The 135,474-nt window shown below is 37.9% G+C and overlaps 3 protein-coding genes across 5 annotated transcripts; 2 read left to right on the top strand and 1 right to left on the bottom strand.

Moving 5' to 3' along the window:
- Nucleotides 1-13,892: 13,892 nt before the first annotated feature.
- LOC121371848 (all trans-polyprenyl-diphosphate synthase PDSS2-like) lies at nucleotides 13,893-26,075 on the bottom strand. Its single transcript, XM_041498051.1, has 6 exons — nucleotides 25,727-26,075; nucleotides 23,517-23,648; nucleotides 21,106-21,307; nucleotides 16,297-16,545; nucleotides 15,721-15,873; nucleotides 13,893-14,371 (listed from the first exon to the last, which is right to left on the bottom strand). Exons 1-6 carry the CDS (start codon nucleotides 25,822-25,824, stop codon nucleotides 14,216-14,218), a joined length of 990 nt encoding a protein of 329 aa, XP_041353985.1. The 5' UTR covers nucleotides 25,825-26,075; the 3' UTR covers nucleotides 13,893-14,215.
- A 98-nt stretch (nucleotides 26,076-26,173) lies between these two features.
- LOC121371846 (malonyl-CoA decarboxylase, mitochondrial-like) lies at nucleotides 26,174-47,887 on the top strand. Of its 3 annotated transcripts, XM_041498049.1 has the most exons (11): nucleotides 26,174-26,285; nucleotides 27,125-27,280; nucleotides 28,437-28,577; nucleotides 35,094-35,234; nucleotides 37,018-37,170; nucleotides 39,389-39,553; nucleotides 41,112-41,265; nucleotides 44,370-44,528; nucleotides 44,998-45,231; nucleotides 45,928-46,188; nucleotides 46,236-47,887. In XM_041498049.1, exons 1-10 carry the CDS (start codon nucleotides 26,241-26,243, stop codon nucleotides 46,146-46,148), a joined length of 1,569 nt encoding a protein of 522 aa, XP_041353983.1. In that variant the 5' UTR covers nucleotides 26,174-26,240; the 3' UTR covers nucleotides 46,149-46,188; nucleotides 46,236-47,887. The 3 variants fall into 3 exon arrangements, with proteins under 3 accessions (XP_041353983.1, XP_041353982.1, XP_041353984.1); XM_041498048.1 differs by having other exon boundaries at nucleotides 45,928-47,887; XM_041498050.1 differs by having other exon boundaries at nucleotides 26,231-26,520; nucleotides 45,928-47,887.
- A 14,870-nt stretch (nucleotides 47,888-62,757) lies between these two features.
- On the top strand, nucleotides 62,758-101,444 carry LOC121371845. The gene is made up of 19 exons (XM_041498047.1): nucleotides 62,758-63,036; nucleotides 68,723-68,864; nucleotides 75,858-76,130; nucleotides 78,248-78,391; nucleotides 78,632-78,775; nucleotides 80,290-80,568; nucleotides 81,337-81,480; nucleotides 82,104-82,247; nucleotides 84,929-85,210; nucleotides 86,893-87,036; nucleotides 89,598-89,741; nucleotides 90,196-90,468; nucleotides 91,056-91,187; nucleotides 94,833-94,997; nucleotides 96,790-96,915; nucleotides 98,154-98,259; nucleotides 98,724-98,794; nucleotides 100,395-100,494; nucleotides 100,778-101,444. The coding sequence occupies exons 1-19, from the start codon at nucleotides 62,971-62,973 to the stop codon at nucleotides 100,995-100,997; spliced, it is 3,099 nt and encodes a 1,032-aa protein (XP_041353981.1). The 5' UTR covers nucleotides 62,758-62,970; the 3' UTR covers nucleotides 100,998-101,444.
- Nucleotides 101,445-135,474: the final 34,030 nt, after the last annotated feature.

Genomic DNA, 135,474 nt, shown 5'->3' with positions numbered 1-135,474 from the left:
GATATATCAGTCATGAGGCTCAAGGTATCTTTTATAGTCAAGCACTATTCCTGACAGGACAGCACATACCACAACCTTTGATATATCAGTCATTGGGTTCCACAGTAAATAGGTAATATATGTTACATGAAGTTACCATGGATTTGTTGTCAAAATGTCACTTTCCAATGACATAAATAAAATCAACATACCAGAACAATTGGTTACCTAGGTAAAAATCAGGTGAACCAACTTTTGGTCACCTAACATTCTGAAATATTGTCGTCTGCAAACAAACCTGAAATAATTTTTAATACTGATGAAACAGAGCATCCCCACCAAAAAGTATTTGAAATAAAACTAAGAATCCTCGGTCAATCACACGACTAGGATCATCCACTATTACAACGACATGCAGGGAATGCTACTGACACTTGCACTACCCCATCTATTAAAAGATAGACAAATGAAGGAACGTCCCAAACAAAAATGCATGCTTGTGGCTAGGTTGTTGCAAGGTAGTTACAAGGTTGTTACAAGGCAGTACAAGCAATGCAAGCTATTTGCAAGCTAACATTTAGCTCGCGTAAGGTAGTCAGTATTTCTGCAAGCTTGCCGCATGCATGTTTTCATTTGTGAAAGCATGCGCAAGCTTGCTGCATGCATATCTTCAACTGTGCAAGCTTCCCGCAAGCATGTTTTAATTTTTGCTAGCTTGCTGCAAGCATATCTTCAACTGTGCAAGCTTCCCGTAAGCATGTTTTAATTTTGCAAGCTTGCTGCATGCATATCTTCAACTGTGCAAGCTTCCCGCAAGCATGTTTTCATTTTTGTAAGCTTGCTTCAACTGTGAAAGCATGTCTACACTTGTGGAGAAAAAGCTATAAGTCCAAATCATTTTCATGGTTATTTTTTTTTTATTCATAACTTCTCATATGATTTATCAAATTCAGTGGGGAACAGTGGCTAAACAACCAAACATACATGTTACAGATTTAGATAGTATTTACAATAATAATTAAAACAAAATTAATATTAATACATACGAATGATAATACAATATATTTAAAACAGAATCATCTAGTAATAATTGGATTTTCAATTGGCCCCAAAAATAATAACATATGCATGGCCATGAGAGGATGACATGGGCCATGTTTGGTTAAAATTAGCCTGGTGGAACTTGAGAAGATGTTGAAAATGTCTGAGCCAATCATAAGCCAGGGTGGCCATCTTGGATTTTGAATCAGCCACAAAAATAACAACACTTAGTTAGTCATGAGAGAATCATTTGGACTAAGTTTGATTGAAACCTGCCTGGTGGACTTTGAAAAGAAGCAAAAAAATGTCTCTGTCAATCAGAGGCCAGGGCAGCTATCTTGATTTTAAATCTGCCCGAAAAATAACAAACTTGGTCAGGTCCATGAGAGGATCATTAGGAATACATATGGTTTAAATTTGCATGGTGGAACTTGAGTAAAAGTTAAAAATGTCTCAGTTATTCAGAGGCCAGGGCGGCCATCTTGGAATTTTTATTGGCCTGAAAAATAACAACACTTGGTCAGGTCTATAAGAGGATCATTTGGACCAAGTTTGGTTGAATCCTGCTTGGTGGAACAGGAGAAAAAAGAAAACAAGAAGAAACAAACAAATGACTTTACACCACAGTGTGGATCTCCAGATAGTGGAGGAATACAACCTAAACCAAGAAGAAGAAGAATATAGGACCAGGAGCTTTTTAGCATATTAGTTTAGTCAAGACTATCCCACATAAATGGAACATGTCTATCAGACAGGTAAACTAATTTTGTAGCCTAAGTATCTGACAACATGTAGCACCTATTTTTTTGTTTTAACTGTTCATGTTTTTCACTTTAAAACCATTGTTGTTTTTTTAAAGAATTATACAAGATGCAAGATGGCTGCCACTGATGCAAGCTTGTAGGTAGATCGTCGCAAGCTTGCAGGAAGCTCATCGCAAGCGTGCGGGTAGCTCGTTGCAAGCTTGCGGGAAGCTCGTCGCAAGCATGCGGGAAGCTCGTAGCAAGCTTGCAGCAAGGTTGTAAAAAGGTTCCAAATACTAGCTTAAACTGAACAAGCTTGCGGGAAGCTCGTCGCAAGCTTGCGGCAAGGTTGTAAAAAGGTTCCAAATACTAGCTCGAAACGCGGTAGTTACTACCTTGCCGCAAGGTTGTTACCAGCTATTTATTAAGCTTGCAATTTTTGTTTGGGACTGCTGAACAGTGCCCAACCAGGACCTGCAGATGGAATTTGTCACAAAAGACACTGTCAGTCTTACTAAAAAATATTACACACACATAACATTGGACTACACAGACATTTCAGAAGAAAGAAGACAGTATCTATGGACACAAGTCCTGTAATAATTAATACCATCTATTATTAAAAAATAGCTGACGTTATCTAAGGAAGATGGCATGGCATTGTGTAGCTGAAGACTTGAACTTGTTTCCATCAGAGGTTCATGCATAGTGGTCATTATTCCGTGTTTTTGCTGTCTTTTATTGTGAAAAAGTTATGAGCACTGTAAAAGTTGGAGGAAATTTTATAATAGGTACATGTATTTAGGGAACAATTTAAAGTAAAAGACTTTTAAAAAACCCAGCCAAAGCAAAACAAAATTGAAATGACGCAAAAGACTGCTTACAAGCAGTTATGCATCGAAGGTGAAGATTCAAAAGAAGTTGGGGAACTCCAGATATTCAACTTAAAATTCAACATGTAGGATACATTCAGACTGAAGAAGCCATCTTTACAGCAGGCCAAGTGACAAACCATAAACCAGTAACAGTGAGCCAGCTACTGATAGAAATGACAAGTGTGCCTGCCTGAAGCAGATAATGTTAATTTTCAATCAGTTACTTAACACACTTGGTTTGCAGGTGGCCATGACAATAACAATAAAAAAAACTAACTTAAGGAATCTGGTTACATTACTGATTAATGCCAGCAATGTAGAAGGGTGGGGAAAACAATAGTAATTGAGAATGGGATCAATTGATCAATGGAAAAAATCTACTCCAAAATTTCATTTGTATTTATGTCAGTGTACAAGGATGCAAGAACCCATGAAATATATGCATATTAGGCTTGGGCCATCACATTCAAGGGGAAACATTGATTAGGAGTTGTAGTTGTTGTACATGTCTGCTCCACCAGCACCTGTTGTCCCATTGATGTCATGACATGTATATAATAGCATTCTTTTTACAGCCAAATGTTTACAATACAACATAATACAACTGTGGTTGCATTAGAAAATAATAATTTTTCTATGCTACTAAAGCCACTGCTTATAAAAATATACCATTTCATGTTTATGAAACAAACAATTCAATTTTTTTCTGTAAATCTTTGTAGATTGTATAATGTATGTATAATCTGACTCCTGAATGGAAACATTATATGAATAAAAGTAAAGTTCTGGCCATGGCAAACAACCAATCAAACGTGATTTTTAAGCCAGCCAATCACTAGCTGTATAAGCAATCTGCACACTGTGCAGAGATAAAAAAAATACCCCATATATTTGAGCCCTTATGGGTAATAAAATGGTATAGCAAATGCTATATCTTGTAAACAGTGACAACAATTACATCTGCTTGAACCCAAAGCTTGTCATCAGCCTCAGAACATCCCAGACCACTTGTCTGTTGAGAGATTCTGTATCATCAAACCACTTGTCAGAGATGATCAAGGAACTGAAGTTAACAGACTGTTGAGAGATTCTGTATCACCAGACCACTTGTCAGAGATGATCAAGAAACTGAAGTTAACAGACTGTTGAGAGATTCTGTATCACCAGACCACTTCTCAGAGATGATCAAGGAACTGAAGTTAACAAACTGTTGAGAGATTCTGCATCACCAAATAGCCATGTGGCCAATGACACTGGGTTAGCATCGTCTATGTGGTTCGTTGACAAGTATGGACAGGTCAGACTGCAGGGTGTGGTGTGTGGATCATCAATTGGCATGTTACAGGATGTATGCGAGTTTCACAATGTGAGATACATAGAGCACTACTATTACTACATTTCTCAAAAGGGACAAATCGAGGAAGACTATTTTCTGGTAGACGGTATTCTCCTCATAGACAGAGAATTGCCTCCCTTCTAAGAAATATGGACTATATGCCAAAAGCAGAAAACTGAGGCATACTGCAATCTCTGTGGTGAAGAAAATCACACAGCTGCTTCATGTAACCATGTAAAACCATTATACTGCCCTGCATGTGACTGTAGAGGACAAGAAGAATAGTTTTGTTATTTGTATATGTGAAGACAGGACTTAGTGTGGCAAAGAGGAAAATGCCAGTGAAATCCACAAAGCTTTGAAATTTGTTTTAGATGGTTCGTATGCAAATGTATGTATAACAACAATTATCTTCATGTAAAAACTATTATGCAGGATCACTATAAGAATCCTAACACATCATGTTTATATACTTATGACACCAATTGTAAGAAATCCCCTCAGAAAGAAGCAAACCATACAACAGGTGCCATTTTGTTTTACTCTAGAATGTTCCGCAATGTGTGAAGGACGCTACGTTTCCTACCCGGATGAATATGAGCAGCTTTGTGTTGATCATGCACCACAACGTAGCATTAGAGACAATTAGTTACAACTTGCATTCGCCCACTGAACCGGCCTGTTACCTTTACCTTAACCAAGTACGAGTGACTCACAAACCCCATCCAAATTGTCCGATACGGACACGGTAAAAATATGGGCACAGAGGAAAAAAGTATCCGATAGTATTATTGCAGAACTGGGATTCACTTCTATGGAGGTTGTGGCACCTTTGGGACATCAGCAGAGACAATTAACACACAGATCCAGCGACACAGACACCTGCATATTCCAACAACTCTGATCCAGTATCATCCCAACCCAGCACTACTTCAGATGTCTCGAAAGTAAGTCAGTAGACTGATGGAGATGCATTCATGAGGGAGCTGTTGCAACAACTGAGGGAGATGCATTCATGAGGGAGCTGTTGCAACAACTGAGGGAGATGCATTCATGAGGGAGCTGTTGCAACAACTGGGGCAAATGCAAGACCAGACCATCCAGAGTGTGCCCCAGGGATCCTCTCTGAGAGGTACGTTGTCATGGCAGGATGCACAAATTTAAAATCACTAGCCAACCCCAAAAGTCAGGCATCCCATTATAACAATGTAGATTTCATGGATACCTCTGGTGCTAGTTTGAGGAAGGAGGTGGTCTCAGGGTCCATGAATGGTTAGCTTGTTTTTAAATCGGGTCCCGCTAAGCCAAAGCTAGATCAGATTAGCCAAAATCAGTGGTCTATGTTGAATTTAGCCATTATGTATTGACTACTACAGGATGGGGTCTAGGCACAAGCCAGTATTTTAGACTGTATCAGCTTTTGGCAGTCTATGACCAATCATCTGGGGGTTTTCTACGACAGTATTGGTGACTCCAGCATACTCACTTGTTCCGCTGGGGCACTGATGGTCCACACCTGCAGGTGGTGTACCTCAAACCTAGATAACCATATTATACGCAACAGGTACCTCGGGCTAACCCCAATAGTTATGGGTCAGGTTTATTATATTAGTTATTTAGTTTGGTGTTTATGTAGGTATAGTTTTGAGATAAATATGAAATGTATTGTTGTTTATTCTAGTATGTGTCCTATATAATTTATAACAAAAAGTTGTTAATATTATCAATTTATATACAACTGTTATGCAGGATGAAATATTAGGTTTCAACTATGGGATGTTGTGTGTACTGTTATCAGTTTATGGAACTGTTATGCAAAGTAGGATAAGAAATATCAACTATTTGATGTTGTGTATGTAAAACAAATTAAAACATTAATTAAAAAATAAAATAATATGGTAATGAAATAAAATAAAATAAAATAAATAAAAAACCATAATTAATATAAATAAACATAATATAGTATATGATGATCTCAACAAAGGATCACCGACTGTGGTTGAGCTTTGCTACTTATAAGAGAGGGCTCCAAAGTGGAAGTTACCACAGTCTGCAGGTAGCCCACTATAGGAAAGAAACCAAAATGCCAGTCAAAAGCTGATAAGAGTCACGGGACACCAGACCACAATCTGTCCACAGAGGCTTCTACTGCAGGACAGGCTTCAGAAATGGCGTTAGATATACTTAAAATGTATGTTGCGGAAAATGGGGACAGTGCTATCTGAAATGCTTTTTTTCCCTTCAAATATAGTACATCATATTTCAGCCCCTGCTGACAGAAATAGCAGCCCTCGAGGAGGAACGAGAGGTATTGAAGATGAATGCAGCTACAAAGGAAGTGATGAAAGAATCACAGGGTTTAGAGATTCGAAAAGTGGCCATGGAAATGCTGAAATGGACACTATTATGTTTTAAAGTAGGCTTATCAATAGGAGGGTCATACACAATTAAACACTCTTTATATCCACAGTCAAAATTATAAAAAAAATATCTTTAATTTTTAATTTTTACACTCCCAAGAACATGCTTAAACCAGGACCAGCAGTTCAAAGTATTGTTAAGCTAACCCTGGGCTTGCATAATATTTATCTGTTTTTGTATTAATTACTTTAATAATGAGTGGATACGTTATGTTCTTCTAAGTGATGTTTCAACATTGCTATTGATCTGTTTTTGTATTAATTACTTTAATAATGAGTGGATACGTTATGTTGTTCTAAGTGATGTTTCAACATTGCTATTTAAATATTGATTTAATATCTAGTTTTGAAAAGGTGCTGACCCATCTCTCCCTCTATCAACATTGAACCTCGGTCATATTTAGTCACAATATTCCAGTTGCAAATGTTTGTACATACATCAATTAGGATCTTCAAGAGTATTAATTCTGCAATCTGCTAATGGATAACTTGTTATTACAGATCCTGACATGGAAATCACACCAAAGAAAATCAAAAGAGAACAGTTCACTGGCTTCAGAGTATATGGTATTCATGCGTGAAAAGCAGGCAGAAGAACTTGCTTTTAAAACAGAACAATTGGAATTAGATAAACAAACAGAACAATTGGAATCAGATAAACAAACAGAACAATTGGAATTAGATAAACATGAAAAGTTGGAGCGTCAGCAACGATTAGCTCGTTTGACATGCTGAAACAACTCTTACAGGAAAAAGTTAATGAACCAACAAAATCTTCACAATAATAAATCAACAAGTTGCTGAACACTATAGTCTGATATATTTAAATGTATTTATTTATTTTAATATATATAATAATATAATTCAGTTATTTATTGCTGATGGTGGCCGTGTTGTTAAGACTTAATAGTGAAAATTAACAGTGAATAATAAAACTTGTGATTGTTGAGCAAAATGTCGGTCATTTGCATGTGAAATAAAGTACACATTTTTTTAATGACTGCTGTCGCTCCACGAAAGTGGCATTTGTCTGCTTTTTAATGTCCTAAATATTCTTCAAGTGCAGGTGGTGATAAGTTACAAAAAGCACTGGTCTGACTGCCGTATATGCATGTATGGCAGTTGGTCAAGATGGCACCCACCATATAATATTTCGCCACTGGCTGAAGGACTTTTAAATTATTTTTAAAGTCCAAGAATGCAAAACTATTTACAACTTTTTCAAACTGCCATTCCACACACTTGCGTACCATACTCTCGACATCTTTTTATTGAAGAGTGCCTCATCCACTCACAGGTTTGCTCCTTTGAACGGACAAATGAGGTAGTCTCTTAACGGATACACAGGATCGCCACACAGGGCAAATGAGGTAGTCTCTTAACGGATACACAGGATCGCCACACAGGGCAAATGAGGTAGGTAGTCCCTTAACGGATACACAGGATCGCCACACAGGGCAAATGAGGTAGTCTCTTAACGGATACACAGGATCGCCACACAGGACAAATGAGGTAGTCTCTTAACGGATACACAGGATCGCCACACAGGGCAAATGAGGTAGTCCCTTAACGGATACGCAGGATCGCCACACAGGGCAAATGAGGTAGTCTCTTAACGGATACACAGGATCGCCACACAGGGCAAATGAGGTAGTCTCTTAACGGATACACAGGATCGCCACACAGGGCAAATGAGGTAGTCTCTTAACGGATACGCAGGATCGCCACACAGGGCAAATGAGGTAGTCCCTTAACGGATACGCAGGATCGCCACACAGGGCAAATGAGGTAGTCCCTTAACGGATACGCAGGATCGCCACACAGGGCAAATGAGGTAGTCCCTTAACGGATACACAGGATCGCCACACAGGGCAAATGAGGTAGTCCCTTAACGGATACACAGGATCGCCACACAGGGCAAATGAGGTAGTCTCTTAACGGATACGCAGGATCGCCACACAGGGCAAATGAGGTAGTCCCTTAACAGATACACAGGATCGCCACACAGGGCAAATGAGGTAGTCTCTTAACGGATACACAGGATCGCCACACAGGGCAAATGAGGTAGTCCCTTAACAGATACGCAGGATCGCCACACAGGGCAAATGAGGTAGTCTCTTAACGGATACACAGGATCGCCACACAGGGCAAATGAGGTAGTCCCTTAACGGATACGCAGGATCGCCACACAGGGCAAATGAGGTAGTCCCTTAACAGATACACAGGATCGCCACACAGGGCAAATGAGGTAGTCCCATAACGGATACGCATGATCGCCATACAGGGCAAATGAGGTAGTCCCATAACGGATACACAGGATCGCCACACAGGGCAAATGAGGTAGTCCCTTAATGGATACACAGGATCGCCACACAGGGCAAATGAGGTAGTCCCGTAATGGATACGCATGATCGCCACACAGGGCAAATGAGGTAGTCCCTTAACGGATACGCATGATCGCCATACAGGGCAAATGAGGTAGTCCCTTAACGGATACACAGGATCGCCATACAGGGCAAATGAGGTAGTCCCTTAACGGATATACAGGATTGCCATACAGGGCAAATGAGGTAGTCCCTTAACGGATACGCAGGATCGCCACACAGGGCAAATGAGGTAGTCCCTTAATGGATACGCAGGATCGCCACACAGGGCAAATGAGGTAGTCCCTTAACGGATACGCAGGATCGCCATACAGGGCAAATGAGGTAGTCCCTTAACGGATATACAGGATCGCCATACAGGGAATGAGGTAGTCCCTTAACGGATATACAGGATTGCCATACAGGGCAAATGAGGTAGTCCCTTAACGGATACGCAGGATCACCATACAGGGCAAATGAGGTAGTCCCTTAACGGATACGTAGGATCGCCACACAGGGCAAATGAGGTAGTCCCTTAACGGATACGCAGGATCGCCATACAGGGAAAATGAGGTAGTCCCTTAACGGATATGCAGGATTGCCACACAGGGCAAATGAGGTAGTCCCTTAACGGATACGCAGGATCACCACACAGGGCAAATGAGGTAGTCCCTTAACGAATACGCAGGATCGCCATACAGGGCAAATGAGGTAGTCCCTTAACGGATATACAGGATCGCCATACAGGGCAAATGAGGTAGTCCCTTAACGGATACGCAGGATCGCCACACAGGGCAAATGAGGTAGTCCCTTAACAGATACGCAGGATCGCCATACAGGGCAAATGAGGTAGTCCCTTAACGCATACACAGGATTGCCATACAGGGCAAATGAGGTAGTCCCTTAACGGATACGCAGGATCGCCACACAGGGCAAATGAGGTAGTCCCTTAATGGATACGCAGGATCGCCACACAGGGCAAATGAGGTAGTCCCTTAACGGATACGTAGGATCGCCACACAGGGCAAATGAGGTAGTCCCGTAACGAATACGCAGGATCGCCATACAGGGCAAATGAGGTAGTCCCTTAACAGATATACAGGATCGTCATACAGTTTTCCCATTCTTCAATTAGGCTGCTCTTACGAATGTCATGTCTCCTCCCTTCTATTGGCCCATGCAGGTTGGCTATAAGACCATTCGGTATTATTACCAATTGAAAGTTCAGGGCATGAACTCTCTTGTGTCCATTGAAGCATATTAACTGCTTCATGCCCGGCCTACATATAAGTCTCACGGTTCCATCAATAAAACCGACGCAATGTTCCAATGGAGGCCCTGCAGCATGTACAGCATGTGCATACTGCTGAAGGTATGGACGTCTCATCCATGGGTGATCGAGACTATAGTACTGTCGGAAATAGAATAAAAGTGATTTTCGTCGATTATTTCTTACATATTAAACTGACAAGTAAATATTTTGTAAATATCTATTTAATGATAGTCTACCTAATTTAGCATTTACTTGTTTGGGCTCTCAAGGTGGTGTTTACTTTTGAAATTAAAAGAAAAATGTCAGTAAACAGGTGATTTGTACACTTTATTGGAACAGACTATAACAAATTTTGGTCAACATGTGTCAATTTCATTGCTGTTACAATACGTGAGGGACTGTTTCTGATGATGTTTTACCCCTATCCCTCTCCAAAACAATTTTTTTTTTTTTTTTTTTTAAATAAAATTTTGATTTAACATTTAAAGATACCTTTAACAATATGCCCATAAATGATTATAGGAAATAATTTTATCTACTGGTAGAAAATACATTTTTAATGGAGAATCTTTATCACAAACAGATGCTCGCATATAACTATTCTGTTCATAAATAAAATCCAAGGTTTCATTCAAAAAGAGCTAAAATGTTGACTTGGGTCTTCCAAATACTGGCTCGAGGTCGGCCAGTCTATTGGGGTATACCAGTCTGAGCAAAAGAATATAAAGTGCGTCTGTCCCGTTGCAAATAGGACAATTCTTGTACACCATCTTTACAGGCAAATAGGACAATTCTTGTACACCATCTTTACAGGCAAATAGGACAATTCTTGTACACCATCTTTACAGGCAAATAGGACAATTCTTGTACACCATCTTTACAGGCAAATAGGACAATTCTTGTACACCATCTTTACAGGCAAATTCAAGGATGCTGTCAGTCAATGAATATTGTCCTTATCGAATCTAAATAACTTACGTGTTTGTTCATTTGTAATATCGTCAAGTCGGAATCTCGAAAACGTACGGTCATATGTTACCGGACCACATTTTGGGAGTAGGCTAAAAAACATTAGATCGTCATCATTGTATGCCAACACTATCTCAAACACATCTGACAATGTCGTCATCTTTAAGTCACTAACCATACCGATCTGCAAAACTAGCCAAACGGTTAGTACTAACTTACTGATACGATTAGCTAACCGTATCCGTAACAGTAACAGTGTTGTTATGAAACCTCTCTAATGAAGAGACATAATGAGTTGGAAGTTTGTTTAATAACACCACTAGAGCACATTGAATAATTAATCATTGACTATTGGAAGTGAAACATTTGGTAATTTTGACATATAGTCATCAGAGGAAGTACAGCTACCATCAGAATTAATGGTAACTCTGTCTCTGCTGTTCTTGATACTGGAGCTACTGTAAATACAATGAGTGACATAGTTTACAAACATTGCAATCTCCTGAAACTAAATCTTGAAAATCTGCCACAGATATTCAGCTGTAATTCCGTATATCCACTTGAAGTAATAGGAAAATTCTCGGCAACTGTTGAAATAAATTTCAAGTTACTAAATACAAATTTCTTTGTAACCAAATTTCTTTGTTTGTGATACTTTGCTCAGTTAAAGTCCTGTACCACATTGGACTTGCTCTCCATCAACCAATGCTCGACTACAAATGTCTCTTCTCCTACTGACTTCTTAGCCAAGTTCTCAAATTTCTTCACTGGTATTGGCAAATTGAATGTGTTCAGATTAAACTTCATGTAGATGAAATCTCACCCATTGCTCAACCTCATCGTTTGTTACCATTTCATCTTAGAAAACGAACCGAAGCTGAACATGACAGGTTACTAAAGCTAAAGATTACTGAAAGTGTTGATGATGTTCCAACTGCCTGGTTATCTCCAATCACAGTTGTTGAAAAGCCTAAAAATCCTGAACAGGTATGTATTTGCTTTGATATGTGTGCACCCAACCATGCAATTCAAAGAGAAAGACACATAATGCCAACAATAGATGATATTGTAGCAGATCTTATTGGATCTACAGTGTTTTCAAAAACTTGATCTCAATACGGGTTACCATCAGATCGAACTAGCTCCCAAATCTCGCTATCTGACTACATTTTCCACACACATTGGACTGTTCAGATTTTGGAGTTTGCTCTGCTTCCAAGGTGTTCCAGAATAAAATCCGACTGCTTGATGTAAGTGATGACATTCTGATTCATGGAAAAACACAGGAAGAACACGACAGGAGGTTGGAATCAACATTGCTTCATCTGTGTGAGAAAAGCATCGCCCTCAATACTGAAAAGTGTGAATGCAAGGCCAGCATTAAATTTTATGGCTTTAGTTTCTCGAAAGATAGTCTGCCACCAGATCCATGAAGATGACAGGATGGCATAATGCAAACAATTTTCTTAGTTAACATTTTAACATTTTTTATGCTGTGTTTGAATAAATGAGTTGTAGAAATTCAAATTCATTAATTCTTATTTATTGATTTAGGTTTCAAAATATAACATAACAGAAGCAAACTGCAATAACATTTCGGCCAGGATGGCATAATACAAACAATTTTCTTTGTGTAAAATATCCATGTTGTATTAATCTGATGAAATGTGTTTTGATGGTGGAAACATCACAGATAAACAACATAGATGAGAGAGATTCCTATGCTTGTTTGTGGCTGCAGCATGAATGAAATAACTTAACAAGAGAAGTGTGCCATGTTACTGTATCTTATTGGAAATGAAAGCAGGGAGATACATTTGTATATGACACTTTTTCATTTCAAGCTGACGAACAACACAAATGAGCCATTGTTTGCCAAACTTCAGCAATATTGGAACAAGAAAAAGAACTTGACTATTAAGAAAGATGACGTAGTAAGAGTCCAGTCAACTCCAAAGAACCGATGGATGCCTGGAGTAGTTGGAGAAAATCATCAGCCCTCAAGGCCTTATGTTGTTGATACGCTTCATGGTACATATATATTGCTTCATTACGAAAACAAATGAAAATGTGCCTAGTATGAGAAAACAACCTTCCAACTTCACCAACCCCCACCCAAGAGACATTCCAGCATCTGACCAAGACCCAAAATTCAAAATTGCAGGGACATAGAGAAATGATTCAAATGGATATGTTTAGCCCCCAAACCAACAAAATGTCGTAATTTTCAAACGTCCCAGTTGCCCAACCCAAAAGTAACCAGGTCTGGTAGAATTGTTAGGCAACCAGTAAGACTGTTATCTAAATAGTGTTCTTGTATTCACCACAATGATCTGAGAATATTAAACTTTATTGTAGTTTCTTTTAATGTCTGTCAGTGTTAATGATGAAACATTTTGTTTAGTGTTATTTTGAACAATGTTACATGATAGGAGTTGAAAGTAAACTTCAGGATTTAAATATGTTTGTGAATTAACATAAAGTGAACTTTGAATTACACACCAAGTGAACTGTGACATTTGTTTAGTGTTATTTTGAACAATGTTACATGATAGGAGTTGAAAGTAAACTTCAGGATTTAAATATGTTTGTGAATTAACATAAAGTGAACTTTGAACTACACATCAAAGTGAACTTTGAACTACACATCAAAGTGAACTGTGACATTTATTTAGTGTTGAGCAGAATATTCATCAAATGAACTATGGACTAAGTGTTATGTGAACAGTGACATTACTTTTTAAAAAAGGGATTAATTGTAAATTTATGTATCATGCACCTTTAATACACTGTGCTGCATCATGTGTCATGTACATGTGAGCCTTGTTCTGGGTCTTAATACCCAGCATTTGAATAAATGAACTATACAAACTGAATGTTATCAGTTCTTCTGTTAGTTGACAAGTTTATTAATGTTACAAAAGATGAACATAACATGTACATCACTGCAAGCAGTCAGTGCTCACCCAGGAAAGAATTTTATTTTATCCACTTTTGAGATCTATAGAGTACTTCACAGAACATCTTTTAAATGGGACAAATCTGAACGAAAATTATTTTAGCCAAATATCAAATGATGTAACCACTTTATATAACAATTAGCAGTTGGTCAACAATGGAAGGATGAGTCCCTGCTACGTGAGCCTGTACCGACGTGAGACATCACACACAGTAATGTTTACAGTATTCATCACTGTGTCCAGCTGTTTCTGATCGTCAGGATCGGACCGCAGCCTGCACCATGTTGACTAGCGCCGTCCTTGCCTCACACATGGGAAACTGACTGACAGCCCGCGTAGCCGATGTTTCAAACTCATGCACCAAGGACCTGCACTCCTCTATGACTTGACTAGCTCGCACGTACTGCACTATCTGAAAGTGAGACAACAACCGTGTTACATGACTCCTCTATGACTGAGACAACAACCGTGTTACATGACTCCTCTATGACTCGACAAGCTCGCACGTACAGCACTATCTGAAAGTGAGACAACAACCGTGTTACATGACTCCTCTATGACTCGACTAGCTCGCACGTACTGCACTATCTGAAAGTGAGACAACAACCGTGTTACATGATTCCTCTATGACTCGACAAGCTCGCACGTACTGCACTATCTGAAAGTGAGACAAAAACCGTGTTACATGACTCCTCTATGACTCGACAAGCTCGCACGCACTGCACTATCTGAAAGTGAGACAACAACCGTGTTACATGACTCCTCTATGACTTGACAAGCTCGCACGTACTGCACTATCTGAAAGTGAGACAAAAACCGTGTTACATGACTCCTCTAACTCGACAAGTGCAGACACTAAAAAAACCGTGTTACATGACTCCTCTATGACTCGACAGGCTCGCACGTACTGCACTATCTGAAAGTAAAACAAAAACCGTGTTACATGATGCCATTACAAGGCAGGACATAGCACAGGGGAAAAGTGCTTGTCTGTTGTGCAGTCGGTCTAGGATCAATCCCCATCGGTGGCCCACTGGGCTATATGACATTCCAGCCAGTGCACCATGACTGGTATATCAAAGGCTGTGGTATGTTATATCCTGTCTATGGGATGGTGCAAATAAAAAATCCCTTGCTACTAATGGAAAAATGTAGCAGGTTTCCTCTCTTAGACTATATGTAAAAATTACAAAATGTTTGACACCCAATAGCTGATGATAAATAAATCAATGTGCTCTAGTGGTGTCGTTAAATAAAATAAACTTTAACTTTGACTTTGACCACCATTATCCTTTGTTCATCTTCACCTCATTCTAGGTTTCAAGTGAAAAAAGAATGGACTTAGTACACAATAAAATCTTCACTTCCAGTGTTTGTTATAATGGTTTAGAATGCACAGACAATACCTCACAAACATGTAACTGCTTTTGCAATACAGCATATACACAAAGGGTGTACCCTGCCATATACTGTTGAAGCTTTCATACACCCAGGAACATTTCTATCATGCTTAGGCAACACTGGCATTTGATGCAAATAGGTTATTTCTCTAAACACATAAAAGATCAAATGTATAAAAATACAAAGGACTAGTAAAAAAGCCAGCTGGGGACTATGCTCAATGACAAGCTAAATAATCCAAGTAACTTCCAGTTCTACATTTTACTCTACATGTTGTCAGTGTCGATGCATGTCCCAGGTTAAAAAGCATGACATATATATGGGGTTTCTTTTCAATGGTTAGCATTACACTTTAATCACCTTTTTAGAACTAACTGTGTGTCCTTGCTTTCTGTCATCTTCAAGCACCGATCTCCCATTGGCCTCGACATACTTGATAACTGGAGCAGACGTGATACAAAACTGTTCTATGTGTTTGTCGGGCTTCACAAATGGCTGAAGGTCAGCATACATCTGAAAAAAAAGAAGCAATTATTAACTTGATTTGAAAAAATGCATTGATACCCATTACATAAAATGCGATAACAAATTATTTCAAGCTTTAATATATATATGGAAAAAATATCCTATTCTATAAACTACAAAACTCATAGTGTTAGGTAAGTAGCAAGAGTTATTTCCCTTAATAGTTTTGGAATAAAACATCACATAGATGACACAATTACCAATAGCAGGGCTCACATTGGTTTTGCCAATTTTCAGATATATAGAGTATTGTTGTGAAAATTATTAAAATGTGCTTAATTTAAGGAATATTTTATTAAACAAAGACTACATGTCAGTCACTTTTCATAAAAAAAAGTTTTAGGAATTGGTTAATTTGACAATGGACAGGATGTGCCCTGCAATATAGGCTAAAACCAAGCTAACTGTTACCTGATGGGCATAAGTCATATTTTCCCCATATGCAAATGCTAGCTGTTTTATATCTTCACTGTGACTGGCCAGTTCCATTGCTGCCTGGCAACCTTTAGCCAATAAGCTGCCTAAAGAGAGAAATGTTTGTTTTTTCCAGTCTGCAAAGCAGACCGTATCTGGAAGTAGTGCATCTCCATTATTGTCCTGAAGTCCTGTAAACTCAGCTTCCATCAAGTCTCCAATAGCACTGGAGATAATCTCCACCACCTGTAGAAATACAAGCCTAACATCAGTATCTTCTAGAAATAATCTCCACCACCTGTAGAAATACAAGCCTAACATCAGTATCTTCCATCAAGTCGCCACTTGCACTGGAGATAATCTCCACCACCTGTAGAAATACAAACCTAATATCAGTATCTTCCATCAAGTCTCCAATAGCACCGGAGATAATCTCCACCACCTGTAGAAATACAAGCCTAACATCAGTATCTTCTCGAAATATCTCCACCACCTGTAGAAATACGTGCCTAACATCAGTATCTTCTAGAAATATCTCCACCACATGTAGAAATACGAGCCTAACATCAGTATCTTCTAGAAATATCTCCACATGTAGAAATACAAGCCTAACATCAGTATCTTCTAGAAATAATCTCCACCACCTGTAGAAATACAAGCCTAACATCAGTATCTTCCATCAAGTCTCCACTTGCACTGGAGATAATCTCCACCACCTGTAGAAATACAAGCCTAACATCAGTATCTTTTAGAAATAATCTCCACCACCTGTAGAAATACAAGCCTAACATCAGTATCTTCCATCAAGTCTCCACTTGCACTGGAGATAATCTCCACCACCTGTAGAAATACAAGCCTAACATCAGTATCTTCTAGAAATAATCTCCACCACCTGTAGAAATACAAGCCTAACATCAGTATCTTCCATCAAGTCGCCACTTGCACTGGAGATAATCTCCACCACATGTAGAAATACAAGCCTAACATCAGTATCTTCCATCAAGTCTCCACTTGCACTGGAGATAATCTCCACCACATGTAGAAATACAAGCCTAACATCAGTATCTTCCATCAAGTCTCCACTTGCACTGGAGATAATCTCCACCACCTGTAGAAATACAAACCTAATATCAGTATCTTCCATCAAGTCTCCACTTGCACTGGAGATAATCTCCACCACCTGTAGAAATACAAACCTAATATCAGTATCTTCCATCAAGTCTCCACTTGCACTGGAGATAATCTCCACCACCTGTAGAAATACAAGCCTAACATCAGTATCTTCCATCAAGTCTCCACTTGCACTGGAGATAATCTCCACCACCTGTAGAAATACAAGCCTAACATCAGTATCTTCCATCAAGTCTCCACTTGCACTGGAGATAATCTCCACCACCTGTAGAAATACAAGCCTAACATCAGTATCTTCTAGAAATAATCTCCACCACCTGTAGAAATACAAGCCTAACATCAGTATCTTCCATCAAGTCGCCACTTGCACTGGAGATAATCTCCACCACATGTAGAAATACAAGCCTAACATCAGTATCTTCCATCAAGTCTCCACTTGCACTGGAGATAATCTCCACCACATGTAGAAATACAAGCCTAACATCAGTATCTTCCATCAAGTCTCCACTTGCACTGGAGATAATCTCCACCACCTGTAGAAATACAAACCTAATATCAGTATCTTCCATCAAGTCTCCACTTGCACTGGAGATAATCTCCACCACCTGTAGAAATACAAACCTAATATCAGTATCTTCCATCAAGTCTCCACTTGCACTGGAGATAATCTCCACCACCTGTAGAAATACAAGCCTAACATCAGTATCTTCCATCAAGTCTCCACTTGCACTGGAGATAATCTCCACCACCTGTAGAAATACAAGCCTAACATCAGTATCTTCCATCAAGTCTCCACTTGCACTGGAGATAATCTCCACCACCTGTAGAAATACAAGCCTAACATCAGTATCTTCTAGAAATAATCTCCACCACCTGTAGAAATACAAGCCTAACATCAGTATCTTCCATCAAGTCGCCACTTGCACTGGAGATAATCTCCACCACCTGTAGAAATACAAGCCTAACATCAGTATCTTCCATCAAGTCTCCACTTGCACTGGAGATAATCTCCACCACATGTAGAAATACAAGCCTAACATCAGTATCTTCCATCAAGTCTCCACTTGCACTGGAGATAATCTCCACCACCTGTAGAAATACAAGCCTAACATCAGTATCTTCCATCAAGTCTCCACTTGCACTGGAGATAATCTCCACCACCTGTAGAAATACAAGCCTAACATCAGTATCTTCCATCAAGTCTCCACTTGCACTGGAGATAATCTCCACCACCTGTAGAAATACAAGCCTAACATCAGTATCTTCTAGAAATAATCTCCACCACCTGTAGAAATACAAGCCTAACATCAGTATCTTCTAGAAATAATCTCCACCACCTGTAGAAATACAAGCCTAACATCAGTATCTTCCATCAAGTCGCCACTTGCACTGGAGATAATCTCCACCACCTGTAGAAATACAAGCCTAACATCAGTATCTTCCATCAAGTCTCCACTTGCACTGGAGATAATCTCCACCACATGTAGAAATACAAGCCTAACATCAGTATCTTCCATCAAGTCTCCACTTGCACTGGAGATAATCTCCACCACCTGTAGAAATACAAACCTAATATCAGTATCTTCCATCAAGTCTCCACTTGCACTGGAGATAATCTCCACCACCTGTAGAAATACAAACCTAATATCAGTATCTTCCATCAAGTCTCCACTTGCACTGGAGATAATCTCCACCACCTGTAGAAATATAAGCCTAACATCAGTATCTTCCATCAAGTCTCCACTTGCACTGGAGATAATCTCCACCACCTGTAGAAATACAAGCCTAACATCAGTATCTTCCATCAAGTCTCCACTTGCACTGGAGATAATCTCCACCACCTGTAGAAATACAAGCCTAACATCAGTATCTTCCATCAAGTCTCCACTTGCACTGGAGATAATCTCCACCACCTGTAGAAATACAAGCCTAACATCAGTATCTTCTAGAAATAATCTCCACCACCTGTAGAAATACAAGCCTAACATCAGTATCTTCTAGAAATAATCTCCACCACATGTAGAAATACAAGCCTAACATCAGTATCTTCCATCAAGTCTCCACTTGCACTGGAGATAATCTCCACCACCTGTAGAAATACAAGCCTAATATCAGTATCTTCTAGAAACAATCTCCACCACCTGTAGAAATACAAGCCTAACATCAGTATCTTCCATCAAGTCGCCACTTGCACTGGAGATAATCTCCACCACCTGTAGAAATACAAGCCTAATATCAGTATCTTCTAGAAACAATCTCCACCACCTGTAGAAATACAAGCCTAACATCAGTATCTTCCATCAAGTCGCCACTTGCACTGGAGATAATCTCCACCACCTGTAGAAATACAAGCCTAATATCAGTATCTTCTAGAAATAATCTCCACCACCTGTAGAAATACAAGCCTAACATCAGTATCTTCTAGAAATAATCTCCACCACCTGTAGAAATACAAGCCTAACATCAGTATCTTCCATCAAGTCTCCACTTGCACTGGAGATAATCTCCACCACCTGTAGAAATACAAGCCTAACATCAGTATGTTTTGGACATCAACATTTAAGAAACATTGCTACATGTAGATATCAATAATGTAAAGATCTGGACATGTGCTTATAGTGTCTTTACTCAACACTTTAATCAAGTCTTACCCATACATATACATGTAGCATGCAGTTCAAACCTGGAGACTACCCTATGCCTTGAGCCTGGATGTTAAAGGTTTAAATATACACAACTGTAGGCCATAGATGGGACTTTTCTCAACCATATATTTTATCCTAACTGTTTCTCAATCTTGCTCAAATATTTGAATTAGTGATAAAATAAAGCATTGGCTACCATGTTAGTATTTTAATATAATAAACTTTAAAATCTTTATAAGTAAAATGATCAGTTTACTGAATTCAAATTCAAATCTTATTGATTTCTGACTCAAATCTTACTCAATTCAAGCTCCAACTGAACTGATTTCAGAATCCAATAATACCAATTTTAAACACTAATCTTACTGATTTCAAACACAAACCTTAATGATTTTAGATTCACCTGACCCAGTCCAGACTCCAACCTTACTAAGTTCAGATTCCAACCTTAAGGAACTCAAACCCCAATCTTACTAATTTCAGCCTCCAATCTTACTAATTTCAGCCTCCAATCTTACTAATTTCAGCCTCCAATCTTACTTATTTCAGCCTCCTATCCTACTGATTTCAACCTCCTATCCTACTGATTTCACCTATCTTACAGATTTCAGCTTTCTATCTTACAGATTTCAGCCTCCTATCTAACTGATTTCAGCCTCCTATCTTACTGATTTCAGCCTCCTATCTCACCAATTTCAAAATCCACCCATACAGATTTAAAACTCCTACTCTACTGATTTCAGACACCAGCATTACTGAGTTTTATTGAGTTCAGACACCAGTTGAGTTGAGATGGTACAACACAAACCTGAGTGTTATTGAGTTTAGACACCATTAGGCCTACTGAGTTGAGAAACTAAAAGACACACCTGAGTGTTGTTGAGTTCAGACACCATTACTGTGTTGAGTGTAGAACACAAACCTAAGTGTTAATGAGTTCAGACATCATTACTGAGTTGAGAAGATAGAACACACACCTGAGTGTTGCGGAGTTCAGACATCAGTGGAGTTGAAAAGATAAAACACAAACCTCAGTGTTATTGAGTTCCGCGAGACCAGTACAGGCATTGGCCAGCAGGAAATCACCGCTAAGAACGGCCATCTTGTTTCCAAACTCCATGTCCTTGACAGGTCCATCTAGTGCAGGGTCAAGGTCAGACAGGTTGACAACTCCTTTGTGTATGAGATTAGCAGTGTGAATCATCTCGGTGATTTCAGCGAGTGATCTCTGACTAAAAAATGAACATAACACAATTTTACAGTTTAGAACATGAATAACACAACTAGACAGTGTAGAGCACACCATATCTATATAGTATAGAACATGAATAACACAACTTTACAGTTTAGAACACGAATAACACAACTAGACAGTGTAGAACACAACACAATTTTACAGTACAGAACATGAAAAACACAACTTTACAGTTTAGAACACGAATAACACAACTAGACAGTGTAGAACACAACACAATTTTACAGTACAGAACATGAAAAACACAACTTTACAGTTTAGAACATGAATAACACAACTAGACAGTGTAGAACACAACACAATTTTACAGTATAGAACATGAATAACACAACTTTACAGTTCAGAACATGAATAGCACAACTAGACAGTGTAGAACACGAATAACACAACTTTACAGTTTAGGACATGAATAACAAAACTACAGTTTAGAATATGAGTAGCATATTTTTTACAGTTTAGAATGTGAATAACAAACTTTACAGTTTAGAACATGAAAAATACAACTTTACAGTTTAGACACGACCACCATATAAAATTACACACCATATAAAATTACAATCAACTGACATGACAAGAAATCTGCACTTATTAGGTACATGACTGTTAAACATTAAGAAATACCTGGACTCTTTTTCATATTAGAATCTTGTTCCTTGTTCTCATAAATAGAAATCTGAGAATCCAGTTAAATTCACTCAACATAAAACTTAAACAAGAATCGTGACAAATTAAATACATCTACAATGCAACAACAAGTTTCATTAATTTATGATTGAACAGTTTGTGAGAAAAGGACTTAAACACTAACATTTAACACAAAAGTCCGAATAGTAATACACATGTATTTGCAGTTGTAATATTGTACCTACATAATTTGTAATATATAGTCTGATATAGGACAACATCGGTTATCTAGACAATATAGTTTCCATTTTCAGATCATAAAGTTATTATTTATTAGCATCAAAATGTGAGATAAATTCTTGTGGATTCCGATGACGTAAGTGATGGGAATCGAATGGCATCTAGTGAGATTTGACAACAAATAAACTTATAAAGCTTGAACTTGATCCAGAAAACAAGAGAAGATATATCTGCTGCCACCACATCTAGACTACAGGTACTAGCTTCTACCAGTTAGCAATCAAAATTAAAATTACTTTATAACATTAATTTTTCTACTGACAGGATACATGTATATACCACATCCTTTCATATGCCAGCCCATGTTATGAAATATATATTTTTTTTAATTAACAGTGTTAAAAGTGATAGAGAACTTTAAATTTGTGATATGTATATATTGAACATTTATAAAGCAAGCAGTTTTGGAATTCAGTTTATATATTTTCAAATGAAATATTCACTACCATGGCAATTACATGTAAACACAATTTACCACAATTATATATATTAAAATGATTTAATATTTTATACTTAATGTCATTCTTAAATCCAATTAAGGTTCAAGCATGCTGTCCTGAGCACACACCTCAGCTATCTGTATGTGGGCTATAATGGATTAGTGGTTAGTGAGAAAGGTCAGTACGTGTACCGTTTAAGTTGTTAATAACGGACACTGGGTGAGAGTCGGTACTGGAATGCGATCCCAGTATCTACAAACCGCATGTTCAATGGCTTAACAGCCCTCTACATAGCAAACAATTTGGTCGCATAAGCAACCTTTTTTTTATTTGGCGAATAAAATATTTCATACTACCATAAGCTACATAAAAAATACAAGTCGGTGCCATCTGGCTCCTAGATGGATAAGATAATGTAGAGGTCTGCACCACCGAGGCCAGTAAGTGTTTATGATGTCAACACTATTTATTGAAAGTATTACACTAAGTTAAATCAAGTGTTTATTTAACTGGATGTGAAAGTATTTGTCGGTGCTGTCCTGGTTATATACAATCCGGCCTCGGTGGTATGATGGTTAAGTCATTGGACATAAGTGGTAGGTACTGGATTCACAGCCCAGTACCGGCTCCCAACAAGAGCACGTTTTAATGATTCAGCAGGTAAGTGTAAGACCACTACACTGACTTTTCTCTCTCTAACCACTAACCCTCTGTCCTGGACAAACAGCTCAGATAGCCGAGAGGTGTGCCCAGGACAGCATGCTTGAACCTAAATTGAATATAAGCATGAAAATAAGACGAAAGGTTATATAAAGACATTACCTAGGATATATTCCACCGATCTGGTCAGCCATGGCCAGATGACTCTGTGAGCTGGGACCCGCGGCCTTGGACATCAGCAGTATAATAAGACCTCGCGTTTGTAAGCTGTACTTCCCATCATACACAAGACCTCTGAAACAAACACTTCACAGGTACAGTTTTCACAAGCTTTCAAAACAACTCTCCATTTGGCTTACAACAAACTGCAAACAGATATCTGATGTTGTAAAACTTGTATGTACATTTCCATCCATTATTACACTTTATTTATAAAAGAAAGTTCTCCAGTTCTCATTATGCAATTTATCGCACTGACTTAAAACATACAATCAAATTGTACAGTAAGAATACATTAAATGTAACAATATTAGTGTTATACTTATGTAACTTAGTAATTACAAGTCAACATACAGGGTATGACACATTTTTTAAAAAGCCACTAGCCACAGGACCCTGGGTTTGTAAATTCTACTAGCCCACCAAAATAAAGCACTATAGCAGCAAACTTTATATTATAAGGCTAAAATAAATTTTCTAGGAACCCAACCCCTATAGTATTAGAAACTAAAAAAATGGCTGACCTGTTTTCTTTCTTTTTTGGATGTACGTGTGTATATAAAAAAAAAAAAAAAAAAATTAGTAATATTAGTATTAGTATTATTTAGTGAAAAGTTATCTCATGTTTTGGTTTTTTTTTTTTAAACCACATTTGTCACTAGACCTGTGTTAAAAAGCACTAGCCCCGGGCATCGGGCTAGCGGATTTGTCAAACTCTGCAACATATTTCACATATATTATTAACCATTAATACACACATTAGAGGAAGAAACCAGTCAGCACAGGTCTACATATTTAACTGGAACATTACTGAAAGGGGGTGCTGTACATAGTGTGTGTGTTAGTGTCTACTATGTGGAATATTTGTTATTGGCAAACTTGAAAATTATTAAGGTAAAGGTATTTAGCATCAAACATAGGATTTTTTTCTATTACTGTGAGAATCCTTGCCTACCATGTCGTTGGCAGCCTTTCCATGTTTTTGCTGTAGTTATCTCTAGCACCAGGGCTGAAAATTAGCATTCGCCCACCGGTCCATGGCAACCTTTCCTGGCTAAGGGTGACTAAGAATTTTACAAAGGTAGTCAGTTGGGCAACCATTGATTTTAGGGTCTGGCAAGTATGGTACTAATTAAAAAGAAACATACACTACAGGTCTGGAAACACACTACAGGTCTGGAAGCAGAAGACATAGAACATGTTCTATATTTTGACAGCGCCAAAATAATAAATAAAGATAAAAGTCACATAAAAACATATTAATTTGTTAAGTCTTAAACCCATACCATCTCAAATAACATTTTATTGGGGGGAAAAGTTCAGTGTAAATTGTAACAAAAATTATTTACAAATTACCACCAAACTGCATATGTTAATTAACTCCTTTTTTCTGATACAGGTTTTAAGGCAATTGATGAAAAATCCAAGGTAATCTGAATGACAAGACCGTAATAAATGATCAAGGCCATATCTCTGCACAAAGCAGAGTCAAATAGTGGCAAAATAATGGAGGATTCCTTGGATCTCTATCTAATGCCTCGTCTGTCAGAGACAACGCAAGTCGAGCAACATACCTTGGTGGTTCTAGCATTTTGTTTTCACCGACAGTATTAAAAATGAGATTTAATATGTATAATTTAATAGTATTTTGTAAAGTAATATTTTATTTATACTGGATTTCTTTTTCAATTGTTTTTGTTATTTTAGTTGGTATGGGTTTAAAATTTAATGACATGGTTTTATATGAATTTTAACTTTATTCATTATGAAGTTAAACACCAATTCATTGGTTTTCTTTTAACGCAAACGGACTATATGGTGAACACATGGTTATTTTTAAAGAAAGTCAAGTTTTGATTTTGGCACTTCAGTTAAAGTTCAATGTGATAACTGGAGGGCTAGTTGAATTTGAGAAGGGCCAATAAGATTTTTCTTCAACTGGCCCTGCTTGGGACCATGGTTTTCATGTTAGTTTTCAACACTGTAGCACTCGGGCTAGGTTGACAGGTAACATCAACTGGGCATGTAGCGATCATCTATTATACATGTATCTGCCCAGTACCCCCTACTTCAGACTTTATGGTTACAACTGGATTTAGGATTTGAGTTAGGGTCCCTTTTGAAATAATGGGAGGATGGGTATCTTTCTGTACCTTGCCGTTTTTAGAAGAGGGTGTCGCGTTCCAACAAGTTTGCGTACATGCATTGCAACATTTGACAGTTCGTCGCTGAGAAGACATCGCAAACTCATAAACGATGTGGGGTACCCGACAATCTTCTCTGCCTCGGAAACCGCCTTGTTCCAGTCAGTAGGTTTGGAAGACAACCATGAACTCAAACCAGAGATGTTTCTTCGCACGGGAATGTGAACGTGTTTACACTGTTTACATAACACAAGACTCGATCTCCATTTGGTAGGAAAACATTACGTACAGGTCTGTTGATCAAATAACAGGATAACCGAATCGTTAAGCTCAAAATATGCTCAAGTAGGCCTATATAATATATATCGCACTAAAATGTAAATGTGACGGATACAAAAGGGTGAATCCCTAGTTTGCGTTTTCCGATTGTTCCGAACGACGGTTGATACCAGTCTAGGAAAACCCCTTACGTTTTATTATGCAGTCTTGGTGAAACAAACAAAAACCTTTTAACAGTGGGAAAATGTTTTGTATGTTTCCTCTCAAAAGACTTGTGTTGCCACAAACAGTAAGTTACTGACCATTAGTACACATGATACATGTATATTGACGAATTGTTTTAGTATGTGTTTAATAGTCAAAAGTAGGTCACAGTCCGTCCGTTTCCTGGAACGACTAGTATTTCCAAGTATTTCCCTGCATTGTTAAAATGTGTTATTCCAGGAAAAACAAACGCGCATCTTTTCATGCGGTGTGTTTATTGGAACAAGTCAACTATATTTTAAATATACAGAAAGCTAAAAGTAAGTTTATTTCTTATGCTCTTTTTTCCAAGTAGCATTTTGTAATTTTTAGATTTTAAAAAATTGCTTTAATGTTGTTTTGTTAGCACTTTAAATTAATATAAAATTGCACGAACTATAATTATGGCCTAGTTCATTAACATATGTAAATATAAAATCAAATAATTACAAGTGTACATTTGTAATTTGTATTGTTTTATTATTGTGTTTTTCATGTATTTTAAATGTGTAAGTGTCATTGGCACTCATGTTAAATACTTTATACTTCTTGTTTATTAAAGAAAATATTAAATAATTGAAATTGTGTTGTTTTCTGCAGGTTGTGTTAATATACTGTTATTTTAAATCAAGTATTTTATATTGCTAGGCCTATGTATTGGGCAATTAAAAAAAACTTTTGTTTTTCATTCGAATAGCGGAAAGAATTTGCAGTATAGAAATGTGATAGTGCACAAAACTAGATTATTATGTGTTGTATTCATGATAAAATTTTCATTTTAATACATGGATTTCTTTTAAAACGACCAGTTTTGGGTTTTTTTTTTTGTGCTGTGTTTTTTACTGGTGTTGTTACAGATTGTCTTTCTTGTGTTGTTTGTTGTAGGTTGCGTTACTTCATCGCTGGAGCCAGTATTCCAATGTTCACAAGTCTGCCATGCAGATTCTCTCACAGCAGAGAATGAGCACATCAGCAGATAACATTGACAACTTCCTGTCTGTGACATTCGGTTCCCCCGATCTTGCCGCACACCTGTCTGAGGTACGTTAGCCAATCACTGAATCAGATTAATAAAACTCACTGACACAGGTGATTAACTCAGTGTCACAGGTGCAGCATTTGTCTGATTTTGTTTGATACACAGTAGCCTAATTCTCTAATACAAACTAAATGTTTCCTGTACAGGTAAATATAAGTGTATATATACATTCATGTGCAGAAATAAAGAAAAGGAAGGAAGGAAATGTTTCATTTAACAATGCACTCAACACATTTTATTTACGGTTATATGGCGTCAGTCCACACAGATATTGAGAGAGAAAACCTGCTGTATCCACTTCATTGGCTACTCTTTTCGATTAGCAGCAAGGGATCTTTTATATGCACCATCCCACAGACAGGATAGCACGTACCACAGCCTAATATACCAGTCATGCACTGGCTGGAGTGAGAAACAGCCCAGTGGGCCCACCGACAGGGATTGATCCCAGATTGACTGTGCATCAAGTGAGCGCTTTACCACTGGGCTACGTCCTGCCCCAAATAAGGAAATGGAGAAAATGGCTAAGGTTTTTTATTAATTACATTAATGACAGCAAATCAAATGTTTTGTTAACTGATAATCAAATAAGGAAATGGAGAAAATGGCTAAGGTTTTTTATTAATTACATTAATGACAGCAAATCAAATGTTTTGTTAACTGATAACCAAATAAGGAAATGGAGAAAATGGCTAAGGTTTTTTATTAATTTCATTAATGACAGCAAATCAAATGTTTTGTTAACTGATATAACCAAATAAAGAAATGGATAAAATGGCTAGTAAGGTTTTTGTATTAATTACATTAATGACGGCAAATCAAATGTTTTGTTAACTAATAACCAAATTTAACTTTACTATAATCATCTTCATATTCATGATCAGATTAAACTGGACAAAATTAATGTTTAAATTTTCACAAAATTAATCTTTAAATTGAAACAAATTGGACTGAATTAACTTTTACCTTAAATCCCATCCAGTCAACAAATTTTGAAAGTTTTTTTTTTAATTCCCAGCAATATTTAGTCAAATTCGACTTTGACTTCCTTATTGGAATTTTAATTTGGAAAAAACACAGCAATGCAGTGTTCTTTTGCCCTATATTAATTTTTAACTAACTTCTAAGATGTCATGTACGTTATTTTTGTTATTCCAGACAAAGTGCAAGACATTCTGTGATTTCTTCAAGAGACTTTCACTGGATGAAAAAAACGTTTTTCTCAAAACAATGGCACAGCGTTATGGTATTAATCAGGATAGCGTGTTACAGAATGCTAGAAGTGTTATTCAGTGTCAGGTACAAACCAAGTTATAAATTATAATGTTATTAGTATGAAAAAAGTGTGCATTTTGAAATAATTGAGCTGGGTGCTGTAAAATATAGTAGAATGTGGGAAAATAAAGAGGGGAGCAAAATAAAATAAAGGGATCGTGGCAAAGCTCCTTAAATATAGCAGCGAGAAGACTGAATGTTATCCCTTGTATTTCAGTGTCAAGAATTAATACAAGACACGTTATCAAGTGTGTTGTTTATCTTGTACAAGATAGATGGGATGAATATAATTACACGTTTTCTTGTAATGTTACAGGACAGAGGTGATGTGTGTAGTTACACATGTTGTGTTGTAATGTTACAGGACAGAGGTGATGTGTGTAGTTACACATGTTATGTTGTAATGTTACAGGACAGAGTTGATGTGTGTAGTTACTAGTACAGATGTTGTGTTGTAATGTTACAAGACATAGGTGTTGTGTGTAGTTACACATGTTGTGTTGTAATGTTACAGGACAGAGGTGAGGTGTGTAGTTACAAATGTTGTGTTGTAATGTTACAGGACAGAGGTGATGTATGTAGTTACACATGTTGTGTTGTAATGTTACAGGACAGAGGTGATGCTGTAGTTACACATGTTGTGTTGTAATGTTACAGGACAGGTGATGTGTGTAGTTACACATGTTGTGTTGTAATGTTACAGGACAGAGGTGATGTATGTAGTTACACATGTTGTGTTGTAATGTTACAGGACAGAGGTGATGCTGTAGTTACACATGTTGTGTTGTAATGTTACAGGACAGGTGATGTGTGTAGTTACATGTTGTGTTGTAATGTTACAGGACAGAGGTGATGTGTGTAGTTACAGATGTTGTGTTGTAATGTTACATGACAGAGGTGATGTGTATAGTTACAGATGTTGTGTTGTAATGTTACAGGACAGGTGATGTGTGTAGTTACACATGTTGTGTTGTAATGTTACATGACAGAGGTGATGCGTGTAGTTACACATGTTGTGTTGTAATGTTACAGGACAGAGGTGATGCGTGTAGTTACACATGTTGTGTTGTAATGTTACAGGACAGAGGTGATGTGTGTAGTTACACATGTTGTGTTGTAATGTTACAGGACAGAGGTGATGTGTGTAGTTACACATGTTTTCTTGTAATGTTACAGGACAGAGGTTATGTGTGTAGTTACACATGTTGTGTTGTAATGTTACGGGACAGAGGTGATGTGTGTAGTTACTAGTACATATGTTGTGTTGTAATGTTACAAGACAGAGGTGATGTGTGTAGTTACTCATGTTGTGTTGTAATGTTACAGGACAGAGGTGATGTGTGTAGTTACACATGTTGTGTTGTAATGTTACAGGACAGAGGTAATGCGTGTACTTACACATGTTTTGTTGTAATGTTACAGGACAGAGGTGATGCGTGTAGTTACACATGTTGTGTTGTAATGTTACAGGACAGAGGTGATGCGTGTAGTTACACATGTTGTGTTGTAATGTTACAGGACAGAGGTGATGTGTGTAGTTACACATGTTGTGTTGTAATGTTACAGAACAGGTGATGCTGTAGTTACACATGTTGTGTTGTAATGTTACAGGACAGGTAATGTGTGTAGTTACACATGTTGTGTTGTAATGTTACAGAACAGGTGATGCTGTAGTTACACATCTTGTGGTGTAATGTTACAGAACAGAGGTGATGTGTGTAGTTAAACATGTTGTGTTGTAATGTTACAAGACAGAGGTGATGCTGTAGTTACACATGTTGTGTTGTAATGTTACAGGACAGAGGTGATGTGTGTAGTTAAACATGTTGTGTTGTAATGTTACAGGACAGAGGTGATGTGTGTAGTTACACATGTTGTGTTGTAATGTTACAGAACAGGTGATGCTGTAGTTACACATGTTGTGTTGTAATGTTACAGGACAGGTGATGTGTGTAGTTACACATGTTGTGTTGTAATGTTACAGAACAGGTGATGCTGTAGTTACACATGTTGTGTTGTAATGTTACAGGACAGGTGATGTGTGTAGTTAAACATGTTTTGGTGTAATGTTACAGAACAGGTGATGTGTGTAGTTACACATGTTGTGTTGTAATGTAACAGGACAGATGTGATGCATGTATTTACACATGTTGTGTTGTAATGTTACAGGACAGAGGTGATGTGTGTAGTTACACATGTTGTGTTGTAATGTTACAGGACAGAGGTGATGGGAGTAGTTACACGTGTTGTGTTTTAATGTTACAGGACAGAGGTTATGCATGTAGTTACACATGTTGTGTTGTAATGTTACAGGACAGAGGTGATGCATGTAGTTACACATGCTGTGTTGTAATGTTACAGGAGAGAGGTGATGCGTGTAGTTAAACATGGTGTGTTGTAATGTTACATGACAGAAATGATGCGTGTGGTTACACATGTTGTGTTGTAATGTTACAGGACAGAGGTGATGCTGTAGTTACACATGTTATGTTGTAATGTTACAGGACAGATGTGATGTGTGTAGTTACACATGTTGTGTTGTAATGTTACAGGACAGAGGTGATGTGTATAGTTACACATGTTGTGTTGTAATGTTACAGGACAGAGGTGATGTGTATAGTTACATATGTTGTGTTGTAATGTTACAGGACAGAGGTGATGCTGTAGTTACATGTTGTGTTGTAATGTTACAGGACAGAGGTGATGTGTATAGTTACACATGTTGTGTTGTAATGTTACAGGACAGAGGTGATATGTGTAGTTACTAGTACAGATGTTGTGTTGTAATGTTACAAGACAGAGGTGATGTGTGTAGTTACACATGTTGTGTTGTAATGTTACAGGACAGAGGTGAGGTGTGTAGTTACACATGTTGTGTTGTAATGTTACAGGACAGAGGTGAGGTGTGTAGTTACACATGTTGTGTTGTAATGTTACAGGACAGAGGTGATGTGTGTAGTTACACATGTTTTCTTGTAATGTTACAGGACAGAGGTTATGTGTGTAGTTACACATGTTGTGTTGTAATGTTGCGGGACAGAGGTGATGTGTGTAGTTACTAGTACATATGTTGTGTTGTAATGTTACAAGACAGAGGTGATGTGTGTAGTTACTCATGTTGTGTTGTAATGTTACAGGACAGAGGTGATGTGTGTAGTTACACATGTTGTGTTGTAATGTTACAGGACAGAGGTAATGCGTGTACTTACACATGTTTTGTTGTAATGTTACAGGACAGAGGTGATGCGTGTAGTTACACATGTTGTGTTGTAATGTTACAGGACAGAGGTGATGCGTGTAGTTACACATGTTGTGTTGTAATGTTACAGGACAGAGGTGATGTGTGTAGTTACACATGTTGTGTTGTAATGTTACAGAACAGGTGATGCTGTAGTTACACATGTTGTGTTGTAATGTTACAGGACAGGTAATGTGTGTAACACATGTTGTGTTGTAATGTTACAGAACAGGTGATGCTGTAGTTACACATGTTGTGGTGTAATGTTACAGAACAGAGGTGATGTGTGTAGTTAAACATGTTGTGTTGTAATGTTACAAGACAGAGGTGATGCTGTAGTTACACATGTTGTGTTGTAATGTTACAGGACAGAGGTGATGTGTGTAGTTAAACATGTTGTGTTGTAATGTTACAGGACAGAGGTGATGCGTGTACTTACACATGTTTTGTTGTAATGTTACAGGACAGAGGTGATGCGTGTAGTTACACATGTTGTGTTGTAATGTTACAGGACAGAGGTGATGCGAGGTAGTTACACGTTGTGTTGTAATGTTACAGGACAGAGGTGATGCGTGTACTTACACATGTTTTGTTGTAATGTTACAGGACAGAGGTGATGCGTGTAGTTACACATGTTGTGTTGTAATGTTACAGGACAGAGGTGATGTGTGTAGTTACACATGTTGTGATGTAATGTTACAGAACAGGTGATGCTGTAGTTACACATGTTGTGTTGTAATGTTACAGGACAGGTGATGTGTGTAGTTACACATGTTGTGTTGTAATGTTACAGAACAGGTGATGCTGTAGTTACACATGTTGTGTTGTAATGTTACAGGACAGGTGATGTGTGTAGTTAAACATGTTTTGGTGTAATGTTACAGAACAGGTGATGTGTGTAGTTACACATGTTGTGTTGTAATGTAACAGGACAGATGTGATGCATGTATTTACACATGTTGTGTTGTAATGTTACAGGACAGAGGTGATGTGTGTAGTTACACATGTTGTGTTGTAATGTTACAGGACAGAGGTGATGGGAGTAGTTACACGTGTTGTGTTTTAATGTTACAGGACAGAGGTTATGCATGTAGTTACACATGTTGTGTTGTAATGTTACAGGACAGAGGTGATGCATGTAGTTACACATGTTGTGTTGTAATGTTACAGGAGAGAGGTGATGCGTGTAGTTAAACATGGTGTGTTGTAATGTTACATGACAGAAATGATGCGTGTGGTTACACATGTTGTGTTGTAATGTTACAGGACAGAGGTGATGCTGTAGTTACACATGTTATGTTGTAATGTAACAGGACAGATGTGATGCATGTATTTACACATGTTGTGTTGTAATGTTACAGGACAGATGTGATGTGTATAGTTACACATGTTGTGTTGTAATGTAACAGGACAGATGTGATGCATGTATTTACACATGTTGTGTTGTAATGTTACAGGACAGATGTGATGTGTGTAGTTACACATGTTGTGTTGTAATGTTACAGGACAGATGTGATGTGTATAGTTACACATGTTGTGTTGTAATGTAACAGGACAGATGTGATGCATGTATTTACACATGTTGTGTTGTAATGTTACAGGACAGATGTGATGTGTGTAGTTACACATGTTGTGTTGTAATGTTACAGGACAGAGGTGATGTGTATAGTTACACATGTTGTGTTGTAATGTTACAGGACAGAGGTGATATGTATAGTTACATATGTTGTGTTGTAATGTTACAGGACAGAGGTGATGCTGTAGTTACATGTTGTGTTGTAATGTTACAGGACAGAGGTGATGTGTATAGTTACACATGTTGTGTTGTAATGTTACAGGACAGAGGTGATATGTGTAGTTACTAGTACAGATGTTGTGTTGTAATGTTACAAGACAGAGGTGATGTGTGTAGTTACACATGTTGTGTTGTAATGTTACATGACAGAGGTGAGGTGTGTAGTTACACATGTTGTGTTGTAATGTTACAGGACAGAGGTGAGGTGTGTAGTTACACATGTTGTGTTGTAATGTTACAGGACAGAGGTGAGGTGTGTAGTTACACATGTTGTGTTGTAATGTTACATGACAGAGGTGAGGTGTGTAGTTACACATGTTGTGTTGTAATGTTACAGGACAGAGGTGAGGTGTGTAGTTACACATGTTGTGTTGTAATGTTACAGGACAGAGGTGATGTGTGTAGTTACACATGTTGTGTTGTAATGTTACAGGACAGAGGTGATGTGTGTAGTTACACGTTGTGTTGTAATGTTACAGGACAGAGGTGATGCGTGTAGTTACACGTTGTGTTGTAATGTTACAGGACAGAGGTGATGCGTGTAGTTACACGTTGTGTTGTAATGTTACATGACAGAGGTGATGCGTGTAGTTACACATGTTGTGTTGTAATGTTACAGGACAGAGATGATGCGTGTAGTTACACGTGTTGTAATGTTACATGACAGAGGTGATGTGTGTAGTTACACGTTGTGTTGTAATGTTACATGACAGAGGTGATGTGTGTAGTTACACGTTGTGTTGTAATGTTACAGGACAGAGGTGATGTGTGTAGTTACACGTTGTGTTGTAATGTTACTGGACAGAGGTGATGTGTGTAGTTACTCATGTTGTGTTGTAATGTTACAGGACAGAGGTGATGTGTGTAGTTACACATGTTGTGTTGTAATGTTACATGACAGAGATGATGTGTGTAGTTACACATGTTGTGTTGTAATGTTACAGGACAGAGGTGATGTGTGTAGTTACACATGTTGTGTTGTAATGTTACAGGACAGAGGTGATGCATGTAGTTACACATGTTGTGTTGTAATGTTACAGGACAGAGGTGAGGTGTGTAGTTACAAATGTTGTGTTGTAATGTTACATGACAGAGGTGATGTGTGTAGTTACACATGTTGTGTTGTAATGTTACAGGACAGAGGTGATGCTGTAGTTACATGTTGTGTTGTAATGTTACAGGACAGAGGTGATGTGTGTAGTTACACGTTGTGTTTTAATGTTACAGGACAGAGGTGATGTGTGTAGTTACACATGTTGTGTTGTAATGTTACAGGACAGAGGTGATGTGTGTAGTTACACATTGTGTTGTAATGTTACAGGACAGAGGTGATTTGTGTAGTTACACATGTTGTGTTGTAATGTTACAGGACAGAGGTGATGTGTGTAGTTACACATGTTGTGTTGTAATGTTACAGGACAGAGGTGATGTGTGTAGTTACACGTTGTGTTGTAATGTTACAGGACAGGTGATGTGTGTAGTTACACGTTGTGTTGCAATGTTACAGGACAGAGGTGATGCGTGTCTGCTGAAGTCCGAAGAGCGTCTGAAGTTGTCTCTTGTCCCACGCTATCAGCAACTGTTCACACAGATCGGCCGACTGGACGGTGGAGTGAAGTTCCTCGTCGATATGAGGGCAGACATCCTGGTAATTGTGACAGCATATAATAAACAATCCGTATAGGTTTCTTCTTGCAGGTGTTTTCAGGTTCTGGGGTATAGAAGAAAGGAATGTAGATTTAACATTAGGTCCAGCTCGCTGTTTAGCTATCAGCTATTATTGTCACTCTCGATATGCACTGTTAAAGATGAATGTGCTTTTTAAAAGACAGGACAGTACATACCTTGAGGTTTCACATCTAAGGTTTAAAACAATGAAAATTAATTAAATGTGGCCTTTAGATGTATTAATCCTACGATCCTTTGGACCTGACTAGCCCTCTGCCAATGAGTTATCTCCCCTTCCTCAGTCTAAGAGTTATATTAAGCAGAGCATGGTGGATGCTTAATACAGGTCAGTTTTTGTTATCATATTAGCTGTATTTGACCGGAAATAAGCCCATGTCTTTGAATAAGCCCCCCTCCGTTTTGATAGCATTTAAGAAATTAGGCCCTCATTCTTAAATAAGCCCACCCCCAACTTCGTCACCTTATAAATAACACAAAATTGCAAGTTTGCTCAAAGTTCATTTAAAAGGTCATACCTCCTGCAGATAATTAAACACAAATGTAACACAATATTTTACCACCAGTGAGATTTAGCAGTCTAACAATAACAGTGTGTAACATTGTTTTCAATTTCATGCCTGCAGTATTTCTCTGAAGTATCCAAGCCCAAGTATGAACTAAAAACCAATGTCTATTTTTACCACCACACTGGGTCCGCAGTTAATGCTAATTAAGCAAATACCATATTCTGATTGGCTAAGAACAATGACCTTAGATTGACAATTTTTTGTAGTGTAAGCTGGGTGCCTGTGTCAGAAACGTGTGTATACGCTATTGAGTTTGTTGTTAATTGATGTTGTTTTAAGTCTTCTCAGCATTAAATTTTGGATGTAAATAAACCTCACTGGTAAGTAACTGTAACATAGAAGGTGTGTTTCTGATAATTAGATACTAGTAAAAAGCCCACAATTTAATTAATAAACAATTATTATTTATTAATAACAAATGGAACACTAATTAATAGATATGCTACTGAACGTTTTTTGTTTTCTTCCTAGTTCATTTAATTATTATTATTTATTTTAATTTTTTTTTTTTTTTTTTTCCAACAAAACTGGCCCCTTGTCTGGGAATAAGCCCACCCCATGCTAAGCACACAATGAGTTGTCTTGGCCCCCTGGGCTTATTTCCGGTCAAATACGTAGATGATTTGAGAGAATGAAAAGGGGACCTTTTAATACAAGTCTGTTTACTACTACATGTATATTAGATTATTTCAATGAATAAAAGGTGATATCTTGTATGTGGATGCTTAAAAGGGGTAAGTAATGGGGTAGACGATTTAAGGGGTAAGTAATGGGGTAGACGATTTAAGGGGTAAGTAATGGGGTAGACGATTTTAGAGAATAGTTAGTTGACCTCTTGAGACAGGTAACACTTGGGCAGATTTTACTTTAACATCGTTAATTTGGTGGAATTCCTTTGTGTTCACCTTGTTACGTTCTTAAGTGTTTGTCTTTCTTGTTTATCCCACTGTATCCTTTCCTTTCTCTCCTATCTCCACTCCCTATCTTTCGACTTTTGCTATTTAAATTCAAGGGTTACTGGTATTAAGAATTTCAACTGTGCTGTGCTTTTGCTTTGTCTGACATCAATGGTGACTGCAGCTTCACCTGAGACCAATATTTCAGAACTTAATGTCAAGTTAGAAGATTACATTTCCTCTTTGACAGGATGAGAGGTTTTTGTTTTTTGTCATTCAGGCGAGTATGACTGCAATGTCGTCGGAGGTGGACCTGTCGTATTTCCAGGCTCTCAACTACTCGCTGAAGGAGCTGATGGTCATCTGGTTTTCTGTCGGCTTGCTGCAGCTACAGCGCATCACCTGGGAGTCGTCCTGCGATCTCGTCCAAAAGGTGACACTCCAGCCATGTTGGCTTTCATTTGTAGCAAGGGATCTAAGACAAAAATAATGATCACATAATTATTGGTTCAAACTCGCAGCTTCTTTCTTAGAAATAAGTACCGTGGACTGTTTAATCTGTATTAAAGTGGAACTAACAAAATGTGCCAGTAGACACAGAGTGCCAGATTAGACAGTTGATTTCAGTTATCTTTCTTGATGTCAAATCCACTTGCCAAAAATTGAACAAGTCAATATCCAAGGGACTGTCCTGAGTTTGCAGTCATTGTAAGATATTTCCAACTGACACACGTTTTAGGCAACTCATATTACTTTTAAATACCAGTGTTTGTATATATCCAACATGTTTGTGGTCGTGTGCTAATGTTTGTAGCACACATTTTTCATTTTACTTCATAATATTTATTTTTTTCATAGGTACGAAATTATTGGGAGGTAAAATCCAGTTTGTGCTATGATCAATATTAATATGACAACAAACAGCTCGTTTATACTGACACTGATATTCTGAACAATAAAATATATTTAATTTTGTAATTTTTGTTATCAAAAAGGCTCTGTTAATGGGAAACATCTGACAATGGAAGCAAACCAGGAACACAGTCCTATTAAATCTGACAATCAGAGTAGATGTATATTTCCATTTGTGTTAAGTTTACAAATATGACAATAATAAACTGAGATATATACTTGACATAGACTTGAATTCAGCTGCATATTGTGGGTATATAGGGTGTGTATATAGGGTGTATATTGGGTGTATATTGGGTGTGTATAGGGCTTTAATGACCAGGCTACAAATTCAGTATGATTCCGTGCTTCCATGAATCCCAAGATTTTGGGTGGAATCCTTAAAAAAAATCCCCAAATTCATTGCTTGATTACTATATAAACAACTCCTTTGTTCTTGAATTCACATCTGGAATCGAGAGTAAACAGAATCCAGGGCCATCACCGTAAGTGTATAAAATCACTTCCTTGAAACGGGGTCCAGATCTTCAACACATTAATTTAACTGTCTGGACAGAACTTTGAGACAGGCCATATATTTCACAGTTACCATATTTTCCGGCTTATTACATGCACTGGTGTATAAACCACACCCTTTGTTTTTGGGCAATGTTATGAACTACGTTCATACATAAACTGCACCTTTAAATAAACCGCAGTTAAAACAAAGCGACAAACTTAATTATTGTTATTGTTTATATTTAATAATAATAAAGAGATCCATTCTTTCTTCAATTCAAACAATAAATTTTATAATCGTTGATTGTATGGCATTCAGTTTCATTTCACCTAACGGGTAAGTTTCATAAACAAAACATTGACAAACCCAGCCATTAATTTGATAACACATTGTTTGTAATTTTTAATTAGTTAAAAAAAGATTAAAATACATAATAACATTTTATTTCTTTCAGTATGATTACAAAGCGTGAACCCCCCAAAAAGTGCACATGTACTCACTTGATTACACATGTCTCTCTGTAACCTAACTAGCATGCCATGTGCAAAAATTACATATTCAAACAAGATCAGGTCAAGCTGGATATATAGGCCAGTGAACCGAAACTAAGCACGGTCCTGTTGATCCTGTTGATCGTTTCCAGTTTTAACATTGTTTCCTCACTTTTTTTCAAGATATTTGCCAAGAATTATATAAATATATGTGTAATGACATGTAATGAAATACGACAAAACAAGATATGCACAAAACATTAATGTGGTGTAACATTATACAGCACAATCATAAACTGAATACAGGTGTATACCATAGTTCAATCGTTCAGTATCTTAGTTTCCCATTCTAAATTAGCAATACACCTAGACTACAACAAACAATAAAACAAGTTTCTACATAAATGTTTATGCATGACATTATGCTCTATATAAATTAGCGAGCTAATTAGATTGGTTGACTTGTAATAAAAACATTATAGATACTCCAGTTATGTGATTTTAATTAGCAAGCTTCATACTGAACTTAAATTCTGATAAATTAATTAAAAACATTACAAACAGGTAGCAAACAGAGGCATTAAAGAGATCAAGAAACTGTTTTAATGTCATTGTTACAGTCCGGCTTTTAGGCTACAGTCAGCTGTAAATGGCCATAACATTGTAATCGTGTCATGTGACATAGTTTAGGCCATGGCAAAACAACTGGTAAGTGGTTTGTCTACGTGTTCTGTCTGTGTTGTTGTCAGATAAGTGACTATGAGGCCGTTCACCCTATCCGGAGCTGGTCGGACGTGAAGCAGCGGGTTGGTTCGTACAGGCGATGTTTTGTCTTCACTCACAACGCCATGCCGAGGGAACCAGTAGTCGTGCTGCACACTGCACTAACCAGTGAAATATCATCTTCAATTCATGTGAGTGTTACTGCACTAACCAGTGAAATATATTCAATTCATGTGAGTCTCTGTCACTGCACTAACCATTTAAATATCATCTTCAATTCACGTGAGAGTCTATCACTGCACTAACCAGTGAAATATCATCTTATATTCATGTGTCTCTATCACTGCACTAACCAGTGAAATATCATCTGCTATTCATGTGAGTCTCTATCACTGCACTAACCATTTAAATATCATCTTTTATTATATACCTAGCAATGAAATATATAGATCTACGGAAACCATAAAAGTCATATCCGGTGAAAAGTCATATTTTTCACAAGTGCATGATTAAATTATCTCCCTTTGTCTGTTTCTTCGTATTTAAATTTGATGATTACCAATGCATCTGATCATATTTTTTATCCGATCATATTTGAAAAAAAAGAAGTAATTTAAACAACTGTACCTATAAAAAAGTGATACGAAGTTCAGTTACGATAAAATATCTAAAACGAATTGAATACGAAACTAAATAATGATGACACAATGTAATGTAAGTGTAAGAATTTAACGGCGTTTGACTCGTTTTGTTTTTGTGGGAGTTTTTGGAGGATCACTTTGTCAAGTATGTTTGCACCGCAGTATTGTTAAATAAATGTTAATAATGATAAATTTTATTCAAATATCTTTTTAAAAGTCTATGGTTAAGTAAATTTTCTGGCAAAGTTCCATAGGAAGAAATATAGCATGACGTTACGTGTTTTCGATAGGATAAGCGAAAGATATTACCAAAATGCAAAAGATATTGTCAACAATTAGGAAATATGTATATAATAAATATACCATTTCATGGTGTTTTTTCTGAATACAATACTCGTGATGTGTGAAAACCATATTTTCACTCATTGCTTTGCAATTCTTGAAAATATGGTTTTCACACATCACTCGTTGACATAAAAATCGTATTCGAAAACCCCCATGAAATAGCCTCTATCTATTCATGTGAGTCTCTATCACTGCACGAACCAGTTAAATATCCTCTTCAATTCATGTGAGTCTCTATCATTGCACTAACCAGTTAACTATCATCTTAAAATCATGTCAAGGCAGGGATAAAGTTTACTTGTAGAATCCAGGAAATTGCATTTCAGGACATCTAGTTTTCTAATTTTTATGGAGGAGCATACCCATGAACCCCCTAGAAACTTTGCTTTGTGCCCTCGACCTCTTTCAGCCCCCTCCCCCAAATGTTTACTTGCTTCCGCGGTGCCTGTATTTCCAATTCATGTCACACTGCAGTAAGTAGAAAAAATCATATCTCACATAAGACGAATCAATGAAATATTATATTTGAGTCATGTCACATTGCACTAACCAGTGGAATATCATCTTCAGTTCAACTCACACCCTACATTAACCATTAACAGTTTTCTTCACTGCAAATCTCGTGCCACAGATTCACTCATTATGAGAAGTGTGCATCTTTCCAGTGTCTGGTTGATCATGTAATATAGTTATTAACATCTTTTATTGCTTGTACAGTTTGTGTTTGCAGGGATCACTCTGTGTGTTTACTCTTTGCTTTCAGTCAATCATTCAGTCACAGGGTTTGCGGAGACAGAGTGTCAGTCAGGCACAACGAAGTCCAGAAGCCCCGATGTCTGATAATCTAGTCGAAGAGAAAGAAGATCCATCGAAAATATCAGCAGCTGTGTTTTACTCTATCACGTCCACACTGAAAGGTTTGTTGTTAAGATCCATCGAAAATATCAGCAGCTGTGTTTTACTCTATCACGTCCACACTGAAAGGTTTGTTGTTAAGATCCATCGAAAATATCAGCAGCTGTGTTTTACTCTATCACGTCCACACTGAAAGGTTTGTTGTTAAGATCCATCGAAAATATCAGCAGCTGTGTTTTACTCTATCACGTCCACACTGAAAGGTTTGTTGTTAAGATCCATCGAAAATATCAGCAGCTGTGTTTTACTCTATCACGTCCACACTGAAAGGTTTGTTGTTAAGATCCATCGAAAATATCAGCAGCTGTGTTTTACTCTATCACGTCCACACTGAAAGGTTTGTTGTTAAGATCCATCGAAAATATCAGCAGCTGTGTTTTACTCTATCACGTCCACACTGAAAGGTTTGTTGTTAAGATCCATCGAAAATATCAGCAGCTGTGTTTTACTCTATCACGTCCACACTGAAAGGTTTGTTGTTAAGATCCATCGAAAATATCAGCAGCTGTGTTTTACTCTATCGCGTCCACACTGAAAGGTTTGTTGTTAAGATCCATCGAAAATATCAGCAGCTGTGTTTTACTCTATCACGTCCACACTGAAAGGTTTGTTGTTAAGATCCATCGAAAATATCAGCAGCTGTGTTTTACTCTATCACGTCCACACTGAAAGGTTTGTTGTTAAGATCCATCGAAAATATCAGCAGCTGTGTTTTACTCTATCACGTCCACACTGAAAGGTTTGTTGTTAAGATCCATCGAAAATATCAGCAGCTGTGTTTTACTCTATCACGTCCACACTGAAAGGTTTGTTGTTAAGATCCATCGAAAATATCAGCAGCTGTGTTTTACTCTATCGCGTCCACACTGAAAGGTTTGTTGTTAAGATCCATCGAAAATATCAGCAGCTGTGTTTTACTCTATCACGTCCACACTGAAAGGTTTGTTGTTAAGATCCATCGAAAATATCAGCAGCTGTGTTTTACTCTATCACGTCCACACTGAAAGGTTTGTTGTTAAGATCCATCGAAAATATCAGCAGCTGTGTTTTACTCTATCACGTCGACACTGAAAGGTTTGTTGTTAAATCAGTTTCATAGAATGTACATACCGGTAATACTTTTATTGTATAGTCATTAAAGTAGTCGAGGTGGGTTTTTTTTTATAGTATCACAGTCATATAGTTTATCCAATTGTTATTAGAGAATTATTTCAGTGTACATTTACCATTTACTGTTGTGTTAACTTGCCACTTGAACAAAATAATACTGTAAGAAAAAAGAAGGAAAAAAAGGTTTATAGTAAATACAGAGTTGAAATTCCACCTTAATTCCAAGGGCTGAATAATAGTAGTGATGCATGTCAAGATTGACTTTTCTACACCATGTTCCCAATAGATGCTACTCTCTGTGACAGTCTGCAGTCCTTACAGTTTGACGCGAGAAATTGCTCCAACTCGTGTGTGCTCACACAAAACTATTCAGGCTGTCCAGTGATCCTACTTTTCCTACTTTTTCCTACTTTTTTGTCTTTGTCCTATTTGTCCTGCTTTTTCTTCAAAATACCTACTTTTTTCTACTGCATATTGCTTGTTTTATTATAAAAGTCAACAATTATGATTTTATTTTTATTTTTGCAGTAAGATATATCTTCCAATTTGCATCCCACCATATAATCTCAACATATTAACTTTACTCCCTGAAAGTCATTGTGAGATGAAATTTAATTTCTGGCAGTCAAATGTTACTTTTACCATGTCTTTGTATAAAAACATTGTGCTCCTTTAATACTCGCATGAAGTCTGTTGAGTACTGGCATTGCTGTACTACTATATTGAGCCGGTACATGGGTTTTCAATTATTGTCTTTAACTTACATTAGTTTTTATGTATTTTTTCCTCTTGCATCACTGTTAAAATTTAGTTGTTTTCTGTGTTGTTTCTGACAGTCTTTAAAACATCAGTGTTGAATTTCAGTGTTGAATTTCAGCCTTAAAATGTCCCCATCATACACTCCTTGTAAGCAATTATTCTCAAATTTCAAACTGTTTATAATTTTCCATGTCATTTTACATTAAAAGGCCCAGACGTTGTACAACATTATTGTAACCCATGGCAAAGCTCAGTATTGAACAAAAACTTCGTAGCACTGCATGATATGATCATAAGTGTTGTAGTGCTCATTTGCTGCCAAATAATGATAGCACTGCAACCAGCTATTTCCATTATTTTATGTATTTTATGTTAATATGCTAGCCTTTCTCTTGTAGCCGAATTTAACAAATAGGTAATCCTTTCAAACATTTTTAGTTTTATGTTAACAGATGGTATTTTTATATTAAGTTTTCAAACTGTAATATGTGTCTGAAAAATAAGTGCTACGAAGAATTTTCTTCAAATTCTGTATAATTTGTAAATTGTTCTGTTAGCTGTTTCGATTGCTTCCAGTACTGGAAGTAGTTACAATTTGTCCAATGATTAACATTACAATGTACAATGTGTACAATGTATGTATCACTTTTATAGAACAATTTTTTATGGGAAACTTAAATGAATCCTGTTACTCTGATTTAGTGAACTACAAGGTGCATCAACATTACTGTACATATAAATATGTATATCAATCAATACAATTTACAGTGACCCTTACATTAAAGTCACATTATTTGGATATATAAAAAATACAGGTACAAACTGAGCACCATATAAAATTTTAAAAATACTTTTTGGATTTAACACATTTGCTTACCCAGTATGAGCTTGAAACATGTTGCTACCTACTGTTTCAGTCCTATTTTTGTCCTACTTTCTACTTCTGTTTTCCTATTTTTGTCCTACTTTTTCCTTCTGTTTTCCTACTTTTTCCTTCTATTTTCTTAATTTTGTCCTACTTTTTCGATATTTTCATTTCTAATTTTGTCCTACTTTTTCGATATTTTCATTTCTACTTTTGTTCTACTTCTTCATAAGGGTGTTAGCAGTTTGATGCTCACCATCAATTTTCAAACCATAAGCACTTAGACTGAATTCCAGTTTTTTAATCATTGAGCCCCAGATGTGTTTGAAATGAGTGTGAGGATTGTAATTAAAGGTGATTAGTCTGTTTCAGGTTTGTCGGGAGTAGACATGGGTAACTACCTAATAAAGTGTGTTGTGCGGGAGCTTCAGTCAGAGCATCCCCAGATCAACCAGTTTTCTAGTCTCTCACCCATCCCTGGATTCAGGGACTGGCTAATTGGGGAGGTCAACAAACACCTACATTTAACAGGTATTTTAGTGTTCTTTCACATTGTGTTCAGTTAGTTTGCTGTATGTCATCTCTATCACTTGTTTCTTTTCCATATAACCAGTACTAATAAACTATTGGTCTAAAACCTCACATTGAAGACACATTTTGTCAATATATTATTGATATCTTCACAATAAGCCTTAAGACTGGTAGGAACTGGGTTCACATCCTGGTGCTGGCTTCCACTCAGAGTTTCAATGACTCAATAGGGCATAAGACCACAACAGACATGTCTTTTACTAATTACATCATTGATTATAATCAGTTTGCACCAACTGATCAAATTGTGACTACACCATTGGTTAGAGTTATATGTACAAAACAAGGATTTGAAATAAAGAACCATACACCTATTGTCGTATTCACCGGGCTTGACATCATGTTGTATTTCTGCTTCATACATGTAACTGTTACTGCTGACCAATAATGTGAGGTGTTTATGTTGTAGGTATTGGTGAACTGACCGATGACCACTTGCTGACCGATGAAGAGTGTGGTCAGCTGCATCCTTACCGCCAGACAGACTCTCAGAGTGTTTTAGAGACTTTTAAATTTTACATCCAGACTCACCAGTGGATAACAAACCCCGATTTAACTCACATTTTAAAAGTGCCGCTCATGAGACTGTGTGCGAGGTATCTGTACATGGAGAAAAGAAGAGGGTATGCTCTTAACCCCGTAGGTAAGATATTAGCTACATGTTCAGGAGGTGGACGTGTTGTGTATCAGTGTCAAAAGAAATCTAAAACAGTATAGATAGATGTGTTTTTGGAGCGCATGAATAAAGTTGACATGATAATCATCAAGTTTGATATTTCAGTTTAGAATGTAATGATTCACTATGTAACTCATTGGCAGTTTACATGAATTTGAACTTACATAAACGACATGCAAATAGAACGATGGTTCATATGATATATTGATCCCTGTGAATGGTGTGTCAAAGGCCTTGATATGTACGAAATGCATATAAAAGATCCATTGCTGCTATTCAGTAGGAATAACCTCTGTGGTGGCAGTGGGTTTTTCTTAATGTAACAATCTAGGCTAGAAATGACAGTAATCATATCAGATACCAATTTGCCATAGTTTATAGTGTGTTGTGATGTTGTTAAACCTTTTAAGCAGAATCTTAACAGTAATAAGGATTGACTTTCAAAAATATTTTGTAAAATATGCTTCAAGAAATAAAGTTGAAGTTAGTGCCACAGTACTTGTAACTGAAAAGCTAATATTTGGCACAGATTTGTGTGTAGTGTGTAGTTAATTCAAAAAATGTTTTAATCCAGCGACATTCCATTTGCATAATAATTAGTGTAATTTTCACATAGATTTTTGTGTAGTTAGTGATTAATCACAAAGCATTGTTTTATTGCAGCAACATTCCATTTGCGTAATGGAGCCGTGATCTGGCGCCTCAACTGGATGGCCGACACCTCGATGAGAGGACTCTCCCAGTCGTGTGCAGTGATGGTCAACTATCGGTACTTCCTGGAAAATACCGAAAAAAACAGTCGCAACTACCTAGAAAACCACATCATAGAAGGATCCAAGGAATTCATCGACTTGGCCACAGGCATCAGTCCCAGTCCTACATAGTGATCAAGTTGTTTGAGTTATTCAGGCACAGTGTAGTCATGTGGTAGAAAACCACATCATTGATTTGTTCAGTCACAGTGTAGTCATGTGGTAGAAAACCACATCATTGAGTTGTTCAGTCACAGTGTAGTCATGTGGTAGAAAACCACATCATTGAGTTGTTCAGTCACAGTGTAGTCATGTGGTAGAAAACCACATCTTTGAGTTGTTCAGTCACAGTGTAGTCATGTGGTAGAAAACCACATCTTTGAGTTGTTCAGTCACAGTGTAGTCATGTGGTAGAAAACCACATCATTGAGTTGTTCAGTCACAGTGTAGTCATGTGGTAGAAAACCACATCTTTGAGTTGTTCAGTCACAGTGTAGTCATGTGGTAGAAAACCACATCATTGAGTTGTTCAGTCACAGTGTAGTCATGTGGACAAATCAATGAAAAAAAAAATCCTGATATAACTTTTTTCACATTTTTCATATAGATTTACAAAATTCAAGTGACATCCCACAAGTATTTAACAGAACAGTCTAGTCAAAACATACTTTCAACATAAACAAACCTTTTCTAAGAAGTATTGACCTTTGACCTGCTCTTTATCTGTTTCCAACATCTATTAGTCAGGAAAGAGAGATCGCCTGTCAAACTGGTAGTTCCATTTTTTAAACTCGTCTGTCAGAATTTTTACTCACAATTGGTGAGCGTGCGAGTACATTTTTAACCCTTGCATGTCAAATCAACTGATAGTGCCTTAGTTCAAGTCCAGTGAAAAGGGTGAGTAGAAAAGCACATGGGTAAAAGTGTGAGTGGTTCCTTCAAATGACAGCCGGCACTGTGAAACCAGTGTGTCCTGCTGTGTCTTATGCCACTGTGCCACTGACTTCTGTCATTACAGAACAACTCGAAGAATCTAACTTGCAAGACAGAAACCACCGTGTCCTGCTGTGTCTTATGCCACTGTGTCACTAACTTCTGTGGTACTGAACAACTTAAAGAATCTGACTTGAAAGACAGAAACCGGTGTCTTCTGCTGTGTCTTCTGCCACTGTAACTAACTTCTGTCATCCTGAACAACTGAAAGAATCTGACTTGAAAGACAGAAACCGGTGAATTCTGCTGTGTCTTATGCCACTGTGTCACTAACTTCTGTCGTCTTGAACAACTGAAAGTATCTGACTTGAAAGACAGAAACCAGTGTATTCTGCTATGTCTTATGCTACTCTATTACTGTCATTACTTAACAACACAAAGTATCCGACAGAAATGAGCTCCACCCAAGTGTCTGTCCTGGTGTGGTTGTTTTGTGTGTTTATCATCAGTGTATCTATCTCTCCATTGTTCACACTGTGTATTTCTCACCTCCATGTTTGTTCTGTTCGTGTGGAAGCTGTAAGACACAGTATGTTGTAGCTCTTTAGGGTGGGTGGAGCATCATGATGGCAACAGAGAACCAAGTGTTGTAGACATTGAACAATTCTGTCTGAGAAGATGACAATCAGAAAATACTAGTTCAGCAGAAAGAGGTATATGGATACCTCTATCCTCATTGATCTCTTCATTGTGTTTTTAACATAGGTCAGTTAGTGCAGTCCTTGATGTTACATATTGTTAATATATATATTTAGCCATAATGCAGTTTGCATGGTCTTGTATAAATGGGAACATTCAAGAATCGGTGAGTTGTTACTTGCAGTACTTGTTGTTTTGTTCAAGTACAATGGAAGACTAATTAAATATTGTGTCTACTTTCTGCTGTACATGTATTTATTTAGTGGAGTATCAAAATCACCATCTTGATACCTCTGTAATATTACACCAACGAATACCTCTTATAGAAACCATGTCACTGAGAGAGAGAGAGAGAGAGAGAGGTAGAGAGAGGTGTGGTGGTGGTGGTGGTGGAGGAGACCGACAGGTATACAACATGAATGTAGTAAATCCAATGGACTCTGTGTGTGGACAGTGAAAACGATCGATGTTTGTCTGACGATAAAACGCCACGTACTCCCTTAGCTTAGTAACTGGTTTAACGTGTCCATATACCACTAGGGTTTCAAACACGCCTATCCCGAGTTCGGCCTCCGATAGGATCGGAGATATGACTCGGGATAGGGATAACATAACAAATACGGTAAATTTTGAATATTAATATCAAAAGTATAAAAAAGGGAAAATTGGGGTTCATATATTTTGGCTGTGGCCTTAAAGAAAAATATTAACATTCCTAACCTATATAATTTATTAATATAATATAATTTCAGCGCAAATTTAAATGGGCTGGTCTAAAATTAATAATTATTATTTAACAGTATTCATTTTAATAAGCCCATGGGAGGTTAGGAGGAAAGGCTATAAAGTTGGTACAAGTATACCATTTTTTTTTTTTTAAATTATTAAATTAATTTTGGTAAAGGGTCTGCCAATCATATTTTAAACATTGGTTTGACCAGGTCAGGGTCGTTCGGCGTCCCCCCCCCCCCCCCCCCCCCCCCACTCCCAACCGCAGTTCAGTCCAACCCTGGCAGCCTAGTAGTTGTTTAAGAAGTTAGTAGAATCTCCTAAACCGGCGTTACTTGTAGAGTGACGCCAAAGGGTTATGAGTTTCATCGTTTGTGCCACTTGTAGAGTGACGCCAAATTGTTATGAGTTTCTTCGTTTGTGCCACTTGTAGTGACGCCAAAGGGTTATGAGTTTCATCGTTTGTGCCACTTGTAGAGTGACGCCAAAGGGTTATGAGTTTCATCGTTTGTGCCACTAGGAGAGTGACGCCAAAGGGTTGAGAGTTTCATCGTTTATGCCACTAGGAGAGTGACGCCAAAGGGTTGTGAGTTTCATCGTTTGTGCCACTAGGAGAGTGGCACAAAAGATCCAGTGATAGTTAATTTAGTAGGAAGGATGAAAGCGTTTAAAAGTTTTGCGGTCGAGCCCACCGGAAGGAGAGATGTACCCGGCCGATCCACGGAGAAACAGGAGACCCCTCAGTTGTCCTCTAAAACAACACGATTAAGTCATTCAGAAGACGCTGCCATCACTTTAATCTACAAAACCTAGGGCAGTACCAGACACCTGCCCTGTTAAATTACATTAGTTGTTTTTATTAAAAATATAAAATAATGATTAACCAAAATTAAAAGACATATTTATAACATGCAATTTTCCAGAAGGTGGAGGGGATTACTGCCAGATAAGTCCCCCCCCCCCCCCCCCCCCCCACACACACACACACCAATACCGAGCAATGTACTTAACTCAAACACTTGCATACAACAAACAAAAACATATATACACAGCTAAGAGAGATGTCCCCATCCAGCCACCATAAAAGTTTGGTAGAACTGGTAGAGACATATCATTTGATTAAAACATAATAAATAAGTTAAATAATACATTAATAAAAACATTTAGAGTTAAAATCGCGACGTACTCCCTGACAGTGTGCAGTAGCCAACAACGTCTGAAAAAGGGGGTTATACAGTACGACTCGCTGTGTTGTCGGTACTTCAACTGCTAACACATAATGCAGTTTATTTTGTCATAGTTTAATGCCATGTCTAATGCTGTCGTAAATATAGCGGCTGTTAGATACCATTTATCTCACAATAATAACACCTCGTCAGCCTCTTGGCATAATTGCCTATCTCATTTGTAGAGCTTTTGTAAAATATGGGGGAAATGCAGATTTTTTTTTATATGAACAGAAATACACTTCTTAAATATGAACACATTTTATTTAATTAAAGTTCAACAACACGATAATCTACATGTATCAATCTGCTGTCAAGTCAACACACCAAAAACGTCCAAATAACCATCCATACTAACTTTAACTTACAATATTTGGGATGTAATGTCTGATCGTCAGCCTCTTTACATAGGCTAAATAATAAATATAATGAAATTCGTGTTCAATTGTGTTACAAATAAAACATTTACGATTCTCCAGTAAAGTTTGGTTAGGTTTATATTTGTCAATCTTGAATTAATATGTGTGAAGTGATGGTCAGACTCGCCAAAGCAGTTCTATATTTTCCAGAAGAAAGAAAAGTAAAAGTGTTTTGGAAATAGCAAACACCTACTCCCCAAAACCCCCCTCCAAAAAACCCAAAACAAAACAAAACCGAAACAAAACCCCTATTGCCGTGTGCAATTTAGAAAATAATCGGCTCATAAATAAATAACTTGTAGTAAATTCCATAAGATGAAGAAAGGCGTTTTCCGTGAGAAGGACTATAGCCATTATCTAATAGAAGTAAGAATCTGTGGATTCTGAACAACATAACGGGTTAATGTGAGACCAAAACATCACCCATTGAACCTTTCTGAAATAACCTCTCTATTTACCATTTCATTTGATACAGAATACCTGTCATGGAGAACTAGTTGGGATGGGACATATCCCAAACCACGCTGTAACGAACTATGCCATTCTCTTTGTAATTTATCAAGTCTATATATACTGAACAAAAAAAGAAACTTCCGATTTGTACATAAAGTATTTGTTGTGTTAAAGAATTCATTGTGTAATGAAATTATATAGGTAGTATTAGCCTTGAGCTGTATTATCAGGATTCATGAATTTTATCGATTATTTTTGCACTGTTAATAGTCGACAACGTGAAATTCAATTTGCACGTGCATGCATGGTTCGACATGTCCCGTGTAGTATTCGGTCAATTTGTTTTACTTGTCTTACTGACATTGTTGTCAAGTGAACGAAAACTCTTCAAAATTTGTAAAAAAAATTAACGTTTTTTACATTGTAGCATTTTTAGTATGCCAAGAATACCCAATAATTTACGCGAACGGGCGATTGGCATGCTTGATGCTGGCATGTCGACAGAAGACGTTGCAAGGCATGTTGTGAGTTCTAGTCGAGCGATACGAAATCTTCGCGTAAGATTTCGAACGAGAGGAAGCACCAACGTCTTGCCACGTCGTGGACGTCCGCGTGTTACAACGCGTGGTCAAGACCGCTATATCATGAACACGCATTTGCGCAATCGATTCCAAACTGCCACTGCTACTGCTGCTAACACACCTGGGCTTCATAATAACCGAATCAGTGGGCAAACTGTTCGTAATCGTCTGCGGGAGAACGGTTTACATGCACGACGTCCTTACGTCGGATGCGTTTTAACGCAACGTAATCGTCTAAATCGTCTTAATTGGGCACGTGTACACACTCGTTGGATACGGCGACGCTGGAATACTGTTCTTTTTTCGGATGAATCCAGATTTTCTTTACAACGTGGTGATGGCAGGGTGCGCGTCTACCGTAGGTGAAATGAACGCTATGCTGACTGTTGTGTTCTTGAACGAGATCGTTTCGGGGGTGGGGGTTGTGTCATGGTCTGGGCAGCCATTGCCCATGGTTATTGTTCACCACTAGTCGTCATTGATGGCAATTTAAATGCTCAACGTTACCGCGATTACATTCTCGCTCATCACGTCATTCCTCTGTTCCATAACAACGCCAACATCTCGATTTTTCAGGATGATAATGCCACCTCTCATACAGCTAGAGACACTGTAAATTTTCTTAGGACAAATAACATTGATTTCATTGATGACTGGCCCGCTAAAAGTCCTGATCTCAACCCCATCGAGCATGTCTGGGATAGTCTGGACAGACGATTGAGGCGTCGTCCCAACCCACCCGCTAACGTCAACGAACTTCGTCAAGCGCTCATTCAGGAATGGAACAATATTCCACAGGCAGAAATCAACACTTTAGTCAATTCTGTGCACCTATGGCCATGATTTTTACACCCAAACGATGCACCAAACTCTTTAAACGCATATATAACAATTATTCCCCCGGTTTGTTTTCATCAAGTTATGATCAAGCAAAGTTAGCGGAAGTTTCTTATTTTGTTCAGTATAGATCCTATTTTTAATTTATCAAGTCTGTATAGATCCAATTTGTAATTTATTAGTCTGTGTAGGTCTACACTTTAATACTTTTACACTGGTGTGTTATGTCGCAGTGGCATGTAAAACTACACAGTGCATTGCGGATTTTAAACGGTGTTATTTTTCTCGTACCAACCAGCCCACCACAACTGGCCAAAAGGCCGTGGTATGTACTTTCCTGTATGTGACAAAGTGCATATAAAAGATCCCTAAAAATATAACTGGTTTCCTCTGAAAACTCCGTGTCCGAATTACCAAAGATTTGACATCTAATAGCCGATGATTAATTAATCAATGTGTTCTAGAGGTGTCGTTAAACAAACTAACTTTAAACGGGAGTTATTATTAGTTTAGTGACACGGTGTCCCTGTACACCACTCGTCACACAAGTTCGACACAATCGACCAGTCTACAGGTACTGTTTTTCAGCGGGTCTTCATTCGTGAGGTATCTACAATAACTAACACAAAGGCTGTGCTGTCGATCTGTCGGGTGATTATGTTAATTTGGTCACGCGGGGAGAGTCGCATACAATCAGCCTTGGAAACTAGTAAACGAGGAAGTTGTGTATATTTTTGGGCCGAGACCCTGGTGACCGAGCTCTAAAGAACGTTCTAGTTTTAAAATATTCCGGGGCTATTCCATGTGAAATCAGTCACTTGAAGTACTTATGCACTCTCTCAGAATCCGCGCCTGTAATTGTTAACTATCATTTGACAAATGCTGTAGCAATTTGTGTCATAATGTTTGATTTTTGGAAAGGATATTTGTTAAATAGTATTAAGTTGAGCAGGTCTGACAAGGCCAAGTATTTCAAAGGACATGCAACTCGGCTGAAAGTCTAAGACATTTGATGACACACAGCAGGTGTTATAGTGGGGCTTAGTTTGACAGATGTCATCTTTGTTTATTATTATTGTGTCAAATTAGACAAGCTTGTGCAGGAATCAATTTTAATTTCCTATTCCGCTATGGTAATTCCTGCAGCTCAAAACTGTCCATCAGGCTGACCGAAGTGTTAAAATTTGCACACAATGGACGATTAAATAGAGAATAATACATGAGTGGCCGTTAGATACCATTTATCTTACAACGTGTTGTTTTAAAATGTATCTTACGAGCGAAAGCGAGTTTGATACGTTTTTAAACAATGTGTTATAAAATAAATGGTATCAGCGGACACGAATTTATTATTCTATTTCTTACATATCCTCAAAAACCAGGTTTTAAGCAAATGTTAACATCTTTTTCAACTAAAAGTTATTTACAGCCCTTGCACTTACGCGTCACAGACAAATGATTGTCAGGTTAACTATCAATCTAATTAAAATTAGCTCCACTATTACATGTGGATCTAACAGCAGCCAGTTGGAGCTCATGTCCACCAATCAAAACCTTACTTGCAGAATTATGCCAGTGATTTGAAAATAATTTGAAAACATCCGAATTATCCTGAAGGTATACGATATGTTTCATGTGAATTACGAATGCCTTATTTAGACCAGTAGAACTAATTTTAATCAGATTGCTAACAACACTGCGTAGTCTCCAATGTCCAGGTAACATTTCGTCTGTAAATAATAATTTAAATATTGATTTTGAACAATAAATTAGGTATAATCCGTAAAGTATCGGAGAAAATCAGTGACGACATATTTCGTTGGATCAAGGGCAAATGTCGCGTCAAATTTACTGGGGTTAACTTTCAAATGGTTCACGTATAATAAAATTTCTTTGTCTATTAAAGGCCTTTAAACTGATTTTGATTTTTTTTTCTGGCACATTCCCGTATAATGAATGAAGTTAAAATTCATATAAAAATACATTATTAACTATTAAACCCATATCTACTCCAATAACAGTACCTCCTCCCCCTTAAAACATTAATCTATACCATTTGATTGTAATTTGTTAAGAAACCTTACATTTTTAGTCCAACAAATTCATTTTAGTGGTATGGATTTAAAACTTGGTAATATATACTGAAGGCCAAAAGAAACTTTACCATAGTTTTAAATCACTCTGGTGTAAAAACAACAAAAGATAGTCGCATGAGGTAAAATATATTGACTAGATCAATATGTCAACATTAACATAACTAAAAATGAGTGTCATTCAGCATCTGATAATGACGTCACATTTTCCCAAAGCGAGGTGGTGTACACAAATCGAGCTTTCAACTTCATGGACGACATGCAAAGCATACAGACAATCACTCAAGTCCAATAACAAGTCACATTAATAGCGTGTGTGACCACCCCTTGCACCAATACAAGCAATAATTCTCCGACGCATAGAAAAAATCAGTCGTCTGATGAGGTCACGTGGGACACGTTGCCATTCTTCTTGAAGGGCCTGGATCAGTTCCTGTTGGTTGGCTGGAGGGTGTGGTCGTTGTCGAACACGGCGATCCAAAACATCCCAGAGGTGTTCTATGGGGGACATGTCTGGGGAGCGTGCAGGCCACGGCAATACGTTTACGTTGTTGGCTCTAAGGAAGTTCTGTACGATTCTGGCTGTATGAGGTCTAGCGTTGTCTTGCTGAAAAATGACACCACGTGGCTGCCGTTGGAGAAATGGTATTGCAGTTGGACGAAGAATGTCATCCCTGTAACGTTGAGCTGTCAAGTTTCCGTGAACGATGACCAATGGTGTCCTTTCGTGCACAGATACCTCCCCACACCATGACACTCCCTCCACCATATGGCACGACCTCCTGAACGCAAGACACACGCTGTCTTCCATCAACTCTGAACAAACAGAACCGGCTTTCATCAGTGAAAAGAACCCGTAGCCAGTCACGTCGCTGGCAACGTCGTACAGTCCTAGCCCATGCCAATCTCAAACGACGATGTGGTGTCAGTAAGTGTCCTCTATATGGTCTGTAAGCCCTTATTCCATGAGTCCTGGGTTGCCTGGCCACTGTCTGTCTACTAACCCTGTGACCTAAGGCATTCATTGCTGATGACGTCACTGTCAGGAAGCGATTTCGTAGATGCAAGGTACGCAAGTACCGGTCATCACGGGGCGAAGTCACCCTGGGTCTGCCTGTTCTTGGCCTGTCTGATGTCTGCCCTGTTTGCCTGTAGCGTTGCATCAAGTTTGTAACAGTAACACGGGAACAACCGAAGGTTCTGGCGATGTGGGCATGAGTGGCTCCCATCTGTATCATACCCAGGGCTCTCTCGCGTTGTTCTGGTGTCAGTCGTGGCATTCCTATGGTGTTTTTTGTTTTTTTATCTGTGTGGATGTCTGACATGCCGTCTAAACCGTTTTTATACCCTTATTACACGTGCAATTGCTGTTGTTCATAGTGCACGAGTTTTTCACTTTTCTGTGTGTTCCACCCAAAACGTGCAGTGGGAGGGTATAATTTTCTGCATACATTATTGTTGTGTTTGGGCTATGTGTTTTGGATTGAGTTACTTTTTAAAAACAATTAATTTTTTCTTAAATTCCAAATTGAAAATGGTAAAGTTTCTTTTGGCCTTCAGTATAGTTTAATATAAATTTTAATGGATGGCACATACCATGACCTTTGATATACCAGTCGTGATGCGTTGGCTGGAACACACTGCAACAAACTTTAGATTGTTCGTACCAAATATGAACAGTATCAAAATAAAGGAATAAATTTGTTTCCCCAAACTCTTCTTATTAAACGACAAAAAATATCGGTTTTATCCTGTTCTACCTGAATGCGTAACTATGTGGGATAGTCGTATCCCACGCAGCTTTCCCACATGGACTAAAGTCTTATTGCATGAAAACTTTATAATTAATACCGGTCTGTAGGATGGCGCATATAAAATATCCATTACTACTAATGGGAAAACGTAGTGGGTTTCTTGTATGAATATATGTCAAAATTACCAAATGTTTGACATCCAATTGACGATGATTGATAAATCAGTGTGCTCTACATAATGGTGTCGTTAAACAAAACAAACTTTAATTTGTGTTGCAGTGTGCGAGTTGGTGATGGGAGGTCATAACACAACAATATCAGATTGATACATTATTGGGGTTTTGTTGCAGTGTGCGAGTTGGTGATGGGAGGTCATAACACAACAATATCAGACTGATACATTATTGGGGTTTTGTTGCAGTGTGCGAGTTGGTGATGGGAGGTCATAACACAACAATATCAGACTGATACATTATTGGGGTTTTGTTGCAGTGTGCGAGTTGGTGATGGGAGGTCAGAAGACAACAATATCAGATTGATACATTATTGGGGTTTTGTTGCAGTGTGCGAGTTGGTGATGGGAGGTCATAACACAATATCAGATTGATACATTATTGGGGTTTTGTTGCAGTGTGCGAGTTGGTGATGGGAGGTCAGAAGACAACAATATCAGATTGATACATTATTGGGGTTTTGTTGCAGTGTGCGAGTTGGTGATGGGAGGTCATAACACAACAATATCAGATTGATACATTATTGGGGTTTTGTTGCAGTGTGCGAGTTGGTGATGGGAGGTCAGAAGACAACAATATCAGATTGATACATTATTGGGGTTTTGTTGCAGTGTGCGAGTTGGTGATGGGAGGTCAGAAGACAACAATATCAGATTGATACATTATTGGGGTTTTGTGGGGGGGGGGGGGGGGGTGTTGTTGATTGATATCTGTATTTTAAATATTATGTTGTTAATTTGTAGTGTTAACATCTAAAGGGGCTATCTTGAGTTGGCAAAATAACATATGTCTAACTAATACTCTTTTTTAACAGTTTGAGGTATTCATTGATTATATGCAGTTTATTGTTCAGAATATCAGTGTCTATATATCCAATGTGGTTTTTGTATTCCTAATGTGTGTACAAGTTGAAATTTCATTGAGCTTCCTAATGTATTTTGTTTTCGTACGTACGAACTTATTTGGAGGTAAATTAGCTTGGACACCAACAAACCTGTTTAGATAACAAAAAACATTGTATATACATAAATTGACATTTCAAATAAGAAAATGTATTAGTGTGTAATTTTAGTTGTTAGGAATGATCCGTTAGTCAGACACATGTTACAATGACAGCAGACTTAGGGTTCTTTTAACACAGTAAACTAAGACGGCAAATATGACAGTAATTTATTTTATGATGATCAAATAAAAATGGTTACTTTCTCAGCCATCTTTATTTATTCGTGTAAAAGAATAAACCTAAAACATCTATATTCTTCAAGACCGTGTCTCATTCAATATTACCTGGATTACCCTTCATCTGTGGTATTCAGGTGAAGTATTTTGTCTTTTCTTTTCTACCTGTCTGACAGGTTGTGTCTTGCTCTGTTGAGCACCTGCAACAAAAGGGTAGACTACTTGCACATGTATTCCCGTTGAGCGCCTTGAGCTAGGAAGAGCACCTACGTGAACTTTCCTGGATTCCCACATCCCACATCGTAGGGGAGCACAGCTCGAGTATGGGAACTGTGGTGGAATACTGTATCGTACACACCAATCAATCACCAAACGGACGAGGAAAGGAAGGAGACCTAGGATGACAGGGACGTTTCAGAGGTGGGGTTGGAGGTGTGGGAACAAAACCGGTGGCTCAACTATCAGCGGAGGTCACCCAGGTCGACAGAGGCAATTGGGGGCGGAGGGTACAACAGTACAACTGGCAGCTCAAATGCCAGAGGCAGTCCTTCCTGTTCACCGCCCCCACCGGACTACACCTGAACGTGCGCCACCGCCTCAACGCGTGATCCCGCACTTTTCATGTATTACTTCACAGCCTCTTACTAAAGGCTCATATAGACTGGATGCGGCGCGTGCGTGCGGTCTGCCTGGTGCGTATGATGAGTATGCGGCTTGCCTTTTGGGTATATACACGACATACGATTGTTTCACTGCAGCTGACGGCTTGCGTTTTGGGTATATACACGACATACATCAGACCGCACACACGCGCCGCATCCACTCTATATGAGACAAAAGGACCGGCGGTGATGACTGTCAGGGTGTTGACGAGAAAACTACAAAAATGCCAACTGCAGGAAGATTTCACACCCAGACCCAACACCCATGGAAGAACCTGTACCTCGTCCCCTTGAATGATCCATTGACAGAGGCCGCCACCAGATATAAATTCCAGCTTACTTAATGATTACAGATCAGACATATTAGTCATACTTGTGAACACCGATGCATTTGCAAATGAGATTGGTTGAGTATCATATTCTGCATCTCCCTCAGACACCCATATTCCCTTTACCAGGCTCTTCAGCAACGACAACAAACGACTGCTGCTAATCGTGTTCATTATTGGGCAAATAATTCGTAGATCCCAACAGTTTGCTCAGTATCAATATTCCTGTTTTCAAGTTCGCACATACGTGGACAAACACCACTCTATTGTCCCACTGTTGTATCATGTCCTCTCCATCTTGTACCATAACATTCTGCCCAGCTGATGGCCACTCGACTCGAGTTTCTAAACTGTCTCCTAGAATCATTGTTATGACTCTAAAATTGTACATATTCCTCGTCCAGCCTCTGTCGTCTTGGTGATGTCTTTCGGATCTTGTTAGGTAAACAGCTTTGAAACGGTAACCATATTTATTAGCTAGTCTTATAACATATTATACCTTATTACAATCTAATTAAAATTAGCTCCACTATTACATGTGGATCTAACAGCAGCCCGTTGGAGCTCATGTCCAGTTGACCTTTCATTCGACCAATCAAAACCTTACTTGCAAAATCATGCCAGTGATTTGAAAAGAATTTGAAAACATTCGGGATTATGCCGAGGGTATGTGACACAGATGGACGAGAGATTGACTATCAGTAAGACATATTGTCCAAGAAACAAGTCAAACAAAACATTTTAACAATTTTATATACAAAATATGAATATACAAAATGACGATATCACTCCAAACACATCACTACCCCAACCTTAAATTAAACCCCCCAAAAAACTGTATTCTGGTGTCCATGGTAAGCCAGTCTGAGCCAACTAGCTTCTAGTCAATGTTCGAGCCGTTGTTAAATAATCTTTTCAACCAGTTCAAGTTGTATCAGTATAAACTCATCTGAAATTCACTCATTGCGAATACTATCAGTATTTTGATGACGACCAGACACTAGCACATCTTGGTTGGTTGGCTGTTGACATCTCTTGCAGATATCCTAATCACAGTCCACCACCACGCTAGTCTGTAGACATCTCTTGCAGATGGTTCTCCTACAGTTCCGCTGGTTACATCTGTGTCATCCCTCACACCCAATTATAGCTCACATAGCTAACCTAGCTATCGTAGCTCGCACAACTCATGGTTCTGGCTCACGCTCAAACCCAAAGGCTGAAACAAAAATGTCTACAAATAGGATCACTTAATATAATTATGGCAATAAACTACCACCTCATTATTAAGCCCGTCTTGACACTTATAAAAACTATTGTAACACAATAAACCAAATTAACCTTAACCCCTTGTGTGTTGTACCATATTTACTCCTGGCGCACAACAACACAAATTACGCTTAACCCTCTAATACGGTCAGTTACACAACCGAAAACATACACTATACGCACACCCAATTATCCTATAACAAAGTAAAACTACCCAAGTTATAGTACCCGATATTATGCACTAATATACAACACCACTTACATGCATATCTAAATACAAACAAATAAACAACCCTATTAATAATCACCACAAACAAATTACAATTAACTAAATTGCCCTGTATTTGAGCCTTGGGGAAAAAATATAGTCAAACTATCTGTCCAAAAGACTAAACCACACATGGGCGGATCCAGGAAATATTTTTAGGGGGGGACCAAAAAAGAAGGGCACATTGACTCGTCAAAAGGGCACCTTACTACAAGTTTTGATATTTACAATTAATATGAATTCCTACAGTTCTACGTCATAATATACTAGCAATAATGAAGTAAATTGGCGTCACTCGCGTTAGAACCTCAATGGGGCCCCATTGAGACTCAATAACACAGACACATATCTGCAAGCTTGCGCATGTACACGGAAATCTTGATTTCATTTATCTACAATATAATTATTGTTTACTTAAAAAAAAAAAAATTCTACAAACAAAAAGGGCACTTGGACATTTTGAGGGCACTTGAACAATTTTTTGGGGGGACGCGTTTATTATATTATTATATAAACCCCCTCTAACATCATAAAATACATAAAACTAATCTTTTCTGTGACAGTATACGAAATAATTCGGGTGAATTACGAAGTATGCCGGAAACTAATTATATAAAATTCGTTTCAAAAGGGAAAAAATAAACCGTGATGGTACAGCCATAAAATCTGTTTATACTAGTATACAATCCAAAGTTTATTACTGCACTTTTCCCCCTGTTTTTTCAATTTTGAAATAGACCAACAAGTTCGCCTATTGCATAAATAGTCTCGCCCGATATTTTTAGAATTTGTATGCTCCCGAATAACGCTATAAAAGGCGAAGTGTAATTGGTCGATATTTAAATTGTTATTTATTGAACTGTCACCTGGACATGGGATGTCCACGCAATGCTGTTAGATCTACTGGCTAGACCCAGTAGAGCTAATTTTAATCAGATTGACCTTATTATGGATGGTATAGTGAGAAAAAGCTTTACTGACATTTTGGATATCGTTACCACATGGCAACATAACCCTCCCCTATGTCTTGAAACATGCAAATAAATATAATTCAAAATTAATGAGAGGAAAAGTTGACATATTTAATGTATCAAGTAAGAAAATATCACATGGTTAGTGATATTCAATGTTGGGCTATTAAATAACTACTATTGCCATGTGAAAAAAACGTTGACAAATGCTGCATTTAAGTCTGTTTTGTAAATATGAACATCCTGCCCCCACCCCCATCCGTAGTGTTTTTAAGCTCTATCTCACTATTAATAGAATTGTATTAACTTAAAGTAAAGTAGGTCTAGTGAATTTTTAATCGTGGCTGGTAAATTAGAAAAATCACTGATCCCATGGCTAGTGGATTTTATACAAATTCTAGAAGTCCTGAGTATTTACGTATTTACGTTATAGTATTTACGGGGTTAATTCATCATGTTGTACAGTATTTCTGTATATGTATGTATGTATGTATGTATGTATGTATGTATATATCAAACCCTGGACATCGAGATGGTTCAAATCAAATTAGTTTATTTTTGTTTTATATCTGGTAGAGGTGTGGTTAAATATTTGTAGAAGTTAGCATTGCTGTAAAATAAAAAATAAATAAAAAATTGTGTTTCGGCATATTAGCACATCCTGGACATTTTAAAATCATACAAATCTTTCAATATTGATGTTTAATTTTTCAGTACTTATATATGATCACCTGTACTTTCCAAAACAAAATATAATTATTCTATTCTTTTTAAGTCATATTAGGCTGACAAAAAGAAAATCGGATATAAACCGGTGGCCCTTTTGGAAATGTACCCCACAAGCACATTTTCGTGGCTTTGTCACTGTATTGACTATCGACATTTCCGTCAGCGCATATTCCAGCTGTACTTTGACAAAGACATGATAGCACGTAGAATATTTTTGATACATACCAGTCACGTTGCTAGGCTTGTCATCATGGGTGTAAGTGCGCAGCCTTTTATTGCACCACCAACACCAATAACAAGAGTACAATTCCTATACTTGGTTTTATTGATTTAATGTTCTAGATTAGTGGTGTGTGATCTGATGGCCGACACCAGGACGTTTTGGAAAGTGTTTGTTATCGCAGTAAACTAGTACATTGTATGGCTATTTAGTTTGTTCTGAACACAGAGAACTGCAAAAACAAAAGATACTTGCTAACAGGGAGCTGGAGAAGTGATTAACTATGGTGAGCTCCGTGGTCTAGTGGATAAGCTGCTGGACAATCAAGCTGACGACAGTGGTTCAAATCCCGTCAAAGCTGGCTAACACATTCATTCATCTTTCTCATCTATTACCCTCTGCCTATCATTCTCATTATCTTAATATAAAAAACTTTCCGATTTCTCCCACGATTTCAATCTGTTTCGACCCTTTCTGTCAATTTCCTCCGACTCTGTCTTCTGAGCTGTCCACACCATCGCCTACCTGTCTCAACTTCCTCTACGGGTGCAGTCTCTGTGTATATCCCTGCACCCACCTGGCATCCTCGTCCTCTGCCGCTAATAAAGCTGGTCTGACCCACGGTACTAACTAACGACCGCCGGTAGTAGGGGTGCATAATAGGTGGTTACAAGTGCCTCTTAACAATGCCAGAAGTAACTACTGAGCACTCCCCGAAGTGGTCAAACTAAGCGCACAGCTAAAAGCTGATGGGGAACAGGTGTGTGGCACAGATAGTCACAAGAGACAAGCACCTGTCGCGGTTGGAGAGACAAGGACTGGGATGTGGAGGTGGACAGCGAAAGAAGTTGAAAGATAGGAGGAGTTGCCAGATCGGGAAGAAATGAGATGGAATTCAAAGGAGAGAAAGGAAAGGGAGCACTGGGATAAAAAAACAAACAAAAAAAACAAACAAACAACAACAACAAACTATGGTGATGCTAGCATCTACAGTTTAGAACCAGTAGGTTTTAGCTATCAGATTACATTTCTGATAAACACAATACAGTCGTTACACAAGGCCGGCCAAGGATGGTGATATGACATTAGCTCACATAAAGATGGTTGGAAAACATGGAGGATGGTTTTGCTATTTTTGGTAACAGTGTCATGGTCCAGTACACTAATGTTCCTGGATGATAAAATCAAACGACACGTTCGGCACGTTTTCAGCAGCCACCGTTGGTATTGTCAGTTATTTCTTAGGAAGCACATTTCACATGAGCACAACTTTGATTTGGTCTTAACGCGCGGTGCTATTTACCTTGCTGGAATAGATCACCACATTTAGAATTCGTTAACATATTTTGTTTTGTTTGTTTGGAAACACCATGTCTCGTTCAATGCTACCTGTATCACTGTGTGTGATTGCGCTTGTCTTCACCTGTTGTATTCAGGTAAAGTGTTTTTATTGTTTTATATTTATATCTAACACACAAAATTACGTTTTGGATTTATTTCTAAATTGTGTTAATATATTACAATGTATATTAAATTCCTTTTAAAATTAGTGTGTGATGTTCGTGCTTTTAAAATTAAAATCGCAACATCAAAATGATGTCTAATATCAGACTACTAACAAAGATAAATAGTGACGTGTAATATCTCAGCTTAGAAAGTCTGGTCTAGTACCGAAATACGAAATTATTACCTTCCTGAGAGTTCTAAATGTCTACTACAGACAACAGTTTATTAAAACATAATTTCGTTATAGGGACAACACTACTGTGTTTTCTGATTTGCGGACATTTATCAGTGGTTCTGCTCTTGCACATTTAGTTTGAATTACAATTAAAAATAAAACCTGCACCCCATCACCGCACGCACAGTATCAACAGCCTATACTATAGCCCGAGTACTCTGACGGTAAGAGAGCTGGACGGACATTTGGACAGTTGTAAGAGCGTTTTAACACCTGTCCAAATGTCCGTCCAGCTCTCTTACCGCCAGACTATTCGGGCGACCTATACTCGAAGGCTGCTATATGGTGTATGGTGCGAATAACAACAAGACACGTGTATCTTTATTTGAACAAGCACTGAACTATTGAATTCAACGGGGAAAAAAGTTAAACATTTATAAACTAAACTAAATAATCCTCTTTAGAAAATTAAAAAATCTATTTGATCACAAAGTTGCGTTATAATTCAACGCAAGAGCGCTCGCACGAAAACCGTCAAATACGCTCATATCGGGTGTCCTGTTTCGATACACGTGTATTGCAATAAGACTTGTCACGTGATACATAAGTGTATTCGATAGACTTGCGTGTATTGCATTAATTCTTGTATTGTGATTGTATTAATTAAATTCTTGTGATTGTATGACTTGCATATGTGTATTGTATTAATTAAAGACTTGCATTGTATTGTAATTAAAGACTTTCATATGTGTATTGTATTAATTAATTCTTGAAGACTTATTAATTAAATTCTTGCATATGTGTATTGTATTAATTAAAGACTTGCATATGTGTATTGTATTAATTAAAGACTTGCATATGTGTATTGTATTAAAGAGTTGTGGCGTCAACGACTTTTGCATGGAGAAAGTAAACAAACGACTGTCACATTCATAGAAATATTGACAAAAATCAGGTTAAAACGATCAAAGGAATTAAGAATTAATACGTTTTTAACACCTTTCTTTCTATGATTTTTAAAGACTGTAATTTGAAACAAAAACTCCAATTAAAAACAATGTTCTGTTTATTGAAGTCACATGATTTGTAAAATATATAGTCCTTATACATTTTAACATAATTATATTTATTGAAACTAAATGCATCTTGTATGTTTTAACCAGACAGGTTTACCATTATAATCATTCGTGTGCTTAACTTTACATTAGAAATATTAGAAACATTTTCATAAATTAGTATAGACCCTTCCCATAAAGATGTCGTCCACGAATCAATAGGAAGCGTGTTGAAGCGTGTCTTTCAAAGGCAACAATCAAACGACCGATAAACGTCATGTCTTTCTGCTCAGTTGGAATTACTTTCATTCATACATTTACTGACAAATGGACCGGTAATGACAAAGTTATTACGAGTGGTTTTAAAATAATTTTTTCACTGCGAATTGTGTTTTCTGTCGGCTTATAATTAGTAGGTGAAAAGAGTACATTCATAATACTCTTTATCAAAAAAGAATCGCATAGGCAAAATATTCATGGAATTATCTCTTTAATACAAAGTGGCATACTTTCGTTATTTATAATCGTTTCACAGTCAAATTTGACATGAGTATGTGACAATGTTCTTGCTATGGACTGACGGCAGTGGAGGCGTTTTCGTCACCAAACAGCGTCGCACGAGGACGCTGAAATCAGTACCTTGTGTGGCCACCAGCAGCAGCAGTGAAAGAAACGAAAGTTTTATTTAACGACACACTCTAACACATTTTATTTACGGTTATATGGCGTCAAACACATGGTTAAGGACCACACAGATAATGAAAGAGGAAACCCGCTGTCGCCACTTCATGGGCTACTCTTTTCGATTAGCAGCAAGGGATCTTTTATATGCACCATCCCACAGACAGGATAGTACATACCACAGCCTTTGATATACCAGTCGTGGTGCACTGGCCGGAACGAGAAATAGCCCAATGGGCCCACCGACGGGGATCGATCACAGACCGAACGCGCGTCGAGCGAGCGCTTTACCACTGGGCTACGTCCCACCCCGCAGCAGCAATCACTGCGCGACATCTTGACAGACTGAATGAGTCTGAATCCGGGCACGTGGAATCCTAGCCCATTCTTCCTGCAGTGCATGTGACAATTGCGGAAGCGTCTGAGACTCCGGATCACGCTGGCGTACACGTCTGTCCAGTTCGTCCCATAGATGTTCAATGGGGTTGAGATCTGGCGATCTTGATGGCCATGGCAGCACATTAATGTTCTCATTCTGTAGGAAAGCCATTGTTACACGTGCCGTATGCGACCTGGCAGTGTCCTGTTAAAAGAGTTCTCTCTGTCGATCCAAAATGGGAAGCATGTGACGGCGAAGAATTTCATCTCGGTAGCGTACAGCTGTCAGGTTGCCTTGTACGAACACAAGTTCACTTCTACCGGTGTATGAGATGGCTCCCCACATCATGACACTCCCTCCACCGAATCTGTCAACTTGGGCGACGCAGTTGTTGGCAAAACTTTCATTGCGGCGTCTGTAAACACGTTGTCGTCCACCACGTCGCTGTAGAAGGAAACGTGACTCGTCGCTGAACCATACTCGCCGCAAGTTTTCCAAGTTCCACCCCTGTACCCGTGTAACAGCGAACACGTAAATGTCGATGTTGACGTCGCAGGACGGGGCCAACATACGGTCTCCTAGCCCGTAAACCAGCTTCTCGAAATCGGTTCCGAATGGTTTGTGCAGACACCCTTCTCAAACCAGGTATGCGTCCATCAGTGTTCGTTGCTGTGGCAGTTCGGTGACGCAAGTGCAGAACCCGGATGTAGCGATCTTGTGCTGCAGTTGTTATGCGAGGTCTTCCACTTCTGGGCCGGTCTTCAGCTGATTGAAACTGCTGGTACCTGTCCCAGAGAGGTGAAATGGTGCTCTGATGGACGTTCATGTGGCGTGCGACTGCTGACTGCGATTCACCTAACTAGAGGCGGCCTGTTGCAATGTTTCGATTCGGCAGGTTTAATCTCGGTATCTTGTAACTCGTCTACGTTAATGGAAATGAGGCATCATTGCGAGTATTGCCGCTTTAAATACCCATCACTACCCCAATCTTTTCCTCTAGTTTCACGTGCATTCGCCAAAATCTGACCATTTCACGCCGATTTCCTGCAATTGTTGCACAACGTGCGTTAAATTTGTTTTATGGTGCATTTGGGCATGCTGTCCCATTCCAGGAATATTAACAAACATGGTCATTCAGCAACATTGTACAAAAAACCGATATATTGTAAAATCAAACACTTCTTCTTTCCCTATCACTTATGCGTTTCTTTTTTGACAGTATATTTTATTTGGATCAATAGGAGTACACAAAAATAAGAAAAAACCGACCTACCATATCTATTTTTTTCGGCACGTTCCAGGAATTGCGCATCATTTTTAAAGCCTAAAATTATATAAAATGTATTATGTGCCAAGCAAAAATAATGATCAGCGAGGCTCTGTTGTTGACGGTAGTGTCAATGTAGTACCAATTCATACATTGTTCTATATGCAACTGACATGATTTTACTGGAATAAAACCTAAATCTTTCAAGCACCGTTAACAAAAAAGAAAAGAAAAAGAAGTATGAACCATTTTAATAGTAATAAAATAATAAATCAAATGTACGACTAAGATAAAATATTTCAATTTTGCACTGATTATTACACCATTGTGTTTTGAATCTATTATAAGTAATAAATTAACATTCCATTTTGCTGGTGGTTACCCAGTGGCGTAGGAAGGTGCCAAAAAGTGTATGTGTGTGTCTGTGTGTGTGGGGGGGGGGGGGGGGATGGTAAAAATACTTTTATATTGGTCACACACTTTTACACTATTATAAAGCAAAATATCCAGGTCAAAAACAAAGCCAGTATTTCGAAAGTGGGACACTTGACGGGCTCCTACCGATCTCGGTTTTCATTGGCTTATCACAAGTGTGGAATTCCCCAACAAGAGATCACGTGAGATTTCGCAATTTAACTGTCTTGATTGAAGGGTCGTCTCATATCTCCAAAACATTTATATCCACAGAGGTATGGTACAACGCCTATCCAGTGGTCGGATAACTTTGTCCAAAAAGATGTTAACATTTGCATTAAAACCTGCTTTTTGAGGATATGTAAGAAATATAATAATATATTCGTGTCCGTTAGATACCATATATTTTACAACTCGTTTAAAAACGTATCAAATTCGCTTTCGCTCGTTAGATACATTTTAAAACAACTCGTTGTGAGATAAATGGTATCTATCGGACACGAATATATTATTCTATTTCTTACATATCCTCAAAAAGCAGGTTTTAAGCAAATTTTAACATATTTTTCGACTAAAGTTATTTACAGCCGTTACACTTGTAGCGAACTTACGCGTCGCAGACATTATTGTCAGGTTAACTATACGTCACAGTGTAATCTATTTCCACCTTGTTTTTGATTGGCTGCATGGCACTGGTCACCTGGTCATCACCTAGGAGCAGCCAGTCGTATGTCTTGAAATTGTTAACATACGTACGTGTGTTAACAACACGTGTTATCAAAAATAACGCATGGTGTTCCCACCAACGGGTGTGTAAGAAAGTCTTATTGTCACAGATGGACGAGAGATTGACTATCAGTAAGACATTGTCCAAGAAACAAGTCAAACAACAAAACATTTTAACAAATTTATATACAAAATATGAATATACAAAATGACGATATCACTCCAACCACATCACTACCTCAATATTAAATTAAACCCCCTAAAAACTGTATTCTGGTGTCCATGGTAAGCCAGTCTGAGCCAACCAGCTTCTAGTCAATGTTCGAGCCTTAGTAAAATAATCATTTTAAACCAGTTCAATTTGTATCAGTATAAACTCATCTGAAATTCACTGTCATTGCGAATACTATCAATATCTTGATGACGACCAGACACTAGCACATCTTCCGCTGGTTACATCTGTGTCATCCCTCACACCCAGTTATAGCTCACATAGCTAACCTAGCTATCGTAGCTCGCATAACTCATGGTTCTGGCTCACGCTCAAACCCAAAGGCTGAAACAAAAATGTCTACAAATAGGCTGACTTAATATAATTATGGCAATAAACTACCACCTCATTATCAAGCCCGTCTTGACACTTATAAAAACTATTGTAAGATAATAGGGTGTAATTACACCTTAACCCCTTGTGTTGTACCATATTTACTCCTGGCGCACAACAACACAAATTACGCTTAACCCTCTAATACGGTAGTTACACAACCGAAAACATACACTATACACACACACACCCAAATATCCTATAACAAAGTAAAACTACCTAAGTTATAGCACCTGATATTATGCACTAACATACTACACCACTTACATATATCATCTTAAATTGGTTTCTCTTTACTGATTGGTATTATTGCAGGTCTCACTTTGTGTACTAAATGAAACTTGCAGCACGCCCCCTGACACGTGCAGTGTAACGAACAGTATCTGTAACAGCATTACGAGCATGTGTCAATGTGCGGACACCTTCTACAGTGGCAATACAGCGGAGTGTTTACCAAGTAAGTAGTTTACTTCACAAAGTAAGTAGTTTACTGCTTGATCGGGGCGAGACGTAGCCCAGTGGTAATACAGCGGAGTGTTTACCAAGTAAGTAGTTTCACCAAGTAAGCAGTTTACTTTATCAAGTAAGTAGTTTACTTCACCAAGTAAGTAGTTTACTGCTTGATCGGGGCGAGACGTAGCCCAATGGTAATACAGCGGAGTGTTCATCAAGTAAGTAGTTTACTTCACCAAGTAAATAGTTTACTTCACCAAGTAAATAGTTTACTTCACCAAGTAAGTAGTTTCTTTCACCAAGTAAGTAGTTTACTTCACCAAGTAAGTAGTTTACTTCACCAAGTAAGTAGTTTACTTCATCAAGTAAATAGTTTACTTCACCAAGTAAATAGTTTACTTCACCAAGTAAGCAGTTTCTTTCACCAAGTAAGTAGTTTACTTCACCAAGTAAGTCGTGTACTGCTTGATCGAGGCGGGACATAGCCCAATGGTAATACAGCGGAGTGTTCACCAAGTAAGTAGTTTACTGCTTGACATCCCTTCCAACCACTAGTGAAAAAGAACTTTCGGATTTCGCTGCAATCATCTTTACTATATGCAAATGAAGTCACTGGTGTATGACGTTCTTTTTTGCGGGTTTCTCGAGGTATCTGGTGTCATATTCAGTGTTGAGAATAAATCGTGTACAGTGTATACCTTTTGTCGTATATGTTCCCTAACATGACAATGATGGTCGTTTGGACTGGTGCACATCAGTGGACACTTTATTCCCATCCTCTGGCAATATAGAGAAACACCAAATTTCTCATATTATCTCATTTATGACATTAACTTTTTAATACATTATCAAATAAAGACAATTTTTAATTGTTTTATATAAAAAAATGTTTTGTAGTTATTTCTATAGATAGCAGGTGCAGATCCAGGAGTTTGTGAAAAGGAGGGGCAGGTGGGTGGGGCTCCGGGCACAGTAAGAGGTGTGCAGATCTAGGGGTTTGTGAAAACAGAGGGATGGGTGGGGCGCGGGCACAGTAAGAGGTGTGCAGATCCAGGGTTTTGTGAAAAGGAGGGGCGGTTGGGGCGCAAAATAAAGTAAGAGGTGTGCAGATCAAGGACGTATGTGAAAGGGATAGATATGACACAAGGCGTCGGGCACAGTAAGAGGTGTGCAGATCATGTTCAGGGTTTGTGAAGGGGGGGGGAGTACATGGCGGGTGGGACGCCTGGCACAGTAAGAGGTGTGCAGGTATCAAGGGGTATGTGAAAGGGAGATATGGGTGGGGCGCTCTGGGCAAAAGTAAGAGGTGTGCGTCTCCAGGGGTTTGTGAAAGGGGGTGGGTGGGTGGGGCGATTACACAGTAATGTACGTTATTAGCAGATCCAGGGGTTTGTGAAAGGGAGGGGCGGTTGGGTGGGGCGCCGGGCACAGTAAGAGGTGTGCAGATCAAGGAGTATGTGAAAGGGAGAGATGGGTGGGGCGTCGGGCACAGTAAGAGGTGTGCAGATCCAGGGTTTGTGAAAGGGGGGGGGAGTGGGCGGGAGGGGCGCCTGGCACAGTAAGAGGTGTGCAGATCAAGGGGTATGTGAAAGGGAGAGATGGGTGGGGCGTCGGGCACAGTAAGAGGTGTGCAGATCAGGGGTTTGTGAAAGGGGGGGGAGTGGGCGGGTGGGAGCCGGGCACAGTAAGAGGTGTGCAGATCCAGGGTGATGTGAAAGGGACGTGGGCAGGTGGGGCGCTGGCACAGTAAGAGGTGTGCAGATCCAGGGGTTTGTGAAAGGGACGTGGGCAGGTGGGGCGCCGGGCACAGTAAGAGGTGTGCAGATCCAGGGGTTTGTGAAAGGGAGGGGTGGGTGGGGCGCCGGGCACAGTAAGAGGTGTGCAGATCCAGGGGTTTGTGAAAGGGAGGGGTGGGTGGGGCGCCGGGCACAGTAAGAGGTGTGCAGATCCAGGGGTTTGTGAAAGGGAGGGATGGGTGGGGCACCGGGCACAGTAAGAGGTGTGCAGATCCAGGGGTTTGTGAAAAGGAGGGGCGGTTGGGTGGGGCGCCGGGCACAGTAAGAGGTGTGCAGATCAAGGGGTATGTGAAAGGGAGAGATGGGTTGGGCGTCGGGCACAGTAAGAGGTGTGCAGATCCAGGGGTTTGTGAAAGGGGGGGGGGGGGGGGGGGGGGGGGGCGCCTGGCACAGTAAGAGGTGTGCAGATCAAGGGGTATGTGAAAGGGACGTGGGCAGGTGGGGCGCCTGGCACAGTAAGAGGAGTGCAGATCCAGGGGTTTGTGAAAGGGGGGGTAATGGGCGGGTGGGGCGCCGGGCACAGTAAGAGGTGTGCAGATCCAGGGGTTTGTGAAAGGGACGTGGGCAGGTGGGGCGCCTGGCACAGTAAGAGGTGTGCAGATCCAGGGGTTTGTGAAAGGGACGTGGGTGGGCGGGTGGGGCGCCTGACACAGTAAGAGGTATGCAGATCCAGGGGTTTGTGAAAGGGAGGGGTGGGTGGGGCACCGGGGACAATAAGAGGTGTGCAGATCCAGGGGTTTGTGAAAAGGAGGGGTGGGTGGGGCACCAGGGACAATAAGAGGTGTGCAGATCCAGGGGTTTGTGAAAAGGAGGGGTGGGCAGGTGGGGCGCCGGGCACAGTAAGAGGTGTGCAGATCCAGGGGTTTATGAAAGGGAGGGGTGGGTGGGGCACCGGGCACAGTAAGAGGTGTGCAGATCCAGCGGATAGGGCGGTAGGCGTAGGCGGTTTTGGTCGTAAGAGTTGTTAGGTTTGTCCGGGGGACTGCCCCCCCCCCCCCCCCCGAACCTTCCCCGGTTTCGGCCACACCGAAGTCCCCAATACGATGGGTGCCCCTAAGGATGGGGGCACCGAGACTGGAGGGCACGACGGTTGGGTTGGCCGGGGGGGTGGGGGGTGCTGGGTGGGTGGGGGATACTCCACCGGAAGATGGTTAGGGCGGTAGGCGTAGGCGGTTTTGGCCGTAAGGGGTGTTAGGTTTGTCCGGGGGACTGCCCAACCCCCCCGGAGCCTTCCCAAGTTTCGGCCACACCGAAGTCCCCAATACGATGGGTGCCCCTAAGTAAAACATATTTCCCTATTAAAAACAATTCTTTTTCTGGCTGAAGCCTAACCTCTTAGTCACCTGCCACCATATTTTGAAGGGCTAATTAATATATTTAAAAAATTATTTTAAAATATATTTATATTTAGGACTGCCCGATCTAAATTTGCGTTACAAATTGTTAGTTGTTTGCTGTATATTAAATATTGTTTGGGAAAATAACGCACAAAATTATTTATTGTAAAGTCCTTTTTCCCTGTTTGTTTAAATATCAAAATTGCCCCAGTAATTGTTCTGTCCCAGGTTGGACTACTGGCATCCGGTGGCCGAACCTGGGATAGACATGCTCGAAACCTTCGTGGTATAGGAGCATGTAAATATTTTATTGATTGATTGATTGAGATCCAGGGGTTTGTGAAAGGGAGGGGTGGGTGGGGCACCGGGCACAATAAGAGGTGTGCAGATCCAGGGGTTTGTGAAAAGGAGGGGTGGGCAGGTGGGGCGTCGGGCACAGTAAGAGGTGTGCAGATCCAGGGGTTTGTGAAAGGGAGGGGTGGGTAAGGCGCCGGGCACAATAAGAGGTGTGCAGATCCAGGGGTTTTGAAAGGGATGGGTGGGTGGGGCGCCGGGCACAGTAAGAGGTGTTGGAATAGACTTTTATTATTCTGTACAATAGCGAAATAAAGGGAGCGCATGCACCTGGGCAGCCCCACACCCGGATCCGTACCTGAATAGGAAACCTTGCCCCAAAATAAGGTATAGCTTTGAACAATGCACCACGTTATTGACGTATATTACACAACAAGGCATAGTATTATTAATCCCATGTTCAAATCTTTAAGCTTTTATGGCTCTCGTCTTTTAAACATTTTGTATAGGTATTTTTTTAGATTACATAATTAATGTACATTATTAGTAGATAATAGTTGTATTAATTTAAACATAGATGGGTGGTTTCTATAATATTTTTATATATAACATTCTATAATCATTGAAAAAAGGGCAAAATAATATAGTATGGAATTCATCCTCAATTTCACCTAAATTACACAAAACACACAACCTGTTAGATCGGTTTATGCTGTGATAGCGACCAACTTCAATGGCTAAACTATGTGATGATAATCTAAGCTTTGTAAAGTACTTTTTATATAACGCTGGAATAGGTTTCATTAAATATTTTTGTAACATAATCTCCTGCACTAGATATTTATAAAGATAAGAGCACTTGGTAGATTCATTTAGAAGGCCACTGAGATCTTGCTTACACTGGTCCATAAGTCTCTATTTCAACAGTGGCAAATACAAATTACCATAATTTTAAAGATTCTTGATTGCACCACAATTCATAAAAACCTAGTGAACACAGCAATGTCTTCATTTGTCTTGCCCATTTAGTATATGTTTCACATTTAGATCTTAGTTCAACATAGGTCGAGTGCACAATACAATTATTTGTATCTAACAATTTAAACCAGTATTTTATCATACGGTATTTACGTAAATATGACAAAGGATCTCTACCTAATTCAGAACGTAACATAATAGTGGTAGTAGAACTTTTAACATTAAGAAAAACCCTTACAGAATTTCAATGTGTAAACTTTCCAAATTTGTTGCCTATAAAACCCTCAAATTTCAGAACAATAATACAACATACTTGCTATATTATGTATCGAATAGTGTATTTTGTTTAACGACACCACATCGGCTATTGGATGTCAAACATATGGTCATTTTGACACAGTCATAGAGAGGAAACCCGTAACATTTTTCCATTAGTAGCAAGGGATCTTTTGTATGCATCATCCCACAGACAAGATGGCACATACCACGGCCTTTGATATACCAGTCGTGGTGCACTGGCTGTGACCAGAAATAGCCAATGAGCCCACTGACGGGGATCGATCCTAAACAACTGGACTACGTTAAAAGAGATAAATAAGTATTATGATTTAACATTAACTCATTAGTATTTCTCTTCAATGCATACATGACCTTTCGTCCATAGTCTCCTATCAATTTAATTACATGTGTAAATTTACCATTATAATTAAAACCTAAACCGAGATAAGTAAATTGGTCAACAATATCAATTAACACCTCATTATAATATAATTGTTCATATTCATGTCTGATACCACCCTTTCTAAAGACCAGTATCTTTGTTTTTTTGACACTAAGACATAAACTCCATTTTTCTTTATACTGATATAGTGCGTTTAAATTTTTTTAGAGGCCTTACACAGTTTTAGCGAAAATCACCATGTCATCAGCATATAATAATGCAAATAGGGATACTTCCTTTAATTCATAATCTGGACATGAATTATCAATAAATGCATTTTCTATATCATTTACGTAAAAAGAATACAAAATAGGTGACACAGTTTCCTCTTGTTTTAAACCGATATCATTACTTAAAAAATCTGTATGTTGGATCATTGACCATGTTGACCGTTGTCAGATGTAAGCCCATATTTTTCAATCCCCAATCACTAAAATCAATATCTTAAACATTATAATTAATAAAATTTACCGTATGGATTTATCTGAACAATTAGAAATATACGCATACGGCCATTACTGTTGAAACTCGAGTTACACTCTATAGAGACTGATAGTAACACAATTAAAATGTTCATTGTTTGATGAATGGTCACATTGCTTCTCCGTTGTGTTTACAACCTTGGGCAGTGGGTCATAATCACCAGGATCAGTATTTGTATTTATATTGGGACATATTGTTGATAAGTTGTAAAAACTTAAAGCAATAAAGGACATGAACTTGAAACATGTGGATGCTCATCAATTGCCACATGGAATCCTTCACAAATGTTTAAATGATGTACTTATTTCACTGAGCTTTGTCCTTTGCTAATTTTACGTAGGTCGTGGTATGAAACCAGTGCAACAAGACTGGTACATGAACGGCGTCATGAATCTTGAAAGTGCGTGCATAAAAACACCCCTGTTGTTATTCAGTAAGTGTTGCCTGTGTGACGACGGCCGTACACTACCAAGCTGGTATACGAGATAATATTACACCACCAGGCTGGTATACGAGATAATATTACACCACCAGGCTGGTGTACGAGATAATATTACACCACCAGGCTGGTGTACGAGATGATATTACACCACCAGGCTGGTGTACGAGATGATATTACACCACCAGGCTAGTGTACGAGATAATATTACACCACCAGGCTGATATTAGAGATATTACACTACGACATAATACCGCTAGCTAGAGCTAGTATCTCTAGCCACACAGACTAAGTGTACTGAATAGCAGCAATTTTATGAACTTTACTTGATTCTAGAGATCTGATTTCAACTGTCAGTTGTTAGTGTTTTCTACATTTTATTATCAGGAGTGCAATAAAACAGATCGTTGCACAATAGAATAGTGTTTTAAAAACACAAAGTGTCAATTAGCAGGATTCGAACCTACTGGACCGATTCGCACGGCATTTGACAACCTGCGACCTCAACCACTCGGCTGACCAAATCTTCCACAGAAATAGAAGCTCAATTAGTGGTAGTTAAGAAAGCGTGGTGGCAGACAGTCAATTCGAAACTAATGTAACTGCACGTTTTAAATTGCAACGGGGCTAATGACGCACTCGCGGAGTAATAGTCCACCAGCAGAACCGTCGACCCAGTAAATAAAATATTTTAAAAACAAAGTGTCAATTCTACAGCTAGAGAAAAAGGCACTCCTATAATATAAGGGACACGTTTTCCCTGTTTCTGCGCCCTGCCAATTGCAACCCAGAATATGATATATAAAACCAACATTGCGCTTGGTCTGTGCATTGCAAAAAACCCCAAACCCCATCTAACCAATCCTAAACGTTGAATGAAGTGTTGTTTTCAGTCACAAATTCCAGTTAAATTTATTTTCAAAATGAGTCGTCTGTCCTTTACTTTCAGTTCTCAACCTAAAGGTGATGGGACTTCAGTCGAAATCCTCCACAATTTCCTCTCTGACATTACAGTGGACGGAGCCGACAGACAGGTCTGCGGTGTCTAACTATCTTGTATCATGGACAGGGAATCCCAGTGGTAATGCCATTGCCAATGTAGGCACCAGTGAAATGCAAATCACAGATCTTCTGCCTGGATCAATATACACGGTGAACGTGACAACCCAGATTACTCATCTGGGGCAGAGTGTGACATCACCTGCAGTATTTGTTGGCACAAGTAAGTACAAGTTTGTATAGGAACGTCCCTACCTATGTAATATTTGTATATTGAAATTAATCGAATGTTTCAACCAAAGCTAACTTTTCAAAAATACAAGTACAACGTGAACTGATGTTTTCACAAAGATGTTATTATTTGTTATTATTTGTTATTATTTGTATCCACAATACAATAATTAATTTTGTTTTTGATTTTATGAAGAATGGCGCCTAAGTATATATATATATATATATATATATATATATATATATATATATATATATATATTAAACTGACGATCAAAAGAAAGTATACCAATTATTTGTTCAAAGTATTAAAAACAACACAAAACACAAGTTGATGGAAATGTTATATTTTGAAGGTAGAATAATTTGGCGATAAATAAACACGAGTATACTCAATAAAACCCATAAAATGATAATATCACAGTGCACTAGGGGTGAAATGTGCGATTTCATAAAGGACCACTCATAACGAAGGTGAATAAATTTGACCACAAAGAACATGTTTCAATAGCGTGTATGTCCACCATGTGCAAGTATGCAAGCATGGACCCGACGTCAGACAGAGTTTGTTAAGCGCCTAATGACGACATCAGGTATTGCCCTCCACTCCTGCCTCAGTGCCTGTACCAACTGATCCCTGTTCATTGGAGGTTTAGGACGACGTCGAATTCGCTGACCAAGATGATCCCACAAATGTTCTATCAGTGACAGGTCAGGTGAATGGGCTGGCCATGGCAAAACATTGACGTTGTTTGCGGCGAAGAACTGTTTCACCACACGAGCTGTGTGAGGTCTGGCATTGTCCTGTTGAAACAAGAGTCTAGGATGGTGTTGCAAGAACGGTAACAGGACGGGACATAAAATCTGGTTGATGTAACGATGTGCGTTAAGCTTTCCGTTAAAGACAATAAGGTCTGTCCGCTGTTGGCCACAGATACCGCCCCAAACCATCACAGATCCACCACCAAACGGTTCAGTCTCCTGAACACAGCACGGAGCTGTTCTCTCTCATGCATGTCGGTATATCCGAGTCCTGCCATCAGCTCTGAATAACTGGAACCTGCTCTCACCAGAAAAGAGTACACGTTGCCAACGATGTTGCCAACGTTTAAACTGACGTGCCCAACGTAAACGTCGAAGTCAATGTTGCCTCGTCAATGTCATCCCTCTGAATGGTCGATAGGCATTGCTACCATGCTGTCGTAGTCGACGACGTACAGTGTGACGACTGATGACATGTCCAAGGCCAGTCGCTGCAGATGACGTCACAGTGAGGAATCTGTTACGTAAGTGTAAGATACAGAGATGACGGTCCTCGTTGGCTGTTGTGACGCGGGGTCTTCCACTTCGTGGTCTGTCTGCAGTCCTGCCAGTCACCCTGTAACGCTGTATTAACCTGGTGATCATCAATTTTGTGCAATTCAGGATTCTTGCCACATGGGCATAACTCGCACCCACCTGCACCATACCAATAGCTCTCTCTCTTTCTTCAGCAGTTAGCCGTGCCATATTCTCTGGTGTTTTGCTGTTGACTGAGGCATGCTCTAAACAATGGCACCCTTTTTTACGCCCTTATGTGCACGAGTATCATGTTTCTCGTGCAGTATAAATTTGATGAATAAACTCATTTTGCACGTGCGGCATCGCCCAAACGCAGCAATGTGCGACTTTTCGTCATTGATTGCATTATAACAACAATACTGGAACCTATCTAACCTTCCATGAACGTGTATTGTGTTTATTTATAATAAAAATAATTGGTATACTTTCTTTTGATCGTCAGTATATATATATATATATATATATATATATATATATATATATATATATATATATAGCGCCTGCAAGTAATTAAATACATAAATAAAAACACTAAAAATAAAGAGACAAACATATATAAAACATATATATCTAATAATACATAGAAGATACATGAACACATGTATTTCTTGGACAAACAAAAACAATTCTGCACGGCTTATGTTTAGATAACCGAGACAACTTTCAGAATACACTAATAAAAATAATCATTATATTATGAATAATTATAGTATGGCACTTTGTAGTACACTATTATCGAAACCTTTCGTATTATATTGTGTGTTTTAGAAAAGGCACTGAACCAGTCATGTAGCAACACAATTGAATGTGGGACAACGAACGCAGCCTGCCTCGTGTACAGCGGGTCTGGATATACGAAGATATGCCAGTGCACTGCAACATTCTATCCTCTAAACAACGAATGCAAGAAAAGTAAGTGAACTAGAATTTATTATTCGACTTTACAATAATGTTCTTCTGTGTAATGCTGAGGAAATGTTTAGTTTACTTGTATTGTTGGGAACAATGGAACGTGGCCAGTTTGTAATGCGTTAAGAAGTGACAACACATTTCCTAAATAAATGAGAAACATTGGCAATATATTTAATATTGAATATAACCATATTATATTATATATAACACAGAGCCATATTAACGAAATGTGTGTTTTAGAAAAAGGATTGGAAGAGCAGTGCAGTGCAACAATAGAATGTGGGTCAGTTTATGGAGAGTGTCTTGAATACAGAGGCTCTAATAACTTGAAGACATGCCAGTGTACATCAGGATATTATTACCGCAACAAGCAGTGCAAGAGAGGTAAGAGAGATAGAACTTATCGTACCGCTGTTAACTACACCAATATCACCATTGTGTTTGTGCAATACAGGGTAAATGATATTATTACCGCAACAAGCAGTGCAGGAGAGGTAGGTGTGATAGAACATTTGTCTCTGCTGTTGCGGATCCCATATCAGTTGTGTTGTGCCACAACAAGGTAAATGATATTATTACCGCAACAAACAGTGCCGAGAGGTAGGTGCTGTAGAACTTGTCGGAAAATGCATTAACTACAAGGATATCACCATTGTGTTTGTGCAGATACACAGGTAAATGATATCATTGTCTAACCGAAATAAACAGTGCAAGAGAAATAGGTGTGATAGAACTTGTCGTACCGCTGTTAACTACACCAATATCACCATTGTGTTTTGTGCAATACAGGGGTAATAGTTATTACCGCAACACAGTGACAAGAGAGGAAATATTGATAGAACGTTGTCGTACACTGTTAGACTACACCAATATCACCATTTAATGTTTGTGCTTTACAAGGTAAATGATATTATTACCGCAACAAGCAGTGCAAGAGAGGTAGGTGTGATAGAACTTGTCGTACCGCTGTTAACTACACCAATATCACCATTGTGTTTGTGCAATACAAGGTAAATGATATTATTACCGCAACAAACAGTGCAAGAGAGGTAGGTGTGATAGAACTTGTCGGACCGCTGTTAACTACACCAATATCACCATTGTGTTTGTGCAATACAAGGTAAATGATATTATTACCGCAACAAACAGTGCAAGAGAGGTAGGTGTGATAGAACTTGTCGGACCGCTGTTAACTACAGCAATATCACCATTGTGTTTGTACAATACAGGGTAAATGGTCTTATTCATTTCGATCGATGAAGGACTCGTGTAGCTCTGTGGTAGAACATTTGCCTCAGGTGTTGCGGATCGTAGGATCAACTGCTATCGGTGAAATTCCCATTCCAGTCAATGTCCACAACAGGTACACCAATGCCGTGGTACGTGCTGTCCTGTCTGTGGGAAAGTGCATATAAAGGATCTCTTGCAGAAGTAACAGGTTTTTGGTCCCACTGTCTAAACGAAATATCAGAATGAACAAATGGTTTAAAACAAATATGTTGAGTCATGATTAAGAAAACATTTCTGTTAATTGTGTATGCTGCTTGGGTATGGTTAGATGGTGGAAATATTTTAGCGTTATCCAACACTATATAGAGCATTCAATAATTTGACAATAATTATTTGTTTCTTACTAGAACAAGTAAGATCCAGGCAAATTTACTTGAAGCTTCAATCTCAGTACTAATGCCAAACACCACCACTATATGTACAGTATTAATAAACTCACAACATCTAAAACACTGTAGACATACACCTAAATATGTTACAGAGCCACTCGTAAAGGCAGGGTAGTTTGATAGTACGTTCATTGAAGAAAGACAAACAATATTATCTTATGACAAAATTTTTAGTTTACTTTCATTTCCAATATACTTCTTCTGTTTTCTAAATTGCAGTTGAAAACCTCAAGGTGACGGGAATTGAGCAGAAGTCCTCAACTGTGACCTCGGTGACCGTGCAGTGGACAGAGCCATCAGACGTAGGCGACGTGTTTACCTACATCGTGTCCTGGTCGTCAACGGATGGGGCGTCTGGTAACGTCACTGTCAATGTAGGAAATACTGAGAAGGAAATCGCTGGTCTCCAGCCAGGATCGGTGTACACGGTAACCGTGACAACGCAGGCCACTCACCTGGGACAGACGACAGCACCGAGCTCAATAGTTGTTAGAACAAGTAAGGGTTTTCTACAATATCAAATATGACGAACTAACATATATCAAGTAATGTTTTTGTTGTTGTTAGTAATTCCAGTTTGATTTAACATAAAAAGAAAAGAAAATGTTTTATTGGAAACAACAAAAATGTTCTGTTGGAAAAAACCATTTGTTTGTTTAAAACTCATCTATAGTGAAGAATGTCGTCTGCTCATAGTATATTTTACTGATTAGTTTACCCCAGTATGTTTTTTATTATTCTTTTGCTATTCTGTCTCTACTAGGTCCGTTTTGTATGATACAAATATTCAAGAAAATATAATTTCAAACTCACTGAACACACAACATTCTTCACTATGGGTGAGTATTGCTGATTTAGTTTTATATTGTGACCAGTGGTTTGACAAATTGCATATACTAATACAACGGTTTTGATATTTGAAAATATTTTTGTTTTCTTTTCACATTTAGCAAAACTGTATTTAATACCCATAACACTTAACACGTTTGTTGGTACGTGGTATAGACTACGCTATGAACATTCATTACATCCTAAAATGAAACTGTAAGAAATAAAACAAAATGTTTTACCGAATATTGCCTTGTATAGCAGATAACAATACAATTAAATCTTTTCTTGCAATAAATCATTAATACCACTATGTAAGTTATAATTCAATGTCAAAATAGATTGAAATTTATAATTAATAATAATAATTATTAATATCATAAATAACTACGTACATGAATGCTATTATATACTGCGATATGATGATGTGTATTTTAGAAAAAGCTTTGGACCAGTCGTGCACCAGCTCGCTGGAGTGTGGTACAGTTAATACAGCCTGCCTGGTGTATTCTGGGTCTGCTGGATTGAAGAAGTGTCAGTGTGTATACGGGTTCTATCCTCTCGGTGGATTATGTCAGCACAGTAAGTCTAACTGAGATTTCTACGGTACATGAGGAGTCCGTCATGTCTGATATTGAAAACGATTGTCAGTGGAAATTGCACCGACATCTGAAAATATGAAATTAGTGTTTGAGAAAATGTAGGTTTTCTCTGCTCACACCATAGTAATGTAGGATTATATATACAGCAGAAATGAAGATAGTCGACAAATGTCTATATGTTCTAGTAGTTAAATCAAAACAGTAGTGTGCACATTTCAAATATCAAATGTGAAGGTAATATATTGAAAGACACTAAGTTATGTTACTGTATACTGTTCAATATTAGTTGGTTTTACAAGGTCATCATTCTAAGTATCTACATAAATGTCTGGGTGATTATCAAAATATTTATTATTGTGTATGACCTTTAATTTTTTTTTTTTAATTATTATGTTTTAATTATTAGTTTAAAAAAAATGTAATGACAGGAAACGCAATATTAAAGCATATCTCATTGGATAGACAGAGAAAATTCTATTAAACCAAACGAAAGGAAAGAGACCAACTGAGTACATTTTTTTTTACTGTCATGTTAACTAAACATTTCATAATGTTTTGTGTATTTTAAAGAAAAACTCTCTTATTTTGGTGGCTGTATTTCAGAAAAAGCACTAGATGAGGCATGCACCGATATGATTGAATGCGGAACAACTAACGCCGATTGTCTGGAGTACACCGGGTCTGGCGGAGTGAAAACATGCCAGTGTTCTGAAGGGTACTATCCCCGATCAGACCAATGTAAACAAAGTAAGTTACAGTACATTTAGTAAGTTTAGTGTACATTAAAATGTCAATGATTAAGATTTCAACAAACTCAACATTAATAGTATACTCCTGTTGCAGCTAGATCAAACAGTCTGATGGCTGATTCCTACAAAAGGTGATCAGGTCACAGGTCACAGGTCACAGGTCACAATAAACTATGTGAGCCAATTAAAACTGAAAACAATTGAAATCAGAAAGTAAACATTGGGTTCTAATATACTGTGTATCTGCCATATAAGATCACAAGTCGTTCCATCTACTAGGTGGATATCTATGGAAACCTGATTTAGTTGTTTAATAAAATAACATGATGTATTTACGACATCATCCAATCATAAACATTTGAACTCCATGTCTATTTAACTACAGAAACTGACGTCTAAAAGAAACTTCACAAGGCTTTAGATTGTATTATAGAAAAGCAACAAACGGTATGGTGGGATATGAAAGTATCACAAAGTACACAACATTCCCAACAACCCGGTGGTTTCTAAATTGGTTCTTTTCGATCACCATCAGTATTTATAGAATTTTTCTAATTTTATGTATTTAAAGCTTTGTTTTGGACGTCAATAGATAGTAGGAGTATTATGGTGACAAACATTAATACATTATGCAGTTAAAATATATAGTATACTCAAAAGAATTTAAGGGTCAGACGATATTTTTGACATTATTTTCTGAATGTCAATTATATTAGCTAGACCATAATGTCACGCATGGTATTGTTCCATTTTGTCGAAAGTGGGTCTAAGCAACCCATAAATGATACTAAAATCCACTGTCATGACACTGTCGACTAGTTTTAATGGCGAAAAGCTTACATTTGCACGTGCACCAGGGCGAAAGCGTGTGGTCTGCTAATACCCCTAACTTGCTTTTTCACACAAAGCGCTTCATTTGCACGCTTTGCATGTGTATGATGTTCCCAATGCTGAATTTCCGTATAATTGGAGCTTTGGACCGTGTACGGTGCACACTCCAAATTCGACAATGGTACAGTTCAACTGACTGCCGAAGATCGAGGAAGGGCTATTGCTTGATATCAGGATGGCAATACCAAAGAAATGTTGCTCTGAGACTTGGTGTCAGTCAGAGTGTCGTTGGCCGACTGTGGCAACAGTACCAAGCAACGAATTCTGTTGAAATCGCCCACGTTCGGGAAGACCCCGAAACACTACAAATAGAGAGGACCGCTACATCACCAATATGGCTCTACGTCAACGAACCACAACTGCACGCCAATTCCGTGACAATCTGCGGACTGCGACTGGAACTCGATTGTCTGATCAAACCATACGCAATCGTCTGAGAGTCAATAATCTACGCTGCCGTCGCCAGGCTGTTCGACCACCACTCCTACCACGTCACAGAACGGCCAGACGTCACTGGTGCACACTTCATCTGCGGTGGCAACGTGTTCAGTGGGGTGGAGTGATGTTCACTGATGAGTCCAGGTTTAGTCTCCAGTTCAACGACGGTCGGGTTCGTGTCTACAGACGTCCTGGGGAGCGCTTCGCTGACGTTAACGTTAGACAACGTCACCGGTTCGGTGGTGGCAGCGTCATGGTGTGGGGCGGCATGTCTATCCACCACAGGACCCCCCTCTATGTGGTGGATGGCAATCTGAATGGAATCCGCTATCTGAATGAGATTATCTGGCCGTTGGTTCTCCCAGGCCTTCAGCAGATTGGCGGCGGGGCAGTTCTGCAGGATGACAATGCCAGACCCCACCGCGCCAGGGTGGTAACGGACTTTCTCAGACAACAAGGTATCGCCAGGATGGATTGGCCAGCATATTCGCCTGACTTGGCCCCAATAGAGGACGCCTTGGACGAATTAGGCAGGAGAGTTCGGGATAACCATGCCCCTCCGGCCAACCTTCAATGATCTGGGTCAACTTCTTATGGCAGAGTGGCAGGCCATTCCCCAAGAGTTCTTCAGACGTCTGATCAACAGCATGAGGCAACGATGTGTCGAGTATATTCGCACCAGGGGTGGATTCACACACTATTAAACGAATGTTCTAATGTGTAAAATCCATGTTTGACAACCTTCAACTTTGACAGTATGTCATGTGACTTTCTTGTATACAGTGACGTTTATTTGTGTTTTTTTTTGTAAATATGGAACAATAAATAAAATGTTTGGTGTAGTTTACATCATTAATCTAATACACTCTGAAACTTATTTGGTTATACATTTTTGACCCTTAAATTCTTTTGAGTAGTATATACTTTTGACATTACGCTGACCAAACAATACTTTTATGATAATATACACCAATTAACTCATTATGTTGTTGCTGGAGTTTTATTAAAATATTTTGACATCCAATAACCGATTATTAATAAATCCATGTGCTCTAGTGGTCTCGTTAAACAAAACAAACTTTTATTAAATTATTTACATACAAACAAAGTTGTTAGCTGATTGTAATTTTGAATAATTATTTTGTTTCATTGCAACTTATTTTCATGCTTATATCAAAATAAGGTTCAAGTACGCTGTCCTAGGCACACACCTCAGCTATCTGGGCCGTCTGTGGGTTAATTGTTACGAACCCTGTACCTACTAGCCTATGTCTGATGGCTTAACCACGACACCACCGTGGACGGTACATTTATTAGACAATGCATCTCCATATATATTATATATTTCAGTTGTCAACCTAAAGGTGACGGGATTAAACCAGAAGTCGTCAACACTTAAGTCAGTGACGGTGCAGTGGACGGAACCGAGAGACTCCTCGGCTGTTTTGAGCTATGTCGTGTCGTGGAGGGCCAGAACTGAGCGTGCTTCTGGTAAACTCAATGTGAACGTAGGGAATACTGAGATACAAATCGTCGTTCCTTACCCTGGGACTTTATACTCGGTGACTGTGACAACACTGATTGCTCATCTGGGACAGAGTGTAATAACGGACATAGCAGTTGTTGGAACAAGCAAGTAGTAGTATTTTTAATAGAGAATGTCACTACCCAAGAACTAGTTAGGTTACTGTAAACTAGATACCAAGACCAAACAAATCTTTGAGTTATACTATTATAAGTATTGAATGATAATTGTAACCCTAACCCTAACCCTAAAATATTGGGCCGGAGCTTGTTGTCTTAGACACAGACGTTTAAGCATTGTAAATGTATATAGTTACATGCGTGTAAGACATAAATAGGTGTTTAAACATTGTAAATGTATATAGTTACATGCGTGTATGACATAAACAGGTGTTTAAGCATTGTAAATGTATATAGTTACATGCGTGTAAGACATAAACAGGTGTTTAAGCATTGTAAATGTATATAGTTACATGCGTGTATGACATAAACAGGTGTTTAAGCATTGTAAATGTATATAGTTACATGTGTGCAAGACATAAACATGTGTTTAAGCATTGTAAATGTGTGTAGTTACATGTGTGTATGACATAAACATGTGTGTAGTTACATGTGTGTATGACATAAACATGTGTTTAAGCATTGTAAATGTGTGTAGTTACATGTGTGTATGACATAAACAGGTGTTTAAGCATTGCAATTGTGTGTAGTTACATGTGTGTATGACAAACAGGTGTTTAAGCATAGTAAATGTGTATAGTTACATGTGTGTATGATATAAGCAGGTGTTTAAGCATTGTAAATGTGTATAGTTACACGCGTGGAACACATAAACAGGTGTTTAAGCATTGTAAATGTATATAGTTACACGCGTGGAACACAAAAACAGGAGTTTATACATTGTGATAAGTATATAATTATAATTGTAACCCTAAAACAGGTATTTAAGCTAAAATATTAGGCCGGAGCGTGTTGTCTTAGACACAGGTGTTTAAGCATTGTAAATGTGTATAGTTACATGTGTGTAAAACATAAACTGGCTATGTAAATTCGGCCCAGTGTTTTCAAAACAGTCCATTTATTATCTCTATAACTGCCAATTTTACACGTGTACAATGCGCTCTATCATGTTCAGGTTCAGGTCTGCCCAGTTTTGGGAGTGATGGTCCTCCAACAGGCAATGTAGTAAGTGTATATCATTCTGGAATGTGGCAGTCCTCCTATAGGCAAAACACCTGACAGTGATTCATGAGAACAGTAACATTGATAAATTATCCTTTTGACTCTGCCTTGTTCAGAAAATGTAAATGGTTTTTCTATTAGTATTTAATAAAATGTTAAATATAAACTCTAGCTACTATCTTTAGCAAAGTGCAGCGTGAATTCATTTTAAATATGACCAATATTACATTGAATTTTGTCAAAATAAATTTTAACAAATAATAAAAATAAGAGAAAAGCCTACACACCAAACCCCCCAAAAACCCCCCACAAAAAAAACCAAAACAAACAAAACAACAACAACAAACAAACAAAAAACAAACACCCCCCAAACGAAAAACCCCAAACCCAAACAAACAAACACCCAAAATTATCAGGTTGGTGAAATATAACTGTCAAGAAGTAAACACTTTATATTTATTGATATTATTATATGATATCGTATCATCATATATCATGTCATGTCATTCATATCATATATTATTTTATGATATTGTTATTTTATTATTATTATGTCATGTTATACCGTCATATTAATGAAATGTGTCAAACGATTTTGTTTATTTCAGAAAAGGCGTTGAGTCAACCGTGTAATGACCCATCAGAATGTGGGACAAGTAACGCAGCCTGTCTCGTTGTCAGCGAGTCCAGTGGGTGGAAGAAATGTTTGTGTAGACCGGGATACTATCCCACAAATGGAATATGCCGTGAAAGTAAGTAGAAAACGTCCTACTTTTTAAAGGGAAAGGATATCTCAATATGAGGCAATGCAGTAGATGTCGCTTAGCTTTTCAGTGATATAACTTTTTAAAATGTACATTACGGGCCGAATTTACGAAGCCTGTTTTTCTTAAACGCATGTGTTTGATCATTGTAAATGTATGTAGTTACACACGTATAAGACATAAACAGGCTTTGTAAATTCAACCCTAGTGTGAAGTGTGAGAATTGTAACAAAGTGAAATTTTTATTATCTAAGGACAACATAGTAGACTCTTTGTGTGCAATTTTTAACGTTACATTGTTTTTTCTGTGTTCAACTTCAAAAAGTAGGACATTGTTAGTGAATAGTGTGAGAATTAATGAATGTCGGTGAATAGTAGTCATGATGGTAACACTAACTTTCTATTATTGTGTAATTTCGTTCTTTAATGTAAGTCTTGTGAATGTATTGTACATTTTGTGTTTACAAATATACAGCCAACACAGCACCAGTTGTCGTGTCATTACTTATAGAAGCTACTTATAGTTAGTCAGGTTTAGTAGTAGTTCTTAATTAAAAATACCAAAATGCCTCTAATGAATACTGTGACGGAACATGCTCTTAATTTCTTTTCGCCTGTGGCGATATTAATTGTTTTAGAGGGCCGTGTGCAGTCCCAATATGCACTTAGACTAGGTGGGCACTTTGTTACGTAATACCTCCGCGCGACGGTGGTCGATGTGGCCAGTAGTTACGTAATACCTCCGCAAGTTCTGTTTTACGACCTTGGATTTTTAGCGATTGGCGACACCTAGTCTGACCATCTAAGAAAAATATGCCGTCTTGGTCGCTTTGGAAATATCACTTGTAAGTATTCGGTACCGCCTTGTACCCCCAGGCGATATTCGGTTTTGATAATAAATAGCTAGGATTTTAGATAAACCAGGAGAAACAAAAGGAAGGCTCCCAGGGAACGTTAGTCCGTTTGGACTTGGTAAATATATATTTTTCTGCTCTGTTGTATAACCTTAATGAGATTGATGTGACTTTAAATATTTTAATACTGTATTATACCAATATTATTTAGACAGTGTTTCCGGTAAACTGACGAAGTAAATTGTAGGCTTCACTGTCTAAAATTATTAAAGCTTAACCAGTCATCCTAGAGGTAAACTGTAGGTTATTGTCTTTATGGTGATATGTACCAGTATTAATTCTGTATTACAAGGTTACTGAATGAGTAGTTAAGGGTTAATTAAAAATAGATATACAGTTAGGAGAGATATTTGGATAATCGTGTTTCTTTCAGTTACGGGTATTATAGGATCCCCGTGACAAATACGTTTTGGATGACTTCTACCCATTAGTTTAAAATTACTTGTTTTTTATAACTAAATGATAACTAGGCAGGAAAAGGAGGTAATACTCTTGTCATAACGGTGAATACAGTTTGTTTGTTTTGGTCAACCTATGTTCATTTTTTGCACCGTAGATATCAACATAATGTACTTTAGTGAATAGCAGGGTTGTATCTCTCTCTCTCTCTCTCTCTCTCTCTCTCTCTCTCTCTCTCTCTCTCTCTCTCTCTCTCTCTCTCTCTCTCTCTCTCTCTCTCTCTCTCTCTCTTTTGTTGTATTTCTCTCTAAAGGCGAGTACACCGAAAATAGCGCTCGATTTCGGTATCGTGTCAATACCGAATACCGTACCGATACCGAGCTAAATCACCCCCAAAATACCGATATCGATACCGAACCTCAAATTTCAATACCGCCCAACTCTATCTAATTTCTCCCATGATTTCAATTTGTTTCGACCCTTTCTGTCAATTTCCTCCGACTCTGTCTTCTGAGCTGTCCACACCATCGCCTACCTGTCTCAACTTCCTCTACGGGTGCAGTCTCTGTGTATTTCCCTGCACCCACCTGGCATCCTCGTCATCTGCCGCTAATAAAGCTGGTCTGACCCACGGCACTAACGACCGCCGGTAGTAGGGGTGCATAGTAGGTGGTTACAAGTGCCTCCCCGAAGTGGTCAGACTAAGCCCACAACCTAAAAGCTGATGGGGAACAGGTGTGTGGCACAGATAGCCACAAGAGACAAGCACCTGTCGTGGTTGGAGAGACAAGGACTGGGATGTGGAGGTGGACAGCGAAAGACGTTGGAAGATAGGAAGAGTTGCCAGATCGGGAAGAAATGAGATGGAATTCAAAGGAGCGAAAGGGAAGGGTGAACTGGGATAAAAAAACAACAACCCCAAAACACTTCTATTTGTGATGTCACGCATCCATGGACTACTTTTACTTCTAAGGAGAAATTACAAATCTTTAATACCTTATGTCTCAATATTTAAAGGAAACTACAGTAAGTGAAACAAATAAAATAACGACTAAAATGGGAAATCAATTATAAACCTAGTATTGATTTGATTTCTTTAAATAAATAATAGTGACACTAATGATGATGATAATAATAATAACTGTTATTACTACTATTTGTAACTATTATTATCATCATCATATACTGTCATATCCACTATTAACGATATTGATCACAGTGTAATACACATTGTAGAAAAGGCATTGGAACAGTCATGCCTAACCTCGATTGAATGTGGGACAACGCATGCAGGTTGCCTTGAGTATGATGGGTCTGGAGGCTTGAAGAAGTGCCAGTGTTCAGAAACTTACTATCTTCAGAACAAAGTATGCAAACAAAGTAAGTGAAACAGATTTCTTTTCGTAACTCTCACATTTACAAAAAAACGTAGTGCCATCTGCCTCAGTAATTGTCGTTGACCTTTTAATAAATATTAACGACTGCTGGTAGAAGGGGTGTATTTTAGGCGGTTGCAAGCACCTCTTAGCAATGTCAGAAGTAACCACTGAACACTGACAGAAGTCGTCAGACTACGCCCACGGCTAAAGCTGATGGAGGAAATGACAGGTGTTTGTTAGGAATGGTCACAAGAGACAAGCATATGTCATGGTTGGAGATACAAGGACCAGGATGTGGAGGTGGACAATGAATGAAGTTCAAAGAAAGGAGAAGCTACCAGGTTGACAAGAAATAAAATGGAAATTAGGTGTGAGAACGAAAGTAGGAAGTGGGATAAAAACTGTTTGTTTTTTTGTGAATCTACTAAATGTATTTTTCAACTTTTAAATTGCAGTTAAAAACCTGAAGGTGACCCAACTTCGGCAGAACTCCTCGACTCTAAGCTCGGTGAAAGTGCAGTGGTTAGAACCGACAGACCTTGTGGCTGTGTCCAGCTACGTGGTGTCATGGGGAGGACGTTATTCTGGTAAAACTGCCGTGACTGTAGGCACAACGGAAAAGCAGATCATAGGTCTTACGCCTGGAACAGTGTATGCAGTAACCGTGACAACCCAGGTTACTCATCTGGGTCAGACTATAGCACCAGCAGCAGTAGAGGCTAGAACGAGTGAGTATTGTTTTTCTGAATATGGACTCTAGTGGTGGAAATCAGCTTAAAGTGTAGACAATCAGACAGCGGTCGTCGTGTGGGATTGTCGAAGATGTTCGTCAAATAATTTCGTAGCTCAATACTGTTGTTCCGACGCCATATAACCGTACATAAAATGTGTTGAGTGCGTCGTGAAATAAACCATTTCCTTCCTTTCAAATACTGTTGTTAATACAAATACTAATACATGACATACCATGATAGCAGACTAAATCTGTCATCTTGCCTGTGTTTTCAAAGCAGACATTATACACGACTGTTTTCTTCCTTTCAAATACTGTTGTTAATACAAATACTAATACGTCACTTACTATGATAGCAGACTAAATCTGTCATCTTGCCTGTGTTTTCAAAGCAGACATTATACACGACTGTTTTCTTCCTTTCAAATAGTGTTGTTAATAAAAATACTAATACATCACATACCATGATAGCAGACTAAATCTGTTATCTTGCCTATGTTTTCAAAGCAGACATTATAGACGACTGTTTGAATTATGAGACATCAGCATTTTGATAATTGATCCGACTTTCCTTTCTTTTAGAAACAGCGTACAATGCTACGTGTACCGATGGATCTCTGTGCTTGGACCCAAAAGCTTCCTGTAGCACCATGGAACCCAGACGATGTCTCTGTGTTACAAACTATTTCTGGAATTCAACCAAGTGTCTGCTAGGCAAGTATTGTCATATTCAAATGACTGACTGACTGATTGAGCGACTAACATTATCAAATAGTGTAGATGTTTTGGTCTCTTTATTCCAGTTCAAGTGATTTAACGTACCCATTCGGAGTAAGCCGCTACAAGGTACTCCAGTATTTTCACAAGTTATGGCCACTGCCAGATCCTCCATCCAACAGGAAAGGGATGGAGGAGGGAGAAGGCTATTACAGTTTTGTTAACGTTATATATTACATGTTACGTACAACGTTTTGCTCAAGTTGTTAATTTTGGCAAATCCAAAGTGTTTCTAGTTGTTTAGTTTCTAATTGATCAAAAACATTTTATGCGATAGAGAAGAATTAAATACATCTAAAACTAGAGTTCGTTAATGTAATTTTGTTTGATCAGTGGTACATGGCTGAACAAGACTGCTTCCCGTCAGATCCTGACTATATCTGAGGCATCCTTTAATCAAATCAATGAATATCATTTTAATAGACTCTTTGTTGATATTGTTTCCTTCATACACTCTATTTCATGTCATGTCATGTCATGTCAATTCAATTCAGTTCAATTCATTTTTAAAACCAACTTAATACAATTCATAGGAAAACAAACTGAATGATAATCACTTGGTTAATATTTAAATTACACCCGTCCTAATTTACACGTTTATAGAAATATGGAATTCACAAACAATTTAAATTACGCGTTATTTTACGTTATAATACAATTTTATATTTGATGTCGAAGTTTTGTGAAAAAAAGACTAATATAGTTTCAACAATTATCCATACATCTAGGTCTAGATCGCCTGTCACAGTGTAAATGTCATTGTGAACTGTTCCCACTACAATGTCTACTGCTTGAAGTCTTCATCTTTATTGTGTTTCACAAGGCTTCTGATTCTGCATTGCAATGGATGAGGGTGGAGTGCTTTTCTATTGCAATGGACATTCAAATATTTTCCTAACTTTTAAGTTGGATTTGGATCCCTCCGCTACCATTTGTGGTTCTTCATCAGTTTCGGACATCATCTTCACAATGATCACTGTGTAGTAGCTGAAAGTGATGACTGTGAAGATGATGACATTGCATCGTCACACACTAAACAAGTGCAACCTCGTGCTTGTGAAAAAATTCGGATTTCGCTTGTTTCCACCGCCTTATTTCTTATACATCGATTATTGTTGTTTGAAATACACAGCGATTACGTATAATTCTATAATTGATATTTCATACAATGCCTATATTCACCAAAGTCATCAAATGCATGTTTTGTCACATCATTTGAATCCTTGCTGAAAAATAGCTAACCTTTTCTGCAAATTTCACTTTGTCCCAAGCACGAACAATACATCGGCTACTGGGCGTCCAACTATGGTAAATGCAAACATAATGCTTTGTATGAAATGACCAGTGATTTATGTGTACGCATGTGTACTACGTATGTGAGTGTATTTTATATATCCTTTTTAACTACTGCTAAAGTAACTAGTTCTCTGTAGTTTTGCCATCGTTTGAAATCTAAGTGAGTTCGTTTTTAGTAGAGATGTGAGAACACTTTCTTAACAGGCATCCCTAAAGGTAATGCTTGATGTCTTGGGCAAATTCATTCCAGAAACCCCACTTAAAACAGTAATGATAATTAAAACAATATAAGTGACTGTTTGTTGAAAAGCCTAGTTCATTAAAGTAAAGTAATATAGACTTTAATGTTTGAGATAGCCACACACACACACACACACACACACACACACACGGCAGGAAATACACAAGTGGAATACAGAAATCAGAAAACCACATATATGTAGTTTTGTATTTATTACATACCCTAAATTGGAATTTTGTTTCTAAATAATAGTTAAAAAATTGTAACACTGCTAGCTAATGACGGGGATTTCTCAATTTACACCACTAAGTCAGCTGTGTTACTACGCGGACCGATGAACCACTAATTATTACACATAGGAATATAGTTATATTTAAACAATAAATAGAAATAAGAAAGAATGAGTGAAGGGTTACTTAAAATGTTAATGATATTGTTTGAAATGCCTTTTAAAGATAATGTAATAGCTAAAATTCACGAACAATGCAATATTTAATTTGCTCGTAATACATTACAAAACCAGCACGCCAGTTTAATCAACGAAGACAAATGTGAAGAATTGTACACTCAATGTCTGTGTCGTCATCAGTGTGTTTTCTTTTATTGATGTTCATGGAATTACTCGTTGCTGAAAAGTTGAAGTTTATATTAAATGCGCCTCCATAAATCATCGCTCCACTGAATAATCCGGTTGTCAGTTCATCCAAGTTTTCTACGTGAGGAGACGGTGCATGCGACGCTATTTTTGCTAAAGTCGACGACAGTCACTTTTAGCACCCTTGTTTTGGCTTCGTACACAATAAATATAGTATATCTTACCGTAATTTCACTTGAAATCCATATTTCGTAAAAGGTACAATTTCTTAATCATAAGATTATGGACAAAATATTTCATAATTCTGGACAAAATATTAATTTTAAGTTTTAAAAGATGAAAGAAATAAAAAGTACCCTTTGTCAAATATATCATATCACAAAATTACCGTTGGATATGTTTTATTCATTGTGTACGAAGCCAAAACAAGGGTCCAAAAAGTGACTGTCGTCGACCTTAATCGTTGGTGAGTCTAATTTTGGTATCGCGCTCATGAAATTGTAAATATTCGTCACCGTTTTTGCTTGTTTTCATTTCAAATGTTCCACAAAATAGCATTTTAAACATGCATAACAGTTAACTGCTTTAATAGGCAATTCAGACCTAGCACCAACTTTGTTTACATATCGCCAAGGGCATTCCCGGTAACCATGTGCTATAAATAGTAGCGTTGAATACGGCATAGTTCCGGCAGTTGAGTTGAATACGGAAAAGTGTATTTCATTTTTGTATTCAGGACTGTATTTATATAGTAAGGTTTAATGGGTATGTAATATATATATATATATATAATCTGTTTCTGTTTTGCATAGAATAATACTGGAACTCTTACATACAACAAAACAAAGAAACACACTGGATTGTGTTAAAATTTATAACTTAAGTAAGAAGTTATTAGGAAGGTGTAATTCAAAGGTAAAAGTTGCAATAGCGAAACACGCTTTACAATGTCAAATAACTAAGATTTGCTACATTAAAAAAAACAAAGAATCTTCCATGTTCAAAACATACCAAAACTCCACAAAAAACACTGATAATTTTCATACTTTCCATAAACGTTAAATTATTTGATGACGTCATTTTTATGCCTAGCCAAAATACTAGGCTAGTCTGACACCAACAATTTTTTTTCGTCTGTGTCTGGTGTATAATAAATCGATTTGCTTTCGTCAAAACATTTCACACGGGATCTTAAAACTGGACACAAAACTGTGCACTAATATCGTTAAAGATCTTCATGTTGGAGGAAATTCGCCATCAAATACATTTAGTAATATCAAAATATTATAAATAATAGTGAGTGTTACACTTAATGTTTTATAAATTGAATGGATTCACACTTTGCTGAATAAGAAAGAACGTGTTTGTACGCGCGTGTTTGTAAGTGTATGCGCGCGCATTTGTGTATGTTCGTCTATTTGTTGGTAGTCAGTTCGGTGTTTGTTTGCAGCCCCTGTACTGACCGCAGGTTCTGTTGTGAGGAAGCCTTCCGACCAGACTCTGTTTGAGGACAGGTTTGCCATGGTAGTCTGTGCAAGCTGTTTGTACAAACCCACAACTGGACGGGTTACTCTGGCCGGCCTCATCGTCTACAGAGAGACAGTCTACAGAGCAGGTACTCAATATACAGCTGCAGTCAAGTCCGGATTACTGAGTCATTAACACATTCAAATTAGCTTCTCTACAAACCAGGTATTCACCCACAAATTACTGTCAGGATACAGACATCTCACATGCCCATGGCTGGGACACAAAAGTATCACATGCCCATAGCTACGACACAGAAATATCACATGCCCACGACTGGAACTCCGAAATATCACATGCCCATCGCTACGACACAGAATATCACATGCCCATCGCTACGGCACAGAAATATCACATGCCCATCGCTACGGCACAGAAATATCACATGCCCATCGCTACGACACAGAAATATCACATGCCCACGACTGGAACTCCGAAATATCACATGGCCATCGCTACGACACAGAATATCACATGCCCATCGCTACGGCACAGAAATATCACATGCCCATCGCTACAACACAGAAATATCACATGCCTATCGCTACGACACAGAAATATCACATGCCCATCGTTACGGCACAGAAATATCACATGCCCATCGCTACGACACAGAAATATCACATGCCCACGACTGGAACTCCGAAATATCACATGCCCATCGCTACGACACAGGATATCACATGCCCATCGCTACGGCACAGAAATATCACATGCCCATCGCTACGACACAGAAATATCACATGCCCATCGCTATGGCACAGAAATATCACATGCCCATCGCTACGACACAGAAATATCACATGCCCACGACTGGAACTCCGAAAGATCACATGCCCATCGCTGCGGCACAGAAATATCACATGCTAATCGCTACGATACAGAAATATCACATGCCCACGGCTGTAACTCCCAAATATCACATGCCCATAGATGGGACACACAAATATCACATGCCCATCGCTGGGACACAGAAATATCACATGCCCATGGCCGGAACACCAAAACATCACATGTCATTCGCTACGACACAGAAATATCACATGCCCATGGCTGGAACACCACAGTATCACATGCCCATAGCTGGAACACCGAAATATCACATGCCCATGGCTGGAACAGTGAAATATCACATGCCCATGGCTGGAACACCACAATATGGCATGCCCATGGCTGGAACACCACAATATGACATGCCCATGGCTGGAACACCACAGTATCACATGCCCATGGCTGGAACACCGAAATATCACATGCCCATGGCTGGAACAGTGAAATATCACATGCCCATGGCAGGAACACCACAATATCACATGCCCATGGCTGGAACACCAAAATATCACATGCCCATGGCTGGAACAGTGAAATATCACATGCCCATGGCTGGTACACCACAATATCACATGCCCATGGCTGGAACACCACAATATCATATGCCCATGGCTGGAACAGTGAAATATCACATGCCTATGGCTGGAACACCACAATATCACATGCCCATGGCTGGAACACCACAATATCACACGCCCATGGCTGGAACACAACAATATCACACGCCCATGGCTGGAACACCACAATATCACACGCCCATGGCTGGAACACCACAATATCACATGCCCATGGCTGGAACACGGAAATATCACATGCCCATGGCTGCAACAGCGAAATATCACATGCCCATGGCTGGAACACCACAATATCACATGCCCATGGCTGGAACACCACAATATCACATGCCCATGGCTGGAACAGCGAAATATCACATGCTCATCGCTGGACACAAATAATGAGCACAACTCTTCGGTATATAGGCAAAACTGATGAACTAACTATGTGTACATAGTACATCTGTTATGAGTCAAAACTGTTTTAATTGACAGCCAGACGACGTAAACGTGAACTGAGATACGAGGATTACTACAACAACTACACTAACTGGAACGCTTCAAGCTTAACGGGTTTCGAAATCCCGTACCGGGCAACCAATGATAGCTGGATTAACGAAGGTAACCCTTTCAGCTAATAGTGTGAGAGTATTTATTATAGACATTTCCATTCCTAGTTATATCGGAGAAGAAGTCCGAAAGTAATTAATATATACCAGTATTACTGAACGTTTCCAGTATATTTATATAAAACACACACACACACACACACACACACACACACACACACACACACATACACATAACAATATAATAATAATAATATATATATATATATATATATATATATATATATATATATATATATATATATGTGTATCTCTGTGTGTGTATGCATGTGTGTGTGTTGTGTGTGTGTATATCTGTGCATGTGTATGTATGTATGTATGTGTGTCTGTATCTGTGTATCTCTCTGTGTGTATGTGTCTGTGTATGTATGTATGTCTGCGTGTGTCTGTGTGTGTGTATCTGTGTGTCTGTCTGTGTGTGTATCTATGTGTGTGTGTCTGTGTGCGTGTGTCTGTATGTATGTGTGTCTCTCATTGTGTGCATGTGTCTCTGTGTGCGTATGTGTATGTGTATGTATGTATGTATGTATGTGTGTGTGTATGTGTATATGTGTGTGTGTCTCTTTGTGTGTGTGTTTGTGTGTGTATATGTGTGTGTGTGTGTGTTGGAGCAGGTGTCTCCCGTTATACGAGTATTTGTCTGTAGCTCCATGACTCAGTGTATGGGTCCCTGAATGGGAGGCTCCAACAGTGGTATGGAGTGTGTGTGTGTGTGTGTGTGTGTGCATGTGTGTGTGTGTGTTGTTTGTTGGGCAGGTCTCGTCCCCCAACCAAACACCCGTTATACGAGTATTTGTCTGTAGCTCCATAACACGACTCAGTGTATGGGTCCCTGAATATGGGAGGCTCCAACAGTATAAAATCCTGGTAACACCAATGGAGTGTGTGTGTGTATGTGTGTGTGTGTGTATGTGTGTGCGTGTGTGTGTGTGTGTGTGTGTGCGTGTGTGTGTGTGTGTGTGTGTGTGTGTGTGTGTGTTTGTTGGAGCAGGTCTCGTCCCCCAACCAAACACCCGTTATACGAGTATTTGCCTGTAGCTCCATAACACGACTCAGTGTATGGGTCCCTGAATATGGGAGGCTCCAACAATATAAAATCCTGGTAACACCAATGGAGTGTGTGTGTGTATGTGTGTGTGAGTCTTAAGTGTGTGTGTGTACTTACGCGTGCGTGCAGTTTTCAAAGAAGCACATGCTTGACATACACAATTATATTGTAATGTTTTGCAGATTCCGATCTAGAGCGATATGTCATAGGACTGGTGAACTGCAGTCTGCGAACCCAGGAGAATGTCACCTTCTGCAACGGTCCACTGCCTCGCGCAACCGACTTCATGTAAATGGATTACACCTGTTAGTCTATGCCACTTCATAAACGACTGGATCAATATAATGTACCAAACTGGAAAATGTATTTAGACATAATCAATCCAGAATTAACCATGATGAGCTGTAATCAGTAGCATAGGGCATATCGATTTAAAGCGCTGGCCTTTATGTAAAAGGTAATGTATGGATAGTAGCTGATAGTTTAGGAATGATTATATATTGAGAAAGGAATAATATAAAAACATGCATGAAATAATACATTTGACATAATAATGAATAATAAACATTAATTACAATACACAACATGTCTTGAAGTTAACTAGTCGCTCACAACGGCAGTTTGTAATGTGACTCATCTTTGTAAGCAATACACCTTTCCTACTAATAATGGATGAATCAGGTTAACAACATGCACCAACAGTTGAATGGTTGTGTGGCTTACATATTAAATGTACAGTTTTCCTCTTCCAGAGTGGTACTGTTTGCCTGTACTAATGATGGTTGTCGGGAAAGTGATGGTGCCCAATTTTCCACAAAACCAGGTATGAGTGTTAAAAAGTTTTGTTTTTGTTTAATTACACCACTAGAACACATTGATTTATTAAAGATCGATTATTGGATGTCAAACATTTGGTAATTTTGAGAAGAAACCTGCTACATTTTTCCATTAATAGTAAGGGATTTTTTATATGCACAATCCCATAGACAGGATAGCACATACTACAGCCTTCGATATACCAGTCGTGGTGCACTGCCTGGGACGAGAAATGGCCCAGTGGGCTCACAGATGACAAACGTGGACCAATTCTAGACTGGTGGCGCATCTGGCAAGCCTTTTACCACTGGGCTACGTCCCACCCCTAGGTATGAGTGAGTAGAACATAGCATCTCATTGACTTATTGTATCACAATGACCCTTCTCCATATTCAGAACTACTAGGTCTAACATTAGTTCATAAATCACAATGACCCTTCTCCATATTCAGAACTACTAAGTCTAACACTAGTTCATAAATCACAATGACCCTGCTTAATATTCAGAACTACTAAGTCTAACACTAGTTCATAAATCACAATGCCCCTGCTTAATATTCAAAACTATTAAGTCTAACACTAATTCTTAAATCACAATGAACCTGCTTAATATTCAGAACTACTAAGTCTAACACTAGTTTATAAATCACAATGACCCTGCTTAATATTCAGAACTACTAATTCTAACACTATGTCATAAATCACAATGACCCTGCTTCATATTCAAAACTATTAAGTCTAGCACTAATTTGTATACAGTTCTTAAATGACTTTAAACGATACACCTTATCCTTACTCACAGAAATATGTGTTATGTGTTTTAATGTCAGAGCCTAACTTTGCATATGTACCATTTTTTTACAATGTCATAGAAACGTTTTGTTTACACAACATTATTATATATTTTTATTGTACATATGCACTTGTATTATTTAAGTATAGTTTCCGTCATAATTCCATAAGGAATGGATTATGTACTTTTATGTTGTTTTTATTTTGTATATGTATGATGTACGTAATGTGAGACGTTAGTAAATTATCCGTCTGTCTGTCTGAAATACAGATACAAAATACAGGAGAAACGTCTCCGATAAGCAACTAAACATACAATACATAATCCTCCTTAAAGGCACTATCTGGTGTTTTCAGCCCAAGGAAGACTTCCGTTTGTTCACACAAACAAAATAAACACACATCCTGTTTTTTCCTGTTTTAAAAACACAATCTTACCTTAACGTGTTTTAAATATAAAGCATAACACGGATAAATACATTTGGAATGACCTTTGGCCAAATCTTGATATTGGAATACTACATAACATTGCAATGTGCAAAAATGCATTGGTTACAGAGAAATATTCATATTCTAATCAAGACAATGTAAGTAAATGGTAATTTTGATCTTGCAAAGTATTTTATTTGCTGCAAACATTTTAAATGGTTAAAAACTGTTTTAGGGAATAAACCCACTCAACATGACGGCTTGCTTGAACTTATAAATTTACACATGGTTGGTTTTACCTTTTATTGATAATCATCATTTAAAACTGTACTAATCATCGTAGCTGTGAGAAAATAATTGTCATAATCATAATGTTTTATTTTATAGATGATGTTAACAAGGGAGAAAATTCTGCCATTATTGGAGTGTCCGTTCTTGCAGTAATATTTTTCATACTGATGGTCATACTTGCCGGAATTCTCTTTTGGTAAGTGGACTAGCATATTAAGTTTACTCTGTAGAAATTTAGTTTTTAGAAACTTCTTTCTTAAGTTTTAACGGAAAAAGTGTATGATATTCAAAAGCCAAGAAACAGTGTAACAAATTACTGTCCACACATTTCAATATATATTACACTGGACTGTACGTAGTATTTTTGTTGGACTGTTGTGAAATACTTCATCTCAGATTTGGTTATGCAGAATTATCCACTGGCCGCTTACGTTCATCTTATAACAATTGCACTTAATAAATACTATTTTTATGTTTAGGTTTGTAAGACGTGCCAAGTTGAACTCTGAATCGCCTAGTAAGAATAACGACAGTGCTGCCAAACACGAGGAGGTGTACGAAGTAGTAGATGACGTCAATGGTCAGTCAAAACTCGGCGCAGACAAAGCTCAGAAGAACAGAAAGAAAATGCCGCCAATTCCAATGCATCAGTACGAAAAGCTGGATGGCCGGGCACCAAAGATTCCTAAAAAAACATAACACGTATAGCATTTGAGATGCGATGGGCTGCAGGATCGATTGCCCTTGGTGGAATGTTTTTTATGTCCCAACCAGTGTCCACGGCTGGCACATAAAAGGTGTGGTTAGTACTGCCCTGCCTAAGGGGAAATGGACATGTTTATTTCTTACATTTTCATTGGTGATAATCTTTGTGATGAAAGCAGGTTTCCTCTCTTTCTTTTTAACCAGCATCCAATAGCCGATGATTAATAAATCAATGTGCCCTAGTGATGTCGACGAACAACACAAACTTTAACTCTCTTAATCAGAGATGGATATAACCGTATGTTAGTCTAGACACCAAATAACCATAGTTTGAAATGTTATTGATCCGGGTTTTCAAAGGGACAGACCCTAGTTTTAAACACTACGACATATCTTTCACTATTGGAGCCGTTTTTAATAATTTAAGTTAGAAATACTTACAATTTATTATTTAGAATATTAATTTTCGTACACCTGAAGTGGTTCTTGTTAACCAGGTTTTTATAATACCCCAAAATGCATTTTCCATAATTTTAACAACGCACGTTCGTCTGAGAAGTAATGGTTATCGAAACAAGCTCTAGTTATTTTTAGACGGTATTTCCCCATTTAAACATCACAGACTTTAGCTTCTCTCTGTTATAGTCGTATCTAAATGTGTTTGCAGGTTTGTAGATTAGCTAATAAACAGCGTTAATTTTCACGGGCTTAAACCAAGGCCGGCGCCTTTAAAACAACATTTCCCATTGCACACCGTGTCTAGAGTGAAATAATTGCGATACATTAACTAAATATGGAATAGTAACAAGACTATTATTATTGGTATTACCCAAGACTCGTGAAATTAATTTAGAAATGAAAAGCAACAACGTCTAAGTACAAATCCAGTAACAAATGACAGTTTTTGACATAATACAAATGTTTTATTTTCCAGCAAGAACTATCATTTTGTATATCGAAGGTATAATATGAAAAGTTATCGCTAATTACAACATGTACTCGACTGTGTCTCATGTACTATCTAACAGTTTAACGCCTGTTATTTATATCCTATAATATCATAGCGTTTTCTGTATATCGCATGCACTGAGAATTGTATTGACACCAACTTAATCACATACTTGTGTTACCGTGTCAAATTACTAAGAAGTTAAGTCTTTGATTTATGTTAATGAAACATGCGCAAGTATAGAAATTATGTATTCCATTTTATGTATTTTATCATAAAGTTAGAAACTTGATAGGAATAAAATATTTTATATTTTCTGAAAAGCTTGTTTTTCTTTTTCATGAGCTGGTCAGCTACGTTAATACAATGAAGACGTTTTGAATTTACCAGAATTTGTCATGATCAATTTTACTGTTTTCAAAACGTTCCAGGGGAGCATGCCTCCGAACCCCGGGGTGCAATTATTTAATTTCAATTCAACAATTTGTAACATGAATGTGGTGGTTATATGTTCAGTATATACACAACCATGTAGGCCTACAGAGAAATTATACATCATAAACAATGCATTTAAAAACTATTGCATTTATCCGCATTTGTCATCATGAAGTTTACTTGTAAAATGCAAAAAAATTACATTTTAGGATATGTATTTTTCACAAATGTGCAGAGAAGCGTTTTCAGGACAATTTGTGTTGGACATGTATCTCAATCATGGATGATGATTTTAAACACGTCATTAAAAAGGGCACTTCAAACGGGCGTGGGGTGGGTCACAGGAACTATCTGACCATTGGATCCGAGTCCTTTTAGGTCTCACTTTTAAGGGGCTTATCAAACATACAATTCAAACTTACTTTATTTAAATTACATAAAACGAAAATTATCTAATAGGTAATTAGGACGGCAAAATGAGCGAATTACACGCATCATTGAAAAACGTAATGATTATGTAAATGTGGACTCTAAATGATATACTATTATCCACGTTATTTCTCCTATTAATAACTAAGGTCATTTGCATATCAAAAGCATCATTCTATAGTGCGTTTCAAACTAATGCTCGGTTCTATCGTCCTATCCGCACAAATCGTAGTATGAACTATATTTAAGAAAATATCTGTAAACATAAAGCAGGCGCGGATTCAGGTGGGGGAGTTCAAGTGACAAAACCTCAGTTTGAAAAAAAAATATGTATCAAATATTATAATTATATTGTGGAATACACAAGCACGCGCGCTGAAGGGAGATAGAGAGAGAGAGAGAGAGAGAGAGAGAGAGAGAGAGAGAGAGAGAGAGAGAGAGAGAGAGAGAGAGAGAGAGACGTCTTTTATGTAACGACGCACTCAACATATTTTAATATATGGTTATAGGGAGAGAGAGAGAGAAGAATATGGTATGCATGCGATTGGTGGGGGTGTGACCCTCTGCACAACCCCAACCCCACTTAAGGCTTCTTTTGTATATGGAGCGGGACGTAGCTCAGAGGTAAAGCGTTCGCTCATGGTAGGTGGACCCATTGGGTTGTGTCTAGTTCCAGCCTGTGCACCATAACTGATGTATAAAGGCTGTGGTATGTGCTATCCTATCTATGGGATGGTGCATATAAAACGTCCCTTATTGCTTATAAAAATTGCTTATCGGAAACAGTGGCCCATGTGGCGGCAGCGAGTTTCTTTCTCACTGTCATAATGCTCCTTAACCGTTTTGTCTGACGCCACATAAACGTATATCAAATGCGTTGAGTGTGTCGTTAAATAAACATTTCTCTCGTATGTATGTGTAGTCTATATGCATTTCTAGTCGATTAGTTTATAGGTTGTTAGGTTGTTTGATAGTGAATGATATGGAAATAAATTGTTTTTGGTGTTAAAGAGTTCATGCATACATTAAAGTAATACTCCTGATGGGTATGGAGAAATAACTTAATCAGTCGACGAACTTATTTCTTCATCACTATCTTCGTTAAGGGGGGACTATCACAGGGGGTATTTTATTTCTTATAAAACTATTTTGTTTTCTAAAATCTTCTTCGATCTTTATTACATGTTTAACTGCATCAGAGAAGTGTGTAGGTGTGACAGAGTTCAATGCATGTGCAAGTTGTCTCCGCACCGTGGTCATTTTACCATCATTATGACGAGCTATGTGCCCTTTGACTTGACTCCAGATCAGTTCTATCGGATTGAGTTCAGAATGTCTTGGCGGCAGTCTTAGACACAAGTGCCCATGGCGTTCAGCAATATCATCAGTAACAAATTGCTTTGCACATTTGTTACTTTTCACAAGTTCATAAAGAACTGGCTTTGTCATGTTACTCTCAAAAGGTATATTTTTGTTTCGTAGCCACGACTGAATTTTTTTCCTTTTTAGCGTTTAGTGCAGGAAATCGTGTAATCTCAGTTAATTTGTTGTGGTAGCTTGCGTTATCCATGACGATAACAGAAGGTTCTGGTAGAGAAGGCATAAGTTGTTCTTCAAACCATTTGATGAAATTTTCATGATTCATCTCGCCATGATAGTCTCCGTCTGGTTTTTTAGCCTCAAAGATCAATTCACAGCCATCTATCAATCCATATTTATCACAGCCAGCATGACAAATAATAAGTCTTTTTTTCCCTTCCCAGTCACCGAACAGAGTTTAGGAACTCGATCAGCAGCGTCTGATTTCGGCAGGTGATTGGCGGTACTTGTGCCCGGGTGGATATCTGTCCAGTGGTGGGATGTTGTGTGGTTGACATTCACCCAGGTCTCATCTTGATACACTATTAAATACCCCTGTTCTCGTAAACTGGATATTTCATGGAGATAGGACAGTCTCCTGTCTGATATATTGGCGTCCTCAAAAATCACTTTTCCGGTTGTAGACATATGTTGGTATTTAAAATCGAGGTCATGGAGTGTTCTTAGTAGCAAACACCTTTGCTACTTATATTAATTGTAGTTTTTTTTTTACTTATTTATGATGTTTTTTTTTTAATTTTTTTTTTTTTTATCTATTTATTTATTTTTATTTTTATTTTTTTTTAAATTTATTTATTTTATTATTTTTTATTTTTTAATTTTTATTATTATTTTTTTAATTATTATTATTATTTTTTTTTTATTTAAATTATTTATTCTTATTATTATTATTTTTTTCTTTTTTCTTTTTCTTTTTTTCTTTTTTCTTCTTCTTCTTCTTATTATTATTTCTTTTGTTCTTCTTTCACTCTTTCCTAATTGTCCAAGTACTGGGAGAGAGGCCAGTGTAATATGTGGAAACTATGGAAAACTCCCCATTTTCATTATTGTTGTTTTTGTTTAGTATGCACATATGTATAGATCTATTTTGTTGTTTCTTTATAACTGTGTACATGCAAATACTTGAGACTAATAAGCAAATGACAATTTTCAACATATTTAGTTGAATACAGTTAAGCAGTCTACCCTGTTTCCGACAGTATAAATGCTGTTTTTTATGTGTTTCAATTATTCTGATCAACGCACCAAGGATTCTCTGTGGTACCTGGACTATTAATACTGGAATATCTGTAATACGTTTCCAAGTTATAATATATAATTTATGACACTTAAAATATTATCAATGAACTGTCAGGGACTTGGGGATGTTGGTAAACGTAAAGATGTTTTTAATTACTTAAGGAAATTAGACTTTTCTATCTATTGCCTACAAGACACGAATTTCCATGAAAATCAAGAAGCCTATATAAGAGCGCAGTGGGGATATGAATGCTTTCTGAATCCCTTTAGTAGTAATTCAAGAAGAGTAGCCATTCTGTTAAAGTCAAATTTTGAATATAAACTGGGTAGAACAAAATCTGATGATAATGGTAATTTATTTGTTCTAGAAATAGAAACAATGTCTTACACAATAACAATTGTAAATATATATGGACCTAATAGAGATTCCCCAGATTTTTATAAAAAGGTTAATGATATAATTACAGAATTTGACAATGAATTCATTATCATTTGTGGAGATTTTAATCTCGTATTGGATCAAGAATTGGATACATATAATTATATTGATTTAAATAACCCTCGAGCTCGCAAAGAGGTCTCAAATCTAATAAACAATTGTAATTTATGTGAGCCATGGAGAGTAAATAACCCTAGCAATAGGTGATAAACATGAAGAAAGAAATCCCCACTAAAAAGGCTAGACTTGATTTTTTTCTAATACCTGAGGGACTATCATCTTGCATTGAAAAAATTAATATTCGTGGATACAAAACTAATGCTATAGAAATCTCTATAAAACTTACTGATTTTTCAAGCAGTAGTAGTTTTATAACCCAAAAATATTATTTAGAAGAGTTCAAGCCCGTTACTCTTAGATCTCAATCACTAAATTGTGAATTTTAGCGTTGACCGCCGTCGAAATGATCAGGAGCGGGAGTACGGGTGAGGGGCCCCAGGAAAATGACATAGAATCAACTTTGTTTCGTATATAAATATGACTATCATATATTTCATTGTAATTTGACTATGACCACTTTTTTTAAAAGGCACTATTCTAGGGACGGCTCTGTCTAGGTAGGGCAATTATATATAAAAACGATACAAAGGGGCACTTGTAAAGTATCTATACAATTTCAAAGAAAAAACTATTAGGCTATCATTATGCAACTTTGATCACGCAACATTAAGGCGCTCATTACTCGCGTTAGACAATGTGGTGAACCCCATTGAGACTCAGTAACACAAATATACATCTGCAAGCTTGCGCATTCACTCACAATTTAACTTCATGCAGGTGAAAATGCTTAAGTGCAAAACAATTTTTATACAAATGTAGCATTTGGGTTAAATTCCTCTAATCATGAAGGACAACGACAATGCTGGGTAGGATTCGGTTTATTTGTAAACCGTCAAATAAAGGTCCTGAAAATAATATATAAATGTAATGTAATATAATATAATATAATATAATATAATAGATAAAACAATGTGTCATCATACAATTCAAATGTTATACTATTCTACATCTCACAACTTGATAAAATACACATTGTCAATGATACCAATTGATATATAAACATGTATATACATCCAAAACCTCATCCCTGGACATAGCCCACCGATGCAATATAGCATAATCACACTACTGGCTCATCGATCCATCTTACAAAATGACAAGCGCTGGCCAACACGCTTGTGAAACCAACAACACACGAAAAATGCGTGCGTTGCTAATACGAAATGTACATGACTAAACACACGCAAACGGCTATAAATAGATTAGTTACACACCTTGGCTGTGGGCTATGGACCGAACTGGTTGCTAGCCACTGTAGTTGATATCTAGTCAACTCGACATCCTGTGTAACTGTCGCAGAAAAGATGAAAATATATCGGCAATAGCTCAATGTCGATGTTGCTGGCTTGCTGTTCAGTGTGAATGTGCACGGACTAGCCGTGACCAATGATCATATGACACCAGAATACAATATCATTGGCTAAACTAGTTTGACGGGAAAGAAAGTTTAGGGCGTTGTCTTATAGGGTATTCTCTACTACGAATATCCTAAAACAAAACGAAATAACCAATTAATAAAATATTATAAAATAAGTAGCTAATACAATAAAACAAATACACATACAGTGTCGTACATTTCTACCCCGTTGCACAAACAAAAAGGGCACTTGAAAATTTTGAGGGTACTTTAAAAATATGTGGGAGAGGACGCATCCTCCTGGCCCCCCCCTCTGGACCCGCCTCTGTGCTTTAAGTGTCAAAAGTTCGGTCATGAGCAGAATACGTGTCGTAACAGATTGACAGTACTCATTGTGGTCAGTATGATGATGACAGCAAGGCATGTCAAAATGATATGGCATATATCAACTCTCAAACGCCAACATTTTGCTTATTCATGTCCATGGTGGAAAGTCGAAAAACTTTGGACAATCCTTATGAATCTTTAGCTGATCCACAATCCAAAAGATCACTAAAAAAAAAAGACTGCACCCATACTTCCCCCGATGACTAATTCACTCATACAATGAAACTGCTGTGGGCTTAGGGCCAATTTTGATGAATTAAGTATTTTAATTAAAAACATAATCCTCCTGCAATGTGTCTTCAAGACACTTTCTTGAAGGACACTGATCATATTACAGTTAGATGATTTAACCTCTATTTTAAATTTCAAGAAACTGAAAATATAGCAGTTGGGGGTGTTTCCATTATTGTTAATGAAAACATTCCTTAGAGTATAGTATCATTAACTAATAATTTAGAAGCTGTGACTGTAATGGTTACAGGTCATAACACTGTTACTCTGTGTTCACTTCACTTGCCACCTCGTAATCATTTTAATTACAATCCTAGGGACCTTCAAGATCTTATTGACCAGGTCCCTACTCCCTTTATTGTTATGGGTGATTTCAATGGTCACCACAGGTTGTGGGGATACGAGGATGTCAATAATAGAGGTAAACAATTGGAAGACTTAATTCTCAAAAAATTACTTAATTTTATTTAATTATATGTGGATCTACAAGTGGATTTTTCACTTCCACAGATTTAACTCTTTGTAGTCCATCACGTTTTGTTGATTTCTCGTTAAAAGTTGGTCCACACCCTTGTGGTAGTGATAATGTTCCAATTATTTTGGAGAATGATTGACCTCCATCACTTGATTGAGTTCCACGATGGAAGTTGGCGAAGTTTGCCATTACTGATGCTGATTATCCCATATATTTGTTCACTTCTATGTTGAAGAATATTGCATATGGCTAGTTCTAAGGCTTGCGGAGAGATCAGACAGAGTAAGAAATCCTCTTGGATAAAGTTTGTCTTCAAGTTGAATTCAGGTGACAAGCTGTCTGGAATAGGATACGTAACATTTACATCTGTCAGAACTAAAGATAAAAAAGAGCCTATTCATTTTTCTTCTGGAAATGCTAAAGTATACAACAGGCCCTTCTCTGTGGATGAATTACAGGATGCTCTTCGTAGAGCCCATGCTACTTCAGTAGGACCGGATGAAATTCATTATCAGTTATTAAAACGTTTACCTGAACCACCTTTGATGATTCTTTTAAATATTTGTAACAACATCTGGATTTCTGGTGACGTTCCTGTTAGGGATCCAACTAATCCTACCAGTTATCGCCCTATCGCTTTGACAAGTTGCACTTGTAAAACCATGGAACAAATTATCAATCGTATACTGGTCTGGTATCTTGAATCCCATAAATTGCTTACTAACGTGCAATGTGGGTTCAGATCTAGACATAGCATGGTTGATCATCTTGTTAGATTTGAAACATTTTGCAGGGACGATGGGATCCATAATCACCACTTAGTATCAGTGGTGTTTTTTAATTTACAAAGCTTATGATATTACGTGGAAGTATGGGATTTTAACGTATGCGCATGCGCAGTGAATGTTGAAATAACCCAGGACATGTGTTTCTAAAGTCTACTCCTAAAAGTCGTATGGCCACATCATAGATCATTTTAAAGATCATTTTGCAGATTATAAAAAACCGCTTGTGTGATTGCCAAAGGTGGACTCAGTTTTAGAAATATTGAAGGCTATTTTGTTTAACGACACCACTAGAGCACATATTTATTAATCATCGGCAATTGGATGTCAAACATTTGGTAATTTTGACATATAGTCTTAGATAGGAAACCCGCTACATTTTTCCATTAGTAGCAAGGGATGTTTTATATGCACCATCCCACAGACAGGATAGCACCTACCACAGTCTTTGATATACCAGTTGTGGTGCACTGGCTGGAACGAGAAATAGCCCAATGGGCCCACTGACGGGGATCAATCCCAACCCGAGTGCTTTACCAGTGGGCTACCTCCAGCCCCGTTTTAGAAATGTGTCAGATGACAAAATTACCTTTATGTACAATGCATAGCTGCAAACATATATCTATATCTCTTAATTTTGAAGAATAAAGGAAATGTTAAAGATATTTAAAAAATAATGTTTGTCACAGTAAATAAAATAAAATTCTTTAAAAATACCCATTAAACATGATTCTATAGCACAATTCATACGTCTGTTTCTAATTTAAATATGTCCCTTCTATAAACCGTAGACAATAATTATAGAAAGCTAGGTGATATATATGTTTTGATAGTACAGAGAGAAACTATTCCACGTCTGTAACATGTTGCTCTCCACATTCGGCAAATGCATAACAGAGGCAGAAAGCGAAAAAGCAGCCCTATTACAGTCAATACACATAACACCCTTCCAATTTGCCGGTATGTCCTGTCTATATTTGGCTCTAGTTGTGTCTGTCTTTAGTGAAATAGTTATGTGGGCATATTCCTCTAAACAGTTCTATCATTTCAACTAATACAGGGCTTGGAATCAACATGTTACCAAACGCTACATAGACTATTAACGGTTTTGTTTAAGTTCTGGATTTTTAGGGAAAAACAAGATGCACCTACATCTATCTTGTTACATGCATTATTCTGTTCACATGTATGGTCAGTCTGAACAGATAAGAACACGAGGTTCATCTTTATATCGTGAAGTGGTCATATCTCTAGTTGGTGTAGTCCTTGCAAATAATAATTAACATGGTGCATTCAAACGTTGGCCAGTAGAGAGGAATACACAATTCCAAATCCATTACAATTGCTCAGTACTGAACCTGGGGGCAATTGTGTCATTTTGCGCCATACTAGTATTCAAATCCCAATAAAGGTTGCACATTGTTTGCACTCACAATTATGGAGTTGTTATAGTCTAGTCCTGCAGAATGTTCAGGGCAGCAGCAGCAGCTTCTTCATTTTGCAACAGTGAGTAGGTTGTCATCCGTGGTTTTAGCGTGTATAAATGATACATATAAATACATCACGGCTCATGCGCACACAGGAATACTTTTAGGTGACTCAATATCTGAAAATGATCTGATGATATATTAGTTTACATATCTCCTAGGTTTTTTGCTTTTATTACAACTGTTTTTATTGAAATCAGAGTTATAATAATAAAACACATTTTAAGGTAGCCATTTTCAGTTTAAAGATGGCTACCTACTGTGCTATTTAAACTGATCTTACTTTCTACATGCAATACACTCCAGCATATAAATAATATTTATAGGTACCCTCTATACTCATTACAAGAAGAGTATATTGGCTTTAACGTTCATACCCAATCCAAACAGGCCCTAGGTTTATCTGCCAAGTTTTGTGTTTTTATCATAAACATGCACAATTGTTACATTATTTGAAGCTATGGACGCCTACAAAAATATTTGAATTACGCGTTTTTATACAAATGTACTGGGTCAAGTGACCTGATATTCCCAGAAATGTAACTACTTTTGGCCAGGACACCAGAACATATAATAAACTAGATGTAGTAAGCTATCATATGAATTACGATGTAGCGATATATCGTTTGGGGCCAGTTTTCAGAAAAGAAAAGAAAAAAAATATATTAAAAAAAACCCCCAGTTGATATAGCAAACATAATTTTCATAATTATTGGAATGAAATAGTTATTTACCATCATTTTGATAGGTTTGATAATCATAAAAGGGAAAACATTAAGATATATAGCTATTTATTGGGAAATATGATTTTTTAAATAAAAATATGCTGGGGTCACGTGACGTTATTTTCCCCAAAACGTGGCGACATTTGAGTACCACATCAGGGCCATTTATGAACTAGAGATAATTATCTTTCAAACTAGCTATAATACCGACATGTGACTTTTGGGGGGGCATTACACATTTTGTGATTGCGCCGCTCTTCTACTTGTCATGAACACAAAACAGACATACTAATAGTTACCCTCGTCATATTTAACTCAATCCAATGCGCGCGAATACTCCATTAGACCAAACGTCTTTGTGGAATATACACACATACCAAAGTGAAACGCACAATTATTTGATATTACATTATTAGCCAAAATATGTCCCGTGGGAATTAAATGATATTTATAATGAGTATTGTATACAGATTCAGAAAAAATACTGTTCCATTTTTTTCTGATGAATATCAATTTCAGTTTACGGTCACAAAAGGTTAGCACAATAAATATGTTCTGGGCGCTAAGTGAAATAAGGAGTCACTGTATAATATGTTTAAAATATTGGCATGTAGATTATTAAAAGAGAGGGCACCATGTAAACTACAGTACAACATTAATAAATGTTTATTTTGTTGTTGTTAGGGGCGGATATATAAATTTGAAAAGGGGCGGGGGTGAAATGTTTAGTGTGCTAACTACTAGATGTTTTGTTACATGTGCTAAAATCCACCACAAAGTTTGCACAGTGTCTGTCAAAAAGGGGTGTTTTCTGTTTATCAAGAATGGTCTGTTGGGTGTCTCCCAAAGTAGTGGGTGACTACAACTCTCTACTAGTGAGTACAACGTGGGCATTGACTGAAGCGCAATTACATTGTACGTTAGTGGAGAGATGAACGTCATCTTGTGAGTGTAAAATGGATAGTAGGTCTTTCAGACAACTAAATGGGGCCCATCCATAAAGTATTTAAGCACAAAATTAGGGATTGTTTTACTACGCCTCCCCCATATACATTGTTTTACATTTCATCATTACCCCCCCCCCCCCCCCCCCCCTCCGCTACTTCCTGCATGTACATGTGTACGTTGATCTTCCACGCTGAAAAGTACATCGATACAATTAGAAGCACGGATTACATCCATTCTACAACAATAAAATAATTTTGGTGTATGTACCCATTCCCCTGTACGCTTTTGTTACGTATTATTTCACCCCACCCCCACCCCCACACCCCAATAGTACGTACTTTATGGATGGCCCTTCTTGCTAAATATATTAAAGATTTATTTTTAAAGAGGTAATAACAAATGGTGTTTGTCCCCACCGCCTGTTACAATACAACAAATACTAGTACGTCATAAACGGAGTTTCACACCGTGTAACACAAGGACATGTCTCTGCATAACAGTATATCCTTGAATCACCCTTTCTTGAAGCAACATCAATTTAATGTTTGACATGGATTAATGGCCTCTGGCAGAATTGTCCACTCTGACGTCTGGCTCATTGTGGGGCGTGATTCAGCTCAGTCAGTAGAGCGCTCACCTGATGTTGCCATCAAACAAAATAAACTTAAACTGTCTAGCTCTCTATGTTACTCCAACGAAAGGCGTGTATCCATTTTGTTGGTAAAGACAATTATGATATACTGCTTTTCGTAGATGCTGTATCGGGTTAAAAGCAGTATCCATGCTCTGTGGATGCTGGTCTGGTTAAAGCACAGCAAGCTGTATTAGTTTATATATTGCCTCACCAGTACGTCAGCATATTTTCTTGCCCCTACCAATGAACGATCACAGCAGTCAAAGGAACACGGACAATGAAAGACACCTATCAGGTACAAGATTTCAAGACATCTCATGGGCTATAAAATTTATTGAGTGTCTCAGATGTTGCTGCAATGGCTAGAACTAAAATAGCTGTCCATTGTGTGTATTTGGATATTGGAATGTCCTTTAATGACAGCAATACCTACTCAAAACAAATGTGTCAGCTTGAGGAACTGTCAGAAATGTATTTTGGGTGTAGTTGGTCTGTTCATGGTGTCTGAAGTTTTCCAAAATTTACCTGATCTTCATAGATGACTCGAACTCTATTAGTTGAGTGTTTCTGGTCCATATACCATCTAGTACCCGACAGCTGTCAGACCTACAGCTCTACCACCACCTTTCACGGAAGCATTATGTGTCGCCAAACCTTGCAAATGGACTGAAGAACATCTAGTTTGTGTTATTCCAAGAAAATAATAATGATCATATGTTGACTAAAATATTTATAAACAAAATGACCTGTGCTTCTCAAATTGTTCAGAGAAAGAGCATTGCTTTTAATTCCAACTGCAGAACTGTAAACCAAAACTGGAACTGCGTACACTATTCAGCTCTGTGACTGCACCACTATTCTACTGACATGCACTATAAATCATAATGTAGAATGTTGAGAATGTCACAATAGCGGCTTTTCAGTCTGTCGTTCCTGAAGCGGCAACTCCAGCCTATATAGTCCAAGCCATCCACTACTTCACTACCATCAAGAAGATCTGCTACCACTTGGAGGGCTGCGATGTTCATATAAAGGAATGCGAAGAGCACAATTATTCACTATGACTTAATGGGCATATACATTTAATCCGTTTGTTATTGGCATACAACGGCTAGTTTACGGTGATTATATTGACATTTGGTTGCGATCCACCACACACATGTAGTGAAGAATAGGCTGCGTCACTAAACAGGCACACAAGAGAAATGATGGCCACATTCCTCTAGAGGCAGTACCCACTGACTGATGGTTATCATGGATTACACAACACACAATAATCTCACCTTCGTCTCTACCACATCATTCTAAACTTATTCCAGATGCCCGTGACACATAAATGTTACAATGTTCACGCCTGCAATATGTGTAATGTACATACATGTATGTATTAACCAGTGCACTATGAACTATGTGAATATTTGCAACATAATTAAATATATAAGTCACTTTTCCCAAAGAACCGCTTTTGGTATTAATTCTGGTGCTTCCCCTCAAATATTTATTAACAGAAGCTACACTAGATGTTAAGTATACTAGCAGTCCGAGTAAGTTTGACTACAAGTCTGAAGATCCTTCCTAGTTTGTCCATTAATAACAACATCTGTCTCTGTCCATGTATCTGTTGTATGAAAAGTGTATATTATATGGGATGTAGGAAATTGATTTGGTTGTCATGTTAATGACCAGTTTGGTAGTGGAGCAGTTATCTTTCACTTTTCAAATTTCAATAACTCCTGTAACTGTTTTATTATAGAAGCTAGAAACACAATTCTGGTGTTGCATGGAAGGATGGACAATTCTCCAAATATTAGTATTCATTATTGTTACTACTGAGCTAATTTGCATAAATTATGACGTCACGAAAATGTAAGAGATGTACTCTTTTTTAAAAAGGCACTTTTTACACGCCCTTTTATGATGGGTCGTATTATGGTATATCGTTGTCCGTATGTCCGTCTGTTAACATTTGGTTGTCCAGACCATATCTTGCATACAGATGCATACAGGACCATCAAACCTCACATGTAGGAACAACTTGGAATGGCGGTGTGTTGCGTACTATTACTAGGTCACTGTGACCTACTTTCGACGGTCTCCTGCACATAACAGTAAATCCTTGCGCGGACCATATTTTGCATACAGGTGCATACAGTATTTTTATGTATTTAAAAATATGTTCAAAATAATTGTGATATTCAGAATAGCTGTCATATTTTAGCGATCGTAGTCACTAGCTATTAGTACTATAAGAGCATACAAAACCACGCAACCTTATAATCCATATACGTTGATACCAATGTACCTTGTTCCATAACAAAACGACACAACCTTATAATCCATATACGTTGATACCAATGTACCTTGTTCCATAACAAAACCACGCAACCTTATAATCCATATACGTTGATACCAATGTACCTTGTTCCATAACAAAACCACACAACCTTATAATCCATATACGTTGGTACCTGTGTACTTTGTTCAATAACAAACCACATAACCTTACCGTCGACTAGGGCTGTCACGTTTACACGTTTAAACGGTATCGTTTTGTTTAGGCCATCTAAACGTTTATTAAATTTGTAAACATTTAAACGAAAATATCACGTGTTACATATCTATCTATCTATCTATCTATGTATCTATGTATCTATCTATGTATCTATCTATGTATGCATGCATGTATGCATGTATGCATGTATGTATGTATGTATGTATGTATGTATGTGTTCCAGCCAGTGCACCACGACTGGTATATCAAAGGCCGTGGCATGTAATATCCTGTCTGTGGAATGGTGCATATAAAAGATCCTTTGCTGCTAATCGAAAAGAGTAGCCCATGAAGTGGCGACAGCGGGTTTCCTCTCTCAATATCTTTGTGGTCCTTAACCATATGTCTAACGCCATATAACCGTAAATACAATGTGCTGAGTGCGTTGTTAAATAAAACATTTCTTTCTTTCTTTGTTTCTTTCTTTGTATATATGTATGTATGTATGTACACACAATCGAGACTGGTCTAATATCCACCTGTATATAACGGTCACCTGCCCATAACGGCCACCATAAATCCCGCCCAATGCATTTCCTTCTTTATTTTACCTGTATAAAACAGTCACCTGTTCAATTTGGCCAGCGGCCACTATTTTTTTATACCAAAATTAATGAACTATAGCGGCCACAAAAATATAATGACCACTATTTTTTGTCCAAAATGGACAACTGAACTTGCCATAACGGTCACAAGGTATATATATACATTAACTTGTTCCAGTCACAATATAAAGTTATTGTTTTACTTAAGTTAAAACAAAGCATCATTAATAGTATTTGCATCTTATTTAGGTATGGTATGGTCGGTCATTTAATTTCAAGGCGACATGTTATTGGTTGAAGTAAGGCTTGCATTAAACTTACATATATATTCGACCTATCAACACTGACAGGTAATGTATTTCAATGTGTGTGATTGCTGCTAGTCAGACAAGCAATTGCGACAGTATGCCAGGATGCCACGACACATTGACAAACTCACCCTTTTGTTAATGTATAATGATTTTTAACTGCAACCTTTTGTGCGTCGTGCACTAGTTGAAGAGGTAACCGAATGCAGTGGGAAGCGATCAACGATAAACGGCTTTTTCAAAAAGTATTTAATATAGTGACTTTCAACAAAACGTATTAAATTTATTTTCTTTGAATAACATTTTTATGAGTAAAAATGTCTTCTCTCTATTTTATATTTTTGTGACGACTGTTAATAGTTTATGCTTTCCAGTTTAGTAGTGTTTTTATAGTATATTATTTTGTATGTATTTTCCTTTACCTGTATATAACAGCCACCTGTAAAAACGGCCACTTTTGTATGGTACCTTGTGTGGCCGTTATATACAGGTTCGACTATATATAAAAAAAAAAAAAAGTTAAAATAAAGGTTTGATGGGGGGGGGGGGGCATGACCCCCGTGCCCCCACCCCACCCGCTACGTCACTGTCATAACTATATATGGTTCATAATCATTATATTTTATCATGTCACTGTTTGAAGTGGCATATATGACAGATTAAAGTAAGGTAATAAACTCGCATTAGTCACATGATGTAGGCCCTGCGTATCAATATAGTTAATTTAGGCCTACTTTAAGTAATCGTATAACATAGTTGAGTTAAACAAATAATAAAATATTATTTTCTCTCAGTTTTAGATGCATTATAGATAAAGGTCACAACCAGCTAAAAAATAGAATATCTGTTTTATCCTCTTCTGGCTGAAAGGAAATTCTCCATTCTCACCTACACAGGATATATCCTATGACATTAACTATTTTTCAAGTATCTATGTCATATCGTTTTGAGGTGGCCGCAGTTACATTGATTGTTATTAGTAAATACTCTAAAGTGTTGTCATATATATAGCTCCAGTGTCCTCTAGAATTATTCTATTGCGTATAATAGAGTAACGCTACATTTAATATAATAATTATAGTACCACATTTAGTAATATTTGCGACTTGGTATTGACAATTGTATGCTGAACTATGATGTATTCAGGCTAGTCCAAAAACGAAAAAAAGGGAAGAAAGAAACGAAGTTTTCAAGTCGAACATTAATATACTGTACTTCACAATTCAACTCTACACGAATTGTGTAAAGTTGAAGTATGGTATACATATTTAAAAAACAATTACCGTATAGGCCTACTGTATTATTCTAGTAATTTTGTTATGGTTATTTTTTACAAGTGTTTTATCTAAACTAACAGGCAAAAGAAACTTATTACTTTTAAGATAAGTTTATCTGAATTAAATATATTGCAATAAGTTTGAAAGTAATGAGAAATCATTTACCAAAACACACCCTGTGTTTCCGAAAAGTCACTGTTTCCGAATTTAGTGAATTTCGTGCAGTCAATGTGAAAAATGTGAAAAACAGCATAATTTGAATTTGTTAAAAATGCTCGTGCATGATTGTTGCATAAATACCGGTGTGGAACAAAGCAAGAAAGAGTATCAAAAAGAACACCAGAGAGATGCCGAGACTTACCCAAGCAGAACGCAACAGAGCTATCGGTATGGCCGATATGGGGGCCTCTCAACGGCAGATTGCAAGAACCTTCAACTGCAGTCCAGCCGCCATCAGCAAATTGTTGAGCCGTTATCAGCAGACAGGCCAGGCACAAGACCGTGCAAGATCGGGAAGACCAACGGTCACAACGCCAGCTGAAGACCGCTACATCCGGACAATCCACCTGCGGAACCGATTCGTGACGGCGATGTCAACGGCGGCGACGGCACTGGGACACCCCATCAGCAGACGAACAGTCTTACGACGACTTCGCAGGGCTGGTATCAGAGCTTTCCGCCCCTTCCGTGGAATGGCCTTGACCCCTCTACACCATCAAGGCAAATTACAATGGGCACGAACTGTACGTCGGTGGCAGCGGCGTGATTGAAAAAAGGGTGCTGTTCACAGATGAAAGTCGCTTCAACATGTTCCGAAATGATGGCCGAGTTCGTGTTTATCAACATAGGGGAGAGCGACTGGCGCCGAACTGCATCCAAGTTCTGCACCCTTTTGGTGTAGGCGGCGTCATGGTATGGGGCGGTATTTGCGGTCAACGGACAACAAGACTTCTCATCATCCGTGGAAATCTGACTGGTCAAAGATACAGGGATGAAGTGTTGCGACCTGTTGTAGTGCCATTCTTGCGTCAACAGCCTAGCGGTACCCTTTTGCAGCATGACAATGCACGACCTCATACAGCCAGATTATCTCAACAATAGCGATGACGGATAAGTTTCTGTGGTGACTGTCTTCCGTGAACAGGTCGGTGATCCTTGGGTTTATTTTCAGATTCCAAGAGTCCATATTTATTTCGTACGTGCTGTGTTAGGTCGTGCGTCCAAACATATTTTTTTTCGCAAATGTGACACTGATTCATGATCTTGTCTGTTCAAGTACTCAACGTGAAATGACGTTGTCTGGTCCATTTGACTCCTTTTATAGTCTTTTTAGAAATGCTTCTGCCGTTTAGGGTCTTTCCAACCTGTACCACTTTGTTGTTCTTGTAGTTTCCGTTTCTGCTCGGCCTTTGCCTGCTCCACCACCTGTTGCGTGGGGAAGACCATGACCACATTGGGTGCCGGGGGCTTGTTCTGTTTGTTTCTTTTTTCCACGTGGGATTGTAGAGTTCGAAACATCGATCCACGCTGTACATCATTTGACTCCCCCCCCCCCCCACCCCCTCCACGTTGAACTGGAAAATGAGGGTGAAGTTTGCTTTCTGCTTGCAGCTTGTAAAAATGGGTCCACTTATCCACGTCGGGTACGGGTAACTTGTACTGGTCTGACATGTTGCTCCTCTGAAGGTTCTAGCTCAAATGACGAGCATCATTACCCTCTTTCTTATATACCTTCTAACGTATAAAGACATGGCACAGGAGTGTTTGAGTTTGTGTGATACGTATGATCAGTGTTTGAAACATTTAATGTCTGAACACATTGTTCACATGGGGACATCTCGGAGAGAGTCTGTAATGTTCCATCACTGGATCGTCCATCTTCCATCGGTAGGCGCGTAGACCACAGCAGAACCACATGACGGCATAATGGTTTCCAGTGTAGTAGAAACCGGCCTTGGTGAGTTCCTTTGGTTTTTGACGTAATTGTATGGACCATCGAGCATACATCAGCATCCGGGCATAGGAATGTCTCATTTCGGGATGATGACAGAAGAAGTAACCTCTCGAATACCAGTCATCCTCATAGACAACATCTGTGGCATTTGTCCATTCGTCTTCGTCATCAGTATCGTAGGAAACATCATAGTCAGGATCTGTTTCACGACTAACATGCGTCTGATCTGTGGGTTCATCCACGAGTTCGCCATCTTCAATTCTATCTCCAATTTCGCGTGTAGCATCCGTTTGATCCATATAATGAGTACTCTTCTTCTCATCTTGTTTGGTTGTCACTCTTTTACATTTGATCGTATGTCCTTCTGAACATTTGCAGACCAAGACGTCGTCTTCGTCGCTACTTGTTCCAGATAGAGTGCAATAAGACACACAAATGTAAATATCATCATATTATACTCTTGGGTCTGGCCTAAGTAGGTCAAAGTCGGGTTAGTAGGACTGGGACGGGGCCAGTAGGATAGAGCTGGGTCAGTAGGTCACCAGCCCTCAATGGCTAGGTCACCGGAAAGTAGATCATGCGGCGCAATAGACTACTACTGGACTGTTTAAACGTATCATTTTGTTTAATAGGTTCTGTTTAAATGTTCTTGTAAATGTAAAAACCCTACCGTTGACATCAATCAATACCTTTTTATCAACAGCATATCTGGTGCACGGTCAGTCTAGGGTCGATCCCCGTCGGTGGGGACATTGGGCTGTTTTTCGTTCCAGTCAGTACACTACGACTGATAAATCAAAGACCGTGGTATGTGCTATCATGTCTGTGGAATGTTGCATATAACATTACTAATGACAAAAATGTAGTGGATTTCCTATCTAAGACTATGTAGACATTCAAAAGTATACAATAGTTATAGATATAAATGGATTTAAATTGTAATTTTGCCAGATCTATAAGACCATTTCCAATTAAATTTGGACGAAAGCATCCTTGACCAACGGAAAAATAAAACAAAATAAAGGATTGTAAATTTGTTCACTCTGCTCCCCTTCCAACATTAAAAAAAAATTAATTAAAAGTTGTCTTCAGTAAATGGCGACTTGGCACATTGAAAAATAAATATATTAAATTGGCCATTCTGATCTCCCTCTTCCGAAGACAAAATGAAAACATTAAGCCAGATTTTTTTTTTTTTTCTCTACTTCCAGAAATGCTATAACCGGATAATCTTAATACATGTAAAGGTATTGGGATGGTTCTACAATTTTATCAATGTTGGTTCCTTTACAACTACCATAGCATTTCCAACTACATTTGGTAGGACATTTCTGATCCATAGAAAAACAAAATCATGAATTTGATCATTCTGCCCCCCCCCCCCCCGGAAATGGGTGCAGTATATTCCATGAGTCTGGTAGGTGGGATCAACTATTTAGTGAGGTGACTGAATAGGCCCAACAGTATCTTTTTTTATATAATACAGACTCCAATCACTTTTTATTAGAAAATTCAATATAATGAAATACGAATGACATTTAATGCACGAGTGGTACACAAATCAGTGAATGACCATTGCCGTTTTTATCTTATTTTTTATTTATTGGAAATTAAAAAAACAAAAACAAAAACGTTTAAGTCCGCCTGTGGAGTACAAATATAAGTCCCAGTACACACTAGACTTCCATGATCGAAGTGGCCGTGTTTACAGACGTGCCAGAGAACGTTCGTCCCCATGAAGGATGTGAACGTGGATTAGTTTTGGTGTGAAATGGCATTACCGGGATTGCCAGAATCCATTTGCATATTGTTCACGGGATGCTCATATTAGTCTAGGGAGTTATGTAAATTTGCATTTTTTTTTGCTCAAGTCAGTAAAATGTATTTATTTTTATTTTTAAGACTATCCAGAATTAGAAATCCACTGGTAGCATATTTTGTTTTGGTCATTTCATCATGGCAGCCATGTTAAAATTCAAAATGGCCATCATTTTAGGCTATTTTACATGTATCCTTACTCCCGGTTAACATAGAAACACAATTTTCGTGTCTATTTTCAATTTTGAGGACAATGAACTCGCTAATAACATGACTGCCATCTTGAAATTCAAAATGACTGTCATTTAAATATCTTTATGTATATCTTTACTCTCAGTTGACCCACAACAACAATTGAGGTATCTCTTTACATTTATGAGCCTTAGTGAATGAATTCGTACAAAAGAATTGTTGTTTGACCTAGGCAGCCATCTTGGAATTCAATATGGCCACTATTTTAACATATGTTCCCATATATTTCAACTCCCAGTTAACATAGAAACACAATATTTTTTGTCTATGTACATTTTTGCAGCCATGAATTTATTGGTGACATTTTTATATGACAACCTTCTTGAAATTCAAAATGGCCACCATTTTAATGTAGAAGCACAATTATTTTTGATCAACGAATTAATTGGTGACATATTTATATCCTCCAGTCATAGCAACCACCTTGAAATTCAAAATGGCAGCCATATAAAAATTCAAAATGGCCACCAATTTAATCATTTGGGAAACAATTTTCCTCCTGATCATACATTTTATATCAAATGATTAAACTATTGTATTAGATGCAGCATGGAATCTTGTCTCAGATATTTTCTTTGGGATGTGCTCTTTGTTTATGCTGTTTTCACATCCCAGAGATATGTGGCAATGTTTCCACACTTTGGTTTGGTGATGACTTCTTATACTTCTTTCCGTTCAGAATATCTGCATCTGTTGTACAGATGACTCTTGAGCTTAATACCATGCAGTAAAATGTTCACATTTTTACTGACCTCTTTGTACAGTTCATCACAAATTTCAAACTGGCTAAAAGCTTCAGATATAGCTGGCGGAACTTTCCCGAATACATCCAATAATATATTTTGCCAATGCCACCAATTTGTCCTTTTGTGTCACATCCAGTTACTGCATTCTAATGTTGGGGTTCTTTCTGATCATAGTTCATCATAAAGTAGTTCCACGTGCTTGTGATTTAAGTCTGTACCTATAGTTACGTATTGGGACCCATGTGTGTAACCTTCCCAGGATGAGAATCCAACAGTCTGTATCTCGTGTAGAAATTCACTTCATATCTGCCAGATATGTCATCAGTGATCAGAAGCATTTCCTGAATTCATTGATTCACTAAAAGATGGAAGATTTATCTTTACAACAGAGAAATATTTATGAAAGATGACATATTTCCATGAAACAGGCTACAGATGTTCGAAGCTATCTTAGTGCTACGATATCATAACACTATAAAAGGCCACGATGTGACAATGACATGCGCCAAAGCGTACGTCGGTTTTATGATATCGTAGTGCTAAGTCAGCTTCGAGACTATTGACCCAGGTAGTGGGGATAACTTGTATGTTCAGGATGTTACTCCTATCAATGTCATCAAGTAAATATACAAAGGATCATCTGATAATACATCTGGCAGATAAAGTTATACAGACACAATAAAAAATGTTTTCTGAAATGTACCAAAATACAGCTGTCAGTACACAGAAAGAAGCAGACATGCTCATGATTCCTCATACTCATGAAGTAATCGGGCCAGGCAATGAGGTGGATTTCTGCATCAAAGGTACAGACTGTTGTGTTCTCATCACGAGATACTTACATGGTAGGCATCAATACAGAAATAAGTATATATAAATGACAACCAGTCATCCTGCAACCATGTTATAATGAACTGTGTCTAGAGTTAGACTCAAAAGGACAAACTGGTGATGGTGGACATTAATAAAGAAAATTCAATGTATTCACAAAAGTGAAACAGATGCAGGTACTCTTGAGATGAAAGAAATTCAAGAACCATGCACCAAACTAAAGTGTGGAAACAATGCCACATATCTCTGGGACATGGAAACAGCATACCCAAAGAGCACAAGCAAATATCTCAGCACAAGATTCCATGCTACATCCAGATATTCTTGATCCATGCAGACTTTGTTGGGGTCAATGGGTTTGGTATATTTGTGTCTGTGATGTTGGAGGTGCAAGCTGCACAAGAATCTGTGATAGAACTGATCAGATGCAACTGTGGTAGATGTACTTTTAGTGTAAACGACACAACCTCCAATGTACAGAGTGCTGCATGCGTGAAGCTGGTGACGACTGCTGCAGTATGCATTTTATTACAGACAAAAGTGGATGCCTAATATGCCATTATGAATTATAATTTGCAATAAGTATGTTCCTTTATTTCATTAGTTTAAAATATAAAACATAAAAGTAATACGTACTGCAACATTTTAATTATTTCACCTAAAATATGCTTTTGGACACAAAACTGTATTTGTATGTGGACTAAGAGAAACATTATTTGCCAAATGCTTAAATTTATGATCATTTTAAATTGACACATGGCTGCCATTTTAAAGTTTAAGATATTTGCCATGACTGGATGACTATAAATCTAAACAATTAGATTCGTTAACTACTGAAATGTACATAGACAACAAAATCGTGCATCTACATTAACTGGGAGTTTAGGTATAAGAAATATTTTAATATTATATTAAAATGGTGGCCATTTTGAATTTCAAGATAGTTGACATGATTGAATGACTATAAAAATGAAACCAACCAATTGACGGACTACAGAAATGTACATAGACAAAAAAATTGTGCTTCTACATTAACCTGGAGTTGAGATATATAAACAATATATTAAACATGTTAGCCATTTTGAATTTCAAGATGGTTGCCACAATTGAATGACTAAATAAATGAATTCAACCAATTCATGAACAACAGAAATGTACATGGACAGAAAAAGTGTGCTTTCACGTTAACCGGGAGTTGAGATATTTGAGAAATATATTAAAATGTTAGCCATTTTGAATGTCAAGATGGCTGCCATGATCAGAATTTTTTTTCTTTTTTACAAAATAATCAACTGTGCACATAAATGTAAACTGAGACCAAAATTATTGTTCTATGTTAAGTATTAGTAAAGATGGAGAAAAAATATATTGAAATGACGTCCATTTTAAATTTCAAGATGGTTGCCATGAATAACAAAAATATACCTTTGAATTCACTGACATAAGATGTTTTAATAGACCCCAAAAATATGTTTCTATGTTAATTGCGAGTGGTGATATATAAAGAAAATATAAGAGTAGTCTGTTACTCCTTCCACTAATCTTCTTCTGTCAAATAACCTTGACCACCATTTTCTATCTACTGAGTGTACCTTGTTACACTAACGCCATCCTGTGTACCACATGCACAATCTTCCTGCTTACTGCACCAACTATCGTTCTGCTCTCCCCTGCTGTCCACGGTACTGGTTACAGAAAGCCCTTGAACCCACGCGCATGGTTACTAGCTCTTGCTATCATCTGTTGTATCCGCCATCCTTCCTGTAGCAGTTGTCCCGGTGGTAAGTCACACTGACTGCTTGGCGCCCGTCCTGGAAGGTCAGTGGGTGTAGCTCGTCCTCCTCTTCTCCGTCTGGGATGTCTTCAAAGTTTCGATGTCGAACCATGCAGAGCAAGTTCCTGACGTTGTCTGTGTCAAGGACCGAAAACTTGGTGAAGTGCTTGTCCAGCTTCCCGTGTAGAATCCAGGGCTCCTTAGTATCACCGGATTCTGCACCCATGGGGGATAGCTGTGGTTATTTCGGCGGCGTCCTGATGGTAGGAGCCGACGGCGCTTCTGCCTTTCTCTTCCCAACAGCACCTTGACGGGCCTGCGACTCAACGGGGGCCACCTGTAAAATCGGTGGCCTCCAGAGATGCTGAAGTGGGTTCAGGTACGGGATCGAAAGTCCAAGTTGACGCTCCCAGGTTAGAGATGTTCATGGATTCTCACGGCGTAGACCAGTCAGAAGTGGAGCGGGTAGGTGTCTCTTCCTTCTTCTTATCGATCTTCTTAGGTACGGCGTTGGGTGGCGTAGCAGACGGGGCCGCTGCCGGTGGTTGAGCCACCGCTGTTGGTGTACGTTTCCTCTTCCTCCACCTTCCCTTCTTCGAGACACAGTCACCGTACACCAATACACGATACTCCAGCAAAGCTCCGCAAGACATCCAAAATCTAAAATAAACAGCTGATATTGCACATAAACATGTTCTCTTTTAGTTGTGACTAATTGCATAGTGTATATTAGTGGTTACATACTATTCAATAATATCTATCATTGCATAATTATACACGTAGAGTAATAAACGGTGTGTCTGTGTGTGTGTGTTTGTGTGTAAGTACATGCATATATATATATATATATATATATATATATATATATATATATATGTGTGTGTGTGTGTGTGTGTGTGTGTGTGTGTGTGTATGTATGTATGTATGCATGTATATGTATATGTGTATGTGTGTGTGTGTATATATATATATGTACATGTATATTTGTTAAATATAATGATAGTTAATAAATCATGTCATGTCCCTGTGTAGGTGTGTGTGTGTATATATATTCACGTACATGTATATATGTGTGTGACCAATATACTGTATATGTTATAAATATAAATGAAAGTAACAGAGCTCATATATTTCAATGTAAATGTTTATTTGTGAATACTTATCCATATACAGTACATTATATACTCTGTCAAAAAACAAATGCATAGGTGATAGGGAAAGAAGAAAAGTGTTTGAATTTTAAAAATATAGTTTTTTTTACAATGTTGCTGAATGGCCATGTTTGTTAATGTTCCTGGAATGGGACAGCATGCCCAAATGCACCCTAAAACAAATTTAACCACGTTGTGGCACATTGTGCGACAATTGCAGGAAATAGGCGTGAAATGGTCAGATTTTGGCGAATGCACGTGAATCTCGGGAAAAAGATTGGGGTAGTGATGGGTATTTAAAGCTGCAATGCTCGCAATGATGCCTCATTTGCATTTTGACGTAGACGAGTTACAAGATGCCAAGACTAAGCCTGCCGAATCGAAACATTGCAATAGGCCGCCTCGAGTTAGGTGAATCGCAGTCAGCAGTCGCACGCCACATGAACGTCCATCAGAGCACCATTTCACATCTATGGGACAGGTACCAGCAGTTTCAATCAGCTGAAGACCGGCCCAGAAGTGGAAGACCTCGCATAACGACTGCGACACAAGATCGCTACATCCGAATTCTGCACTTGCGTCACAGCAACGAACACTGATGGACGCATACCTGGTTTGAGAAGGGTGTCTGCACAAACCATTCGGAACCGACTTCGATAAGCTCATTTACGGCTAGGAGACCGTATGTTGGCCTCGTCCTGCGACGTCAACATCGACGTTTACGTGTTCGCTGGTGCACGAATGTACAGGAGTGGAACTTGGGAAACTGGCGGCAAGTATGGTTCAGTGACGAGTCACGTTTCCTTCTACAGCGACGTGATGGACGACAACATGTTTATAGACACCGCAATGAACGTTTTGCCAACAACTGCTTCGCCCAAGTTGACAGATTCGGTGGAGGGAGTATCATGATGTGGGGAGCCATCTCATACACCGGCAGAAGTGAACTTGTGTTCGTACAAGGCAACCTGATAACTGTACGCTACCAGGATTGATATTCTTCGCCGTCACATGCTTCCCATTTTGGATCGACAGAGAGAACTCTTTCAGCAGGACAGTGCTAGGGCGCATATGCCACGTGTTAGAATGGATTTCCTACAGAATGAGAACAACAATGTCCTGCCATGGCCATCAATATCACCAGATCTCAACCCCATTGAACATCTATGAGACGAACTGGACAGACGTGTACGCCAGCGTGACCCGGAGTCTCAGACGCTTCCGCAACTGTCACATGCACTGCAGGAAGAATGGGTAGGATTCCACATGCTCGGATTCAGAGACTCATTCAGTCTATGCCAAGGAGTACTTGGGTGACACTCCATGATTGACGTATGCATTCATAGTCATCAAATAAAAACATTTCAATGGCAATTTGACACTGAAAGCTGTCCAGCGTTCAGAAAACAAAAAACGTTAGGTCTCACTACACAGATCACTTCCGGGTGAGAGTTCATTCATCACGGTTCACTATAGTTCCTAATTGTGGCACATGTTATGGTTCACATATTCACTTCTAGGAAATGGTGAAGAATTAAAACAATATGTATGTTTAATGGTAAGCCTTCTGGCTGTATTTTGCCCATGTTATTTTGTAATATTGTGCATCGACCTTTTGGGACATGGGTATATAGTTGAGACCATAATGTAAAACATGAAATTACTGTTTATCCCAAAATATATAAGTTTAGCAAGCCAAAATGAAAATGTACTAGTGTAGCATCGTTATAAAAGGTAATTACATCGATGTGGATTTGAGCCAAGCGTATTGGGGCCCTATTTGGGTATTTATAGGAAACATGTCAATTTTATTTATTTTTATTATTTTTATTTTTATTTTATGTTTATTTTTTAGTGGTGTGTGTGTCAAAATGTATATTCTAGTGTTCTTACATGTAATAAATAAATTGATATGAGTGTCTAACACTGAGTTTCTCATTGTAAAAGGTCAAAATTCAAGGTCACAAGGTCAATATCCAAATTCACCCTAATTTCTGTGATTTTGTGCATAATGAATTTTTTTCGAATGTACAGTCATAGTGACAAACAGTTTTGATGGTATTGTGAATATATAACATAGTATTCTACTATGAAAGTAGAATTTGTATCTGCCATTAATAATATGTGGATCTTCATGCTGAAATATACAGAAAAAAACAGGATTTCAACACTTCATTATGAAACAATTGTTGCCCATAGCAACAATTGATGGAAACTAATATTTTTAATGAACTAACTAGATAATTAGCTTCTTTGTATGTTCCCCATATCAGAACTACCAACAAGGTCATACATTACCATATAGTGGCTGCTTGTTTGATGGCCATCTATTGTGTGGATGACCAAGGAGTAACAATGTGATATGAAGTTTTATTGGATGGTATGGTGCATCTATCTTTTGGTGTATTGGTTAGAGTTCATAAGTTACACGGCTCTAGTATAGCTTTTCATGGTGTAAATGACCCAAATTATCAAATTGACTTCAAACCAAGTTTGACAAAATCGGTCACTAGACTTTAAGGTCTCACTACACAGATCACTTCCGGGTGAGAGTTCATTCATCACGGTCCACTATAGTTCCTAATTGTGGCACATGTTATGGTTCACATATTCACTTCTAGGAAATGGTGAAGAATTAAAACAATATGTATGTTTAATGGTAAGCCTTCTGGCTGTATTTTGCCCATGTTATTTTGTAATATTGTGCATCGACCTTTTGGGACATGGGTATATAGTGCAAGTGACAGCCGGAGTGAATCGGTTAATGAACCACCTGTTCGGACCGGTACTACAGCCAGATGCGGTCATATAGCAAAAAACTGAGACGGAAATGTTCACAATTTTGGAGGGAAAAAAAATGCTTATATAATGTATGTTCGCAATGGTGTATGTTGTTAGTGCCAACGAGAACCCGTCTATGGGCAATCTTCGCTTGAAGTTGGGCAGTTTAACATGGGTTTCAATGGCAGATGACATCTGTGTAGTGAGACCATAATGTAAAACATGAAATTACTGTTTATCCCAAAATATATAAGTTTAGCAAGCCAAAATGAAAATGTACTAGTGTAGCATCCTTATAAAAGGTAATTACATCGATGTGGATTTGAGCCAAGCGTATGGGGGCCCTATTTGGGTAAATATTGCAAACATGTCAATTTTATTTATTTTTATTATTTTTATTTTTATTTTTTTTTTATTTTTTAGGGGTGTGTGTGTCAAAATGTATATTCTAGTGTTCTTACATGTAATAAATAAATTGATCTGAGTGTCTAACACTGAGTTTCTCATTGTAAAAGGTCAAAATTCAAGGTCACAAGGTCAATATCTAAATTCACCCTAATTTCTGTGATTTTGTGCATAATGAATTTTTTCGAATGTACAGTCATAGTGACAAACAGTTTTGATGGTATTGTGAATATATAACATAGTATTCTACTATGAAAGTAGAATTTGTATCTGCCATTAATAATATGTGGACCTTCATGCTGAAATATACAGAAAAAAACAGGATTTCAACACTTCATTATGAAACAATTGTTGCCCATAGCAACAATTGATGGAAACTAATATTTTTAATGAATTAACTAGATAATTAGCTTCTTTGTATGTTCCCCATATCAGAACTACCAACAAGGTCATACATAACCATATAGTGGCTGCTTGTTTGATGGCCATCTATTGTGTGGATGACCAAGGAGTAACAATGTGATATGAAGTTTTATTGGATGGTATGGTGCATCTATCTTTTGGTGTATTGGTTAGAGTTCATAAGTTACACGGCTCTAGTATAGCTTTTCATGGTGTAAATGACCCAACTTATCAAATTGACTTCAAACCAAGTTTGACAAAATCGGTCACTAGACTTTAAGGTCTCACTACACAGATCACTTCCGGATGAGAGTTCATTCATCACGGTCCACTATAGTTCTAATTGTGACACATGTTATATTCACATATTCACTTCTAGGAAATGGTGAAGAATTAAAACAATATGTATGTTTAATGGTAAGCCTTCTGGCTGTATTTTGCCCATGTTATTTTGTAATATTGTGCATCGACCTTTTGGGACATGGGTATATAGCGCAAGTGACAGCCGGAGTGAATCGGTTAATGAACCACCTGTTCGGACCGGTACTACAGTCAGATGCGGTCCTATAGCAAAAAACTGAGACGGAAATGTTCTCAATTTTGGATTTAAATGCTTATATAATGTATGTTCGCAATGGTGTATGTTGTTTGTGCCAACGAGAACCCGTTCTATGGGCAATCTTCGCTTGAAGTTGGGCAGTTTAACATGGGTTTCAATGGCAGATGACATCTGTGTAGTGAGACCATAATGTAAAACATGAAATTACTGTTTATCCCAAAATATATAAGTTTAGCAAGCCAAAATGAAAATGTACTAGTGTAGCATCCTTATAAAAGGTAATTACATCGATGTGGATTTGAGCCAAGCGTATGGGGGCCCTATTTGGGTAAATATACATGTCATTTTATTTATTTTTATTTTTTTATTTTTATTTTGAATTTATTTTTTAGGGGTGTGTGTGTCAAAATGTATATTCTAGTGTTCTTACATGTAATAAATAAATTGATCTGAGTGTCTAACACTGAGTTTCTCATTGTAAAAGGTCAAAATTCAAGGTCACAAGGTCAATATCCAAATTCACCCTAATTTCTGTGATTTTGTGCATAATGAATTTTTTCGAATGTACAGTCATAGTGACAAACAGTTTTGATGGTATTGTGAATATATAACATAGTATTCTACTATGAAAGTAGAATTTGTATCTGCCATTAATAATATGTGGATCTTCATGCTGAAATATATAGAAAAAAACAGGATTTCAACACTGCATTATGAAACAATTGTTGCCCATAGCAACAATTGATGAAAACTAATATTTTTAATGAACTAACTAGATAATTAGCTTCTTTGTATGTTCCCCATATCAGAACTACCAACAAGGTCATACATTACCGTATAGTGGCTGCTTGTTTGATGGCCATCTATTGTGTGGATGACCAAGGAGTAACAATGTGATATGAAGTTTTATTGGATGGTATGGTGCATCTATCTTTTGGTGTATTGGTTAGAGTTCATAAGTTACACGGCTCTAGTATAGCTTTTCATGGTGTAAATGACCCAAATTATCAAATTGACTTCAAACCAAGTTTGACCAAATCGGTCACTAGACTTTAAGAGTAATAAAACATGAAATCATTTTGTAAATTGTGCATCGACCTGTTTTATCAAGTGACATGGATTCAAAGGAAATGTTATAAAAGTCAAGTTTAATGCAAATGTACTTTGCCCAAAAAATGCTATAATGCCAAAATGAAAATGTACTAGTGTAGCATCCTTATAAAAGGTAATTACATCGATGTGGATTTGAGCCAAGCGTATGGGGGCCCTATTTGGGTAAATATAGCAAACATGTCAATTTTATTTATTTTTATTATTTTTATTTTTATTTTATTTTTATTTTTTAGGGGTGTGTGTGTCAAAATGTATATTCTAGTGTTCTTACATGTAATAAATAAATTGATCTGAGTGTCTAACACTGAGTTTCTCATTGTAAAAGGTCAAAATTCAAGGTCACAAGGTCAATATCCAAATTCACCCTAATTTCTGTGATTTTGTGCATAATGAATTTTTTCGAATGTACAGTCATAGTGACAAACAGTTTTGATGGTATTGTGAATATATAACATAGTATTCTACTATGAAAGTAGAATTTGTATCTGCCATTAATAATATGTGGATCTTCATGCTGAAATATACTGAAAAAAACAGGATTTCAACACTTCATTATGAAACAATTGTTGCCCATAGCAACAATTGATGGAAACTAATATTTTTAATGAACTAACTAGATAATTAGCTTCTTTGTATGTTCCCCATATCAGAACTACCAACAAGGTCATACATTACCATATAGTGGCTGCTTGTTTGATGGCCATCTATTGTGTGGATGACCAAGGAGTAACAATGTGATATGAAGTTTTATTGGATGGTATGGTGCATCTATCTTTTGGTGTATTGGTTAGAGTTCATAAGTTACACGGCTCTAGTATAGCTTTTCATGGTGTAAATGACCCAACTTATCAAATTGACTTCAAACCAAGTTTGACAAAATCGGTCACTAGACTTTAAGGTCTCACTACACAGATCACTTCCGGATGAGAGTTCATTCATCACGGTCCACTATAGTTCCTAATTGTGACACATGTTATGGTTCACATATTCACTTCTAGGAAATGGTGAAGAATTAAAACAATATGTATGTTTAATGGTAAGCCTTCTGGCTGTATTTTGCCCATGTTATTTTGTAATATTGTGCATCGACCTTTTGGGACATGGGTATATAGCGCAAGTGACGGCCGGAGTGAATCGGTTAATGAACCACCTGTTCGGACCGGTACTACAGCCAGATGCGGTCATATAGCAAAAAACTGAGACGGAAATGTTCTCAATTTTGGAGGGAAAATAAATGCTTATATAATGTATGTTCGCAATGGTGTATGTTGTTTGTGCCAACGAGAACCCGTTCTATGGGCAATCTTCGCTTGAAGTTGGGCAGTTTAACATGGGTTTCAATGGCAGATGACATCTGTGTAGTGAGACCATAATGTAAAACATGAAATTACTGTTTATCCCAAAATATATAAGTTTAGCAAGCCAAAATGAAAATGTACTAGTGTAGCATCCTTATAAAAGGTAATTACATCGATGTGGATTTGAGCCAAGCGTATGGGGGCCCTATTTGGGTAAATATTGGAAATATGTCAATTTTATTTATTTTTATCATTTTTATTTTTATTTTCTTTGTATTTTTTAGGGGTGTGTGTGTCAAAATGTATATTCTAGTGTTCTTACATGTAATAAATAAATTGATCTGAGTGTCTAACACTGAGTTTCTCATTGTAAAAGGTCAAAATTCAAGGTCACAAGGTCAATATCCAAATCAACCCTAATTTCTGTGATTTTGTACATAATGAATTTTTTCGAATGTACAGTCATAGTGACAAACAGTTTTGATGGTATTGTGAATATATAACATAGTATTCTACTATGAAAGTAGAATTTGTATCTGCCATTAATAATATGTGGACCTTCATGCTGAAATATACAGAAAAAAACAGGATTTCAACACTTCATTATGAAACAATTGTTGCCCATAGCAACAATTGATGGAAACTAATATTTTTAATGAACTAACTAGATAATTAGCTTCTTTGCATGTTCCCCATATCAGAACTACCAACAAGGTCATACATAACCATATAGTGGCTGCTTGTTTGATGGCCATCTATTGTGTGGATGACCAAGGAGTAACAATGTGATATGAAGTTTTATTGGATGGTATGGTGCATCTATCTTTTGGTGTATTGGTTAGAGTTCATAAGTTACACGGCTCTAGTATAGCTTTTCATGGTGTAAATGACCCAAATTATCAAATTGACTTCAAACCAAGTTTGACAAAATCGGTCACTAGACTTTAAGGTCTCACTACACAGATCACTTCCGGGTGAGAGTTCATTCATCATGGTCCACTATAGTTCCTAATTGTGACACATGTTATCGTTCACATATTCACTTCTAGGAAATGGTGAAGAATTAAAACAATATGTATGTTTAATGGTAAGCCTTCTGGCTGTATTTTGCCCATGTTATTTTGTAATATTGTGCATCGACCTTTTGGGACATGGGTATATAGCGCAAGTGACGGCCGGAGTGAATCGGTTAATGAACCACCTGTTCGGACCGGTAAAGATGCGGTCCTATAGCAAAAAACTGAGACGGAAATGTTCTCAATTTTGGAGGGAAAATAAATGCTTATATAATGTATGTTCGCAATGGTGTATGTTGTTTGTGCCAACGAGAACCCGTTCTATGGGCAATCTTCGCTTGAAGTTGGGCAGTTTAACATGGGTTTCAATGGCAGATGACATCTGTGTAGTGAGACCATAATGTAAAACATGAAATTACTGTTTATCCCAAAATATATAAGTTTAGCAAGCCAAAATGAAAATGTACTAGTGTAGCATCCTTATAAAAGGTAATTACATCGATGTGGATTTGAGCCAAGCGTATGGGGGCCCTATTTGGGTAAATATTGCAAACATGTCAATTTTATTTATTTTTATCATTTTTATTTTTATTTTCTTTGTATTTTTTAGGGGTGTGTGTGTCAAAATGTATATTCTAGTGTTCTTACATGTAATAAATAAATTGATCTGAGTGTCTAACACTGAGTTTCTCATTGTAAAAGGTCAAAATTCAAGGTCACAAGGTCAATATCTAAATTCACCCTAATTTCTGTGATTTTGTACATAATGAATTTTTTCGAATGTACAGTCATAGTGACAAACAGTTTTGATGGTATTGTGAATATATAACGTAGTATTCTACTATGAAAGTAGAATTTGTATCTGCCATTAATAATATGTGGACCTTCATGCTGAAATACATAGAAAAAAACAGGATCTCAACACTTCATTATGAAACAATTGTTGCCCATAGCAACAATTGATGGAAACTAATATTTTTAATGAATTAACTAGATAATTAGCTTCTTTGCATGTTCCCCATATCAGAACTACCAACAAGGTCATACATAACCATATAGTGGCTGCTTGTTTGATGGCCATCTATTGTGTGGATGACCAAGGAGTAACAATGTGATATGAAGTTTTATTGGATGGTATGGTGCATCTATCTTTTGGTGTATTGGTTAGAGTTCATAAGTTACACGGCTCTAGTATAGCTTTCCATGGTGTAAATGACCCAACTTATCAAATTGACTTCAAACCAAGTTTGACAAAATCGGTCACTAGACTTTAAGGTCTCACTACACAGATCACTTCCGGATGAGAGTTCATTCATCATGGTCCACTATAGTTCCTAATTGTGACACATGTTATCGTTCACATATTCACTTCTAGGAAATGGTGAAGAATTAAAACAATATGTATGTTTAATGGTAAGCCTTCTGGCTGTATTTTGCCCATGTTATTTTGTAATATTGTGCATCGACCTTTTGGGACATGGGTATATAGCGCAAGTGACGGCCGGAGTGAATCGGTTAATGAACCACCTGTTCGGACCGGTACTACAGTCAGATGCGGTCCTATATAGCAAAAAACTGAGACGGAAATGTTCTCAATTTTGGAGGGAAAATAAATGCTTATATAATGTATGTTCGCAATGGTGTATGTTGTTTGTGCCAACGAGAACCCG

This window comes from Gigantopelta aegis, chromosome 4 (genome assembly GCF_016097555.1).
Source record: "Gigantopelta aegis isolate Gae_Host chromosome 4, Gae_host_genome, whole genome shotgun sequence".
NCBI lineage: Eukaryota > Metazoa > Mollusca > Gastropoda > Neomphalida > Peltospiridae > Gigantopelta > Gigantopelta aegis.
Note: the sequence above shows the minus strand (reverse complement) of the source record. Positions and strands in the feature narration are given on the sequence as shown.

What these genes read in the sequence shown, in the direction of transcription:
- LOC121371848 (XM_041498051.1), bottom strand. Translation starts at nt 25,824, where the DNA reads ATGAGTTTGCGATGTCTTCTCAGCGACGAACTGTCAAATGTTGCAATG. An exon ending in CCTCTTCTAAAAACGGCAAG is followed by an intron (nt 23,649 to 25,726) that starts GTACAGAAAGAT and finishes TGTTTGTTTCAG; the next exon opens with AGGTCTTGTGTATGATGGGA. An exon ending in ATATGACTTATGCCCATCAG is followed by an intron (nt 15,874 to 16,296) that starts GTAACAGTTAGC and finishes CTTTTTTTTCAG; the next exon opens with ATGTATGCTGACCTTCAGCC.
- LOC121371845 (XM_041498047.1), top strand. Translation starts at nt 62,971, where the DNA reads ATGTCTCGTTCAATGCTACCTGTATCACTGTGTGTGATTGCGCTTGTC. An exon ending in CATAGCAGTTGTTGGAACAA is followed by an intron (nt 85,211 to 86,892) that starts GCAAGTAGTAGT and finishes TGTTTATTTCAG; the next exon opens with AAAAGGCGTTGAGTCAACCG. An exon ending in CCAATTTTCCACAAAACCAG is followed by an intron (nt 98,795 to 100,394) that starts GTATGAGTGTTA and finishes TTTATTTTATAG; the next exon opens with ATGATGTTAACAAGGGAGAA.
- LOC121371846 (XM_041498049.1), top strand. Translation starts at nt 26,241, where the DNA reads ATGTTTTGTATGTTTCCTCTCAAAAGACTTGTGTTGCCACAAACA. An exon ending in TATCACGTCCACACTGAAAG is followed by an intron (nt 41,266 to 44,369) that starts GTTTGTTGTTAA and finishes AGTCTGTTTCAG; the next exon opens with GTTTGTCGGGAGTAGACATG. An exon ending in GTATGCTCTTAACCCCGTAG is followed by an intron (nt 45,232 to 45,927) that starts GTAAGATATTAG and finishes GTTTTATTGCAG; the next exon opens with CAACATTCCATTTGCGTAAT.